At 37.3% G+C, this 141,454-nt stretch overlaps 5 protein-coding genes across 8 annotated transcripts; 3 read left to right on the forward strand and 2 right to left on the reverse strand.

Annotated features, from left to right (window-relative positions):
* Positions 1 to 214: 214 nt before the first annotated feature.
* Positions 215 to 7,427, reverse strand: ptgs2a (prostaglandin-endoperoxide synthase 2a). The gene is made up of 9 exons (XM_007245061.4): positions 7,272 to 7,427; positions 5,911 to 6,027; positions 5,665 to 5,808; positions 4,502 to 4,812; positions 3,550 to 3,633; positions 3,155 to 3,401; positions 2,124 to 2,410; positions 1,673 to 1,820; positions 215 to 896 (listed from the first exon to the last, which is right to left on the reverse strand). The coding sequence occupies exons 1-9, from the start codon at positions 7,336 to 7,338 to the stop codon at positions 484 to 486; spliced, it is 1,818 nt and encodes a 605-aa protein (XP_007245123.3). The 5' UTR covers positions 7,339 to 7,427; the 3' UTR covers positions 215 to 483.
* A 2,238-nt stretch (positions 7,428 to 9,665) lies between these two features.
* Positions 9,666 to 61,675, forward strand: pla2g4aa (phospholipase A2, group IVAa (cytosolic, calcium-dependent)). Its single transcript, XM_022673448.2, has 18 exons — positions 9,666 to 9,732; positions 12,425 to 12,541; positions 14,675 to 14,756; positions 14,859 to 15,007; positions 16,077 to 16,190; positions 18,049 to 18,086; positions 19,146 to 19,290; positions 20,908 to 21,044; positions 24,632 to 24,854; positions 32,860 to 32,974; positions 34,305 to 34,442; positions 39,266 to 39,355; positions 48,466 to 48,537; positions 49,525 to 49,764; positions 54,164 to 54,348; positions 55,653 to 55,842; positions 57,088 to 57,245; positions 58,669 to 61,675. The coding sequence occupies exons 2-18, from the start codon at positions 12,515 to 12,517 to the stop codon at positions 58,831 to 58,833; spliced, it is 2,268 nt and encodes a 755-aa protein (XP_022529169.2). The 5' UTR covers positions 9,666 to 9,732; positions 12,425 to 12,514; the 3' UTR covers positions 58,834 to 61,675.
* A 16,097-nt stretch (positions 61,676 to 77,772) lies between these two features.
* On the forward strand, positions 77,773 to 88,507 carry arpc5a (actin related protein 2/3 complex, subunit 5A). The gene is made up of 4 exons (XM_007245060.4): positions 77,773 to 78,038; positions 79,685 to 79,757; positions 80,971 to 81,147; positions 83,958 to 88,507. Exons 1-4 carry the CDS (start codon positions 77,899 to 77,901, stop codon positions 84,018 to 84,020), a joined length of 453 nt encoding a protein of 150 aa, XP_007245122.1. The 5' UTR covers positions 77,773 to 77,898; the 3' UTR covers positions 84,021 to 88,507.
* Positions 88,508 to 90,384: 1,877 nt separating this feature from the next.
* LOC103032654 (zinc finger and SCAN domain-containing protein 21) lies at positions 90,385 to 109,808 on the reverse strand. 4 transcript variants are annotated; one of them, XM_049466846.1, is made up of 6 exons: positions 109,528 to 109,808; positions 98,177 to 98,233; positions 96,694 to 96,748; positions 96,202 to 96,224; positions 95,053 to 95,109; positions 90,385 to 94,191 (listed from the first exon to the last, which is right to left on the reverse strand). In XM_049466846.1, the coding sequence occupies exons 1-6, from the start codon at positions 109,795 to 109,797 to the stop codon at positions 93,034 to 93,036; spliced, it is 1,620 nt and encodes a 539-aa protein (XP_049322803.1). In that variant the 5' UTR covers positions 109,798 to 109,808; the 3' UTR covers positions 90,385 to 93,033. The 4 variants fall into 4 exon arrangements, with proteins under 4 accessions (XP_049322803.1, XP_049322802.1, XP_022528985.1 ...); XM_049466845.1 differs by lacking the exon at positions 109,528 to 109,808 and adding an exon at positions 101,766 to 102,413; XM_022673264.2 differs by lacking the exon at positions 96,694 to 96,748 and having other exon boundaries at positions 96,202 to 96,228.
* A 12,058-nt stretch (positions 109,809 to 121,866) lies between these two features.
* ivns1abpb (influenza virus NS1A binding protein b) lies at positions 121,867 to 133,098 on the forward strand. The gene is made up of 15 exons (XM_007245063.4): positions 121,867 to 122,023; positions 123,704 to 123,858; positions 123,946 to 124,066; positions 124,677 to 124,849; positions 125,287 to 125,362; positions 125,471 to 125,644; positions 125,959 to 126,084; positions 127,121 to 127,225; positions 127,594 to 127,711; positions 128,249 to 128,470; positions 129,229 to 129,350; positions 129,452 to 129,578; positions 130,331 to 130,462; positions 130,802 to 130,975; positions 131,947 to 133,098. The coding sequence occupies exons 3-15, from the start codon at positions 123,956 to 123,958 to the stop codon at positions 132,201 to 132,203; spliced, it is 1,917 nt and encodes a 638-aa protein (XP_007245125.3). The 5' UTR covers positions 121,867 to 122,023; positions 123,704 to 123,858; positions 123,946 to 123,955; the 3' UTR covers positions 132,204 to 133,098.
* Positions 133,099 to 141,454: the final 8,356 nt, after the last annotated feature.

Below are 141,454 nucleotides of genomic sequence, written 5' to 3' on the forward strand. Positions count from 1 at the left end.
TTTGGTCTTTTAGTTGAGTTTGATTGCCATACGGTACATATATTTTCAATATAGTACAGTGTCTGATCTTTTAATTAATTTAGGTTGTGAACTTTGAATACAATACAGTTTCTCTGACAATTCATGGAAATAAAACTAAAAAAGAGGGTCTACATATTGGAAAAAATGCTTGTTTTATTGAAAACAACACATCAATTAGACGTGAACATCTGTGAAATGGTTCAAAATTAATTTATAAAACACACATTAGAACACCATTAAAGGTATTAAAAAATAGAACTTAAGACTCTTCACACATTGCAAAACAGAACAAATAATTTAGTATTAAATAATGTAAAAAGTTCCGTTTCTCAATAAATAAATAAATACAGAAATAAATAGTCTAATAAATTAACATAATCATAAGTTAAGGAACAAAGATGTCATCAACACGAGACAAAACCAGCGTGTATAAAAAGGTGCAGGATTTGCAGTTTGTGGGTTTTACAGCTCAGAAGTCCGTTCTTTCAGTAAAACCGTGGGACTGATCTCGCTGTGTCCGGATGGGTCCGAGCTGGAGTTTCTGCTGGACACACTGGGAAACTGTACGTCAGGCACTTTGAAGGACACCATAGGGCATGGTCCTTTAACATTGAGGCACACCAGATTCTTCAGCGAGGCGCTGTTCACTATATCGAACCCCACCGTGCCACCGAACGTGCTGGGCATCCAGTACTCAGGGGAGCAGATGGGGTTTCCCAGCAGGCCTTTCAGGGAGAAGGGAGCTCCCATCTCCACCATGGTCTCTCCGAACACAGCCCCGGGCCTGGGCTTCTCCACCAGCAGCCCAGAGTACAGCTCCACCAGCTCCACATCTCCATACAGCTTCTCCAGCTCCGCCGCCAGCTCCTTATCTCCTACAATACAACAACAAACACAGCATTCCGATTTATTCACTAAATCTTGCAGAATTCATTGAGCAATACGTAGATATAGAAAAAGTCCATGGTAGCTAATACAAGACTAATTTTACGTAGTATATAATTCATACTGGATACCACATAGTTCATATTAGTGCACAGTAAAACATTTATTATAGTAGACACTAAATAATTTATTTTTGTATAATGTATAGTTTAAAGCAGATGCTGAATAATTAAAAGGTAGTACCTAATTCATAGTGGATATTGATTATTTTGTAGTAGATACTGAAGAATTCATAATGAATGCTAAATGTTAAATAGTTTATAGCAGATGTTAATACTTATTAATAGTAAAACTAGTACTTTATTCATGCTGGATATTCATTATTCCTTCCTTATTCTGAATAATTAATAAACATGATGGATACTGAATTAATTATTGTTCAAACTGAAAGGTTTATAGTAGATATGCATAATTCTCACTGGATACTGACTTGTTCAAAATAGATAACAAATAATTCATAGTAGATACTGAACAATTTCTAGCAGATTTTGATTCATTCATGATGGATACTGACTTAATTATTCTACAAACTGAATAGGTTATATTAAATACAAAATGATTTAAAGCGGTTCATACTGGATACTGACTAGCTCATAGTTGATACTGAATAATTCACAATACTGAATTCTGACTAAATTATAGTAGATACTTTAGTAGTCTATATGCAATAAAAGGGTTTAGGCATCTACACAGTGACTTGTCTCACCTGTCATGTCTTCGAAGGAAGTGTAGGGCCTTAAACCGAAGCGTTTCCTGTATGCATTAAAAGACTGATAGCGCATCTGTCTGCTGTGCTCCAGAACCTTTGCCGCCATTCCCTGCACTGGAGGAGGCAGATTCCATCCACCAGAAATCTGAAGAAATACAACATACAAGATCAGATAAGTATAATGTTTATAGTCATAATTCATAATGCATTAAATAGTATGTTGCATGATATATAATATATCTATATTTATAGTATAATTCTTAGTATAGTGTATATACTGTGTATCCTATAATTTATATATTAGAACTTGGTACATTTGAACACTCCAATAAATAAAACAATATGTTTATAATGTTATAAAGTGAATGAATGAAGATGAATTGACGATAAATAAATAACTGCTGGACATTAGTAATAAGTAATGAAACAGATGATTGGTGGTACCCACCCTGCCTGCTGTTTGCTTGGTGAAGGCGTCCACCAGGTTGCCGATGCCGTGCTGGGTTACAATGGAGTTGTTGAAGAAGAACTGGGGGTAGGCGTAGACCTGCTGCTGGATGTGGAAGGTGTCGGGCATCAGCGGGTGCCAGTGGTACAGCGTGTTGAACTCGGAGGCGATCCGGTTCTGGTACTGGAACCTCTGGCTGAAGAGCAGCTCCGGGTCAAACTTCAGCTTGAAGTGGTATCCACTCAGGTGCTGGACGTAATCCTCGATCACGATTTTAATGGTCTCGCCTACAGGAGGCAGGAAATATAATGTGATTTTAATTATTATATTGTTACATATTGATACTATGATAATTATTTATATTCTTTGATATAGGAATATCAAAATCTTGATATTCATATAGGATCACTTCACTTCACATATTTTTATTTATGTTGGTACATTTATTTATAAATTTTGTATTTTGTATCAATTGAGTTAATTGCATACAGTACCCATACTTTCACTACATTACAGTCTCTTCTCTTTTAATTGAGTTAGATTCTAATACAGTTGACATACTTTCACTATAATAGTTTTTTGCTCTTTCAATTGAGTTAGATTCACTATAGTACAGTTTCTGCTCCTTTAAATGACCTAAACTGTATTTCTTTCTATTGATTTCTATTGATTAAATACATTAGTTAAACAGCATAGTAGTATCTCAACAACAATACATTTAAATAAGGAAAAAATGTCTAAACTTTTAATGGAAGTTCATGTAAAAATACATTATTTATTTAAGTCATTTTTAATAATTTCTATTGGTCCGTTCTTTGTGAAATTCTGTGAGATTTGCATTATGTCAAAAAGTGTCCTATTACAGTTTATTATTACACTATACACTATCTTACACTATTATTACAGTTACTTTCAGTTCTGACAATATTTTTAAATCCTTTATTAATTGATTACAGTAATCTATTGATAGAAATCAAGATAATTATATACTGAGAAAAATTTATTGACATTAATGGAAGTTCTGGACTCACCAATCAGAATAAGCCGTGTGGTCTGGAAGATGCGCTCATCGTCCCAGTCGGGATGCTCCTCCTTCATGATGTCACAAACACGGTTGTGTTCCCTCAGCCAGATGGTGGCGTACATCATCAGGCCAGGGACCAGACCGAAGGCCTCGTGACCCACAGCGAATCGGTGCACCTCAGGGATGTGAGGAGGGTAATGCATCTCCACCTGAACGTCTTTAACCAGCGGTGGATACACCTCGCCATCCACAACCTGACGGTGCAATGGAAAATCGATTCAGTCAGTACAGTCAGTGAAAAAGACGGTTGTATTTACATTGTGTATGAACATTTCATGGTGAATGGACCAATGAAAATGTTTTTAAAATATTGTAAAAAATAAAATAGAAGCAGTTTTATACCTGAAATTTCAGCTTTCCATCTTTAAAAAGCCTCAGTTTGTGCTGCCTTTCCAGAGATTCTCCATAAATATGACTCAGATCCACCTGAAATTAGACAGAACCACCAGGTGAGTTAAACCAGCACCAAAGAACCTCAGTGTTCACCTTACAATTACCATATTTAACAATAACCGTATGTAGAAGCATGGACGCTGTGGTTCCATCTCATGTCTTTCCATTCTATAGACATGAAATCAAAAATGTTTATCATGGAGTCAAATCTACAACCAAGTTAGTAGTGAGGAGAGTAGTAGAGACCAGAGGTGGAGCAAGACCCATCTACTAATTTCGTAGCCCAGCCTGCCTTCATTGAGTTTACAGTGTAGCCTAAAGGACCTGAAGCAGAGTGCATTTTTCCCCAGTATACCTAATTTCATATATTTCATGTATTTTACTGACAAACCAATTACATTTCCATCAATACTGCCTTTAGCTGACTGGCTAAAAGCTAATTAGCAAGATCAGCCATTAGCTATTTTACACTAGCATTATACTTACAGAAAAAACTGCAAAGAATTTGTACAGAGTGTCTAATAATAACACCACATGATCAATATAATAGTATGGATTATTTAGCTAGTAGCTATTGGTAGCTATCTAACAGCTTGACTACAACTCTCATAGCTACTCCACGTAATACAGACGACTATTCAGGTCCAGCCAGGGCTGCCTGTCAATCACTTAATTTCTGAGTGTAGCTCTGCCTTATTAAGATGATATAACAGAAATGAGTTTTAAAAAATATTTTTGGGAGAAAAAAAACTATTTGTGGGTAAATGAGATAGAAAATGGGTGGATTCAAACATATGAGGATGCGTAGGCATAGTTACGCATCATATTGCAGCTATCAGCTAGTTGTAAATATATATTTATTTTAGATTTAACTGACAGAACTGACAGAAGTGATACTCACTCCATGACCCAGAGATCTGGTGAAGGCGGGTCCTTTCTTTAGGTCGGATTTGAAGAACTGGTGCGTGAAATGCTGGGCGAAGAAAGCGAACATCAGGCTCGTTCCCTGTGGATCCGGAATGAATTTTCTCCTCAGGAGAACCTTCTCCACCACCTGCTTGGCATCCGGAAGGGTCGGAGTTGCTCCGGGGCAGTGCGTGGGCACTGGGGGCAGAGTGCGGGTGTAGTAGGACAGGTTGGAGTAGGCCTCCCAGTTTTTGTAGCCGTAGGCGGCGTTGTACGTTGGTGGGCTGTCGACCAAATTTGCCCTCGCTGCAAATTAATACATTAAAAAAACTGAAGTTAGAAAACAGTGTATTTGAATATGGGTAAGCTGGATCCTTAACTTTTAAATGACTTTTTTAAGCTATAGAACATATTTAAAAAAAAATTAAGTTAAAGTTATTGCATTATTAAAGAAGCCATATGTGAGTTTTATGGATTTGAGGATTTGGAGCCTTCTCTGGTGAGAACGTGTAACTGCACAAAGCATGTGCAAGAAGACTTTTAATGCAGGTTAATGTAAATATATTGCTGTGCTGTTGTTCATATTGTTAATTTAGGAGGAAATACTGACAACAAATGTATAGAGCAACTACATACAACAAACCTACCAGACCACTAAAGAGTGGTTAAAGAAAAATAATAAGCAATAAAAATGTATAAAAAATTCCAGCTCAATATCAGCTTTGCTGGTAACTGGTTTCTTTAGGTGGTCTAAACTGGTCTTAGTCTTACTGATAATACCAATTGTCTAACATGGTATGGCCATCATCTAGTGGAGGCGTACATGTAAGATGATGTGAGGCAAAATAGTCCATAAATAAAGTATTTTTTCCAGATCTTCCTCTTTTTTTACCATTATAAACATTACATATACAGCTCAGAAGGCATGTGCAAGTTCACCTGTTGCTTTAAATAATAAATAAATAACTAAATATGTGTTGATTTCATACAAAATAACCTCAACAATTTATTTATAAAGATTTAAAAAAGTGCAAAGGCAGAATTCACTCTATTTAAACTTAGTAAACTAAATTTAATTCCACTTTTACTGTTTTTTTTCTACTTTCTCTAAAATTTCTAATGTAAAATGTTTATAATTTCTGCAACAATTCAACGTACATGTGAGCACATAGCGCATGATAGCGTCCCTCAGAAAGGAGACGTTGTTGATGATGTTCCACATCCATTTGTAGTGCGTCAGGAAGTGATGCACTGTGTTTGGACTGGGCTTCAGGATGGACCTGATCCTCGTGGAAAGTTCAGCTGGAGACAAAAAAGAGACAAAACCAGCATCAGTGTTAAAAGCTGTATCGTACAGGATAACTGCAGACCAACAGTGGACACAGGACACAGAGGACGACTTACGGGTGGTGCAGTTTTCTCCATAGTACCCTGTTCTGGTGCAGTCACACTCATACGAGTCTGAACCTTTGGACACACACAGTCCGCTGTTCTGGCATGGCTGAGCACAGCAGGGGTCCACTGTAAAAACAGACAAGAAAAGGAGCATGAAGGAAAAAATTACTTTTATACATAAAGGAAGCACAAATTATTTCATATCAAATTAGATCATTTGTACACTACTAATTTACTAATATTATGTATATGAATATATTTCTTCTGCAATATAACAAAGATTGTATTTTGGTAATAAATATTTAGCTTGAGTAGGAAACAATATGTTAGATCTACAATATAATATAATATAATATTTAGTATTCCAATAATGTCTTTTCTACAATATCCTACAAAATTAGATATTTTACTAATAAATGCTTAAAAAGTGGGAATATGTTACTTCTGTAAAATACTATAAAATTATGAAATTTAATAATGAATGCTGATATTTTTTTCTACAATATATGAATTTACGTATTACTATTATTATGATTATTTAAAATCTTAAATATTATAAAGTTTTTTTTTAAGAGAAATGATTTCTACTTATTACATTTCAAATATTAAATATTATAAAAATAAGAATTTTGTAAAAGTGTCTATTTAGGTATTATTAAAGGTTTTTTTTGTAGTAAAACTTATTTAAATTGGTCCAGATAAGATTATTTAGGAAATTAAACGCTATTTTATTTTTATTTTATTTATTATCATTTAGATGGTTTATAAAGTTTTTTTGTAAACTGTTTCCACTAAATATTGTTTTAATATGTAAAAGTATTATATGACGATTTTGTACAATATAAAACAAACTTTAGGTACATTAAATAGATTTTAAGAACATCTAGAAAATGCTAACAAACAAACACACCGCACCGCTGTGCTTTAAAATGTTGTAGAAATAGACGCAATTTAAGGGGGCCAAGCACCCCAGCTATTTGTACAGATTTTTTTCGAGCCTCAGATAAAACTTATTTCTACAATACATTTTTTTAGGTACATTAAATAGATCTTGAGAAAATACAAAAAAAAAACAATACTTAATTAATATAATACCAATATAATAGCAATACAATACTAAGACAATATAATATAATATAATACCAACGTGTTTCTATAATAAATTATAATATTAACATTATTTAGGAAAAGAAACACTATTTTTGCGATTTATAATCATTTTAAATAGTTTAGAAGTCACAAACACATCTAGAAAATGCTAACTAAGAACTACACAGCTGTGTTTTAAAATGCTGTAGAAATAAACGATGCGAGAGTTCAGAAAGTGAGTCTGTTTCTCTAAGTTTTTGAGGCTCAGTTGTTGAACTTACAGCCGGAGCAGGAGAAGATCTGCAGGGTTATCAGCAGGAGCGAGAAGATGCAGACGGTCTGGTTCATTCCTCTCTGATGTCTGGTGTCTGATCTCTGATCTTTGATGTCTGGCTGAAGAGCTGTATCTGCTGGGTGGAGTGTGATCTTTGTGAGGTTCACTGTTTTCTCTCCCTCTCGCTCTCTCTCTTTTATACTCATGAGAAGAGGGAAAGTAAGTGGTGACGTAATAAGCTCGCTCAAATTTCTGGTATGTCGACAGGAGACCACGACGTCACAGGCCAGCCCCCTTGTATCCTCCCCCACACTGTCTGTGTTTACACTAACACACATCCCCCCCTGCTGAACATGTGATGATGCTGAAGATGATGATAGTGATGATGCTGAATGTGATGGTGATGATAAAAAGAAGGAGGAGGAGAAGGAAGAAGAAGTCATAATAATACTAATATTATAATAACACATGGTGGTAGTGGTGACTAAAAGTCAAAGTTTCCACATTTACTTCAATTTAATAGGAATTAAGGGATATATAGGCACTGTGTATATTGGGGGGTTGCGCCACCCTGTGGTGAAAAGTTTGTACAATAGCACAGTTAGAGCTGACACACTATTATTATTATATACAAGACCGCACCTTCATATTTAATAGTATTTTTTCTATATTGCAATTGAATACTGAAGTCATCTAGTCTATAAAAGAACACATAAGGAATCATCTAGTAACTTAAAAGTGTCAAACATACCAAAACACAAAAATATGAAGTATTTAGGTGCTATTATCTGGGGTGCTGTTGCAAAACGTGTGGTTTCTGAGGCTGGTAACACTGATGAACTTATCCTGTATAACAGAGGTAACTCTTGGTCTTCCTTCTCTTGGGTGGTCCTGATGAGAGCCAGTTTTATCATAACATTTTTGATGGTCTTTGCCTCTGCACTTAACGATACTTTTAAAATTCTAGATTTTTTTATTTTTTCTGATTTTTTTTTCTTTTCTCAGTTGAGTAGTTTATGTCATAATATGGATTAGAACATTACTCAAATAGGGCTATTCACTATCTATCTGTATTTCTTTTGTATATATATGTCTCCCCGTTTATAATCGAATTCAGCTACTTTATTTAAGCTGCACTCATTGCTGATAGAGATGTTCAAATGCACACACAGCTTGTCTAGACTCTGTAGAGAAGGACCACCAATAGAACAGGACTTGCTATGATGAAAACCTTTTAAAATGGTTCAAGTGTGTGTATGTGTGGGTGTGTGTGTGTGTAAGGGTGTAAAGTTAATGTTGACTTAAGAAACCTGAGTACCAGCTGTAAATCACAGCTCCTCAGCTGGTTTTTATGCCCCTGGTGGTATAAAATAGCTGTATAAAGTGTTTCCTTCGAAAGGTGTAGTGCAGAATGTTTCCTATCATGATATAAAGACTGAGTGGAGGAAAGGTGTAGGTCAATCGGTTTTCCAATTCTTCATATTATATATATATATATATATATATATATATATATTATATTTCTTTTTAACAAAGCATATTTTGTTTGCATGCCTATAACACTCTTAAATCGTATTTAAGTGTGTCTTTCTGTATTTACTTTATACATTTGCACTAAACAATATAAAAATTCTTAAAAGTACACCGCTGTATGTCTCAATTGTGTACTGATTACTAATAGTAACTAGTGTTTGAGTGTGTAGTGTGTAATATAGATAAAATTGTGAAAGTTGATTATACTTATGTGGTTGCAATTATCCTACAACGCAAGGCCAAACAATCTGGACACATCTGGGAAGTACTAGGAAAAATGACCTGATGATACATACTGTATGCATTAGCAATAGTGGTTTTAGAACATGCATATTGTTGCTGTCCAATGAAAAACAAATATTTTTAGTTTACTACATAATTTGAGCACACAAACTATCCCTTACACTGTGCCAAAATTTCTTGATGAATGGACCAATAGAAATACTTCCAAATTACCTGAAATAAACACGTTTTACATTCACTTCCATTGAAAGTTTAGAAGTTTTTTTTTCTCTCCTGTAAAGTTGCTATTTTGGAGATAATTGTTTTTCATTGGACAGTGACGATTTATGTATGTGCATTAATCACCCATAACATTAATACCATCTTCCTAATTCTTTATATTTTGTTTATACAGATAAATCATCATAGATAGATAGATAAATAGATAATAAACAAAAACATAGATAGATCAATGTCATTTAATGCAATGTAATGTTATTTAATGTAATGTAATGGTTTTAATTTAATGGCTCAAAGGATGGTTGTAAGTTTGGACTATTCCTTTAATGGGAGTGTCAGTGATTTTGGGGCGGGGCTAAGGGGGAGGGGCTTAAGTCAGGAGAGTTCTTTCTCTCATTTTTTCTCCAGTCTTGTGAGAGAGCTCTGAGAGGAATGTTAGCTGCTGCTGCTCATGGTTTCATCCTTTCATGAAGGTAAGCTTTTTAAAGGGGTTTTTAGCTGGTAGAATTGTGTGAAATTTGGTAAAAAGTCTGTGTACAGCCACTAGTATGTGTGTATAACATTTTTAGTAGGATTGAATGTAATATAAATGAGTAAAACTCTAGTATATTGCTGCAGTTCAGTTGTTTCACAGTGAAGTTCCCGTTCCCACCTGAGATGGTGCCGCAGTTACATTCTGCACATACTTCCAAAATTCCAAAAACAACCACTTTTTTTCTTTTTAAAAGCTCTGAACCTTGGAGAAACAGGTTTAACCCTTATTATTAAGAGCCTTTTCACAACTTTGGTCCACAGCTTGCTCTTGTATCTCCACTTTGAGAAGAATAAGGACTGTAATTATGCTGAGTTCCGTACTGAACATGCAGCAATTCGCAAGCAGTGTGTTGTACTGTTTCACTGCTCCCTCTGCCTGCAGTGAAACACAGTGAAAAACAGTGAAAACAACAACAATACTCTACATTAAATTTACTTTAATTAACTTCACTGACAATACTGTACAACAACTTTTAGTAGTTATGTAGACTGTTTAAAATTATGTATCTTAGCAGTGGGCCTATAATACTAGAAATAACATTGTTATAAAACACAGTACCACACAACAATTGGACACACCTTCCATACATTCAGTGTTTTTTCTTTATTTCTTTATTTAATCTATTTCTTATTAATTGTATATTAATATATTCAAGACATGAAAACGATTTAGCACCTCCAGGAACTCCTTCCTTCAGGATGCTGAGAAAACTATTCCAGGTGACTCTCCCTCATGAAGATACTGAGATTAAAATTAAAACCAAGAGTGAGCAGATCTGTCCTTAAAGATAAATGTGCTGCTCAGAAGAATCTAAAGTATAAAACTTAATCTGTTTTAAACACTTTCTGTTAAATAACTAATACCACGTGTTCCTGTATAGCTTTAATATCTTCAATATTACACGTACAATGTAAATTTAAAAAATCATAAAAGAAAGAAAAAACGCATTAAATGTGAATGAGAGGTGTGTCCAAACTTTTGACTGGTACTGTACTTTATAAAAACAAAAATACAGTGCAAAGTAAAACCACCAATTTGTCCATCAAATGTCATGGAGGTTGGACTAGTATAATATCCCATGATTTTTGCCATGTTCAGTGGAAGCTAAAGAACACTGCACTGAGCTGTTGGATGTGTGTGAGTGTGTGTGGTCTCCTGCAGATTTGGGGAGTTGGAGATGAGTTGGGATGGCAGTTATCTAACATCCTGGACTCGCTAATAATCTTGCTAAATGCTAATCATATCCTCAAAGCAATGCTTTAAAATCTAGTAGAAAGGTTTTTTTTTCCTGGACAGTTGAGACAGTTACTCCAACAAAAGCAAAAAAAAAACTGTGTGGATTACTTCAACATTATCATCAACTACAGTTTCTGTAAGATACTACAGTATCTCTCTATAGTACTGTAGTTCTGAAGTACTAAAGTTGAGGAGAGTTGATGGTGAACCTTCCCAGGAGTGACCGGCCGATCGAAGTTACTGCAAAAGGGCATGGACAACGTTTCCAAGAGGTCACAAACAAACACAGAAAAGCATCCAAATAACTGCAGGCCTCACTTGCCTCAGTTAAGGTAGTGTTGAAAAATTGGTATTTATGGGAGACTTTTAAGGCAAAAAACACTGCTGGTCTTAAGGAGCACATATGCCAACAAACATTGTTGATCCCCAGAACTTTTGGAATGGCGGTACAAAAGTTTTAACTTTTTGGAAGATGTGTGTCTCGTTGCATCTGGTGTAGAAATAAAACATAATTTCAGAAAAAGGACATCATACAGAGAGTCAAACATGGTGGTGGTAGTTTGCCAGTCTGGGGCTGTTTTGGTGCTTTAGGATCTGGACAAATTTCTATAATTGATGGAACGAACCATAAATTCTGCTCCCTACCAGAAAGTCCTGAAGGAGCATATCCAGCTATCTGTTTGTGACCTCAAGCTCAGGCATACTTGGGTTCTGCAGCAGGACAATGACCAAAGCACACAGACAAGTCCACCTCTGAATGGCTCAAAAAAAAAGAAAGGTTTTGAAGTGGCCTATTCAAAGTCTAATTGAGATGCTGTGGATGATTTTTAACAAGCGGTTCATGCTGGAAAACTCTCTAATGTGTCTGAATTTAAACATTTTTAAAGAAGAGTGGAACAGGTTCCTCCACAGAGATGTGAAAGACTCATCTGCAGTTATCTTGAATGCCTGATTGCAGTTGATTCCACCAAGGGTGACACAACCAAATGAATAGATTTACTTTTTCAAACATAGCTTGATTGGTTTGTATAGTTTTTTTCTTTTAATAAATAAAATGATCATTTAAGAACTGCTTTTGCATTTACTTAGGTTATCTCTGTCTGAAATTTTTTATACAAAAAGCAAAAACTAATGAAATCTGTAGGGAGCAAATTCTTTTTTAAAGCACTGTATTATACACTATGTTAAAAAATATATTGCAACAGGCCTAAACATACAGTAATAATAACTATACAAGTTATAGTTATATAGGTCATATATATATATATATATATATATATATATATATATAGGTCATGTTATACAAGGACCACGATTTTGATTGCATTATCAGTAAACTTTCTATGAGAATTTGTCAATTTACTGCATAATATTTTCTTTTTTTTCCTCTACAGAGCTGACAGATGCTTTCCAGGACAAACATTGAGGGGCTTTTCTGACCCCTAAATGTGTTTCCCCACTGTGATCTCATCATTACTGACAGAATGTCTTCCATTGAACAGTGCATTATAGTAAGTATATAGTATTCCTGATATTTTTCTTGCCTCATAATCTGATCAGCACCTTCTCTGAGTGTGGATTTTTTTTCACTGTAGATTCTGGATTAGACAGTATCAACACTCTCTTAGAATTACAATACTGTTTTGTAGTCCTGATGTCATAATAACAATATTGATTTATTGTACATTATATAAAATAAATGACACTCAAATCAAGCATAACATGAGTGGATCAGATTCAGCAGTGCTGCTGGAGTTTTTAAACACTGTATTCTTCACTCACTCTCCTCCACTCTATTACACACTCCTACCTACAGCTGCTCCACCTTGTAAAGTCCTGAAAAAATGAACAATGGGTATAAAAACAAAGAGCATGTCATAATGTTATGCTTGATCTGTTTTATCATCCAATAAGAATTAGGTATTGTGACAGGCCTACTAATTTGCATTCTATCTTCTATCTGAACAATTTCCTGTGAAGCTGGATGAGTAAAATAGGCAAAGTGCCACTGCTCTTTCCAGTGAATCATTTGTGTGTGTTGATGTCATTCATAGAATCTCCTTTCTTGGTAGAACGAGTTGCTTCAAAGTAGAAAAAATAATCTTGATATTCTTATATGTGAGCGATTATTCATTTTTTAAATTTGTAAACAAGCAGCAACATTTAAAGTGATTTAAAAACGGTTTCAGTTTCAAAGAAAAAAATATTAATTATCATTATTTTTAGCAAAAACACTTTTAAAGGTCAAAATAATTATGTCTTTATCAAATTACGTTTTTTATGATTCTGAATACCTGTGACCGAAATGTGTCCTTATCGTCATCCACTTGCCACTGGGGATGAATGATATGGATGAATAATCTGATATGTGATATCCTGTTTTTGATGTTAGACATGATAAAATAAGATACATTTGTGAATTAATTTAATCTCCTTAAAGGATTTTTAACTTATTCACATTTCAGCTGCATTAGTTTTTCCTAGAGTAAAAATAGTTTCGACTAGCTCTATCTCAATTAAACTCTACCTTGTTCAACATCACTCTACCTCACTCTTCTTCAACCTCACTCTACCTCACTCTTCTTCATTCTATCTTGCTGTACCTCGCTCTGCCTCACTGTATGTCACTGTACTTTATTCAACCTCATTTTTCCTCACTCTGCCCTTCTGTACCCTGCTCTGCCTCATTCTACCTCACTTTTTCTCACTCTAATCTGCTTGACCTTCTTCTACTTCAATCTATCTCACTCTGCCTACCTTTACCTCACACTAATCTGCTTTGAATGCTCTACCTCACTCTATGTCTGACCTTGAAAAAACAGTTTAATTTGTTGATATGTTGTGTGAGTACAGTCTGCAAACTCATGGGTGACATTTCTTTTTCCTTTTTCCTTTTAAAGTGCATTAAGGCATTTTTGACACTTGAATAAATGAGTTCACACCCAGAAACTGCAGAGCTGCGTGAACTTTAAGAAAAAACAGTTTGATTTGTTAGTTGGCTATATCGTGATTTTTTTATATGAAATGAAAATAGCATTAAAAAAACAGACACCTATGCCACAGACCATTTTCTTGAGCCGGATCCGAGGAAACTGATGGAAAATCACGGCCCGACCCGGCCTGAGTTCGGCTCGGGCAGAGAATCTAAACTCTACTTCACAGATTTTCTGCTGCATTTTAGTTCGGGTTTTGCGAAGAAATGAACATAAATACATAAAATTACGGTCATGAATAAAGTAAATAAACATTTTACTAAAGCAGGGTGACAGTCTGTGTGTAACTGCAGTAAGCATTTAAGGTGGGACGGTAACCCAAATAAGAAGCTGGTGAAAAATCTAAATTAAGTTCGGCTTCTAATCCGTTTTTTTAATTTCCCATTTTTGTTTGGATCATCAAATAAAAAACAGAAAATACAAGTCGTTATTGTTTTTTTTGGTATTATATTAAACAACAAAAACCTAAATAATATATATATTTTTTAATTTTCCGATTTTGATTTTCGATTGAATATCAAATGAACGAATGATACACAGATTAATTTTCTCAGTCCAGTTCTGTCACAACACCAAATTATTACTTATTAATTATTATTAGTGCAGGTACCTGTAGTTTAATTCACTAATATATGTGTTGCATGTTGACAGGTAGAGCACCAGTATTCGCACAAGTTCCGAGTGACCGTGGTCAGAGCAGAAAATGTCACTAAAGGAGCGCTCGGCGACCTGTGTAAGTTCAAGCGTTAATTATATATGTTACAGATGTGTAACAATAATGTTTGTTACGGCATCTGATTTGGTATGTTTGGTGTGTGTGTGTGTGTTTGTGCAGTGGACACGCCGGACCCATACGTGGAGCTTTCGATTCCGACCGCTCCAGAGTCGAGAAAACGAACACGACACATAGACAACGACATCCATCCGAAATGGAACGAAACGTTCGAGTTCCTGCTGGACCCCCAACAGGAGAACATGCTGGTGGTGAGCAGATCACACTTAAAATGATTTAGTGATTATAAAAACCAGGACTGGAAACTGGATTCATGGATTTAATGACCAGGGATCTACAGAATGTCTAAGTGATAATATTGACACAGTTAAAAAACTGTGATTTATTAACCGATATGCTTGGTATTTTATGCAGTTAGTTAGTGTTTTTAATTGTTTTGAATTTAAAATATTTTATTTTTGAAATGTGAAAATTACCCACTGGGCTGGTTTCTCAAACAGGGATTAAGCCTAGTCCTAGACTATATTTTCCTTTTAGATGAATGTCTTCATTTAAAATGCTGTGTAGTCCAAGACTAGGCTTAATCACTTATGTCAGAACTAGAGATTCACATAATTTTAACCAAGCTAAATTGAATATTTGGCCAAAGGCTAAATACCAAACATCATAAATTTACCTCAGCAGTGCTACTTTAATCATGAATTTACTTCGTTAGTGCTACTTTAATCATACATTTACCACAGCGGTGCTATTTGAATCTAAAAATTTACCTCATCAGTGCTACTCTAATCAAAAATTTGACTTAATGAATGAAAATTATTAAATAAGTTATTTGTGGTTTGGTATAATATATATTTCGGCCAAACAGCGAAAGTGCTTTTTTGCAATTTTCCAATAAATATTTTTGATACATAATTCTTTACTTTAAACGTAAATAACATAAGACTAAAAACACTGTATAGCATGATCTCAACATGCTATCCAAAGTGTGCAAATCCATTTGTGCTCTCTCAGGACTCTGGCAGCTGATGGCAAACTATAAGAATGGGATAATTCATAATTCAGTGCATCTTTATTTTAAACTTATTGTAAAAACCTAAAAAAAAAAATAACATAACATGGAAAACACTATAGCACAATCTCAACATTATGCTTGATTTCTCCAAAAATGCACTTTATGCACACAATTAAAAAAAAACCCTGCTGATTTTTATCAGACAGTTAGTTGAGTGATATAATGTTCGTGCAGCATAAAGCTGATTTTATCGCAGTACTCCAGTGTGCTCTTTAACATGTTTCTCTCCCTCTTTCTCCTCTCAGATGACGTTAATGGACGCTAACTACGTGATGGATGAAACTCTGGGCACGACGACGTATTCCATCAACAAACTCAAAATAGGGCAGCCTGAGACAGTGGTGATGTCTATCGGCAAGGTATGAACCTGACGTGGTCCTGTGGTACCATGTGACAATATACACCCTGTGGTGGGCCTTTAGGGTTTAAAGGGTTAAAAACCCTGTATAAAGACACTAAAGTTGACAAAGTTGACAAAAGTTTTTTTTCCCCCTTCCCAGTAAATTGTCTATTTTAAAATAGGTTTAAATTAACCCCAAACTAAACAACTTTCTGGTTTAAAAAGTATGTTTATCCAGCTTTTCTTTAACTGAAATAGCAGTAAAAGCATCAGAGCATGCAGAACATGGTGTTTAATAAGTCTGAGCTGCAGTTTAATGAGTTGTGAGTTGGAGTTGCCCAGTTTGTCTTTATTGTTCCGAGCTGAATGTATTCTGTGCTGGAGAATATTGGGACATGCTGTTCTGTGCCATGGTGTATGGAGCTGCTGATAATACCCAATAATAGGCCTGCAGGGTTCGTACCCTGAATTAACACACTGTTCACACTGATTCTGCTGCTGATTCTGGTTATGAATGTGTTTATTAGCAGCACCAGTAACTCAGTAACTTCAGCACTGTTTCAGCAGAGTGTACAGGGTTAAAGGACGAGTCTGCAGCTTTCTGAGGGCAGATACATTACCTCAACACATGGCAAGTCACCAATAATAGAGGCATGTGGGTGTGTGTGGATATAGGGGTGTGCTCAGAATGTGTTGAGGATAATGTGAAGCAGAGTAGGGAAATATGACAATATAGTCTGGGTGATTTAGTAAAAATATTACATCACAATGTATTAAAGGGGCACTGATTTTTAAACACTCTGATTTTAGCTGAAAGATGATCAAATTTAATGTTCATTTAATGTTAAAATTATTTAAAATGTAATGTTTATTATAAATATATAACACTTTAATATTTTAGTACTAACAAAAACTCTAGGAAGGATTGTTTATTTATTAAACAGCAACTTACTAACTCATAATAATGGTGTAACAAAAAAAATAATTAAAAAAAATCTACCACTAAGCTAAAGTGCAGCATATTTAGTGCCTGCATATAAAAAGCAATCATAAACAATTAAAAGGGAATACAGTAAGTAACAAAACAAATAATACAAGTAGAGCTGGGTAATATAGCATTATTTAATCATATTAATCTGTAATAAGCATATTAAAGGGGATCAATAGTAATAAAGAACACTGACCCAACTGTACATTTCATTACATAAATAAAAATTGTATATAAATCACTGTACTCAGCATGGAAGAGTATTTGAATAGCAGAATCTGCCACTGCTGAAGCATTTTGTCTGTGCATCAGAACACAATAAATACTGTGTGAAAATGTTTTTAAATATCATATTTTATTTTCACCATATCGCTCTGCTCTATCAGTGTGTGATTATGGCTACCAAGGGCTGTGGCTTTTATACTGTTCATATCAATAATGGAATTATGTCATATTGACAAATTATTATTTGTTTCATATTTCATATCATCATATTGCCCAACTCTATGACAGTATTTTATAATATGTAATTGGTCCTGTTTTAAGCACAAATTTCTGTAATAAGTGTGAGGGAGTATTTAAGTAAAGCTGTGTGTTGGTAAGAACCTGGTGAAACGCATCATGATACAGTGGTTACGATTCAATATATCCTGTGATGTATTACGATACTGTAAGGAGATATTGTGATTTTTATCAAAATAATCAAAAATGGATTTTCTCAGTTCCGTAGGACTTTAATTTAACATCAATTTAACATTAAACATTTTAGTCTTTTAAATTAAAAAATTAAATAAAGTTACTTACATTCACATAACCACATATTTTAATGTTGTCTAGCTTGGCATTAACTTTTCAACATGTTACCAATTATTTGTTGTTGTTTCTCCAGAACACCAAGGTGTATCTAGACCTGTTGCTGGAAGTGTGGTGAGTACATCACAGTTGCATCATATACAATACTGTGCAAACGTTTTAATATATTATAAAAAGCTGCTTAATCATTTTTTCTTAATTGTTGTTTCTTTTTTCTGTGTTTATATTCATCTGCATCTGTTCTAATGGGTTCTGCAGTTAATACAGTATAAACTCTCTCACTGCTGACAGAAATGTATTATTTTTATTATAGTACTGGGATTAGGGCTCCTAAAAGCTCTGAACTGTACTGTATCTAATACACCTGTATATCATAGACCTTGATTAAAACAGGCATCAGTGAGGTTTCACTTATTGTTTTATTACTATTATATATATATTAGGGCTGTCAGTGTTAAAGCGTTAATACACGATTTTAATTTGGAATCAGTAACACGTTATTATTTTTTATGCAATTAATTACACCACCAAGTTTGACCCAAACTTCTGCCTTGTGGTGAGAACATGATCTGGTCTCAATCCGACCCAGCTATGAAATATACTCCTTTTTAATTGAGTTAAACTGCTGTTGAAGTTAAAGATTAAAGGTGTTAAAGGTGCAGTTTAATATGCTATATTACCCACTAAATATACTGCTATGAACAAACACTGTCTCTGATGCTCCATGCTGTTTACATTTGCAGTATGTGCAGCGTTCACTGCTCACATCTGTGCTGCATGTCCTGTTATAAAAAACACTGTGTTTGAAAATGCAGTAGCACTGTTCTTACTCGTTACTCAGAAAATAAGAAATGGCTGAAATAAAGTTTTATAAGTCCAGAAATCAATATGTGGTGAAATAACCCTGATTTTTAATCACAGTTTTCATGCATCTTGGCATGCTCTCCTCCACTAGTCTTACATACTGCTTTTGGATAACTTTATGCCACTCCCCATGCAAAAATTCAAGCAATTCAGTTTGGTTTGATGGCTTGTGATCATCCATCTTCCTCTTGATTATATTCCAGATGTTTTTAATTTGGTAAAATCAAAGAAACTCCTCATTTTTAAGTGGACTCTTATTTTTTTCCCTATATATTGCATTGTATTAATAGCAGCTGTTGTCTTCTCTAGTTCATCCACTGATCTGCGCTTCAGTATGGCTCTGTGTGATAAAGAGAACCACTTCAGACAGACCCGAAGAGACAGAGTCATGCAGGGCATCAAAAAACTACTCAGCACGGAGAACCCACACTTCCTACCCAACTCAGAAAAAGAGGTGAGGTGAATATAATATTAAATATAATATATAATAAACTAGTGACACACCTTTTTCTTCTTCTATTGTTTAATGAATGATGACAGCCTACCCTTACTACCTGTAACGGATCTAAAACTGGTCCTACTGCAGATGAATGGAGACATACATGGTACTGTGTAGCTCCATATTCCACCTTGGAAAAACAAAAAGTGGCATCAACTGTGTGTTGATTTCTATTAATATATTTAGAAAGCAATTATTATCCATTAAGAAGCACAGACAAGTTTAGTACAAGACATTATTCTAATACTTTTTTGTGTTATGCAAAATATTGTTTATTATCAGTCAAAATTGCACACCCCTAATGTATTGCTCATTCTGCTGCGGGAGTCAGAATTTACTGTAAAATTGCCCACAGCTTCCATATATATTTTTTCTGCAATATATATTATGCAATATTAAACATTGCAAGACCAATGATTCATACGTGTTTTTTTCTGTGTGTCCATTTTTACTTCCTTTATGTGGTGCCATATTTTGAAGTGTTGGTATGTTTGCTGTAAATACATTTTAAGTTGTTTTGTAATTTCTTTTTTGTTAAGTGAAAAATATTTTAATCTATTAAAAAGATAAATGTGTTATTGTAATAAATGAATACGCATCTCTGGGTATATGGTATATGGTATTTCATCTGTGCTTAAAAAAACACTTACCAACCGCACATTTCTTTACAGAGAGTGTGATTAGTCCTGTTTAACTAGATGAAGTGCAGCATATTTTAATAAAAATCACTTTATTAAAAAAAATGATGCTACCGGTATTTTTTTACTGTAACACCTAACTCTGCAAACAAATTCATGCAATGGTGAAAAAAGTGTAAAAAATTATGAAAATCTGTGATAAAACATGTATGGTGTTACCCTAATTCTTTTTTTAAACATTGAATAAAAAATCTTGTAGAGGTGTAATGTACAGTATAATAGGGAAAATAGAAAAAAACAAAGTACAAGGGACTTACAGTGTAAGGAAGGGGTGTCCAAACTTTTTTTGTTGGGGGCCAGAAGGAGAAATATATTTGAAGTCACGGGCCACAGACTCTGTAATAAAACAAATAATGAAATATACCACTTTAAATAATACTTTTTCCTGATTATTTCATTTACACACCATTTTACTTGACTTACTATCTTTATCTTAGACAGTGTTGTGTAAACTAAGATTTTTCAAATTGATGTTTCATTTCATGATGTCTCTTAATATTAAACTCCTTAATTACGGCAACTTTTAGACTCTTTGGCCCGTTTTTCTGCTCTACAACTGAGCACTCTCACCGCTTTTAGACTCTTTGGCACGTTTTTCTGTGCTAAAACTGCACACTGTCTCCGCAAAAGGAGTTTGGCAACGTTTGAGGTTATTTTGGGCACATTTAGACTTAAGATGTTTCAGTGATGAATTTACAGTGAACAATAAGATTTTAATGAATTCAAAAAGTGTTAAATTAATTCAGCGTCTCTCCACTTACAACAATAAATGTGATATTTAGACACTAATTCTAGTCTTACAAAATGATAAAATCAGGATGTTGTGGTTGCAGTGCTTTGTATCATGTCTTATTCCAGCTCTCTTTGTTCTCAGGTTCCCACTATCGCCATCGTGGGGTCCGGAGGAGGTTTCCGGGCCATGGTGGGCTTCTCTGGGGTGATGAAGGCTTTGTACGAGTCTGGAGTGCTGGACTGTGCGACCTACGTGGCTGGACTGTCTGGATCTACATGGTCAGTACTGTATTTTAGTGTTTATCAGGCCTGAGGGGCCGCTTCCCTCACCCAAAACGTTTCATTTGTTTATATAGTAAATACAAAAGAATACATACAGAGTGTATTTGGAGTAACAGCATGCAGGAGGCAGAGCGTATGGGGGTGGGAGGGGGAGGGGAAAGCATAGGGGCGCTTTTTTTACAATGGACTTTGAGGAATAAAAACATTGACACAGTAATGAAAAGCATTAATAACCTCCTGTCTAAAACAATAACACACCACATACTGCTGACTCAGCATGCAGGTAGTCTCAGGCAGATATGTAAATGATTACAGGTGTGGGTTGATTAGATATTGCTTCCTCTGCTGCCCTATAAAAGGTTCTCAGAAGCAACTTTTAGCTAGTGTACATCCTGTTGAGAGATCCTTGACATCTAGACACGCCTCTGCTGTGTGCTCAAAGACATTTTTACCAGCGGACATACTTTAAGCAATGTTTCAGTCAGATTGCATCACTTCCTTGCCCTGCAGGGTCACACGATTTATCACCAATGAATCATTTATTCGAGCAGATGGGCTGTCAGCTTTAAAAAAAAAATGTACGAGTGTAGAGCTACAGGATCTACAGGCCCAGCTGCAGCAACATCTGTTTATAAATGTGCTGCAGGATGTCATACAGAACCTGTATACTTCCATACTCAACCATACCTTATCTTATATCCAGACTAGAGGCTCCAGCAGGGTACTAGAGCCTCCATTCAATTACAATACAGTTTTCCCTCTAATATTGTAATTACTTACATATATCAGCATTATATTCACACAGATAATAAGTTTTATTACATTTCAAAGGCCCTATCGCAGAGGTCACTAATATAATTAATATAATACATTTTGACAGTGTTCATTTAAAGCGGCGAAACTTTTCTTGTTTTCACGGTTTGTGCAGATGCCCAGATCTGTGCAGATGCGGGAGGGTGGAGCCACACAGGCAAAGCAGGCAGTGAGAAGCTGCAGTCGGAGAATAAAGCCAGAACGACTAATTCAGATTAATCTCTGCTCACCAGAAAGAGATTAAAATACTACATAAAAAAAATATATTAACAGTAATAATATTAAATAAAATAAAACTACTGTTTTTACAAAGCAGATATTCTGGCCAAGTTCAGCAACGTTTCTTTATATATTGTACGATTTGTCATTCATGTAATTATCATGACAGGCAGGCCTAAATCTAATATAAATAAAATCAAATAGAATAAATATAGCATTTTAAAATTAAAAAATGACATACAGATTGACATTAATAGACTCGATAAATTATTTTATAAATTATTGAGGGTGTTTCCATTTATTGTATGATAAGTTGATAATGTAATTACTGTGACAGGCCTGTTTAAAACAATACATGTTGTTGAAATGTGTTTTGTCTTTCAGTTGTTGAAGACATAAACCACTGACAACTACTATAGGCTTCTTCAGTACACAGGATATAACACTGAATCATAACACTAGTTAAAAATGACAACGATCCGGACCTTGGCCTGACGAAATTATCTCTAGATGGACCGCACTGACCGTACTAAAATGACTTAAGTGTAGTTTTCAAAACAGGAATTAAGCTTAGTCTTTACTCAGCATTTTGACAGGAGATGTCCCTTTGAAATTTAAATGTATCCCACAACTAGGCTTAAAAAGGCCACTGATATTTTATTTCCGTAAACTGCCCCAGCAAGTTAGAGTGTGGCTCTGGGCCAGAAATAAAAGCGTGAGAAGACACACTCTGTGGTGGAAGTCGATGAATGTGGTGTTATCAGTGTTATTACTGAACATATCCCAGCCGCTCACTTCCTCTTTCTCAGCAGAGTGTTAAATTGCGGTATAATGATGTGGCGTAATGCTCTGTTAGGGCATTCTAAAGCAATACTGACAGTGCTGTTGTGTATATATATATATATAGAAAAAACTATTTTTATTAATATTTGGCCAATTGGTGAATATTCTACCATGTGACAACCTACTGAAGTGGTACAAGTCCACAAGTCCCAACTCAACTGTTGCTGGTAAAAACTCAATTTTAGATATTTGTAGTACAATCTTTTAAAGTTATACATTTCTGCTAATTTTAGATACCATCTTTAAAGCTTTTACTAGTAATAATATATTTACAAAATTCCTTAATATCCAAAATATCCTTAGCGTACGTTTGGCTAGTCTTATCCCAACCGATAAACTAGCTGTTTAACCAGCTCTTGAGCAGTATTGTCTATGTTGCATTAGATCAGGGTAGGCCAAGCATGTAGACTAGCTTGGCAATGCTTTATGTTACTGGTCATAGTGGTTGTTTAGCTTGGTTGGTCATGTTTATCTTGCTTGTAGAACAGCTAAACCATCTAGCAGAGCTTTTGTTAGTAAGTTTGTATTTGAAATGTGTGGTACATCACAGAAATCTGTGTGGGTTGTGGCCTCCAAACCTTCCCACTGCCATTCCCCCAGTCCTATTTCCACACCCTGGGTTGTCAGGTATAGACAACAGCATGCAAACAGTTAGCTGCAGCCATGGACATGGGCAAGCTGGCTATTTTTCTGCTGAACAGGTAATCACTGAGCTTCAGTAAGGTTGCTTACCGTAGCTAGGTAATTTACCACTACTAGTGGAACAGAGATGGGAATTTTGGACACTGAAACAAATAAATTCTCTGATCAGCTACAGAGTAAGACTCTTAATCACTTTCCACTGTGTTTCAATTTGGTAAAGTGAGCTTTGTGTCTGGGAGAGAAGTGGTTGGGAAAACATAAAACTGTAACCAATGTTTGGAAACTGCACTCATTGTATCTATTTTTACACACTTGCTCACATTTATTACTAGTTGCTCCTTTAAGCTTTCACAGGTACAAATTGAGACATGACTTAACATGTGTGGTATTTGAAGAACAGGGTGAAAGGAGAATTATAATGAAGTATACAGAGAAACAGATACAGGAGTGCAGTTTGTAATTATAGAACTACAAATGAAACACTGTATATAGTTACAGGGGTTGGAGAATGAAACTGACACATCTGTCATTTTAGTGTGGGAGCTTTGTTTCATGGCTAAATTGGAGCAGCCTGGTGGCCAATCTTCATTACTTGCACGTTGCACCAGTAAGAGCAGAGTGTGAAGGTTCAATTAGCAGGGTAGGAGCACAGTTTTGCTCCAAATATTGCAATGCACACAACATTATGGGTGACATACCGGAGTTCAAAAGAGGACAAATTGTTGGTGCACGTCTTGCTGGCGCATCTCTGACCAAGACAGCAAGTCTTTGTGATGTATCAAGAGCCACGGTATCCAGGGTAATGTCAGCATACCATCAAGAAGTACCGACCACATCCAACAGGATTAACTGTGGATGCAAGAGGAAGCTGACTGAAAGGGATGTTTGGGTGTTAACACGGATTGCATCCAAAAAACATACACCAGAACATACACCTGTTTCCATCAGAACATCAGGGACAGTAAATTATTGTGGTCTAAAACCAGATGTTTCAGTTTCATTGTCCAACCCCTGTAGATTTTATTAAATGGTACTGTATTTTTGACCAGTCTTGGCTGTGTTTTCAGGTACATGTCCTCTCTGTACTCACACCCAGAGTTCCCGGCTAAAGGCCCCAAAGAGATAAACGAGGAGCTGATGAAGTGTGTGAGCAGCAGTCCGCTGAGACTCCTGCTCCCCCTGCACATTAAACGCTACATCAAAGCTCTGTGGAAGAAGAAAGCAGGAGGACAGCCCGTCACCTTCACCGACATCTTCGGCATGCTGATCGGAGAGACGCTCATACCGAGGGTGAGACATGTTCACACATATACATACACTATGGGCCCTATCTTACACATCTGCGTAAGGGGTGTCGCATTGCTCATTGCCATTTTACACCCTGCCAACAGTTTATTTTCACGCCATGTGCATGCATTGTTTAAATAGCAAGGGTGCTTACTAATATATATCTACACTGATGGGCGTAGTGGTCTGGAAGTGAGGTGTGTTCAGGTACATTTCTGGCGTATTACTTTCTTGGCAACAGAAAACACAGTTGCACCACTGACTGAATACAACCTTGAAGACCTTGAAGTCATTAGTCAGATGTTAATTGCTATCTTGGCAACAAAACCAACTTTTACATTAACAATAAACTGAGTACTAAATTAAATAACATTGCCTGAACAAGCTGGTCAGTTTCCTCTGCTGAGAAATGCAGAAGCGCCGCACCATAAAAATACCAATCTGCCAAAATTAAGGGAATGACAAGTGACATGCTGATTGGTTTATTTCATGTTACGTCTAAAACACACCCATGATTAATTAACAGAATTTGTACATGCCTTACGCACGTTTCAATCCGTGCAAGGCGTACTTTTCCTGTTGTTATGATAGCAAAGACACACTGACATGCCCTAAATCAAGATGTATGGATGCATGGTGGACGCCTTACTATAAATTGATAAAATAGGGCCCCATGTGTCCAAATATTTGAGGACACCCCTTTTAATGAATTTATTCAGCTACCTAAAGTTGCACTCATTACTGACACAATGTTGTCCTCGGCTTTTCTAGTCTCTGTATAGAAGTATTGCCATCAGATTAGGAATCATAAACTTATTAGCACCATGCCCAATGACAGGCGTAGACTAGAGGGGTATAAATCACCCAGTATTGAGCTGTGCAGCAGTGTAACTCCGTTCTCTGGAATGATGAAGCTCCATCCAATACTTTTTACAGGAGGATATAAAATATGGCTTCAGAATATTGGAAAAAAAAACATTACAATTGACATTGAATTTTTGTTTTAACATTTTTTTACCAGAAGTCAGTGGTCCAACATATAATATTAATAATGCATATTTTTGTATCCAATAGTGGAGTAAAATACTAGTGCATCTTAGAAAATGTAAATATCATTGAAAAAATCCTTTATTTCAGTAATTCAAAATGTAAAACTCATATTACTGTATATAGATGTATTATACACAGAGTGATCTATTTTAAGTGTTTATTTCTTTTATTGTTGATGATTTTGACTTACAGCCTGTGCAACTCGAAGGTTTGAATATTATATAGGATCAATTGGTACTTTTGGCAGTGTGGGCAGTGTGCCAAGTCCTGCTGGAAAATGAAATCTGCATCTCCATAAAAGTTGTCAGTAGCAGAGGGAAGCATGAAGTGCTGTAAGATTTTGTGGGAAAACAAAACTGCACTGACTTTAGACTTGATAATAAAACACAGTGGATCAACACCAGCAGATGACATGTCTCTCCAAACCATCACTGATTGGTGGAAACTTCACACTAGACCTCAAGCAGTTTGGACTGTGTGTCTCTCCACTCTTCCTCCAGACTCTGCTCCCTTGATTTACAAATAAAATGTAAAATTTACTGATGATCAGTGATGGTTTGGAGAGACATGTCATCTGCTGGTGTTGATCCACTGTGTTTTATTATCAAGTCTAAAGTCAGTGCAGTGTTTCAGTGTTTTCCCACAAAATCTTACAGCACTTCATGCTTCCCTCTGCTACTGACAACTTTTTTGGAGATGCGGATTTCATCTAACATTTACACAGTATTCTTAAATCTTTGATTAACTTTGATATATCAGTGTTTTCTTACACCCATAATGCACTCATTGTGATATCAACAAAACAATATACTGTGCAGCTCTAATCCACGAGCTGCAGGTCTGTGGAGTGTGCTCATGTTGCTCTTTACGCCATCAGTCTATAAAAGATGCACAGTATGCAAATAGTTTGGCACTGGTACCTGGATACCATTTGTGTGAATATGAGGATATCATTTAAAACCAGTTGAACTTTGTATTCTGCTGCTTTTACATGCACACTGCTTTCTTTCAGTTTCGATGGACATATTTTTAAAAACAACAGCAGTTTTAAGCACATTATTGACATTAATATTTCTTTTTCATTTAAAAAGTATCATTCTGTGGTGCGTTTCCTGAAAGCCATGAATCTTAGCCAACTCATGCATGACATGAGAAAAAAACAAGCAAGTTCTGCAAGTGTTTCCCAAAGAGCGTTGCAAAGTGAAACTTAATGAATGAGTTTAAAGAAAGTCTTTGTTGAGTTCTTCCCCCCAAAACACCAAAAACATTTTCTCAACACTGCCCAATATTATATACAGTATATATTCAATATTTATTAACTGTTACGCCCCAAAAAAAACATAGAAATGTGCTGGAATGTCAATATACATATTCTGTAATTCAAGTAAGTAGAGTTTTTTTTTTTTTAGAATCAATGCACTCTGATTATCTGCTTTTTACTCTTACTTCTTCTTCATCAACCCCCTAACTTTTCAGCATTTTTCTAATGTGCTGAGAGGGTGTAGACTCACTGGATTCGAGGGAGGAACTTATCATTATATCAGTGACATAAAATAGTCAACCCAAAATGACAATTAATACATTAATCGCAGTTATTACTTGAACAGCATCCTGTCTATTTAAAAACAGCTATAATTAAATCATAAATCGTGTAGCGAACAGACTGTAATTATTAGAGAAGCAGCATTGCACTAATAAATCTAATCATACTGTAAATTATAGCTCAGTCTGGAATCATTCAGAACAGGATTTATAGGCTTCCTGCAGTTTAGGGAAGAGTTATGAGGAGGGTGGAGGGGAGAGTCCGGGATCATTTTTGTCGCTTCTGCTGTCAGCAGTACTGTAAATTATGATCTGCCGTGTCTCTTTCTGCTGTGTGTGTTATTGTGGAGAGGTTGTAGCTGGTTAAGCTGGCCATGAGAGAGGGAACTTCAGGTCACAGGGAGTTGTTTTTCTTTATCTACTCGCTGTGTTTACTTTTCCTGCTCTAATGTGTTCACACTTTTTCAGTAATTTGTACAAAGTTGAAGCCTTCTTATTATTAGGCAGATTCTTATTTAAATGTTATGTTCCACCTTGGCCTGTTACAATAACTGTATTTGTTTAGACGATATACTGCCTCAACTATGACTGTACTAAATTATATTATTTTGTCGTATTAATACAATTTTGTGCCAGTGATATAATGATAAAAAACATAGCATAATATGATTAACAGTCATGGTTTTGTTCGGTTTTGTTTCTTTTTTGGCCCATCTCTGTGTCACTGCTCAGTTCAACATATGGCTCTGTTTTTGTTTCTGCTTTGTCTCTGCCCTAGTCCCACCTATTGATTTATTTCCCCCCCTGTGTCTCATTTATTATCCAGCCCTCTTGTTTTCCTTCCCCAGGTGTTCCTTGTCTGTCTCTATTTGTCAGACAGTCAGTCAGTCAGTCACTCAGTCAGTCTCTCAATCACTCAGTCAGTCACTCATGTAGGTCAGCTACTTAGTCAGTAAGTCTGTCTCTCAGTCAGTCAATTAGTCACTTAATCTGTCAGTTACTCCGTCAGTCTTTCAGTCACTTAGTCAGCCAGTTATTCAGTCAGTCAGTAAGTCACTCAGTCAGTCATTCAGTCAGTCAGTCTGTCAGTCACTTAGTTAGCCAGTCGTTCAGTCAGTCAGTAAGTCAGTCTCTTAGTCAGTCAGTCACTCACACTGTCAATCTGTAAGTCACTTGGTCAGTCAGTCTGTCAGTTACTCAGACAGTCAGTCTTTCAGTCAGTCACTCAGTCAGTCTGTCAGTCTCTTAGTCAGTCAGTATGTCAGGTAATCAGTCAGTCAGTCTTTCAGTCACTCAATCAGTTAGTCTCTCAGTCAATCAGTAAGTCACTCAGTGAGTCAGTTACTCAGTCATTCAGTCAGTTACTCAGTCAGTTACTCACTCTGTCAATCTGTCAGTCTCTTGGTCAGTCAGTCAGTCTGTCAGTTACTCAGACAATCAGTCTCTCAGTCAGTTATTCAATCTGTCAGTCACCTAGTCAGTCAGTCAGTTTGTCAGTTACTCAGTCAGTCAGTCTCTCAGTCACTCACTCAGTCAGTCAATCTGTGAGTTAGTCAGTCAGTTACTCAGTCAGTCAATCAGTTCTTTACAGATGTGCTGATATTCAGTATGTAAAGTGTATGAGTGAATGAGTCAGTTGGTCAGTGAGTGAGTGAGTGAGCGAGTCAGTCAATGAGTCAGTGAGTGAGTGTGTGAGTCAGCAGGTGGGTCAGTCATTCAGTCATTCATTCTGTATGTGAAGTTTTGCATTTTGTGTTTAGCCTCCAAGCAATCAGACAGTGGATCAGTCATTCAGTCTAAAACCAGTCTTCATCGTTTCTGTATTGCAAAGCAAAATATTGTGATACATTGATATATTGATATTGCTTTACACCCCTATGATAAATGATAAATTAATAGAGATTATTCACAGTCCATATAATAGAGCAGGATACAAGTATAGTGTCTGTATTGTGGGACTGTTCTACATTAGGACATCTCTCTGTTGCATGCTTTAGCTTTAGCTTTGGTTGAGAAATGGCTCTGCAGTGCTGCTGAAGCTAAAACACAGTTTTATAGTTAAGTTGTTTGAGCGTGGAAGGCGTAGCGGGAGTTGGTTTCACACATGATTTTGGTCACAGTGTCAAAAAAAACAGCGGACGGTCACATAGCAGCTAAATGCACAAATTTTACACCCCCAGCTCTACAGGAAAGGCGGCTTTCACTAATACAGTCATAACAGTACAGCTGCAGATTAGAATCAGTCTCTGAACACACACCCACTAGTGAGCAAACGAAGTGGACAAAAGTATTGTGACACTCTTATTCATAGTTTCTTCTAAAAATCAAGGGTATTAAAAAGAGCTTATCCTTTATTGCTTTTGTTGGAGTAACTGTCTCTACTGTAAATAGAAGACTTTCTACTATAGTATGGACTATGGACATGGCTGTGAGGATTTTATTGCATTGAGTGACAAGATATGCATTAGTTCTGCTCTGAAAATACAGTATTTTTGGAATATAGTGTGTATATATACAGTGGTTGGACAATGAAACTGAAACACCTGGTTTTAGACCACAATAATTTATTGTGGTGACGGACAGATCTGGTGGAAACAGGAGAGTTGAGGTGCACACTGAATTCTGCCGTGATTTGATCAGCAGTGGTTTTATGTTTTTTGCATACAATCCTAGTTAGTACCCGAAAATCCCTTTTAGACAGCTTCCTCTTACAGCGTCCACAGTTAATCCTGTTGGATGTGGTTGGTCCTTCTTGGTGGTGTGCTGACTTTACCATGGATACCGTGGCTCTTGATACATCACAAAGACTTTCTGTCTTGGTCACAGATGCGCCAGCAAGACGTGCACCAACAATTTGTTCTCTTTTGAACTCTGGTATGTCACCCGTAATGTTGTGTGCATTGCAATATTTACCCTGCTAATTGAACCTTCACACTCTGCTCTTATTGGTTCAAAGGGCAATTAATGAAGATTGGCCACCAGGCTGCTCTAATTTAGCCATGAATCCTCCCACACTAAAATGATAGGTGTTTCAGTTTCATTGTCCAACCCCTGTAGTATGTGGTCTCTGCTATACAGGCATGTTACCTATGATCAGGGTTTGTACGGTCATGAAAAATCTGGTAAATTTCATCATGGAATATGAAAAAAACAATTTCCAGGCCTTGATAAGTTTTGAAAAAAAAAAAACTGGGAGTTCTCGTAGCGCTCAACCCAGTGTACTTCTAAGACTAAAGACCTGCCTTTCAACTAAAAAAGCCAATCTGCTTACTACATACACTTTGAGTGAAGGAGAGTTGGCATGCTAATAGGGAAGCCCCTCCTCGATGTGGAGATCTGAGCAGGTGCGGTAGCCAGAACAAGCCGAAAAACCTGTTTTTTATGCTTTATGGATCCAAACACTACAAACTGTTCATTAAATCTTAGATTTAGAATAACCCTTTAACTTTGACAGCACAATTATTTGTAAAGCAGTACTGCTGATCATTTTTTATTTGTGAAGATGGGGGTGGGGGGGGTTGTACAGTGTATAAGTAAGAACCCCTGGCTGGTTAAATCTCTGCAGAAAAGTTTTTTGTTCGAAGGTAAATTGCTCATTCTGGTATTTTGACAAAAACAGATGTGAACTCATAAAACAACGTGCAGCGAGGGCCGTGTCTTCTGTGTGTTTAATTAGAGTTAGAAAAACATTCTGCATTCCTGTACTTAACCCCCCCACAGGCAGAGGTTAGCAGATATATGTGTTTAAGGCCCTATCTCTCAGCACTGCTGGCCCACACTGTTAATGTTTCCTGCCATTTAACGCCCTGGCACAACATGAAGTGCCCTTATCACTGCTTTCCACCAGAGGAAACCCCGTATCTCCAGGAGAAGGCGCAATGAGCTCTGCTCTGACGTGTTCAGTAGGAAACATCAATGTGTTTTGAGTGTTTGAGTGTTTTTTAAAGCCATAAATTAAACCGAAGTCATGGAGTGGAATGCTGGTTCTCTAAAATGAGGAGTTTTAAAAACTGGAGACGTAGATGAAACTGCTTTGTCTTTGTGTGTGTGTGTGTGTGTGTGTGTGTGTGAGATGCTTTTGAAATCCAAGGTATTACAGTGGTGATTTAGAATGTTCTATATTTCTGTATAAATATGACCTAAAACATTATCAGAAGTTATACAAGTAAATAAAAATAACCCAGATGAACAAATGAGACAAAATTATTATACTTGATCATTTATTTATTGTGGGAATATGATCCATTATTATATATTTGTAAGTGGCAAAAGTATGTGAACCTCTAGGAATAGCAGTTAGCTTGAAGATGTATAGAGTCAGATGTTTTCAATCAGTGGGATGATAATCAGGTATGAGTGGACCCGGCCTGTTTATTTAAAGAAGAGTGATCTATCAGAGTCTGCTCTTTACAACACATGTTTGTGGAAGTGCATCATGGCATAAAAAAAGCGATTTCTAAAGAGCTCAGAGAAAAAGTTGTTGATGCTCATTAGGCTGGAAAAGGTTACAAAACCATCTCTAAAGAGTTTGGAACCCACCAATACAGAGTCAGACAGATTATCGTGTACAAATGGAGGAAATTCGAGACCACTCCCAAGGAGTGGTCAACCAACAAAGATCACTCCAAGAGCAAGACATGTAATAGTTGCAGAGGTCACAAAGGACCCCAGGGTAACTTCTAAGCAACTGAAGGCCTCTCTTATATTGGTTCATGTGAATGTTCATGAGTCCAACGTGAGGGGAATACTGAACAGCAATGGTGCGCATGGCAGGGTCACAAAGAGAAAGCCATTGCCCTTCAAAAATAACATTGCTGCTCATCTGCAGTTTGCTATAAAAAATCATATGGACAAGCCAGAAAACTAATGGAAGATAGTTTTGTGGACAGATGAGGCCAAAATAGCGTTATGTTTAGAGAAAGGAGAATACTGACTTCCAGCATAAAAACCTTATCCTATCCGTGAAGCATGGTGGTGGTATCATGGTTTGGGGCTAATTCTCTGCATCTGGTCTGGACGGCTTGCCTTCATTGATGGAACAATGACTTCTGAACTATATCAAATAATTCTAAAGGAAAATGTCAGGACTTCTTTCCATGAACTGCATCTTAAGAAAAGGTGGGTCATGCACCAAGACAATCACCCTAAACACAAGTCATTCTACCAAAGAATGCTTCAAGAAGAATAAAGTTAATGTACTGTAATTGGGCCAAATCAAAGTCCTGACCCTAATCCAATGGAAATGTTGTAAAAGGGCCTGAGCAGTTAATGTGATGAAACCCACCAACATCTCAGAGCTGAAGCTGTTCTATACGGAGGAATGGGCTAAAATATAAAGTTGGAGTATATACAGTATATTTAATATTTAGTCAATTTTCTGTACATTTAAGTGTTTGCATCTGTGTGTATTTGACAGCGGATGGACACAACGTTGAGCTCCATGCAGACGAAGATCAATGTGGGTCAGTGCCCCCTGCCTCTGTTCACCTGCCTGCACGTTAAACCCAGAGTGTCTGAGCTCATGTTTGCCGGTGAGATTAACAAAAGCACTCTTACACAAACAAATACACTCTTTAATATAAAATGTACTGAAGCAGAATGATTATGTTACTGTACTGTAATGGTGGTGTGGTGCAGTGGATAACCCCACTACCTGCCAGCGAAACACCACATCATGCCCCAGCATGGGTGACTATGATGCTGTGCTACAACAATAAGAGTTATTGGGCAAACTCCTTACACTACATTGGCAGATAAATTTGGTCATGTATATGTGCAGCAAACATTCAATTATGTTATATATCCCCTAGGAATTTCATCTAAATTCAATTATGTTACTATGGCTGCTTATTTAAATGTACAGCTAAAAAAATAATCCTGGACAGCTAAAGATAATCCTGGAGAGCTAAAGCTAAAACTAAAAATGGAGAGCTAAAGCTAAAACTAAAAATGGAGAGCTAAAACTAAACATAGAGAGCTAAGGCTAAACCTGGAGAGCTCAAGATAATCCTGGAGAGCTAAAGCTAAAACTAAACATGGAGAGCTAAAGCTAAACCTGGAGAGCCCAAGATAAAATTAAACATGAAAAGCTAAAACTAAACATAGAGATCTAAAGCTATTTTGAGAAAGCTAAAGCTATACATGGAGAGCTAAAGCTAAAACAAATTCTGGTGAGCTCAAGCTAATCCAAAAGAGCTAAAGCTATATGTTGAGAGCTAAAGCTAATCCTAGAGAGCTAAAGCTATACATGGAGAGCTAAAGCTAAATTTATACCTGAAGAGTTAATGCTAAAACTAACCCTGGACAGCTAAAGCTAAACCTGGAGAGTTAATGCTAACTTGGAGAGCTAATGCTAATTCTGCAGCTCTGTATTGTCAGTACTTGTACTGCATGCAAAAAACTGAAATGTCAGTACTGTAAAGTATAAAACTCATAATAGCAAAGCTGGAGCTGAGCAATGTTTATCCAGATATTGAGCTGTGTATTTGGACATATTGACACACAAGCCAAACCCGTTTGCATAGATTTGTTTAAAGCGGTGGCAAGAATGCAAATGTAGCTCCTGGTTGCTTGAATAATCATTTACTCTGTGTCTCTATTGACATCAGTGTTAAAGCAGCTTTAGGACTATATTTAGTTGGGGCAGTTTGACACACAACACTTTTGCCTAAACAAAGCGGATTGTTACGAAACAGAGAATTCAGATCTAGTGATTCATGAAGCTCTAGTTCGGGTGAAATGTTTGCGTGGGAATGAATGAAGTTTAATGTCAATGAAAGACTCATTCACACTGTCCACCGTGACTTTGATCTGGAAAATGGAAATGCCGGCCTCACGTTTCCCTGTGTTTCTCTGGAACAGACTGGCTGGAGTTCAGCCCGTACGAGATCGGCATGGCCAAGTACGGCACCTTCATGCCCCCCGAGCTGTTCGGCAGTAAGTTCTTCATGGGAAGCGTGGTGAAGAAGTACGACGAGAACCCACTGCACTTCCTCATGGGTAAGAGTCCAGTTACATCACTGCATCACTATCGCTCATGTCTGACCTTATGTTAGCTGGTGGCTAATGATGACCACAGTGCCTGAATCTCAGGACATTGGCTTTGATAAAGGGCCCATGGTCAGTGTAACGTTTATCCGTTCAGTTTTCTTACCATTTCAGGCTAAATTAGAAATAGAAATAGAAAAAACTGGGGCACCGATTGGTCCAGGGTTTAATGTGCTGCCACTATAATCAGGAGATCGCTGGTTTGAATCCTGGTTATGTAGCTTGCCATCAGCTGCTGGGGCCCTGAGACAATTACCCTTTCTCTCTTTCTGGGAGGGTAGATGGCGCTCTCTCCTCTCATCACTCCCAGGGTGATGCCGATTAGCACAAGGCTGCGTCTGTGAGCTGATTGTATTAAAACCAAGTCGTTGCACTTTCTTCCAAGCACGCTGTGATGCTACTAGAAAATGAACCTCGAAAAGAAGCGGTGGTTGATTTTACATGTGTTGGGGGAGGCATGTGCTAGTCTTCACCCTCCTGGTGTTGGGGGGGGCATTACTAGTGATAGGGGGAGTGCAGCTGAGGGGTGGGATTATCAGCATAGATAAAAGTGGAATAAAAATTTCAAAACAAATTTAAAAACAAGAAAAAAAAGGATTTAAAACTTTATTATTTCTTTTTTTTTATTATTTTGTATGGTGAAGAAGAAATAGGGTTTCATAAATTTCCTATTTTTTTTACTATTTCATTTTTCTACATTCTTCTACATTTCTTAAAAACGAAAACATGAATCTACTCGATTTTTAGTTTTTTCCATTTTTATATCTTGTGAAAGAAGCAAACTGGATTATAACAACAGTTTTTGTTACAAGATGCACAAATGTAAAATTAGAATATAGAAGATACATTTTGCATTAAATTCTGTTTGCAAAAGGCAGAAATGAAAATCGCTATTGGATGAAACCCAATTTCTTCCTTACTATACTAAGTGGAAAAAAATAAAATACAAATATATAATAATAATAACAATAATGCCTAATTTTAGGCATTAAAATATCTGGGTGGTTCTATGTACCAAGGAATTTAAAATTTTGGCAATGACTGATTGCTAGTTTTGACTACCCTTATAAATCAATCATTATGTCCATCTTTTGTTAGAAAGAAGGAAGTTTAAGTCCTTATAGGCAAGTCTGTTCATTTTGCGGCCGTCTTTGCAACGCTGGCTTGCAGTTAGATCCAGTCTCTTTGAGAGGGTAGAGGCCAAAATACTGGAAACTGAAGGTCTCATTGATGTTTTAACAACATATTTTACATCACTGTTCAAATCTGATTAAAATTGAATTAATAGTTTGCAGCTTTTGACACAATAAAGCACAAAATCTTGATTTTTCAGTTTGTTATGGCTACTGCACTTGCGCTGATTTTCATAGTGAGGAAGATTTCACCACTTACACGCTGACCCTCCTGCTTCTGTTATAGGACGGGATCTTACCTATGAACGGAGACTGAGATTGAGCATTACAAAAACTTCCATTCATGCTTTGTCAGTGGCTGGTCTGCTCATTAATAACATCTTTGGCAAAGTCAAGTGTCTAGCGTTGGAGCATTGGCTTTTTTTTTGTTGGTGTGAGAGAGAAAAATGTCCCTATCGTTGGAAGAATATCACTGAAGGGCTTCTAGATTGCCAATAAAGTGGAAAAAAGGTGAAAAATAATCAAGTGCACATTATATTCCATTTTAATAGAAGTATATTTGTAGGGTAAGGGTAAATGGGTAGAGTAACCTCTGCTTTTGGAGCTTTTTTTCTGCATCCTGTAAAGACAGTCCTTATCCGTGTTTATAAACAGCCCTTAGCATCAGCTATGGTTACATAAGCCTGGACCAAACACTCTCTTTAAGGCGCCCGTGCCCAGCAAGTGTTTGGCCCAGCTGTACACAACATCACCTGCCTGACCTACATAACTCTAAACCTAGGAAGAAGTTCTTGATTTAGTTAAAAAGGAATGTACTATTACTGGGTGAAGGGTGGAGGGAGTGTTAATACTGTACTGATGCTGTAGCTGTAAACAAGACAGCAGTAAGATCAGGTGAATTATGGGAGTTGGAGTGAGGTCTGATGAATCGGATGTTCCATTTAAATACTAATTAACGTGTGTACTAAGAATGTCCCATAGAAGGCGAATATTACCACCCACAGTGGAAAGTGCAGTGAGTGGTAATGATGTGACCAGTGGTGTCTCACTAGAATTGTTTGTGTGAACAGACAAGCGACTCTGGCAAGAATTAGATCCACATTCAATACAGGAGACCACCCGGGTTTCATATCATTAATAATGCACAAAAAAAGATTATTCTGCTTATTATGGCTACTGCACTTGCGCAGATCTCCACAGCAAAAGCGGCATCACCCGTAGCACGTAAACCGTACTTTGCTCTCAATAATACAAGCAAGCTGATTGGCTGTTTCTGCTAAAAGGCGGGATTTTATCTGTGAACAGATGCTGGGGTTGAGCATATCAGTGGGAACTTCATAATTCATGAAAACACACATTTTGCTTAGCTTATTCTGATTCTACTGTTTCCTATCACAGCACATTATACTACATACAGCTTATTATGAAAATGATCTGTACGGTCTCACATTGAGCTATTTATATATACAGCACATTATCACCCTTTCATAATTCCTATTAACAGAATAATACAGTAATTATACAATACAATAGTCCATTGTAGATAATATCTTACTGTTAAGAAATATGTAGTGCAACTGGGCAAACAGGACAGAATGAGACGTACCAGCAGATTGAATACTATTATATTTCACCCCTATTAAATATAACTGGAGTTCTGGAGTTCAGTATTGTCATTACTTTTGTCACAAACGTTTTTACTATAGAGATAAATACATTATATTATTTTAGCAATGCACTATATATGCAGTACATTACAGCAGTTATGTTTGCTTTCACTAGAAAAAATAGAAAGCTGGCAGTGAGCCAGCATTCAGCATTCAAGCCAGTTTTAGTGTGATACTATGAGATAAAGCAAAACCCACAAAAACAGCATCTTAGTTGGAATGACAAATGCAAACAAATAACATGTTGAAACAAGTAAAACTCTTGTGAAAGAAGCTGAAAGTAATGTAATAATCACTTCATAACAGAAATGCAAGAAATGCTGGAAGCTCTGCCCTCAGTAATCATACACTCCCACTTTCCCAGTGAGCTCTTCAGTACGGATGTGTATTAACAAGAAGCTGGCGATACGATAGACCAGGGGTGTCCAAACTACGGCGAGGTATTTTAGAAATAGAATGAAAGTTGGCCCGCTGTTAAGCAGGTTTTTATAATGTGAGATTCAAAGTTTGAACGCTAGGTGTCAGAAACGGGCCAAAGAGTCTAAAAGCGGAGAGAGTGCGCATTTCTAGCGCAGAAAAACCGGCCAAAGAGTCTAAAAGCGGAGAGAGTGCGCATTTCTAGCACAGAAAAACGGACCAAAGAGTCTAAAAGCGGAGAGGGTGCGCATTTCTAGCGCAGAAAAACCGGCCAAAGACTCTAAAAGTGGAGAGAGTGTGCATTTCTAGCGCAGAAAAACAGCCAAAGAGTCTAAAAGCGGAGAGGGTGCGTGTTTCTAGTGCAGACAAACGGACCAAAGAGTCTAAAAGTGGAGAGGGTTTGCATTTCTAGCGCAGAAAAACAGCCAAAGAGTCTAAAAGCGGAGAGGGTTTGCATTTCTAGCGCAGAAAAACAGCCAAAGAGTCTAAAAGCGGAGAGGGTGCGCATTTCTAGCGCAGCAAAACAGGCCAAAGAGTCTAAAAGCAGAGAGAGTGCGCTGTTTTAGCACAGAAAAAGGGCAAATGAGTCTAAAAGTTGCCATAATTAGGGAGTTTAATATTAAGAGACATCATAAAATGAAACATCAATTTGAAAAATCTTAGTTTACACAACACTGTCAAAGATAGATAAAGATAAAGTAAGTCAAGTAAAATGGTGTGTTAATGAAAGTAATCAGGAAAATGTATTATTTAAAGGGGTATATTTCATTATTTGTTTTATTACAGAGTCTTTGGCGACTTTGTGACTTCAAATATATTTCTCCTTCTGGCCCCCAACAAAAAAAGTTTGGACACCCCTGCGATAGACAATACAAGGCACACAGTCTTTTGTTAAACAGACTACAAAAAATGCTAAAGCTAAGTTGTGTCAGCTAACATTATTATCCTAGCCCTGTACAGCTCATATGTTTCAACTGGAAAACAACCAAGAGATAGAGAGGTAGTAAACTGATACCAAGCGTAATAAGTGATGCTGAACTCTTTTCATAATTTCATTTATATTATATGAGCAGAGCATAAAAAATTTCCCACAAAATTTCTCAACTCTCTTTAATGACTCTCTAATGATTCCCTACTTATGAAGCACCACCAGGGCCTGGGGTGGGTGGGAGAAGTGTGGGGCTGCTGCCACTGCTTAAAAAAACAAACGTTAGAGGAAACACTTTAATATGACTTTATTATTCATTTTTTTCAATGAATTTGCCAAACATTTCTGCTTTTTGCCATTTTGTGCTAAATCATTTTGGTTGCCAAATAAAAACAGTGGGATCTGAAGACTGTAATATCTAAAGTTTGGGATTTAAACAAACTCAAAATGAACTACTGTGTGACACCTGCACTTTCTGTCCAAATGTTTGTGGACAACCCCTAATGAATGCTCTGTTCAGCTACTGGAAGTTGCCCCTGTTGTTGACACAGATGTGCAAATGCTTGCACCCAGCTTGTCTAGTCTGTTTAAACATTCTTTTGTGTGTGTGTGTGTGTGTGTGTGTTGTAGGTGTGTGGGGCAGTGCTTTCTCGATCCTGTTTAACCGGGTTCTGGGGGTGTCGGAGGCTGCAGATAACAGCACTATGGAGGAGGAGCTGGGTAAGATCACGAGTTCTTGTCTGTTTGGATTTGTTTTGCCTTCTGACCTAAACTGGAATCCAACCAGTCTGTAAAACACTTCAGATATCACATGACTCGGTATGAAAAGAACATTTTGTAGAGGCAGGGTCTCTCAGAAGCACAGCCCACAGGATGCTGTCCAAAGGACGCTATTAGTGGACTATTCTCAGTCCAGCAGTGACACTGCGGTGTTTAAAAACTTCAGCAGCACTGCTGCTGGTTCTGATCCACTCGTACCACCAGCACAACACACACTAACACCTCATACACCACCACCATACTAATCTGTACCAATTACTGCAGTGCTGAAAATAAACCAATCACCACCCTGAAGAACAGAGGATAATAAAAGAGGATAATAATAAAATATACAGAGAAACAGATACAGAACTACAGTCTATCATTTTACAACAACAGAGTGGACTACATATACAGTGGTGTAAAAAAGTGTTTGCCCCCTTGATTTCGTACCTTTTTTGCATGTTCTTTAATGTTACAGATCATCAAACAAATTTAAATATTAATCTCTGTATATTGGCATGATATCTAGGTTTTGAGTATCTTCAGGCCTACTTTGCTTTGTCAGACAGGTCCTAAGTGCGATGTATAAGGCGCATTAAGCGACACTATTTTTTCCTTCTAATTCAGCTGTAAAGCTAAGATAAGTTAAGCGAACAAAACTGTAATTCTTAAAAAAAAAATAAAAAAAAACATTTTCTTTTAAAGTCAAAAGAGCGCTGGATGTTAGAAACTGTTTATTTGGGTGAGTAAATCGCTTCCGTTTATTTACAGTAAGCTTAAATTTCCAGACTTTCATTAAGACTGGGTGCAGCAGCATTAGCATAAGCGACTAACACCAGTTATCAGCTGGCGGTTCGTCCCACGTAGCTTGTTTTAACAGAGTGAATGCACAGACTACAGTCCTAAACACTTACCTTTGAACGAAGAAAGAGTTAGCACTTAGCGCTGTTATCGGCTAGTGCTAATGCTGCTCCAGCAGTGCCAGCTGGGGTAAGCGGCAGGCTAAAGGATAATAATACTCACCTCTGAACAGCGAAAGAGATGGCGCTTAGCGTGGTTAGCGGCTAATGCTAATACTGCTGGAGAAATTTCACTGAAACTCCTGTATAACTCTGCACTTCAGTGGAGGGGCTTTACTGCTCCTTAATTCCTGACTGGCAGAATTCATACATAAGGTGTACCGGGTTATAAAGAACAGTGATGATTTTGGGGAGAATTAAAGGATTTAAAGTGCGCCTTATAGTGTGAAAAATACAGTAAATTAGTTTGATGATCCGAAACATTTATGATTAAATAACATGCAAAAACATAAGAAATTTTAAATAGATATATAAGCAAAGAAGAATAGAGGATACACAATTAAATGAACAACTGATACATTGTTCAGCCCTCTTATGGCTTTCACTTCATTTTTAAGATAATCTGATATAATCAGCCTCAGATCCGATCAATCAGATCAGCGTGAGTACTCTGCTTTATTCCTTTCTTGCTTTTGTTTAAATGTTTACTCACACTGCTATTACTGGTTCTGCAGGAATGTGCTATTAGCACACAGTGCTGCGTACTGCTGAACAGTGCTCTAAAATAGCATGGGTGTGATCAGCACTGAGACAACTTCCTTAAAACCACAGCGTTTCAGAAAGACTAGAGACACACGCTCATTTATTCTGTTTGTTGGTTAACATTAATAACATTAATAATAATATGTCTGTGTATTGGCAAAAAAATGCAATTTCAGTTAAATATATAGCAAATGAACACAGTGATATTTGAGAAGTGAAATGATGTTTAGGATTTACAGAAAGTGTGCAATAATTATTTAAACAAAATTAAGCAGGTGCTAAATTTGGGCACACTTGTCATTTTATTAATTTTTAGGGGTGTCACGATTCTCTAAATCCTCAATTCGATTTTATTTCCAATTTTAGGGTCACGATTCGATTCTCGATTTTCTTTTTTTTTTGCCAGTTTTAGATTAGTCTAGGGTCAGTCATCGGTTTGATTCATCAAATTTACAATAGCTTATTACAAAAGGTGGGCTTAATATAAGTGATGCAAAGTGATACAAGTGTTCTGTAATACACCACATTAGGCACTTATGGTCAAATTTAAATAATTTGATTAATATATAAATGTAATGCCATCTAGTGCCTTTTTTTGGTAGCAGCAGTGTGCACTATTAAAACAGCAATGTGCAACATAACAAAATAAATAATAAAAAAATACAAAAACATTCATGTACAAAAATAATAGAACAATTAGAGCCTTAACAAACTGAACTCTATCCTACTATAACAGTTAAACATGAAAAATAAGACTCGGTCTCTGAGAATGACATGTTTTTTTTTTCATTAAAAAATATATATTATTAACTTTATCTGAGACAAAGATGCTCCTTAAGGTACCAAAACTATTAACACATTTGAGGCTAGACAAAACAACTGTTATTTTTATGTTTTCATATATTTATAGATCATATTTTTGACTTCGAGGCTCGAGACCATGACATAATCTCGAGCAATTTCGATAAAATATCTAAATCGTGACACCCCTATTAATTTTAATACCTTTAGCACTAATTATTGGAACACAAAATTTGTTTTTGTTAAGCTCATTGACCCTTGACCTACATACACAGGTGAATCCTGAGAATTACGAGAAAGGGTTAAGGAACCAACGGCAAGTTTTTCTCCTCTTTGCATCTTCTCTAAAGAGTGACAACATGGGATCCTCAAAAAAAACTCTCAAATTACCTGAAAACAAAGATTGTTCAACATCATGGTTTAGAGGAAGGATATAAAAAGCTCAAATCTCAGAGATTTCAGCTGCAGTTTCCACTGTGAGGAACAGAGTGAGGAAATGGAAGAAGCACAGGCACAGTTCTAGTTAAGACCTGAAGTGACAGAACAAGAAAAATCTCAGATAATCAGAGGAGAAGGATGGTGAGAACAGTCATAGTCAACCCACAGACCTCCAGAGCTCCAAACACCTACATCATCATCCTGCTGCAGATGGAGTCACTGTGCCCTGTTTAATTATTCAGCGCACTTTACAGAAGGAGATGCTGTATGGGAGAGTAATGTAAAAGGAGCCCTTTTTAAATATTTACATTGTGACAGTACACACTATGGTTTCTATTTTAGTAATCTATAGTTAAGCTGCCAACCATGAACTATACAGCTTGATTTAAGGCGTGTCAGTGTGTCTTTGCTATTGTAACAACAGGAAAAGTACACCTTCCGCGTCTCAAAGTGCACAAAAGGCATGTACTAATTATCTTAATTAATCATGGGTGTGTTTTGGGTGTAACATGAAATAAGCCAATCAGCGTGTCATTTGCTATTTCCTATAGGAGCCAGGTGCGCTATGACTTGGTGGATTGGTGTTTTAACAGTGCAGCTACCTGGACAAGTCCATCACTTCAATAAGTTGCCTATTCTTTTTTTTTTTTTTTTTTTTTTTTCAATTTTTTTTTTTTCCAGTGTGTACACATTTAAGAGGCGTCATTGACAGTTTACATTTTCTCATTCTAAACATTGATTACACATCTGCTCAATTATACACCAAACAAACATGTACAGGACAAATTACTTGGAGGATGCCTTAAATTATAGTAATACATCAAAGAAAACATAAATGAGAGTTCTGAATAGTAATTTATTCTAATTGTGTTTCGATAAAATCTGGTCTTGTAGTCTTCATGTAAGCTGTCCATTTTGACCATAGTTTTGCAAATTTTGGCATCTGAATCCTGATAGCAAATGTAATTTTCTCCATTATGTAAATTTGGTTGACTATATTTATCCATTCTTCCATTACTGGGGGATCTGGTGTACGCCATCTCTTTGTTATGGCTTTCTTACTGGCAATCAAAAAAATATTCCAGAGGTATCTGTTTGATCCTATTACTTGAGGATTGATCTCTCCTAAGAATAAAATATTAAATCTAAAGTTAATTTCCAAGTTCAGTATTTCTTGTAGTGTACTGTGCAAATCAGACCAAAAAGCCCCTAATTTTGGGCAGCCCCAAAATATATGCCAGTGACCGGCCTCCTCACCCCCACACAATCTCCAGCAATCCTGGTTCTCTCCAGGTCTCTGTTTAGGTGTAATAAAAAAACGAGTTACACATTTCCACCCAAATTCCCTCCAATTATGTGCACTAGTGCATTTCCATTGTTGCTCACATATTCTTGGCCACCTTTCATTTGAAATAGATTGACAACTTTCTTTTTCCCATTTTTGTTTAATATATTCAGTAGAATTTCCTGTCAATTCCATTAGTCCTTCATACATTTTAGATATTATTCCTGTCAGAGGCTGAGATTGATATGCCTCAATAAATAGTTTTAATATGCTGTCATCAAATGAATTAATTTTAATTGTTTTATTAAAGTAGTGCCGAATCTGAAGGTAACGGTAAAAGTCTTGATTTTCAAGGGAATATTTTTCTTTTATAGTTTGAAAGTCTTGCAAATTATATTTTACCATGATATTGCAAAACGCTGTAATCCCTTTTAAAGACCAGATTTTAAATCTTGTATCTAGTTTATTTGGTATAAAATCAGTATCATAAGCACACCACCGGATTACTTTCAGAGATTCTTTTAAATTGTATTTTTTTGTCACTTTAACCCATGTAATTAAGGGAGTTTTAATATATGGGTTTTTTATATTTTCAATTTTGTTCTTGGCCAATTCCTGATCCCCCAGTAGTGCCTGGATTGGTGGGTCTTTTATAGTTGAGGCCTCTATGTCTTTCCATCTTGCTGTATAATTGGGGTCACACATATAGATTAGTGGCCTTGTCTGTGAGGCGAGGTAATATTTTTCCAAATTTGGTAATGCCATTCCTCCCACTTTTTTAGGGAGTTGTAAAGTACGGAGTCGAATTCGTGGTTTTCGACCTTGCCATATGTATCTGAAAATAATCTTGTCCCATTCTTTAAAAGTATTTGCAGGGATTCCAATTGGTAATGCTTGAAAAAGATAAAGAAAACGAGGAAGTATGTTCATTTTAATGGATTCCACCCTAGAAATAAGGCCAAGAAATGGAATCACATCCCACCTTCGGATATCTGATTTAATTCTGGCAAAGAGGGGTCCAAAATTTTTCTCTGACAATTGAGAAAGGTCTTTGGGTAAGTTAATTCCTAGATATTTTATTGAATCATTATCCCATTTGAGATTATAATGTTGTTTAACATATAATGGAGGAATATAGTTAAAAGACAATACTTGGGTCTTTTGAATGTTTAATTTATATCCCGAAAACTTAGTATAAGCATTTATAACTTTCATTAATTCAACAAAGGAGTTAGATGGATCACTCAAAAACAGCAAGACATCATCTGCATAAAGTGCTAGTTTATGTTCTTACCCATCACAGTAATTCCTTTTATGGTGTGCATTTGTCTAATCCACTGGGCTAGAGGTTCTATATATAATGCAAAGAGAGATGTAGACAGGGGACAGCCTTGTCTCGTACCCCGTTCCAGAACAATAGTTTCAGACAGGCTACCATTTATCTTAATACGAGCAGTTGGTTTGTAATATATTGTTTGTATACTTTGAATAATTTCTTCGTCAAACCCCAGTCTACTCAAAACTTTATACAGAAATTTCCAATCTACAGAGTCAAAAGCTTTTTCAGCGTCTAAACTCACCAAAGCAGCCGTGGAGTTATGTTGCTTAATATGGTCCATAATATGCAGGGTACGTCTTATGTTATCATGTGTCTGCCTGTTTTTTATGAATCCTGTTTGATCTTTATCTATAATCAGTGGTAAAATATTTTCACGTCGTTTTGCTATTATACTTGTATATAATTTATAATCAACATTAAGGACCGAAATAGGGCGATATGATCCACAATCAAGCGCATCTTTTCCCTCTTTTGGAATTACAGAAATGATTTCCTCCTTCCATGAAGGAGGCATTTTCCTCTCTATCAATGCTGAATTAAATACTTCAAGCAGGTATGGCACTAATTCAGCACGAAAAACTTTATACCATTCATTTGGAAACCCGTCTGTACCGGGAGATTTGTTTGCCTTCAAACGCGTGATGGCTGCTTCTAACTCTTCCTTTGTTATTCGGGACTTTAAGTCATTATTCTGTTCATCAGTCAAGGTCGGTAAGTCATGTGATTTAAGAAATATCTCAATCTTTTCTTCGTCCTCAAAACACTGTTGCGAATATAGTTTTTCATAATATTTTTTAAAAGCTGTTTGTATTTCCTCACATTTACAGAGCACAGTTTTAGTTTGTGGGTCTCTTATCTTATATATGGTGCTGTCTGCCTGTTGCTTTTTAATTTTTTTTGCTAACAATTTAGCTGACCTTGTACCTGCTTCATAATATTTTTGTTTTGTAAATATTATATTTTTTTCTATTTCCTGAGTATACATTATGTTTATTTCATTCCTTATTTTAATAATTTCTGTCATGCAATTTGGATCTAGTGTTGCTTTATGTTTAATTTCCAATTCCTTTAGTTTAGCATTTAATTCGGCCAATTTTGATTGCCTTATCTTCTTCTTAAAGGAACAATAACTAATCATTTTACCCCTAAACACAGCTTTTAGTGTGTCCCACACAAACTCAGGTCCCACTTCCCCATTATCATTTTCTTCCAAAAACATTTTAATTTCTTGTTTCATTTGGTTTATAAATTGGGGATTATTTAGCACACTAGAATTTAATCTCCATGTTCTATTTCTTTGAGTATTTCTGAGCAATACAGACATCGAGATTGGTGCATGGTCAGAAAGGTCTATGGTTCCTATTTCACACCTTAACATTTTATGTCGTTCCTTTTTATAAGTAAAGAAATAGTCAATTCTTGAATACATTGAATGAGGAGATGAATAGTGAGTATAATCGCGTCCAGTTGGGTAAAAATCCCTCCACAAATCTATTATTCCTAATTCCTCCATTATTAGTCTGACTCTTTTTTGTAATAATGTTATTTTTTTAGGCGACGTATGTGATGCGTCCATTTTCGGATTAAGGTGAATGTTCCAGTCACCTCCACATATTAATACTCCTGTAGCCTCTGCCATTAAATCAAACATTTTCTGATAGAATTTTAGGTTGCTGCCCGGAGGAGCATACACGTTCAACAGTGTTATTTCCATCTCATCCACCCTTCCCGAAATTAAAATAAACCTGCCTTCCTTGTCTTTAGTCGAACTAATTAACTCAAAAGGTACCTGTTGTGATACCAATATAGCTACGCCCCTTCTACTCCCCGTTTTGTATGAAGAGAAAAATACTTTGGAGAAACCCATACGTTTTAACTTTTCGTGTTCCAGATCACTCAAATGAGTTTCTTGTAAAAATACCACTGATGCCTTTTCTTTCTTCATTTTAGACAGAATTTTGCTTCTCTTAATAGGATTTAACAGACCATTTACGTTAAATGAAATTATTTTAAGTTCTTCATAGGTCATTTTGTTTGTCCCATGACGTCACATACATTCCCTCTCCATAGAAAACGCTAACATTTAAACCATTAGGCATCCTCCTGATCAACATAAACAATTGAAAACTATTAACAATTATAAACACGAACAAACTGTTCATCAACAGAACGTTGGCTTCCAAGGTTGAGGTTCGTTTAGTTTGAACCTTCTGAGAGTCTGATGTAAGAAGACCCTCGTAAGGGAGAAAAAAAGTCCTCCGTTTTAGGGAGGGGGCCCTTAGTGAGAACTGTGTCGCGTTACTTGCTGCTTCTCTCACTTAAAACAAAATCAGGAGAGACAACGTAGCCTCGACATTTTAAAGAAAGATGGTATATGTAATACAGAAGGGCATAATACTTAAATTATATAACTGCATGTGTTTAGAAAGCAGCAGTTCACAAGATTCACTCACGATCAGGAGACCTCCGTCTGAAACTGTGCAGTTTTTTCTTGTACTGAGGGACTGAGTGCTCCTCTGGTTGCACAGTCAGTTTATCTTTTTTTCGGCGTCCGTGTTTCTCAGCCACCTGCCACACGAACAACTTTTCAATCTCTTCGAGGAGGGTTGGAGGTGTGTGCAGCACCTTCACTGTGAATCCGCGCTTGGCCATATCTCCCGTAGCTTCTGCTGCAGTTTGGTATAGCCTGACCCCGTCCTCGTAGAAAACCCGCAGCTTCGCCGGAAAGGGTGTTTGAAATCTGATGTTCTTGCTCTTCAGAATTTTTTTAGCCTCTGTGTATTCCATGCGTTTTTTGAGGACTGTGGGTGGGTAATCATGGTCAACGAAGAATCTCTTCTCGTCGAGAAAGATCTCCTTCTTTTGCCAAGCACGCCGGAGCACGTCTTCCTTCGTTCGGGCACTCTGGAACTTAGCCACAATAGAGCGGGGTTTCGAGTCACCTTGAGCGGGTTTTGGCGCAAGAGCTCTGTGCGCCCTCTCGATTCGGAGCTCTGTATCATCGGGGTAATCCAACTGGCTTTTCAAGAGAGCTTCCAAAAAGCTCACCATGCAGCCTCCCTCCGCGCCTTCTGGAATACCATAGACGCGGATGTTTTCCCGGCGTGAGCGTCCTTCTTGGTCGAGCAGCCCGGCTTCAAGCGCAGTTTGCTGTTGTATTACCCGCTTTAGAACCGATTCCAAAGAGGTAATTCTTTGATCAGATTCCTCAATTCTGCCTTCTGCTTCGTCTAATCTTTTATTTGTGTTTCCCAACTCTTGTTTTATGTCCGCCAATTGTTGTCTATTGTCGCGTCTGAACTCCTTGATTTCACTCAAAATGCTCTCAAGGCTAGCCCGGGGCTGGTCGGCGCCATATTCCTCGTGTTCTGAGGAGCTGCTTTCGTTAGTTTCCCTCATCTCTGCTTCCATATTTTCCACTGGAAATGCTGTACTTCTGCTTCTAGTGACAACCCCGTCTTTCATACTTCAGAAAAATCTGTTTTTTCGTGAATACTTCGAGTTTTCAGGGTCGTTTTTTTCCAAATTGTCGAGGAGCACGAAGGTTATGCGGCCGTTCTCGGTGTCATGGCGGACCGGAAGCCAAGTTGCCTATTCTGACTTGCGACTAAGTGACTTTATTCTGTTCTGTGTCTCATTTTAGAGCAAATCAAAGCAGATTTGAACCAGATAGTCGGAAGCGACACAGGAGACAATGAAGAGGAACCTCAGAGGGGTAAGTCTCTCTCACATTTACCTTATACTTATATGATCTGTTTTATAAATATACACTATACTCTAGTTATACACTAATTACATGATTATATACTAAAATATAAAACAATTAAATAAAAATGCAGTTAATAATATTCATATACACCATATTATTGCTACATGCTATATTACAGCTATAGGCTATTTAGTTTATATACTTACACACTTTTATACTATAGCATAGAATTCTACACTGCATTACATACAGTATTTATACACTATATTATTTCTTATATACATCATATTCCTATCATTTAAATTTTCATGCTATTATGTAATGAAACATATAATCTTTCTCTCCTCTCTTTATATATGTGTTTTCCTCACTTTCTCTACCTCTCTTACTTATTCTCTCTCTTTCACTCATCCTCTCATTTGCACTCTCTCTTTTCATATTTTCTCTATCACTTATTCTGTCTCTCTCTTTTTCTCTGTCACTCATTCTCTCTCTTTCTCACCATCTCTCATTGTTTGTCTCTCTCACTCCCTAATTATTTATCTTTTCTCTTACTCATTATCTCGTTCTCTCTTTTGCTCACTCATTCTCTTTCTCTCTACCTCCATTACTTATTATTTCTCTCTCTTTCTCTCCGCCACTCATTCTCTCTCTTTGTCTCTGTGTCTCTCTCTCTGTTGCTCATTCTCTTTCTCTTTCTACTTCTCTTGCTTTCTCTCCCTCACTCATTCTCTCTCTGTTGGTCACTCACTCTCTTTCTCTCTTTACTTCTCTCTCTTTCTCTCCCTTACTCATTTTCTCACTCTCTTTGTTGCTGTCTTTCTCTGTTGCTCACTCAATCTGTTTTTCTTTCTTCCTCTCTCTCTTTTTCTCTCCCTGTTGCTCACTCATTCTCGCTGTCTCTCCCCCACTCATTCTCTCTCTTTGTCTCTCTGTTGCTCATTTTCTTTTTCTTTCTACTTCTCTCTCTTTCTCTCTCTCTCTCTCTCTCAGCTGGTACGGAGAGTGCGGAGGTGGAGGATGAGAGGCAGCGTAACGCTCAGGCTAGTTGGGTTCAGCGTATGTTCAGCTCGATGGTGGGCGACTCGTCTCTGTTTAATACTCGGGAGGGCCGGGCGGGGAAGGTCCATAACTTCATGCTGGGCCTGAACCTCAACTCCACCTTGCCCTTCCCCACCAGCAGCTGCCTGATGCCCCAGGCCTCCATCGAGGAGGAGGTGGACGCCATCACAGGTACGACCCAACACTTAATATTCATCAACTATTACTGAATACTGTTCTATACTATACTATTCTTTTCTATTATTGGATGTACTGAGATCTAGGGGTGGGTGAGATGGCCCTGAAATAGTATCACAACATTTTTGGTTATTTTTGTGATAATGATATTCTTGGCGACCAGGGCTGGGTATTACCACTGGTTTACAGAATTGACTTGATTCCAATTCACCGGGTCCCAATTGTGATTTATTTTGATAAGTGAATAATTCAGGAATATTTCATTTACAATTACAGGTTTTGTTCTGATTTTTAAAGAGCTGATGATGTAATTGTACAAAGGAACAAAAAAATGTTAGTGTTTACATAAATAATTAATCCAAGACATTTACATTAATGTTTTCATTGTTATTTTAATGTGTCCGTAACAGAACAACATTAAACATGTGATGTAAACATACACTTGGTTGTGATTCTCACACAACACACTTCCACACAACGTCAGTGTGAAAAAAGACCCTGAAAATGGTTTTGAATTTATTAATAAAAAAAAAAATTCAAAGCCAGAAGTCACCTTGAAATTCTACCTTATGAGATAAGTAAGCTATTATATACTAAGTACGATATTAATTTACCAAAAAATGAGATGCATCTTGTTTAACTAGTCTAGCAGGCTTTGATTACATAGAGTAAGAGAAAAAATAAAGCATGTTTGACAAGATGGAACATAAATTTAGAGGACAATGCTAAAGCTTTGCAAAATGTTTGCAAAATGTAACTGACAATTTATATATTTACTGAGGCATCTTGTTTAGCTACTCTAGCAGGCTACTAGTAAATTTGAGTGTAAATAAATAATGTTGCTTTACTTTTTTTGGAACTGTGTCTCTGCAGATAAATGGCATTGATATTCTGTTAAAAATAAGTTCATTAAAAATAGGTGTCAGGATTATATTAATCGTTATCGAATCATTTAACATAAAATTCTTTTTTATTAATTTCAATAATATATTACAGCAAGAAAATAAATGTTTAAGTTTTATTTAGTACACTACTTCACATTTAGTTTCTACATTCAGTAGAAACAAAAAAAGTTTTAAAAACTTTTAAACTTTTGTCTATTTTATAAACAACTGTAATTTAACAGGAATCAGATTTTTTTTTCCAGTAATGTGCTGCCCAAATACAAATTAAACTTTTCCTTTATTCAGATTCTATGAAATATCTAAATCAACATATCTAAATATATTTCTTTGCTTACAGTATCACAATATATTGCAATATATTGAATCGTAACCCCTGTATCATAAAGCTGCCCTGCTGAATGGCTTCTTGAGGATGCTGAACTTTATAACATTTCTAAAAATTAAAAAAGGTAAAAGAACATATGATAACACGTCCTTCAACATGGATTTAAATATGTTATTATATAATTAGTTATATCTGATTATAACATTCCAGGCTTAGTTTACAGCATCCCTTTACATTTTACACCCCTAATCAGCAGTAATCATTCAGGTCCAGAGAAATGTGGTATTTATATAAAGTGGGTGAAAACCTGAAAAACGGCTTTCGAGGAACTGAGAGATACAGAAGCTGATTGCTGTGGGTGTCATTACTGGGTGGGTCACTATTTAAAGGTCAGGCTTTGTCTGACTGATTTCTGGCACTGTTAAACCTTTAATACCTGCTGAAAAAACTGGTCTTTCTGCCTCTTTAACCTCTTCTTCTCTTGTAATGTGTCATTTCTGGACTTGACTTGACTTGATTAAGGAAAGGGGATAAACCAAAATCATAAACAGTAATAGGCAGGGGCAGCAACAGAAAGCAAATGTACAAAGAACAGTGAAAGAAAGTTTAAAACAGTGTGTAAAATACCACAAACTATTAAGAAACACATATGAAATTGTTTAGTAAACAAAAAGTGTGTTAAACTTTTAAATACTGTTTATGTAGTTATCAGCTGCCAGAGCCCTGAGAGAGCATAATTGGCCTTGCTCTCTCTGGGTGGGTACAGTAGATGGCGCTGTTTCCCCATCATCACTCCTAGGGTGATGTCGATCAGCACGAGGCATCTGTGAGCTGATGTATCAGAACCGAGTCGCTGCACTTTTCTCCAAGCACACTGTGATGCTTCTTGGCAATGCTGCATGAACAGCAATTCAAAACAGGCGTGTGTGGTGGCATCACTAGTGATAGGGGGAGTCCTAATGAGTGAGTTGGGTAATTGACCTTGTAAATTGGGTAGAAAATGAAATAAAAAATTGTAAATAAATAAAAACATTGTTAAACAAACCAGAGAATATTTTATATTTAAGATTCTTCAAAGTAGAGCCTCCTGCTTAGATGACTTTTGCTTAGCTTTGCACATCTTTGCTGGATTTTCTCAGTCAGCTTTATGAGGGAGAGTCACCTGGAATGGCTGGACTCTTATCAGTTAACAGATAAGAGCACCTGAATGCTTCACAAGGTATTTTATTTTGATTTGTTTAACACTTTTAAAAATACTACATAATTCATTATGTGTTCCTTAATAGTCTGGATGAATTATGTAATAATTTTTAAATAAATAAATAAATTGAAAGAGAAGGTGTATCCAAACTATTGACTGGTTTTGTATGTGGGTATGAGATGATGGGTGGGTATAAATAATCATGTGCATGGGGGCTAATAAACCTGTAGAAATTTTCTGGATGGGATAGATGATACATAAGTCAGAGGGGCAGACTAATTGGTACACAAATGTACTGTAATCATACTGTAAATGATATTTATTATGTAACAATAAAAGTATTAGTATTTTTAGGCTATTACAGTTAAATAATGCAACAAACCGATCAGCTTTCGAAACTTGTGCGTGGGTCCGGTCAGTAGAAAAGGAACCGGAAAGCCGCAATCCCCCGAATATGAGTATAAAATTCTTAAACAATGCGGCCGCACTCGCTCCTCTGCATGCCGCTGCAGGTCTGACCGCACGCTGAACTCTATGCTTTCAGTTTGCAGCTCAATAAGCCGACAGTAAGGAAAGGCGTGTCAGTGTGTCATTACTGTGTGTGGAAAAATACAGCTGATTTTGGAGATGAGGAATACAAAGGTGCACAAAGGTATTCAGTATAAAACAAAATTAGCAGGAGATGTGTCTTCAAAAACCTTTGAATTAATATAGATGAAAGTGATTAGAATATTAGAGTGAAAGGTTACGTTTATTGGGAAAAAACTGTACTGTAATTGAAAGGAGGCTCTAGTACCCTGTTGGAGCATTTAGTCTGGATACAAGATGAGATACGGTTAGGTAAGGAGATGATGGGTGGGTGTAAATGATTGTGTGCATTAGGGGTGGGCAATATTATATCGTATACAATATATCGTGACACAGAAATATCATGATATTAAAAATCCATATCGTGATAATAGGGCTGTCTTAAAAGTAGTCTATTATTTACTGTGAAGCTTTAGGTGTATTTATTGTATAATTGTTTTAGTTTGCAGTTTATATGCATGCACTAAATATTCTGCAATATTATTTGCTGCATTATATTATTTTATGCTATATTATTTATTTTGCCACATTATGATTATTCTGTTATACTATTATACTATATTCCTGAAATTAATGAATTATTTTAGTTTTCCTATATCGCCAAGTATAACGTTATCGCAAAAATACCCTGAAATATCATGATATTATTTTAGAGCCATATCGCCCACCCCTAGTGTGCATGGGGGCCAATAAACCTGTAGAAAATTCTGCATAGAATAGATGCTACATAAGTCAGAAGGGCAGACTTATTGGTACACAAATGTACTGTAATCATACTGTAAATGGTATTTATTATGTGACAATAAAATGATTAGTATGTTTATGCTATTACTGTTCAATAAGTTAAATAATTGGGTAAGGAGGTATACAGGTTCTGTATGGTATCCTGCAGCACATTTACACGTAGATGTTGCAACTGGGCCTGTAGATCTTGCTCTACACTTGCAGGTTGCTGAAGCTGACATACCAGCACCTCCAATGAAAAAAAAAATCTGGCAACTGGGCTGAAAAAGGAAGTGTTGCAATCTGTGGAGAGACATTCCTTGGAAACCTTTGCTCTGTGTGGTTTAGGGCTGCACGATATCGAAAAAATGTTACATCGCAAATGTTCTTTTTTTCTCATATATATATATATATATATATCGCAATATTAAACAATGCATGGCCCATGAAGTCACCATCCCCAATTGTGCTGGACTGAGGTGCACAGCTTTCCTCACATGCGTTTACAAGCACGTGCCCAACCATGTGGATGGAGGCCATGCAGTTTCCTCCTGTTTACTCCTGCAACTAATAATAATGACTAATAATGACTTATAATGATGACCTGAAACATGTAAGAGTAAGAAACATGCACAAAAATATTTCTTGCAGATCCTAATGAATTCAAGGACATCTATGAACCTCTGGATTCCAAAAGTACGAAGATTCATGTGGTGGACAGTGGACTGACCTTTAACCTCCCCTACCCCCTGATCCTGCGTCCACAGCGGGGTGTAGAGCTGATCATTTCCTTCGATTTCTCGGCCAGGCCTGGAGACTCCAGCCCTCCATTTAAGGTGAGGGAAAGACCTAAAGAGCACCTTTCTGCTCTATGAATTGTGTCACATTATGATAGAGAAATTCATATTTTAATTATAGTACAGTTTCTGTTCTTTTAATTGAGATAGATTGTGATACAGTGCCCATACTGTCACTATAGTACAGTTTCTACATTAAAAAAAGTAAGACTGTGATGAGTTATTTCCCTATAGTGCAGTTTCTTCTCTTTTAATTAAGTTAGTGGTGGATTGTAATACAATACCAATATTGTATAGTACAGTTCTGTCCTTTTTTTGAGTTCAATTGTGATATGATACCCATTTTTTCACTATAATACAGTTTTTGCTCTTTTTCTTGAGTAAGATTGTAAAACAATACCAATACTTTTACCATAGTACAGTTTATGATCTTTTAATTGAGTTAGATTGTAATACAGTACCCATACTTTTACTATAGTAGAGTTTATGATCTTTTAATTGAGTTAGATTGTAATACAGTACCAATTCTTTCACTATAGTACAGTTTTTGCTCTTTTATTTGAGTAAGATTGTAATACAGTACCAATACTTTTACTATAGTACGGTTTATGACCTTTAATTGAGTTAGATTGTGATATGATACCAATTCTGTCACTATAGTACAGTTTTTGCTCTTTTAATTGAGTTAGATTGTAATACAGTACCCATACTTTTACTATAGTAGAGTTTCTACTCTTTTAATTGAGTTAGAGTATGATACAGTACTTTATGCTTGCACTATAGTAAAGTTTATTCTTTTTTAATTGATTGTAATTGTGATCCAGTACCCCCATTTCCACAATAGTACAGTTTATCTGTCCCTTTAATTGAGTTAGATTGTAACACAGTACCCATATTTTTACTATGGCACAGTTTATCTGCTCTTTTAAGTAATTTAGATCATGATACAGTACTTATTTTTTGCGTTATAATAGTTTTTGCCCTTTTCATTGAATTAGATTGTGATAAAGTACCCACACTATTACTATAGCATAGTTTCTGTTATTCTAATTGAGTTAAGCTGTGCTACAATTGCTGTAATTTCACTGTAGTCACATTTATCTGCTCTTTTAATTGAGTTAGTACCCATACTTTTCCGTATTACAATCTTAGATTATTGAAAAATGTATTTTTTATTTAAAATTTTTTCTAATTTATTTTTTCTGTTGTTTATTTATTGTTTTGCATCATCCACAAACTAAACATTGCTGTACGTGTCTCCGTATCTTAAAAACTGTCTCTAAATGATTGCAGAGTTTTATCTTTGTCATCTCTCTGATTCTTCACTCTGATCTTTGTATCAGGAGCTGCTGCTGGCAGAGAAATGGGCGCGTATGAACAAGCTGCCGTTTCCTAAAATCGATGTGAAGGTGTTTGATAGGGAAGGGCTGCAGGAATGCTACGTGTTCAAACCCACGAGAGGAGAGAAGCACTGTCCCACCGTCATCCACTTCGTCCTGGCCAACATCCACTTCAGAGACTATAAAGCTCCGGGTGAGAAAACTGCTTCACATTTGGTCCATACGCCTCATCTCTGACTCTACCTATCTACTGGGTGGAGCTCCATCATTCCAGAGAACATGGGACCACTGCTCCCCAGGATTACTATGTAATACAGTACCCATACTTTTACTATAGTAGAGTTTCTACTCTTTTAATTAAATTGGATTATGATACAGTACTTTATGCTTGCACTATAGTAAAGTTGGTACCACTTTAAAATAAGACTACCTTTATAAAGGGTTTATAAATGGTTTACAATTAGTTTATTAATGGTTACTAATTAGGTTGTAAATGCCTTAAACTCATTAATAATCAGTTATAACACATACGTAGAAAGGGCAACAATATAGACGGCTTCACTATTTGGTAAACAACAGGTCATTGTTGTCCTTTCTACGTATGTGTTATAACTGATTATTAATGATTTTTAAGGCATTTACAACCTAATTAGTAACCATTAATAAACTAATTGTAAACCATTTATAAACCCTTTACAAAGGTAGTCTTATTTTAAAGTGGTACCGTAAAGTTTTTATTCTTGTTTAACTGAGTTAGATTGTGATTGTGATACAATACACATATTTTCACTATAGTACAGTTTATCTGCTCTTTTGAGTAATTTAGATCATGATACAGTACCCATTTTTTCATTATAATAGTTTCTGCTCTTTTCATTGAGTTAGATTGTGATAAAGTACCCACACTATTACTATAGGCCTCACCTGTCAAGAGACAGCCTGTGCACAGTTCTGAATGGAAAGCTTAGTTTTTCTCGCAAAAAAATCACTAAATAAAACAAAATTTTAGTATTGCTAACAAGGTTGTAATTCTGTGTATAAAAGAAAAAAAACTTTTTTGAGCATGCACCACGTTTCTGATAATGGGGGACCTGTTCATTTTAAAAGGATTTACCAATTGCAGGTGTATAAATAAACAAGAATGTAATTATAAAAAAGGAAAATATTGTATGCAGTTACAGTAGTTACAAACCTATATAAAAGCACAGGTATATTTTATGATACGCCATGAAACCCTCAGAATCTTAAAAAAAATACTGTGATATACATTTTTGGTCAGACCGCCCAGCACTAGCAGGAGGTTTATGGAAAGTTTCCATAAACCTCTGTTTCTGGAGAGGCAGGCAGCACATCTTTAACACTTTCTTGCAGCAAATTTTTAAAGAATTTTATTTTGAAAATGTGAAAAATCTAACATTAGATTTGTCTGTAATTTTAGGAGTTCGCAGAGAGACGGAGAAGGAGAAGGAGTTCGGGGAATTTGATATATTTGATGATCCTGCGACTCCATATTCCACCTTCAACTTTCAATACTCCAACCAGGCCTTCAAACAGCTGCACGACCTCATGGAGTTCAACACTCTCAACAATATCGAGGTATGATCCATCCCTCTATAACGCTTAATTAACTGATATTAGAGGCATACTACTGTACTTCTGTATTAAAATCACTCTACAGTTATAAGGCAAATGTTTGGACACCCGTGATCAATTAAACAATGCCTGGCCGAAAAAAAGTCTCCACCTGGATTTAAGTGAGTAAATGATGTGGGGTTGGTTGGTTGAGGCTGCAGTATGTCTGCAGGTTTAGGTTCAGCAACAGTATGTGCTGAAAGAATGAGGTCAGCTGACTCTTCCTGAATATACTGAATATAGACCAGATTATTCCTGGATCAATGGATTTTTTCTTCCCTGATGAACACGACCATATTCCAAGATAACAGTGTCAGGATTGGTGGTGCTGGAATTGTGAAAGAGTTCAGGGTTCAGGGAGCATGAGATCATCATTTATCATTTTCACACATGGATTGAGAGAGTTCACCACAGAGTCCAGACCTTAACCTCATTGAGAATCTTTGGGATGTGCTGGATGGAGAAGAGAGGCTTTGTGCAGTGGTCAGACTCTACCATCATCAATGCTGCTGCAAGATCTTGGTGAAAAATTAATAAAGTAATGCAACACTGGTTTGAAATAAATATTGTGACGTTGCAGAAGCTTATTGAAACAATGCCACAGTGAAAGTGTGCTGCAATCAAAGCTAAAGGTGGTCCAACTAAATATTAGTGCATGTGACCTTTTTTTTTGGCCAGGCTGAGCATATTCTCATGTATAGTTTATGTGTGTAAACAGTCACATTCTCAACATACACATTTTTCCAAACTTAATTTCACAATTATTGTTTATTTGCAGTGTTAATGCATTAGATATCAAATGTGCATAAGTTGTGTTTTATCATTTTTCATCCTATGAATATGAAAAATGAATAATACATTTGTGCCCTGTATCAGATTTATTTATAAATATATTGTGGTAGGCCCCTGGGGTTAGGGGCGTGACCACTGTGACCCGGAAGGAGGAAGCACACAGATAACACAGACACGGGGAGTAAATTAACTCAAAACAGACCTTTATTGGCTTTAAATGCCCTCCACCACACCCAAAATAACTCAAATCAACATAACTCGCCCAATGGGGCTCTAGAGTTTGAAGAACTTTTAAAGTGTTAAATACGAGTCCGTGCAGCCTCAGCCCTCAGCTCCCCAGTGAAAGTCCCCTCCTGAGTGAGGGCTGAGGCTCAGTTTATATGCCTGTCCCAGCTGGCGGCTCAATCAGTCCTCATGCGGACCAGCTGGGACAGACATGGCTGTGCGCTCCGGCGTGGGGCAGACCCACAACTCCCCCGCCTCCTCATGCCAAAATATTTTTGCCTATGACAGTACAAGCCTGTGTAATGCAAATGTAAAGTGTTTTTGGATTTTAAAGGGTTAAAGAGCTCAGTTTCTCTTTGTTATTCTGCAGGTTATAAAAGATGCCATCAAAGAAAGCATCCTGCAGAGACGAGAGAACCCGTCCCATGGCGCCGTCTCTCTGCCCCTCAACAAACTCAACAACAAGAGGTTTCTGAAATGCGACACCTCCGGCAGTGCTAAGCGGTTTCGCAGGGACGCACCAAAAAACAGCTAAACCAGGGGCACAGGGGGGGCAGCAGGGGCCTCGCCTTAACTGGACAAGAACTTGAAAATACACAGTAACAAGCATAACTGGAAACACTCATTTTTGGATGAGTCTTGGAGTCTTGTGAACTGGTTCATTTGTAGTTGGGGAGATTCAGCCTTTCCTCTGATTGTACAGTCTTTACCGCCATTCCTTTACATGATCAGACCGACGCACTGCACTGCACATCTGTGTGTGAAGACATACGAGGACTTTTATCTGCATACGAATGTGAGAGGAATCTATGCACACCAGCAAATACACACACAGTCACACCCAACAGTGTGGAGTTTAGATACCCAAGTGTAAATTACGTGGGTGGGGTTTCCTTAAGGCATGATTCTTAAAGAAGGGCTGAGCAGGCATCACACTAATGCTCTCTCTCTTTACTGTTTAGATCGATGGCTGTGTATAAACATGGACAGCCAAAACTAGGAGGCAAAGTGCGAGAAACAAATTTTAAAAGTTGGCTTGCCTCTCCTCCTCTGCTCTCTGCCTGCTGCCTCTCCCCCTCTATCTGCCGCCTCTCCCCTTCTATCTGCTGCCTCTCCCCCTCTGTCTCCTGCCTCACCACCTCTGCTCTCTATCTGCTGCCTCTCCCCCTCTATCTGCTGCCTCTACCCCTGTATCTGCTGCCTCTACCCCTGTATCTGCTGCCTCTACCCCTGTATCTGCTGCCTCTACCCCTGTATCTCCTGCCTCTACCCCTGTATCTGCTGCCTCTACCCCTGTATCTGCTGCCTCTCCCCCTTTATCTGCTGACTTTCCTTCTCTATCTGCTGCCTTTCCCCTTCTGTCTGCTGCCTCTCCCCTTCTGTCTGCTGCCTCTCCCCCTCTGTCTGCTGCCTCTTCCCCCTTTGTCTGCTGCCTCTACCCCTCTGTCTGCTGCTTCTCCTCCTCTGCTCTCTGTCTGCTGCCTCTTCCCCCTCTGTCTGCTGCCTCAACCCCTCTGTCTGCTGCCTCTCCCCCTCTGTCTGCTGAATTGAATAATAATAAGAAGATTAAGAAGAACAGTAAATGGACTTTTCTAAGCCAAATTAAATATCCTCCATGTTGTCATATTTGCAACCACAGTGGCAGAGACAGACTCGCCTACTTATTTGGCAACCTAAAGATTTTTTAATTAGAAGAATTAATGTCAGGAAGCATTATTACAGTAGAGAAATACACATATATGAACAAAAATGTTTGGACACCTGTTCATTCATAGTTTCTTCTACATTCAAACGTATTAGCAGGAGTTTATACTGCTTTTGCTGGAGTAACTGTCTCTGCTGTCTAGTACATTCTGGAGCATTGCTGAGAGGATTTAGGTGCACTCAGTGACAAAAGCTTGCTGGGGTGTTTTTTTTTGAGGAGCAGCACCATTATATCATTCCACAGGTTTACTGCTTCACAGCTCAGCGCTTTGGGGACATGATATTAACCTGCATGCCTTGCAGTAAAAAGAGTGTCAACAGATTCATTTGGGTTTATTTGCTCCAGAAAGGGAAGATAAACCTATTTTAAGGGCGTTTTCACACTTGTAGTTAGTTTTTATTGTCTGGATCAGTTGATGAGTTTGTTTAATTGGAGCGTTTCTCTCTCTGTTTGGTTTGGTTTCACACAGGCATAAACCTAAACGCACCACAATACTCACCAATAAACCATGCAAGCACATCGTCTCCTCTGATTGGTCAGAGCTGTCTGGTGCTGGAGCAAGAAAGTAAATATAGAGAAAAGATTCTGTGTTTTAGTGTGTATATCTGTGCAGTGTTAAGCTGCTTTACACAGAACACTGAAAATTTGCAGATGTACACTTAGTAAACTGAGTCGCGCAGCTGTGAGCAGTGATCGCAGCATATACAGCACGTGTAAACAGCATGGAGCAGCAGAGACAGTGTTTGTTCATAGCTGTGGTAATTAGTGATTATCTGCTTAATATATTAAACAGATTAAACTGCACCGTATCAGCAGTTTAGCTCAAATAAAAGCAGTATATTTGATAGCTGGGTCAGATCGAGACCAGATCACTATTAGTGCTGGTGTGAAAACGCCCTAATGATGGTGCTTTTCTAATAAAATAAATAGAAAGCTGTGTAACTTATAGTAGTTGATTATTAGCATTTATTCGAGAGGGGTGTCCACAAACATTAGGCCACATTGTGTATGTAATAGGAATTCTTCTATAAATGCTGAATCACTGGAGCACTGCTGCTTGTTGTGACCTGGATTCTGAAGGAAGGAAAGGAAAGCTATTTTTCAAAGGATTGAATTACCACCACCCCCACCCTCGACACACCCACCCACCCACCTCCACCGCCCCGAGGGATGACGGGGTGAATAGAAATGCAGTCGGACACTCAGAGCTCCACCCCTTTTTTGGGATGGGTCGAAAGTGATGGCATGATGTGGCATGTTTTACACACTACACTGCCTTCCTACTTTACTCATAGCTACACCACACACACACACTCTCACACTTTTACACTTTGTTACAAGATCCCTGGCTGAGTGCTGAGGCCGTCAGACACTTTATAAAAAAATTATTTAGTGATTTTCTATTTAATTTCTTTATTTTTTTTTTATTCTCTAAATTTAATGACTGCAGACTGTTGATACAGTAGAGCACAATCTTACTGAATACCCTCGTATTTGTATACTTATTAATGAATAGTAAACAATAAATTAGTCATATTTATGAATCAAGCATGTTTAATATTATCTGTTAAATATTTAAAACTGTTTTATTATATGATTATTTGTAGGTTTATTCCATTAACTGTTATATTACTGAAATTAATAAATGATGTATTAAATCATGTTCTCTTAATGCTCATAATTGTCTCTTCATTGATTTTGAAAATGTATGTGCGTCAATCAACAAAGTAAAGTAACTAAAAAAGTATCTTTTTGTTATATAAAATTATCTATGCTTTACTGGAGTAATTATTTTCCAGACGAATTTTTACTTCTACTTTTTACATTTTCACACAATTATCCTAATTTCTACTCCTTACATTTTAAAAAATATCCTCGTTACTCCTATTATTTTATTACAGCTTGTTTTCTTTCCGGCTTCTCATCGTTCAGTAAAACCCCTATCCAGATAAATCTCTCCATCCAGATAGAGTGAATCTGATTGTGATTGGATGTAGAAAAGTATATACCACTCTCAAAACCACGAGGTCGTCACAAGCACACACCTGTTTCTCCATATCTGCTCTCCTGTACTGATCACTCACCTACCTGAACCTGCACGTGCAGCTGTACAGTGGACGGAATCTGTGACCCAAAGCGCTTTAGCACAACCCAGTGGTCAAAACCTGGTACTGCAGGTGTAATCCCGAAAGAGAACATTAACCCTTTGAACTCTAGGCTGTTTTGGTGTGTTTTATCTCTTATAGGTCTTATAACATAACAGTAATTCTATCAGACAGACACATGCCCTGATCTCTTTTACTCCAGAAGCCATGCGGCTGATCAAAAATATAATCATTTAAAATGTAAAAGGAAGCAGAATTGTTATATTTTCCTGGAACTGAGCATGTTTTGGTCAAAATTTTACCATTTATTTTTATTTATTTTTAAATGTATAGACTTTACATATATTCACACCTAAGATATCTTTCAATCAAAAATGGTTAGACTAGAGTGTTTATGAATACACTGTTGCAAAATTTCTTGATGAACGGACCAATAGAAACTCTTCAAAATGACCTGAAACAAACTCTTTTTACATCGACTTCCATTGAAAATTTACAAGGTTTTTCTCTCTCCTGTAAAGTTGGTGTTTTGGAGATAAGTGTTTTTCATTGGACAGCGACAATAAGAATATTGATGAAAGTTCATTACATGGCTTATTAATTATTACTTTGACAAAATACATGGAGATACAGCATCAGGCAGAGTTATTATTCTTAATCACACCTCTAGGATACATGTATATACTAGATACAAAAATGTTAACTTTTTTAGTCTAAATATGTAAAATGTTTAGTGCGAAATAACTACTTAGTAAAAATGTGCAAGTAAAATAAAAACTATATAAAGTAGTGCGCACACCATACCTAGCTTTAGTTTGAGTAAAGCAGGTAGTTTCACACTTTTTTGACACCTTTGAGTCTTTATTTACTGATATTATTTGGTTTGAAACATCATATAAATATGTCTGAAGCACTAAAGGTAAATAATATTGGTTGGGGAAAGAGATCTCACTTTTTAGGTGTTTTTTCAATGGGTTTCTTGTAGATTTAGCTTTACTGCACTGGGATGTCATCACTATTTTTAGAAAGAGTAAGTTCCGCCCATTCTAAACATATATGGATTATGTTTATGTGTGAAGGAATTCCTGAGTAATTAAGCTGAGAACACAAGGTGCGATTTTGGACGGAAAATCCGACCGTAGGGTTATAAGCATAGGCGTAGGAACCGGGGGATATTAGAAATAGGTGGATTTGTCCCCCCCAAAAAATGAAATCAGTTCGCTCACATCAGCCGTAATATTAATGAGGAGACAGACCGGACCAATCGGAGGAGGAGAGTCAGTTTGCTGTTGGGGAAGCCCCGCCCCCTCGCTGTGAGATTTAGCAGCGGGATCGGGCTGCAGCCGCTTCAGCTGAATTTAAAACAGATATGGATATACGGAGATTTTTCTAACAGAAAGGTAACGATAGGCTAACCACGTAAACTGTCATGATATGTTTCTGATAACTGGTTAAAAATACACGTCTCTGAATCAAAACACACAGTTTAAACCCACTGTGATTAATAAACTGCAGCTGTGTTAGTGAGTTAGTTTAACTTAAATTAATTAGATAGGGAGTCAGGGTTAAAGAAAAAAATATATATATGTAATGTTCAACTTGACCTGTACCTGATCAGCTAATCACTATTTCATTTTCAAACTGTTTATTAATTTAGGATTGCAGGACTTAGTGCTATAATGAACGAAAATGAATTTAACTAACTAGCTAACTAGAAGCTACATGTAGTGGATAGCCAGGATTTAGTACAGTACTTTATGTTGGTAGTTTAAAGCAGTTTCTTAACCCTGATCACTGCCCTAAATCTGTGTTTTCCACCTGATCCACCTGATCAGCTAATAAACAGTCATTTACTGAGTTTACCTGTTAAAATCCTTTAGCCCCCTATGGAGCCTAAATTAATCATGTAAATCCAGCAGTGTATTAGACACATCATACCACCACTTTAGTAAATGCATTTAAAGCAGAGGAAGCTCAAGAACATGCAGAACAGTGTTAATATGCAGTAGAATATGTAAGAACAGGGTTGAGAAATACTGCTGTAATGTCACTTCTGTTCATTTGTAGTTCACAGTAAGACCACATATCCTGACGTTTATAAAAGTCTCTATGAAACGTAAAGTTACATTCTTTTACATAAAAGGACCCCATCTTAAGAAGAGCTCTCAGTAGAAAAAAAAAATAAAAGCGCAGGAGAAAATGTAAATATATGACAGAATTGACATGCCAATACATAATAATAATAATAATAATAATAATAACCAAATCTGTTATATTATTTTAAATATTAGGTGATAACTGATAATTTTTGTTATATGTATATAATTCAGACATTGCATGCATATTTTTTTCTAACAACAGTAACTGTAACGTGGAGTAACCTGTTTAGGTTGTAAAATCACCTTATAATTATAATTTACTTTTAATTTAAAGTAATTTCCACAAATGTTGTTCTAGGAAACTATAGGGTGGGCTTGGGTTCATATTGGCAAATGTGTCCCCCCCCAATATCAAGCCCGCTCCTACGCCCTTGGTTTTAAGGGTTAAAAACACTCGTCACGTTTACTGTTGAAGAGCATTTCATATTGACAAGGCGTAGGAGCCGGTTTGATATTGGGGGGGAAACATTTGCTAGTATGAATAAAAGCCCACCCAATAGTGTCTTAGAACAACATCTGTGGAATTAATTTTAATCACAAATAAACCTTTTTCTGTATTCTGTTTATTATTAATTACAGCCAAGTAAATGTCATATTATTATTATGAATTGGAATGTCAATTATGTTGTATGCTTGTATATTTACATTTACCCCCCTGGTTAAAAAAAAAAAAAAACTCAGTATTGTTGGGTCCTGTGTTTCTTTATTTTTTGACTAAAAGTATTTTTATATGATGGTGATTTTTTTATTAAAATAATGTTACCTCACGTTTCATAGAGATTTTTGGAAGAAGTTAAAACAAACGTTAGATAACCCAAACCCTCCTAGTCTGCAGTATCATGAGCTTTTACTAAAGGACCAGAAATATTCCATCAGTGAATCCATTCCTCAATAAAGTATGCAAAACAGTACATTAACAATGGATTTCTTTTAACAATGTATTAATGTTAACAATTCACTTGTTTCTAAATTGTTTTTTTACCTTTTATGACACGCTGAAACAAATTATTGAAAGAAATATTAATAATTGTTAGTCCTAAGGGGCCTACACTATTAATACTCTTTAATAATTACTCATATATCCTGAATGCAACGTCTTGCTTCTTTTAACCTGTTCTTTCTTTTGATCAGTTCAGTCCCGATCAGCTCAGTTCATTTCAGTTCTCTCCACATTTCCTCTCTTTCTAGTTTATCCATCTTTTCTACCCATTCTAAACAATATATTACACCACAATACATGAAAACAAACTGTAACAGACCCTAACTCTACACTGAAAACCTATACATTGTTTAAACTCATGATTTAAGTCTGTTTTACATAAAATTGAATATTTCTAAACAATACTGAACTATTTTGAGTTAGTTGAACATTTGTGGGCATCTATACAATCAAACAGAGATCTTTGAGTTGAACCAACTTATAATAACTGAGTTTAGTCTGTTGTCATTAACAGCTTCTTTTTCATTGGCTTCTGTCACAATCTATTTGCATACTGGGTGTGTCCAACAGATTCTGACTAACACTCACCATCAGTGTATAGTGATTCTCCCTGGGCTTCCTTACAAATAAATCCTCTTTAGTTGTAATAACTTGATATTTTAAATTATGCTAACTCAATTCCCCATTACTTAACTTTTTTAAGACAACCGTGTCCTCATTTAAATAAATAATTCAACTCAAAGATTTGAGCAAACCAGCTGCAAACTCAACTTATCCGGTCTTACAGTATAACAAAAATAAAAAAGTTAAATCAACTTCCCCTTTGGTTGTAATAACTTGATGTTCTGAGTTATGCTAACTTAAGTTTTCATTACCCTTTACTTAACTTTTTTAAGGCAACCGGTTTCCTCAAATTGTTTAAGTAAATTCAACTTATCCGGGCTTACAGTGTAACCCTGAACTATTCAATTAAGTTAATTTGGCAACGTGCACAACTCACCTATTAAAATTAACTACTTTTGCATCATTTTCTTTCTCTTTTTACTTTTCACAAACTTGTTTAAACATTGTCACACTACAAATGAACAGAAGCCAGTTTACAGTGTTTCTCAACCCTGTTCCCGCATATTCTACTGCATACTCCCACTGTTCTGCATATTTTAGAGCTTTCTCTGCTTTAATGGCACTTAGGAAAGTAAGTGATGGTATGATGTGTTTAATACACTGCTGGATAATGATTGATTTATTGTTCATAGGGGGCTAATGGATTTTAACAGGTAAACTCAATAAATGATTGTTTATTAGCTAATCAGTTGGATTCGGTGGAAAACACACAATTTTAGGGCAGTGATCAGGGTTAAGAAACTGCTTTAAACTAACATAAAGTACTGAATCAACATAAAGTACTGTACTAAACCATACCTGTCAAGTCTCCCGTTTTGGCCGGGAAACTACCGTATGTTACTCCTCTTTCCCGCCGTCCTCCCGTATTAGTATTTTCCCGTAAATTATTTCCCGTATTGTATTAAAGTTTAAAAAAACTTTATTATTGAGGAGACAGGGCACTGACCGATCTGTGTCTCTTAACCAATCGTGGTGCCGGTTCAAGGAGAAAGTCCCGCCTTTCAGGAGAAACAGCCAATCAGCTTGCTGGTTTCGCGGAGCGCAGAGGCATATCAGATTCTGATAATCTGATTTTAGTGTGTAAGTGGTTCACATGTGGTTATTTTAGATTTCTTGTAAACCCGTCTTAAAATGTAAGGAATACTAAATCTTCGTTGGGCTGGTGGGACGACTTTAAGCGGACGGAGGAAAATATCCCTTATTTTTAAATCTGAAACTTGACAGGTATGTACTAAACTCTGGCTATTCACTACATTAAGCTTCTAGCTAATTAGTTAAGATAGGTAAAATAATTTTCCTTCATTATGTTAATTTATTTTGCACTTCTCAGCCACTGTATTTTTATAATACCATGCTCCACAGACGTAATTTGGGGGGCTTTTTCAAGTTTTTGCCCCCTGCGGTTTTCACGGTTACGTTTCCCTTTAGACCACCCACAAGCTCATCCACTGGCTGCCATTTGTGCCCCCCCCCCCCCCCCCCCCCCCTTCTAAAATCTAAATTTCGTCCATGCCCTGCTCTCTCTCTCCTTCTATCCATTGGTTGGAGCTGGGCTGGGTATATTTTTGGGGATTGTTTATTTTATTTTATTATTAATTGATTTAGTGGTCAACCTTACCCTGACTACCCTGCTCCTCTCTCATCCTTTATATAACCATTGTGAAGGCGGCCCTGGAGATAGGGGCGTGGCCACCGTGACCCCACAGTGCAGAATAACAGAATAACGAATGGATGAACTTAAACATCTCTTTATTTAATAACTTGTTTTATACCACCCTGCTCTCGAGTTTTTTTTTTTTTGCGTCTGCTGCCCCTCCCTGTCTGTTTGCTGCCTTTTCCTCCTCTGTCTGCTGCCTCTCCTCCTCTGCCTGTTGAGCTTCCCTCCTCTATGTGCTGCCTTCCCCCTCTGTCTGCTACTGTTTTATAATTGCATTAGTCAAACAGTCTGTGGAGATAGCTTCTTGCACATTCATGTCTAATCAGGTGGGTTTCACTGTCTGTTTTCTTGCAAGGGAGCTCCTTTAACATCTCGGCCTTCTGTTTCAGCTCCTCAATCTTCTTCTCCTGCTCCTTAACCCTCTGCTCCAGCTCCATACGAATCTCCTCCAGCTCCGCAGCTTTCTGAACCTGTACCTCAACAATCTGCACCTGCTCTTGAAACTTCTGATACAGCTCTATAAACTTCTGCAGCAGCTCCTTTTTTTTCATCTTCTTCATGGATTCACTCCGCTGTTCCTTTCGGCCTATTTCAGAGGCTTTTCTCAGCTTTTTAAACCACCGAGCCACCTTTATAAACAGCCCTACTCTCTTCAGCTCTTCCTGAGAGGTCATTTTGGTCCTCGTTTCTTTCTCCTTGTTCATGGCTTTCTCATACTCAAAGGCCTTTTTAGCTTCTGATAGCTGGATGTCCTGCTTTGCTATGTATGCAAGAAACGTCTTCTCTCTAGCCCTCCACTCCTCTCGCTCCTCCATCATTCTCAGTTTTAACATGTCAAAGTCCATGTTAACAACGTACTGCTGCTCTGCTGTACTGTCGAACTGCTGCTCTGCTGCACTGACGAACTGCTGCTCTGCTGCACTGACGCACTGACGAACTGCTGCTCTGCTGCTCTGACGAACTGCCGAACTGCAACTGACGCGACGCAGCGAGCTGGTTCCAATTTATATCCTTCAGTCGGTGACGTCAAAGGGCGCCTCAGCCAATCACAATGCAGCTGGGAAACAGAACGCCAGAGAGGGAGTGACGTAAGCAGCGCTGCGTTCCACTCTGGCCGCCGCTCTGCTGGAGGCTGCTACAATTCTTTTTTAGGGCTTTGATGTTTTTCTTCTTGCATTTTTCCCTTTGTTACAGTTATGAGTTATTGGAGTTAAACAGATTCATAGGATTTTTTTTCTTAATTATGGTTATTATTCAGTTTTGAGTTTGTTAAATTGGTTTCAGTACTTAAACCAATACTTAGTATTTAATTGAGCTTATGCTTATTTGTTAATATTATTATTATTATTATTATTATTATTATTATTATTATTATTATAAGGAGTAGTAGTAGTATTGTTGTGACACACACACACACACACAGAATATGTAGCATACCTATATACATGCATATATATTTATACACATATATATCCCGAAAGACAACATTAACCCTTTGAACTCTAGGCTGTTTTGGTGTGTCTTTTCTTTGTTTTTGTCAGTTCATTTTTTAGGTCTTATAGCACAGTAATGATATCAGACAGAGACATGCCCTGATCTCTTTTACTCCAGAAGACATACAGCTGCTCAAAAATATAATAATTTAAAATGTAAAAGGAAGCAGAATTTTTATATTTTCCTGGAACTGATCATGTTTTGGTAAAAAAATTACCAAGTGCCTGTTTTTTTTATTTTTTATTTTTTGAATGTATAGACTTTAAATATATTCACACCTAAGATATCTTTTTCAAAAATGGTTAGACTAGAGTGTTTATGAGTTGAAAGCATAAGAATATTGATGATTTGAGTTCATTACATGGTTTATTAATTATTACTTTGACAAAATACATGGAGAAACAGCATCAGGCGGAGTTATTTCTCTTGATAATCAATAATCACACCTCTAGGATACATGTAGATACTACAAACTTGACACTCAGAGCAGCCTATGACTTTCAGTATTTTAATCAGGACACACAAAGAAAACTATATACAAAAATGTAAAATTTTTAGTCTAAATAAATAAAAATGTTTAGCGCAAAATAACTACTTAGTAAAAATGTGCAAACAATATAAAAACTATATAAAGTAGTGCGCACACCATACCTAGCTGTAGTTTGAGTAAAGCAGGTAGTGTCACACTTTTTCTGTGGACACTTTTGATTCTTTATTTACTGATATTATTTGGTTTGAAACATCATATAAATATGTTTTTGAAGCACTTAAGGTAAATAATATTGGTTGGGGAAGGAGATCTCACTTTTTTAGAATTCTGTTGTATACTTGTATATTTACATTTACCCCCCTTGTTAAAAAACTCAGTATTGTTGGGTCCTGTGTTTTTTTATTTTTTGACTAAAAGTATTTAATATGATGGTGATTTTTTTATTAAAATAATGTAACCTTACGTTTCATAGAGATTTTTGGAAGAAGTTAATACAAACGTTAGATAACCCAAACCCTCCTAGTCTGCAGTATCATGAGCTTTTTCTGAAGGACCAGATATATTCCATCAGTGAATCCATTCCTCAATAAAGTATGCAAAACAGTACATTAACAATGGATTTCATTTAACAATGTATTAATGTTAACAATTCACTTGTTTCTAAATTGTTTTTTTACCTTTTATGACACGCTGAAACAAATTATTGAAAGAAATATTAATAATTGTTAGTCCTAAGGGGCCTACACTATTAATACTCTTTAATAATTACTCATATATCCTGAATGCAACGTCTTGCTTCTTTTAACCTGTTCTTTCTTTTGATCAGTTCAGTCCCGATCAGCTCAGTTCATTTCAGTTCTCTCCACATTTCCTCTCTTTCTAGTTTATCCATCTTTTCTACCCATTCTAAACAATATATTACACCACAATACATGAAAACAAACTGTAACAGACCCTAACTCTAACCCTGAACTATTCAATTAAGTTAATTTGGCAACGTGCACAACTCACCTATTAAAATTAACTACTTTTGCATCATTTTCTTTCTCTTTTTACTTTTCACAAACTTGTTTAAACATTGTCACACTAAGTTGCTGTATAGTTGCTCAAAACCTACAATTATAGTAAAAAAAAATCCAGAAAAAAATTTTTTTGAATTTGCCTGGAACCCCTCTATTTTCTCAGGACATGTGGTCTTACTGTGAACTACAAATGAACAGAAGCCAGTTTACAGCAGTGTTTCTCAACCCTGTTCCCGCATATTCTACTGCATACTCCCACTGTTCTGCATATTTTAGAGCTTTCTCTGCTTTAATGGCACTTAGGAAAGTAAGTGATGGTATGATGCGTTTAATACACTGCTGGATAATGATTGATTTATTGTTCATAGGGGGCTAAGGGATTTTAACAGGTAAACTCAATAAATGATTGTTTATTAGCTAATCAGTTGGATTCGGTGGAAAACACACAATTTTAGGACAGTGATCAGGGTTAAGAAACTGCTTTAAACTAACATAAAGTACTGAACCAACATAAAGTACTGTACTAAACCATACCTGTCTCCCGTTTTGGCCGGGAAACTACCGTATTTAACTTCTCTTTCCCGCCGTCCTCTCGTATTAGTATTTTCCCGTAAATCTCCCGTATTATATTAAAATTTAAAAAACTTTATTATTGAGGAGACAGGGCACTGACCGATCTGTGTCTCTTAACCAATCGTGGTACCGGTTCAAGGAGAAAGTCCCGCCTTTCAGGAGAAACAGCCAATCAGCTTGCTGGTTTCGCGGAGCGCAGAGGCATATCAGATTCTGATAATCTAATTTTAGTGTGTAAGTGGTTCACATGTGGTTATTTTAGATTTCTTGTAAACCTGTCTTAAAATGTAAGGAATGGTGGGACGACTTTAAGCGGACGGAGGAAAACATCCCTTATTTTTAAATCTAAAACTTGACAGGTATGTACTAAACTCTGGCTATTCACTACATTAAGCTTCTAGCTAATTAGTTAAGCTAGCTAAAATAATTTTCCTTCATTATGTTAATTTATTTTGCACTTCTCAGCCACTGTATTTTTATAATACCATGCTCCACAGACGTGATTTGGGGGGCTTTTTCAAAAAACTGTTTTGGCCCCCTGCGGTTTTCACGGTTACGTTTCCCTTTAGACCACCTACAAGCTCATCCACTCACTGGCTGTCCTTTCTTGCTGTGTCATTGGCTGCCATTTGTGCCCCCCCTCCCCCCCCCCTCTAAAATCTAAATTTCGTCCATGCCCTGCTCTCTCTCCTTCTCTCGATTGGTCAAGTACCCCTCGCTGCAGAACCACAAGTCCAGGGGGTGGGGCTGGATCTGATCCAACTCTTCCTACGTCGTGTTTTCATTGGTCTGAAGCAGATCGGACTCTTCCGCATCCGGTTTTACTCGTTTTGATTGTGTATTAATATCTGTAATAATAAATGAACATGGTAGCTGGTAGATAACACACTCATTGGCATCCTTTATTTTAATTATTTATTTTTTATTTTGTCTTTAGGCCCTTTTTATTAAAGATAAAAAATGAAATAGTTAATATTTATATAGGAAATGTACAGCATTTTATTATGTTTGTAATCACAGACATGTTCCTTCTTTTAAATCTGTATTGTGTGATTTAAATGTGCTACGTAGCAAATAACATTTTGATCTATAAACGGTAAAAGTCTTAAGGTTGGGTTCCAGGATTTATTTGATAAGATAAAATAATTCCTGGTCGGGAAACGCGACACGTGTTAAGTTTAAGGACGAATTGAAATGCGATGACTTAAAACCAATGAAAAGAAGATATGGGTGGTCAGGAGGTCAGGCTCCACCCCTTGGATCAGATCCAGCCCCACAAGTACCGATTGGTGGGAGCTGGGCTGGGTATATTTTTGGGGATAGTTTATTTTATTTTATTATTCATTGATTGAGTGGTCAACTTCACCCTGACTACCCTGCTCCTCTCTCCTCTTTTATATAACCATTGTAAAAGCGGCCCTGGAGATAGGGGCGTGGCCACCGTGACCACACAGTACAGAAGAACAGAAGAACACCAGGAATGGATTAACTTAAATCTCTCTTTATTTAATAACTTGTTTTATACCACCCTGCTCTCTCTCCATAAGGTAGGAGCTGGGTATATATATTTAAGTTATTGTTATTCGAGTTTTTTTGCGTCTGCTGCCCCTCCCTGTCTGTTTGCTGCCTTTTCCTCCTCTGTCTGCTGCCTCTTCTCCTCTATCTGCTGCCTCTCCCTGTCTGTTTGCTGCTTTTTCCTCCTCTGTCTGCTGCCTCTTCTCCTCTATCTGCTGCCTCTTCTCCTCTGCCTGTTGAGCTTCCCTCCTCTATGTGCTTGCTGCCTTTCCCCCTCTGTCTGCTACTGTTGCTTTATAATCGCATTAGTCAAACAGTCTGTGGAGATAGCTTCTTTCACAGTCATGTCTAATCAACCCCGCTTGATTCACTGTCTGTTTTCTTGCAAGGGAGCTCCTCTAACAGCTCGGCCCTCTGTATCAGCTCCTCAACCTTCTTCTCCTGCTCCTTAAACCTCTGCTCCAGCTCCATACAAATCTCCGACAGCTCCTTAAACTTCTTCTGATCATCAGCCCTCTTCTTCTCCTGCTCCATAATCTCCTGCTCCAGCTCCATACAAATCTCCGCCAGCTCCGCAGTTTTCTGCACCTGCTCTTGAAACTTCTGATCCAGCTCTATAAACTTCTGCAGCAGCTCCTTTTTTTTCATCTTCTTCATGGATTCACTCCGCTGTTCCTTTCGGCCTATTTCAGAGGCTTTTCTCAGCTTTTTAAACCACCGAGCCACCTTTTTAAACAGCCCTACTCTTTTCAGCTCTTCCTGTGAGGTCTTTTTGGTCCTCATTTTTTTCTCCTTGTTCATGGCTTTCTCATACTCAAAGGCCTTTTTAGCTTCTGATAGCTGGATGTCCTGCTTTGCTATGTGTGTAAGCAACGTCTTCTCTCTAGCCCTCCACTCCTCTCGCTCCTCCATCATTCTCAGTTTTAACATAACAAAGTCCATGTTACCAACATACTGCAGCTCTGCTGTACTGCCGAACCGCAACTGACGCGACGCAGCGAGCTGGTTCCAATTTATACCCCTCAGTCGGTGACGTCAAAGGGCGCCTCAGCCAATCACAATGCAGCTGGGAAACAGAACGCCAGAGAGGGAGTGACGTAAGCAGCGCTGCGTTCCACTCTGGCCGCCGCTCTGCTGGACGCTGCTACAATTCTTTTTTAGGGCTTTGATGTTTTTCTTCTTGCATTTTTCCCTTTGTTACAGTTATGAGTTATTGGAGTTAAACAGATTCATAGGATTTTTTTGTCTTAATTATGGTTATTATTCAGTTTTGAGTTTGTTAAATTGGTTTCAGTACTTAAACCAATACTTAGTATTTAATTGAGGTTATGCTTATTTGTTAATATTATTATTATTATTATTATTATTATTATTATTATTATTATTATTATTATTATTATTAGGAGTAATAGTAGTAGTAGTAGTAGTAGTAGTAGTATTGTTATCATTATTATTATTATTATTATTATTATTATTATTATTATTAGGATTATTCTGACTGTTTTTTGCAGATATTTGGTTATTTAGTGAATGTATTGAAATGTTCTTTATTCTATATGTAGAAAGAAATGAAAGAAACCTGAAAAAAGGTAGTCCAGCAGTATTAAAAAAGGGATTATAGTGGGATAAAATGAGTTGTACGCAGTACTTATATATTATTCTGCTCAACTAGCCAATCTTGATAGCAAAGAATGTATGTTAGCTATATTTTGCAACTGTTCTATTTAATGTTTGTTATTTTTATAAAGAATTATGTTAATGCGTATTAGTAATATACTTTATGAACCCGACTTTAATTTCGTTGTTTTTTACTGTTGATAAACCAAACTAAAAGCTTCCTTGTTTGTGTGTGTGTGTGTGTATATATATATATATATATATACATATATATGTATATATATATATATATATATATATATATGTATATATATATATATATATATATATATATATATATATATATATATATATATATATATATATACATATATATATATATATATATATGTATGCTACATATTCTGCTTAAAAATGTGGAACATCCTTCTTAAGTAGTTTTCCTTTAATTGGGATCACCTGGCAAACTAATTATCACAGGTGTCTGAGATCGATTTCAGGGATCCAAAGAGCCCTGAGACACAATACCATCCATGAGTTTAATTGGTTTAATTGAGAAACAAAAAAAATAATCTTTATGACAAATCCAATTAGCATAATAATGGACATGGATATAAAGTCTGTTTTAATTATTGTGTTGTTTTTTTTAAGGTACCCCTTTTCTGTACACATAAGGCATAAATTCTGTACAGATATACATAAATGTAAGTTTGCCAAATTCTCTTCAGCATGGGCTGCACTAGAAACTAAACTTATTTCTATGAAGAAATGTAAGTAATGACAAAAAACCTATATACATTTATCAGATAAACATTGGGTTGTTTTCTTTTTTGTTTATTTATTGTTTATATGATTTATGAACTTAAAAAGTGCACAAGTAGTTTAATAAAAAAACGTTTATACATACAATACCATGAGATCTCTGGGTGCTATCTGGGACATTCCAGGATTTTGGTACATTTCAGGGGTGGTCACTTCTGAAAATTTGATCTTCAATTTGATTATTTTTAGTCATATATTTATTAAATACAGGTAATAGACTATCAAAAAGTTTTATTTGTCAAGCTCATGTATCAACGCAGTTTTTTAAATTCTATTATGCAATATATTTGGTAACTTACAGTAACAGGGTTGCGAGTAACAGGGTTGCAAATCTAGGCTAAGTTGTGGTTTACCCCAGGAACAGATGCTAACTGTAAAATTTAGCTATGTATACAAGATCAAGGACAAACATGGTTATATAAGTATATAAAGTAAATTTTGACTCTACTCATTATTAGTCTTACAATATGAGTAACAGGGTTGCGTTCACTGAGTGACACACACAACTTGGACAAACATATTTGGGAAAAAAAAACTTGAAAATTGTTAGAGCACTTACTCTTGGTCTTGCCATGTGGGCAGAAAATGTCCTTGTGATGTCACTTCCTTTGTGCCAGTAGACAAATATTTTTAACTCTTTCTCTGCAGGTAAAATTCCTTATGATAACAGGGTTGCGTGCATGTTGTGGGACACAACTTAATAGCACAAAAACTGTAACATGCAAAACAATGTAGACCAAAGAAGTTGTTTTCATAAGTAAAGGAGATGCATATCAACAATATACAAGAGGAAGTCATTTATTTAGAGCTTATTTTAATTATTAAATTTGCCAAAGGAGTTGGTCACCCAATGTGTGGGACAAGAGAAAACGGCCATTTTTTGAGGTGGTCCAAAGGTATTCGGTCTTTTGAATAATATCTAAGGAGCTTATTTTTCCACCATATTTTACATTTTGTCTTATAATAAGTTCATTTTTCACAAAAAATAGTCATTTAGATATTTTGGATATGTACATTTGGAATTTAAGTGATGAGACAGGAAATGTACCAAAATCCTGGAATGTCCCATCTAATGCATCAGTTCCAGCTGTTGATGAAATTATCTCATATGTCATATATCTTAAGCATTTCCACATTTTTGACAGTTCCCCTATCCTACCTATTCGTTCTATTTGTTCGTGCATCAGTTGACTTATGGTGACTTAATTTTTAGATGGTGGCACCCAGGGAGAACTACCTGAAGGTACTGTGTGTATAAACTGTGTTTTTAATTAATTACCTGTACTTTTATCTTAGTGCCTCATTTTAAATGTCAGGCCCTCAGAATTCCAATGAGAGATTAAGCATGTTATTGCTGTAAAAAAAATAGTGATTTCTATGTCCCTATGCAATGGCTATAAAAGTGCTGTATTTAGTTATGCTGGGAGTGAATAGAGGAGGGCTATTTAAATAAGTTTGTACTTGTAATCATGTTTCACTACACCCCAAGTCTGCTTCACAATGGAGTTCTCCTTTAATTGAAAGCCATTCCAGGTGATTCTACTTCATAAAGCTGACTGAGAAAATCCAGCCAAGATGTGTAAAGTTGTCATCTAAGCAAGAGATGCTACATATTCTGGTTTGTTTAAATAATTCCATGTTTGTTTCTTCATAGTTTGGATACTGGTGTTAAAGGGCCACCTAAAAAAAACTTGATTTGAGAATAAACTCGTAATTGTTTGAGAAAAAAGAGATACGGTATGGCAGTTTAAGAATGAAGTAATATTTTGAGGAAAAGGTTGTAATATTAAGAGATTAATGTAGTAATATTACAAGAATTAAATAATAATATTCAAAGAATAAAGTGAATAAACTTGTACAAATTTGAGACAAAGGACATATGGTATGGCATTCCGAAAAAAAAAAACAGTAGTAAGATTGTTTAAATAAAGTTGTAATATTACGAGATTAAAGTAGTAATATTCTGAAAATAAAGTTGTGATATTACGAGATTAAAGACATAGGGTATGGAATTTTGAAAACAAAGTCGTAATATTAGGAGAATAAAGACAAAAAATTACGAGATTAAAGTAGTAATATTTTGAGAATTAAGTTGTAATATTATTTTTAAAAAATAAAGAGAAAAAGTACAACAACATTTACAAAGCAAACAAAAAGATGACAACACAACTACATTAAGACAACTAAAGAAACAATGCATTAAGGAAAAGAAAATACATTTACCACACTGGAAATGCTCCCGGGTGCTTTCATGCTGAAATACTTTGTTTTATGCTCTTTGACAAAGACAGACATAGGGTATGGCATATTAATAACTGTATAAATTAATTCATTTTATTTTTAAATGTACATACATACATACATAATATATTATATACACAAATACATATATATTAAGATAATATTTAGAGAAAAAGTCGTGGTATTGCATTTGAAAAATAAAGTCATAAAAAGACATATGGTATGGCATTTCAAGAATAAAGTTGCTATATTTTGAGAAAAAAGACAAACAGCATTACGTGATTAAACTTGTAATATTTAGAGAATATAGACGTATGGTTTGGCATTTAGAGAATAAAGCCGTAGTATTCTGAAAGAAATGTACGTTATGGCATTTCGAGTTATAATATTACGATAATAAAGTTGTAATATTATGTGATTAAACTTGTAACATTTACAGAAAATAGACGTACCTTGTGGTCAGTGCGCGGTACTGCAGCTGTAACACCCACACTCGGCCGGTATAGGCGCACTATAGGAAGCGGATTGCGGAAGCGGCCAGAGGAAGAGGAGTGAGGAGTCCTGCAGGCCTTCAGCGCTCAGATTTCAGTGCTTTAAATCAGTTTATAATCGGAGTATTTATCTTCTAGTGTAATCATGTCTAAGAACACGGTGTCGGACCGCTTCAGGAAGGTGGATGTGGATGAGTATGATGAGAATAAGTTTGTGGATGAGGAAGACGGCGGGGAGAACCAGCTGGGTCCGGATGAGGCGGAGGTGGACTCGCTAATCAGGCAATATCCTTTAAAACACAGCGTTTCTCCAGCGGTTCTGACCCAGTCTCGGAGCGGGCTCGGCTAATCTGCGGTTTAATGTGGTTATTCGGTGTTTATAAACGTTTAAATCGAGCGCAGAGCCGCGTTTCTGTAGATGCAGTGTGTTGGGTGTGGTGAAGCCGGGTGTTCTATCGAGTTGTGCTACCCATCGATATGTGCTACTTAGCGGTTCTGCGCATGCGCAAAACTCTCCATCCCTGGGTTTCTTACCAACTGCCTGGGCGGATCTGCTACAGCTCAGGTCCTTTAGGGACCTGGGTTAAGTTACCCACCTTAATTTTTTTCCTGATAATTTAGGGTTTTTTTCCGGGTGCATTGTACAATCTGAAATTACAATCATCGTTTGCTTGAGTGTTAAAACCGTGTAAAAAAAAAAGTAATAAAAAATATACTCATATAAATGTTTTTAATTACCCAGATATATTGCCTACTTTATCCCGATAACAGCAATTTAGTCTGTTCAAATTTGATCATACCGACACTTCTGCTGCATGCAGTATGTTCTAATAATTTGTATTTTTACAGTTAAACATTGAACACTAGGGTAGCACGTTTTGACAGGGTAGCAGAACCTGACAGAACACCACACCCTCATTCATTTGCTGCAGCTTCCTATAGTAACCTAACATTATAAACCTCCACGCGGCTTCGCTTTTACACACTCTTATACTGTAAAACTGGATTAAAATGTAGGTTAGTGCCTTAATTTGTTCCATATATAGCAGTTATGCTGTTTATTTCGGTGCAGTTCTGCACAATTCTGCAGTGATTAGCCACTAAGCTAGCTTAGCTCTATCAGTTCCGCATCTTGATTAGACGTGACCAGGTTATAAACAGGGCTGGGCGGTACTGTAGTTAGCTAGAATGTTGATACGATACTACAGTATCTAATTTCATGTCTTAAGAACGATACTGATTACATGTATGGTAATACATTAAAATTAGCTGTTTAACTACCATGGTAAATAATTTATACAAAATATTTAAAAAAAATCCAATCAACAGATTTTTAAAAGCCTTTTTTGACTGCTTCATCTGCACATTTCACAAACTTTGATTTAAGACAAAGATAACCTAAATAAATACATAAAGCAGTTTTTAAATGATGATTTGATTTTTTACAGTAAAAAAGCAATCCAAACTAAACTGGCCCCATGTGAAAAAAAAATACCCCAATAAATTACAGGGATTTCCTTTTTTTGTAAGCTGAGTTCAATTTCTCTGCCTATAGAATCAAAAATCACTTAAATAGAACCTGTCTGACAACATGCAGCAGATAAAATATCTTCACAACGTGATCAAGCAGGTCAGTTTCCTTTGCTGGGAATTGCTGGACATGTCCAGATAGCTGCACTGTTAAAATAGCAATCCGCCAAAATCAGAGCACACCTGGCTCTTAAAGGAAATGCCAAGTGACACACTGGTTGGATCTTGACGAATTAAAAGCTAAAAAACACAAATGCATAACAGTATGTTAATTTGGTTGACTGACTTTGCTAACTGGGTAAAATGTAATTTTTTTAAAACTTTGTCACAGTTTAGGTTGTAAAGATTGTAAAGCTGCAAGTGCTGTTTAGACTGAAGTGTTTTTCCTAAGCGATGCTCACATCAAACCTGATGGGGGCGCTGCAGGCTGTACTGAAAAACCCACCAATCAACACAAAGAACCAGAATGTGAAGGTGAGTCAGAGTTTAGAGTTGCACTCTGAGCTGGTTTCTCAGATCTAAGGCAGATTTGGCAAAATTGTTTATTTTACAGTAACGTGTAACAAATATACCGTATTTTGTACACTGTAAGCACACTAAAAATCCTTTAATCCTTTAATAAATCGACAGTAAACCTTATAATTTTACCAGTCATGTATTAAGGAGCAGTAAAGCCACTCCTCTGAAGTACAGCTTTATACAGGAGTTTTAGTTTTTTTTTTTTTTTTATCACAGAGGCTGGAGCAGAATTAGCATTAGCCACTAAGCATCAGCTCTTTTGCTGTTCAGAGGTTAATATTATGGGACTGTAGGCTGCTGCTAACCCTGGCTAGCACTGTTGGAGCAGCATTAGCATGACCCGCTATCCATGCTAAGCGCTAGCTCTTTAGTTCTTCAGAGGTGATTATATAGGCCTGTAGCCTGCATGTTTATCGTGTTTAAACATGCTACATAGAACAAACGGCTAGCTAATATAGCCTGTCAGACAGCATAAACCTCTAACTGTGGCTAGCGTTATCAGCTAATGCTAGTGGAAATCTGGAAATCTAAGCATACTGTAGTGCTTTACTCACCCAAATAAATAGTTTTCCGGAGAGAAATCTGTGTAGATTAACGTCCAGTACTAGTTTGACTTTAAAATAACTTTTTTTTTTTTACATAACTTAGCTTAGCATTGCAGGTCTTAACGCCCTGCAGCGAGACCTGCTGAATTAGAAGGAAAACATGGCAACACCCCTGTTCCTTACTAGTGTCTCATAATGTGCCTTATAATCCGGTGTGCCTTATGTACGAAAATAGAGCATTAAGTAGACATTCATTGATAGTGTGCCTTGTAATCCGGTGCACCTTATAGTTTTAAGAATATGTTAAATAAGAAAATTCAGTTTAGATTATATTGGCTTTTCAGTTAAAACTTGAGTCTCTTATTCATATTATTATTATTATTATTATTATTATTATTATTATTATTATTATGAATATTCCACAAATAAATCAATGGTTTTCTGTAGTTCAGTTTTTAAAAAGTAAAAATGAAAATACTAGGATTTTGCAGAAACAGGTGTTGATATCTAACATCAACTGCACACAAAAAACATGTTGGAATTTTTTTTTTGATTGAATAAACATTTTAATTAATGAAGCGTTTTTTAAAGATATTTTATTTACGTGCGTGTGTGTGTATCAGGATCGGGCCGAGGGTCTGGTATTGAAAGTGCTGACGGCCTTTAAGAGCAGTGATATTGAGAAGGCGGTTCAGTCTCTGGATAAGAACAAAGTGGACCTCCTGATGAAGTACATCTACAAAGGCTTTGAACGGCCCTCAGAGAACAGCAGCGCAGTCCTGCTGCAGTGGCACGAAAAGGTAAGAACTGCATCACATTTAAAATACACTAAAGGTTTCTGTAGACTCCTTTCTATGAATACTTTTATTTAATTACTTTACGTGACTGACACAGATGTGCAAATGCACACATGCAGCTTGACTAGTCCCTGTAGAGAAGTCATGTCCAATGCTGGTGTGGTCTAAAGCGGTATACAGCCCCAGGAATGGTGGAGCTCTGTTCAATAATTTTGGATGGGATGAGTTTTGAAGTTGATGAGGGAGTCTTTTCTGGACAGCAGAGGCAGTTACTCTAAATAAAGCGATTTTCTTTTAAATACGCTTGATTTCAGAAGAAACAATAAAAGTCCCATGACTTTTGCCAATTTTATAGTGTCGTGTACCTAAAAAAAAAACCAAGAAGTACAGAAGAACACCTTTCATTTATTTATTTTTTAACTTTTACACTTTTGTAACTGCACTGACTGCAGTTAGGTATTTTTTTTTCATACAGCATATTTTGCCTTTACAAAACGAAGAAGATAATTAAAATAAGAACAAAAGTAAGAATTTAAATAAATGATGAGACAGAGAATGAACATTTATTATCTGATAATTGTAGTTATAATTAGTCAAAAGCCTTGTATCTACAATGTAACCAGATAATGAAAAAAACATGAAAAATAATTCAATTGATAAAGATTTTATTTCAGATCATTTTGGAGCATTTCTATTAGTCCAGATTTAATAAGTAAGAATTAATAAATTAGCAATTTTCTTTTTTTTTTTGTAATTTGAAATGATTTCTTTTGACCCCTGTTTACTTTTCAAATTGAGTAGTAGTAAAAGTAATACTAGTAATAATAATAAAAAATATAGCCGCAAGCGGCAATCATCGGGTTCAAGCACCAACTTGCACAATGGTGCCTACTGGAGCATTGAATGGTGATGTGTAAGAAGGTCTAATATGATTGGAGATGCCCTGTCACGTTTAGAAATTATCAAGTTTTTCACCTGTTATTAATGTTGAGCAGAGGCCTTTCAACCTGATCAGTGCTTAAATTCACATGTAAATCTAGTGAACTTTGTAGGATATTCATTAAGTGAGTTAGAACTAGTCAAAAGGTGTCTACATGTTATTGGTATTGATCAGGTGGCTTCAACCAGAATGTTCACAAAGTGGTATTCAGATTGACCTTTGAACCTTTGCAGAACAAGCTGAAATGTTTGACCAAACAAGTTTAAATTAACACAAAGGAGTGAATGTTCTGATATGACATGTAATTACGAAGTTATTATAAATCTAGTTCTGAATTAAATGGCGCTTCATCAAGCACCAACTAGCACAATGGTGCCTACTAGAGCATAGGATGGTGATGTGTAAGAAGGTCTAACACAATTGGAGACATTCTGTCACATTTAGAAATGATCAAAAGTCTTTCACCTGTTATTAATGTTGAGAAGAGGCACAAAGGAGTGAATGTTCTGATATGACATGTAATGTCAAGTTATTCTTAATCTAGTTCTGTATTAAATGGCGCTTCATCAGAGTGATATTGTACAGAGGTCTTTAACATTGTGAGATTACAGCAAATACTGCAGAGTTACAGCAATTTAGGTTAGAAATTCCAAGGACGCACAGATTGCTTGATGCCTGGAGAGTATTGTATGTGAAATTTTCACAAATGTTTTTAATGAACATTTACCTAGAGACTCTACAGTGTGCAGCAAGACTGAAATGGAGGTGATAGGCCAAATATCCAGAGAGTAGTTTCAATATAGCTATTTTTAAACAATTAGCAATTATGAATGAACAAAGCACTTTTTAAACATAGTTGTATTGAGAAATTTGTCAGAGCCACTGTACTAAATATGGCAAAAACAATTAGATGTCAAAATAGTACAGCATGATTGACATATACTCGTTTTTTTGGAACAGCGCCCCCCAGTGGGCAGATTGTTTCAGCACTTTGCAGGTCACTACAGTGTCTCCACCTGAACATAACTGCCAAATATCATCCAGATTGGGCAACATTCAGCCTGCCAAAATGTCTGCTGAATGCTGATTGGCTGATGGTGTTCAGCCATGTTGATTGATTAAGTTGCCCTTTGAACATCCTTTAGAGGCTGTATGATAGATTCTGCATGCAAAGTTTCAACTTGCTAGGTTGCACGGTTGCTGAGAAACAGTGCTCCAAATTTACCTCTTGAAGTGAATGGGGCATATATCCGGAAGGACTAATTTGCATATGGCGGCCATATTGTTTACATATTTCAACTTTTTCTTAATGAATATTGAAGCGCTTGCTCTCACGAGTGTTTTGATACCAAACATGCCAGGATTGGTCAAAATTCCTAGGACTAGTTTGCAAAAGTAGGTTTTGCATATTATGCAAATTAGCACAAAATCTATATAGACGGAAGTGCATGGTCCAAATTGGAAAGTTGTTGGTATTGACCCAAGGAATCCATCAAAAAAAGAATTTTGAATGTAGGTCTTATGGTTTTTGAGTTATTGAGAAAATTGTGAAAAATGAATTTCCTTGTTTATAGCGCCACCACTTGACCAATCGGTGCCATTTTTGTTGTCCACCGAGATGCACTGATCCTACATCTACCTACCAAGTTTCATTTCATTTCATTTTTCTATGACTTACGGTTTAGGCTGCACAACTGTTTTTACAGGAGAAAAAGAATAATAATAATAATAATAATAATAATAATAATAATAATAAGAAGAAAAATCTTAGCAAAAACAATAGGGTTCTACGCACCTTCGGTGCTTGAACCCTAATAAGTAATAATAAAATAATATATATAATCATTTAGAATTTTCTGCTCTTTGTCTGTAGGCTCTCTCAGCAGGCGGCGTGGGCTCCATCGTCCGTGTGCTAACGGCCCGGAAAACCGTTTAAAACCCACTTCACCCAAAACACCTTGGCAGCGCTGACACAGGGATTGGCTGGCACAACCCCAGGCAGCGCCTGGCACCTACCTACACTGTGGAGGACGTCCGGTCTCACATCTCTCGCTTTCTTTCTTCTCTTCTATTGCATTGCTTTCGTTCTGGGTTTTTCTCGCAGAGACGACAGACAGCTGCAGTTCAGATCTCTGTATCAGCTCGAGGGTCCGAACGCAGTGGTCTTCATCAGTGGACAGATGTCCCTCTTTAAAACCGACACAACCTGCTCCACCTCTTTCACTCTGCTTACCACTCAGTGGACTGTTGAGGTGGATTTAGACGCTTCTGTTGATATGATGATGACGATCATGATTTTTATTATAATATAGTATTGTAGGCATGAGTATGGACCCTTTTTTTTTTGTTTTTAAACAGTGTCACAGTGTACAGGGACACATCGTGCACTTTTTACATCCCTAAAATTACTTATTTGATGCAGTTTATTGGCGGGTATTGGGTCACTTTATAGTGTTTATTAAACCTGCAAGGCCACAGCACTTTACTGTTAGCTCAGTAGAGGTACCATTAAATGATACAGTGATGCAGCATAATATATATAGAATATATCAGTGTTTTCCAAGTTTTTCACACTTTCGTACCTCCCGCTTGATTTTAAAGATGTACTCACAGTAGGCAATACGTGCCCTGGCCTGCTTGAAGAGGTGGACCAGAGCATGGTTCACTTGTACTCGAGCTTGTACTCGAGCTTGAGCGCCAACAAGATGATGTCAGTGATGCGACTTTCCTGTAAACAATCATGGAGGTGATGTGCCGAATTCAGCATCCCCACCAGAAAAAGCACCCCCTCTTGGGAGCGACGCTATTTCGCTATGTACGTAACCATGACTTTTGGCACATACTTCTAAGTAAGTTAAAACAGATCATCTTTGCTTTTGCGCTCCTGAGAGAGGGTGCTTTTCATGGTGGGGGTGCTGAATATGGCACAATACCAGCAAGCCCACTGAGCAGCGAGTGACGATGTAAGTGTGCTCGGGCACGGATTGTTTAAACGCAGTGTAGGTGCATGCCAGCGGGGGAGTGGGGAGGGGGCAGAACTGTGTCTACTGTGAGTACACCCTAAAACTTTGCCTAGTATGCCTTATATGCTGCCATAAAAAAAAAACAGCTTACTCTGCAAGCTCTCAAAAGGTGGTTCCTGTGGTATCTGGCACCAGCATGGTAAAACATCTCCTTAATTTGAGGTAAAATGAGGTAAACACCCTGTCTCCAGTTCAGGGTGTCTCTTCTTGGACCAGTATGAGTAGGTACTTTCTGGTTTGGCAGATTTCTGAAGGTGGTATCTGTGGTACCTCTGACCAAGACATTACAGGAGATAATGCAAGTCCTTGAGTTCTAATTTGAGAGGTGGCCATTTGTGCCTCACATATAACATTCCTGAAGGTGGTCTCTGGGACCAAGATATTACAGGAGGTCCATTAAGGACCTTAAAGACCACTATCAATAGGTACTTTACTGGTTTGGCCCTTATCAATTGACAGTTGCCTCACCATCTGGAACCAAGATACCACAGCAGATCCATTACTTTTATTTGAGAGGTTGAAACACTCACCAGTTCCGGTGTTCCTCATTGGACCACTATCTGGTAGATATCTATCCACATAAAGCTTCTTAAATATATATTTTAGGGCAGATTATGTTGACAGTTGACAGACCTTACATACGGCATGTTGGCACAAGGGAGGAGCTCAGTTCTGCAGTGTTGTGGCCCTGCAGGTTCCAATACCAGCTTTTATATCTAAAAAAAAAAAAAAAAAACAATGAATAGAAGCACATCTCTCATCTTGTTGATGTTCATACTGCATTCCAGATCTTAAATCACAGGCACTGCACTCGCTGTGTGTGTAGTGTTTTTTTTCTGCCTTAGCACCACCTTCTGTTGGACAGTGTCCATCTTCTGAACACAGAGGAAGGATACCTCGTATTCTGCCACACTTTCTGTACTTGCTGTCTTGGCTGGGCTTTGCTGATTTCTTCTTATTCTTCCTCCTCCTCATTTTCTTCAGGCCAAGGTTTTGCTCAACTGCTGCCAGAAAAAAGCAGCTACCTGACTTTCTACTTACACTCAAGTGGCCACTTTATTAGAAACACCTACCCTGTAGTTCCACACACTGGCCAGTTTGAGTTTGACCAGTGATGCACCGAATATTTGGCAACTATAAATAATAATTTATAAATAATTTCTAACAAACAATGGCTTTCTTCTTTGTATTTTAAGTCATATTGCATTATTATCTGTAAGATTTCCTTCAGCAGGAGGCACTTTACTGGATTCTGAGACACAACGCTACACTTAAAGCTAGGCTCCCTATAGTCACAGGGCTGTGTGAAACTAAGCTCACACAACAACTACAGTTTGTCATCAACACAGCGAGTAATCCAGCTCAGAAAAAAAAAAAAAACAGTTAGCGTCACTCTCTAGCTCAGGAGAGTTTAGTTGTTGTGTCTGTTTGCAACAATTAGCAACAGTTCCAGCAGTGGGCCCCCACAGTGAAATATATGAATATAGTAGAAATGCTGTATTATGTTTTGCCGAGTCGACAAGCTGTCCACCGCACTATGTAACTTTGGTAAAGCAAGCGGCAGGACAAAGCTTGTGAATGTGGATTATTATTGCACCACATTCTTTTAATTCAGATGTCAGTTCTGTATCTCTCAGCTTGTCCAGAAATGCACGTGTAAAGCATGTCCTTCTGTTTGCTAAAATGTTCAAATTGATTATTTTTAAATTGTAGAACTACGTTTCAGTTTTGGCTCTGTGGTCAAAAACTGTGTTACAGACAGACTTAAAGAAAAAGATCATTAAATGTTAATGAGTCTCTATCTGAGGAGACTCTATGCAATGTGGAGCTACAAGAGAGGATTTCCAATAAAGTGGCCAGTGAGTGTCTGGTACATGCTTTTATAGGACTAATCGCAAGTTCTTCAAGACAGAAAAAAGGGAAAGCATTCCTTGTGTTTGTTTGCTGCCAAAAAGTTTGATTCTAATCTAAAGGAACTCAATTTTGTACTTTTTTTTTGTTGTTGTTGTAATGATCTAGCATCTTTACAGTCACACAAAAACCTGCTATCTCCATCTTGCTGTCTTTCCTTGTTTGTTGACTTAAAGGAGAACTCCGATTGACTAGGGAAGTAAAGCATGATAAATAGTATTAAACTTTGTTGAATAGCACACCTCCATTCTCCCACAGCTTTCCCGAGATCCAGTAATTTTGTTCTGTTTGTCCAAACATGCTTTAGAATGAATGACATGGGGCATATTTTGCGCCTGCAGATAAATCACTTTTTCCACCATTATCCAGGCTCAGAGTAGCTCCACACCTCATTGCTAGAATCCGTAGAGCCCTGACATTTAAAAACTTTAAAAGTGCACAAGAAGCTTATTAAAATCCACTGTTTACATACCGTAGCGTGACCTAATGCCCGGGGCTGTAGCCAATGCGACGGGTTGTAAACAGTGATTTTTTAATAAGCTTCTTGTGCATTTATTAAGTTATTAATGCCTCATTTTAAATGTCAGGGCTCTTCAGATACTGGATCTTGGAAAGCTGCCGGCTATTCAACAACTCTTTATCATGTTTTACTACACCAAAAGTCAATTTTACACCGGAGTTCTCCTTTAATGCCCAACATAAAACCAATTGTCACATAATGTTGCTTTAATGATTAACATTTTTTGGAGATGGAAGGCTTTGTTGTGACTGTGATGATAAAACACTTCATCAGAATGAACCCAGGAATCAGGATGTTTGATCATCAGTTAAGGGCACTGAATATTTGTACTAAACGTTGATCACAAGCTCCTGTATACTGGATATCTTCATTAGGGATGTTCCGATCCGAGTCACTGAATGTAGAATATCATAGACACTGATCTGTGTTTGTATAAATAATACAGACCCAGAGAATAAATATTTTGATAAAACATGCTGGCTGTTTTACTGAAATAAAATCCGTTCTAAGCTTACTAAAATTGCCCTTGATCGGATCGGGACATCCCTCATCTTCATCACTGATGAGGTCATTGTTCTGTAACAGGATTGGTATGTCCACTTGTTCACTTGTTTTGGATCCAGGTGATCATTACTGGGCCCTTTTTTTTGCATAGTAGATTTTAGACACCTACTGAAAGAGGTTTCTCACAGTCAGAGTGGGCCGAACATTCCTGACATGAGTATGTACTTCAGTCAGAGCTCAGCTCAGCCTCCCGCTGGTCCACTCTACAAGCCATACATGAAAAAACTAACTGCTTTGGGCAAAGCTGAGCGATCGTCAGTGTTTGAGAGGGTGTGGTAAATGGGTGCATATCACTCACTTGATCAAGTGCAAATATAACAAACAAGTTTACCAACTGCCTTATAAAATATTCCTTTTATAACGTGTGGTCCATTTGGAAGCAATAAAAATGTATTATGATTGAAACCTGTTTATTTTTGGTTTATTCCATAATTATCCTATATTCTACTATTCTGTGTCTGTGCCTTACCATACAACCTGCGCAAGACATGTCGCAATGCTCATTGCTATCATACACCCCACCAGCAGTTTACTTTCACACACTCTGCCTATATTGTTTAAATAGCAACAGTACCTATGATTATGTATACACTGATGGACGAAGTTGTCCAGAGATGAGATGCGTTCACGTAAATATCTGGCGTATTGCTATCTTGGCAACGTAAAACACAGGTGCACCACTGATAAGAACCATGACAACAGTCAACTGTCATAAGTCCATTCCTGTCTTGGCACTGCAGACACAACATGCCGTGCGTACACCCTTGTTTGTTACGCACACATTAACACACAAAGACGCGCAGACCCAACTTTTACTTTTACATCAACATAAAACATGATGCCCCTGCAGCAGATAAATCGCTTTTTACACCGTTACCGTTACCCAAAGTAGCTCCACACCTCATTGGTAGAATCTGGAAAGCCCTGACATTTAAAACTAGTGCACAAAAAGGTTATTAAAAACCACTGTTTACAACCCATAGCGAAACCTGCATCCTTAGGCCCTGCCATCACTCTACTCTTCATGACTTTACCTTAAGATGGTGGCGCCCTGAGATTAAGTTATGCAGTTTTTAAATAAGATTCTTGTGCACTTTTTAAGTTATTATAATGCCTTATTTTAAATGTCAGGGCTCTCTGGATTCTAGCAATGAGGTGTGGAGCTACTTTGAGCCTGAATAACGGTGTAAAAGCGGCACAGGATGTTAACGTTGTTTTTTTAATAAGCTTCTTGTGCACTTTTTAAGTTATTAATGCTTCATTTTAAATGTCAGGGCTCTCTGGATTCTAGCAAGGAGGCGTCAAGCGACTTTGTGCCTGGATAATGGTGTAAAAAATGATTTATTGGGGCAAAAATATGCCCTGAAGCAGCATAAAAGTACAAAATTACTGGATCTCAGAAAGCTGTAGGAGAGGGGTGGTGGGCTATTCAACAAAGGTAAGTACTTTTTATCATGTTTTACTACAACAAAAGTCCATTTTACACCAGATTTCTCCTTCAAGCTCTTCAGGTCCAGAGAATAACCTAAAATGGTACAAAATCCAGTACACTTAAATTGTACAAAAGTTAGAAGTCAATTGTCAGGGAGAAAAAAAGTAGGGGTGTTCTAAAACTTTTGACCGGTAGTGTACATGGTAAAGCAATAGCATAAAAATGCAATTACACCCTTTTAAAAGAGCAATTGTTTTTGGAAATGATTAAGGTCACTTACACAAAAGCTTTGGATCATAAGATTTGGATCTATTTGTGCAAAAATGACTTTTTGCATGCTTTTTCATTTCAACGTGGGTCTCGACTGACCCTATAAATACCCAAAACAAGCCCAAAAAAATTCAGCCATCTGTTTTCTGTGAATCACCTATAAGAGTTTGGTGTCACGAATCATTTGCTTCTATGAGCGCTTTGGATGGTTCCCTTATTCTGAAGTCACAATAAAGAAATCAGCATAGACCCACCAAGGCACTATCTCTCACCCGTTAACCCCCACCAGAGCTCTATTCACTAGATTAGTAAAAGAAATGCCATTTCAGTCTGCTGGTTAATAACCTTTAACAGTACACAGCAAGATTAGCCAGGAGACCTCATCTGAAGGAGGGATCTGTACCTACTGTCTGTGACTCTTTAATACAAAAAATAAATAAAAATAAGCCAAAGTTCTGTTTTAAACAAAATTGACATACTGGGCTCCCCATGGTAGGCAATATTGGGGTCAACAAAGAGTTTTAAGGTCATGTCTATATGTTCTATTTACAGCTTAAATGAACAAAAGTATTGGGACATATTGCTTAGTCGTTGATTTAATATGTTTTTTTCAGTCCTGTTTTGCAAAAGATGTATAAAATAAATCCCCTGGCCATGCCTGTACAAACACTAATGAAATAATAAGTGGAGCTAAACAGCGCACTGAATGCACTAAGCATCATAGAGGGAATTACCACCCACAGTGGACAGCACAGTGCTGTGAGTGGTAATAACAATTGTGGCTAGATATGTGCATCTGAATAGACAAGCAAATTCTAATCACATCCACATTCAATGCAGGAGACTCCACCCACATATCCAACATATTTAGCTTTATTGGACCATGGAAAAGTCACGGAAGACCATACCAGACGTTTGCCATGTCGATGTACTGCTTTTAAAGTGCTTTACTATGGTTCAATAGTTAAAAAAAATTACATATTGTGTTTGAAATACAGTTTATTTTTTGCAACAACCAACAGTAATGTGGCAAGAACTGTAAAAGAAGTGCACTTTTAAAGGCAAACTGTAACAAATGAAAACTAAAAGAACTGTTTAGAGCACCCCCGCCCCCCCCACACACACATTTAAAGCATTAAACATAAACATAATAGAATAGAAATGTCTGTAGCAGATTTATAGCCACAGATTCTGAGATGCAGATTCACAATACTGAGCTCACAATTCGACTGTCTCACAATATCTTAAACAGATGTAAATTAAGAAAATGTTTTATTTTTTCTGAAATGTAAGCAATAGGTGTGTAACGATCCACTCATTTTTTTCATATATATATATATTTATATTACTGTATAAATAATTCCAAATGCACCTTATGTATATGCTCCATGTATAAATATTGTATAAGTGCTATTTATTATTAAGTATTATAAGGACAGCATTAAGATTATACAAATTGCTATGCTGTTTAGTTTTCTTAATTAATCACTTATTTTATAAGTGATCTAGAGTGAAAGTATCGTTTAAGAGGTTTAAGCTGAACAGGGGTAAACAGAAATTAAGTAAACATAAATATCGCTGTGAAGTATTTTGGTGACTTTAGTTTACTTTAATTTAGCTGCATTTCAAATGGAATTATCTTATTTTGAACTGCACTACATTATCCATAATCTTTTGCTCCTTTTGCTTGTGAACATAATCGTTACACCTCTATTGGTCACTAAAAACTGAGCTTTTAGAAAACACTCTCAAAAGGTTGCACATTTTCTTGTAAACAGGCAAAACAGAGCCTTATAAAAATGCCTTATGACTTTTATGTCATTCTGAATCTCAATTTCTTCCTTACTCCCTATATAGTGCACTATATATAGGTCATAAATAAAAGTCATAAATCGACACGCAGATAGCACTGGATTTCAGATTTCTACATCTGAATAAATGTAAATACAGCTCTGTTTTTAATATTTAATTATCTGATTCTGAGACAGAATCTGTTTTGTGTGACTTGCATAGTTTACAACTTAGGGATAGATTCTAATTGGGGATTAAACCTGTTTTGTGTTTCCTATACAGAAATAACATGCTAATGCAGGCAATTTCATTCCTGCGTGGGCAGAAATATACAGTGCCAGTCAAAAATTTGGACACATCTTCTCATTCAATATTTGTTTTTCCTACATTCTAAATGAATTTTGTAGTGATCCAGACTATGAAGGAACACATAAGGAATCATGTAGTACATTTTAAAGTGTTAAACAAACCAAAACACTCTGAAGTATTTAGGTGCTGGTAACTTGTAGTTTCTGAGGCTGGTTAGAAGAGGAACTCTTGCTCTTCCTTTCCTGTGTCGGTCCTGATGAGAGCCAGTTTCATCATAATGTTTCTGATGGTCTTTTTGCAACTGCACTTGACGATGCTTTCAAAGTTCTTAAAATGTTTTGGATTGACTGACCTTCGTTTCAGAAAGTACTTCTTACCATAATATTGATAACAACAGCTGTTAACTGCAATCCATTTCAGGTGACTCTACCTCATAAAGCTGACTGAGAAAATCCAGCTAAGATGTGCAAAACTGTCATCTAAGCAAGAGGTGCTACTTTGGTAAATGTAAATGTTAACTTAATAATTCCATATGGTATTCTTTTCATAGTTTGGATGACAAGTATTAATCTACAATGCAGAAGATTTTAAAATAATGAAAAAAAAACACTGAATTTAAGGTGTCCAAACTTTTTTAACTGGTAAGGGGGAAAAGTCTGTTTTTTTAAATATCCAGATACATACATTTGGACAGGGCCTTTATGAGGTACTATCGTCCCTTACGGGGATACAATGCTTATGCACGTTTGATTAGTTCTTACCTTTTTTGTCATGAATACACTTGTATACATTTGTCTGGGGCATTTATGAAGTACTATCATAATTTACAAGGCTAACATGCCAATGCAAGCGATTTTGTCTCTGTGTGACAAAAAAAATATTAAACAAAATAATAAAAAAAAAAAAACTGGTTCGTAAGAAAAGTCCTAACAGAAAGTCTACATCAGATTCCTGATTCTTTTTTTTTTTTTAAAGTGTAGAATTGATTGATCCCATCAATTAACTAGAATACACTTTCCTTACAAACTAAACGAAGCCAAAACAGTAACACACTGATGAACGTCAAGATCTTTAAAACGTATTACCAATGCATAAATAGGTTTTAAGAAGCTATTATACACTTTCGCAGCTAGGACAACTCCTGTTCTTCGTTCCCTAAAACTTGTTTGGGGCGCCCCCTAGGCCTTACTGGGTGTATCTTCTTTTTCTTAGTTTTTGGAACAGATTTTTTAACAGCACCTTCCGTATGAGGAGCTTCGGAGCTGTGGTAGCGTAGCACGTGGCTCTTGAGGCTGACGTTGTGGTTGAAGCTCTTCTCGCAGAACTTACACTTGTACGGTTTTTCTCCCGTATGCAGACGCATGTGGGATTTAAGATGGCCATCCTGGCTGAAGGAACGGTCGCACACCTCACACCTGAACGGCTTTTCTCCGGAGTGGATCAGCTCATGCCTCTCTAACCGGTCCGGGTAAGGAAAGCCCTTACCGCAGGTCTTGCAGATGTACTTCCAGGGGCCTTGATGGGATCGCAGGTGGCGGTTGCGCTTTAGGATGTTGCTGAACTTCTCGGGACAGTCGGTGCACATGTACGGCTTTTCCGCTTTGGGATGCGTGTCCTCGTGCTCCAGTTTGGCGGGTCTGTTGTGGAAAGGCTTTAGGCAGTATTTGCACGGGTGCAACATGTTGCCGTGCAGTTTCTGCGCATGTGCTTTTAGGCCCTGCTCCGTGCGAAACCGATTGTCGCATTCCAAACAGACGAATTGTTTCGTCTTGTATTCGCAGACATGCTCCTTCTTACCGTTGGCTTCTGTAGGCGTCACATAGAAAATGCCGCACTCCTGACACAGCACCCGTTTGGCCGTGACTCTGTGCTCTTGCTTGACGTGAATCTGAAAGTTTTTGAAGTCGTCAAAGCGGACAAACAGCTTCTCGAACAGGCAATCGTCTGAACCATCGCCACTAACACACTGCGGGCATGCGAAAACTTTTTTGTGCTTCAGTATCGAACACTGCAGCGTAGCTTCTGAGTCGCATTCTTTGCAGCCTACCACCGGCATACTGCCCTCATCCGCCACATCACCAGGACCATCAGATTCCTCATCCTCCTCTTCCTCTAAAGAGACTTCCGAACTATCCGAATCCATGGTGGTTTCTTGTGCCGGTGGCTCCCACTCATCTGAGCTGCTGTTATTTTGGTTCTTCTTGGTTTTCTTCTTTTTCTCTTCCTCTTCAGGACTTTCAAAATCACTTAAAAATTCATCTGATAAATAAACGAGTTCCATGTTTCCCTAGGAAACAAAAGAATAGACATTCTTAATATTTTATTTTGATACACAATAGTCATAGTCAATAATAGTTCCAATCAAATGTTTCCACGTTTTATCATTATTATAATGTTTTTCCTACATTGTCAATGTATATTGTAGTAATCCAGACTATGAAGGAACACATAATGAATCTTATAGCACTTTAAAAGTGTTAAACAAACCTAAATACTCTGTGAAGTATTCAGGTGCTCTTATCTGGGGAGCTGTTAACTTGCAGTTTCTGAGGCTGGAAACTCTGATAAACTTATTCTGTGCAACAGAGATAACTCTTGCTCTTCCTTTCCTGGGGCGGTCCTGATGAGAGCCAGTTTCATCATAACGTTTTTGATGGTCTTTGTGACTGCACTTGAGGATACTTTCAAAGTTCTTTACATTTTTCAGATAGGTAACTTTGTAGTTCTATAATTACAGACTGTAGTCCTGTAGGATCTATTTCTCTGCATATTTTATAATTATCATTCTTTGACCTTGTTATTAAATGATCAGAACCCCACAGGAGAAAAAGAGACCATCACAGAGCAGCTATTATTATTATTATTATTATTTGGGTGGTGGGTTGTTTATTCTCAGCACTGCAGTGATTAGCACTGATTAGCATGGTGGTGGTGTATGAGGTGTTAGTGTGTGTTGTGCTGCTGGTACAGTGAGTGGATCAGATACAGCAGTGCTGCTGGAGTTTTTAAACACTGTGTTCTTCACTCACTCCACTCTATTACACAATACTACCTACAGCTGAAACACCTTGTAGATAAAGTAAAATCATAGAAAAAAGCTCTGAATCTCCTTGAAGGAATGTTAGATGGTATAGATGACTATGCTTACATATGCTGGGTCTGCAGGAGGCTCTTCCTTAGAAGAAAAATCAATGGGTTCCAAAAGCTGAAAAATAAACAAGGGATTATTTGGCCAATAATAAAATAATAACAGTAGACTGGATTTACAACAATGTATCTGAAATGCAGACAGCTAGATGTCTGTTCTCACAACTTTCATGGCAATTTAACACGGCAGAATGCTCAGATCACGATTAGAATTCTAGAAATGGAGTCTTTTAGCTAAACTAAGAGAGCCCTCTTTTGATTAAATCGTGTCTGCCAATTTCTGATTGGATGAAAAGTAACCTTTTCTTTATATCCAATTTTATAAATGTGATAATGGTTTTTATACTATGATAGTTCACCTAAAATTTGATTATTACAACAACAAACGATAAATGACAATATGACAGATGACTTACTCTCCAAACCATCACTGATCATCAGTACATTTTACATTTCATTTATAGATCAAGGGAGCAGAGTCTGGAGGAAGAGTGGAGAGACACAGTCCAAACTGCTGGAGGTCTAGTGTGAAGTTTCCACCAATCACTGATGGTTTGGAGAGACATGTCTGATATCTGCTGGTGTTGATCCACTGTGTTTTATTATCAAGTCTAAAGTCAGTGCAGTTTTCCCACAAAATCTTACAGCACTTCATGCTTCCCTCTGCTGCTGACAACTTTTATGGAGATGCGCATTTTATTTTCCAGCAGGACTTGGCACACTGCCCACACTGCCAAAAGTACCAATTGGTCTTTTGTAATATTCTAATTTTCTAAAATACTGATTTTTGGGTTTTCATTACCTGTAAGCCATAATCATCAACAATAAAAGAAATAAAGATTTAAAATAGATCACTCTGTGTTTATTACATCTATATAAAATATGTTTAACTCTTTGAACTGAATTACTGAAATTAAGTACCTTTTCAATGATATTCAATTTTTTTAGATGCACTAATCTTATCTAATCTAATTATTTAATTGATAATACAGATAATACATAAAGACATTCTGTAGTTCTGTATCTGTTTTTCTGCATATTTATTATTTAATATTTTAAAACACTTTAATATCACTGCTGGACTGAAAAGTCTATCAACATTAGAATAAATATATAATACAATTTAGATGGTATAGATGAATATACTTACATATACTGGGTCTGCTGGAGGCTCTTCCTTAGTGTAGAAATAAACAGTAGATTATTTGGTCAAATATGTGAATAACAAAACTAGTATGGAATTACAACAGTGTAGCTGAAATGCAGAGAGTTGGATGTCTGATCTCTTAACATTCATGGCAACTTAACACAGTCAGAGTGCTTGGATCACGATCAGGATTCTAGAAATTGTGCATTTCGGCAAAGCTGAGAAAGCAGCAACATTACTCTTTAGTAACATTACTTTCTGCAGATGTTAGGTGTTCAGCAGGGACTACTCCTGGACACCCATCCCCGAACAATCCTCCCTGGATCGCCCCACAATCTCTACAGACCTTGAATTGAGTAAAAAATCAAGTGCTTTATCAAAAAACTTTTGAGTTGAGTAAAAGTTGCAGAAGTGTTCTTTATGCTCCACACTTTAAGGAGCACTCTAGTGTAAAACTGATTTTTGGAGTAGTAAAACATAATAAAGGGTACTAACCTTTGTTGAATAGCCCACCTCCACTCCCCCTCAGCTTTCCGAGATCCGGAGAGCCCTGACATTTAAAACGAGGCATTAATAACTTTAAAAGTGCACAAGAAGCTTATGAAAAAAGACTGTTTACAACCCATAGCGTAACCAAATCTCCAGGCGCCACCATCACTCTGCACTTTTAAAGTTATTAATGGCTTGTTTTAAATGTCAGGGCTCTCCGGAATCTACTAATGAGGTGTGGAGCTACTTTGAGCCTGGATAATGGTGGAAAAAGCGATTTATCTGCAAGGGGAAAATATGCCCCATATCACCCATTCTAAAGCATGTTTGGACGAGCTGAATAAAATTACTGGACCACAGAAAGCTGTAGAAAAATGGAGGTGGGCTATATAACAAAGGTTAGTTCTCTTTATCATGTTTTACTACAGCTAGGCCTGTCACAATAATTACATTATCGACTTATCGTACAATAAATAGACATGACCTCAATAATATCTGAAAATCGTGATATGGTCTATTGTATTTTTTGAATGTTTGTTCACATATGTAACAGTGAAGAGTAGTTTAGCCAGTCATGCAATAATCAATACTTCAGTAACTGTAACTCCACACAAACAGAGTGGACTGCAGAAGGTGAAGAAAAAAATATATATTTTCCAAACTATAATTATTTAAAATGCTTTTGTAGTTAAAAGAGTATAATTGCTTTTTTATGCTGTACTATTATCATTTAGTCATTGAAATTTAAATGTTTATAAAATCTAAATAATATCGTTTATCGCAATAATTTCTGGGAAGATATATCGTCCACAAAAATAATGTTATCGTGACAGGCCTAACTACAGCAGAAGTCCATTTTAAAAGTATTCACCATTTTTCAACTTTGCAATCTGTTAAAGTTGACAACCTCCAGAGCTGCTTTTTTAATCTTTTTTTTATTAATCAATTATTAATTGCATAAAAAGGAAATATATGTATTAATATTTTATTTCATATTTATTTAATATTTTTGACCAGATGTTGTTCAGATATCAATGATTGTAGAGAAGTAATGTTGTAATTGTATAATGAACACACAACCTACCAAAATTAAAAATATAAGTGTTTACATTAAGAATTAACCTGAGAGTTACATTCGTTTTACATTTATCATTATTATGTAATAACACACCAACAGTGCATATTAGCTGTGATACTCAAACACTTCCACACAACATCAGATTCAGAAAAGATTAAAAAAAAGCCTTTAAATTAGTATTAAAAAATGTTTCGATTGATTTTCGTTTACTTTGAATTTTACTGCCACTGCATTTAAGGTGGAAAAAAAGAGAGATGTCTTGTTTAAAAACTCTAGCAGGCAAAAGGTAAAAGGGCTAACTCTCTTATACTTTACAAGGACGTAAATTATATCAGTGTATAAAACTGACACTCTGAGTGCTATTGAAGGAAATTTATATGGTAAAGATTACTAAACTTCACTTATACTTACATATTCTGGGTCTGCTGGTGGCTCTTCCTTAATGGAGAAATCAAAGGGTTCCAAAATCTGGAAATAAACAGGAGATTCTTTGGTCAAAAAATAGATTAATAACAGTAAAATGGAACAGCAGAGGTCTGATCACTTTAATGGCACATTAATGGCAATTTAACATGATCAGAAGAATGCTTAGATCATAATCAGAATTCCAAAAATTATGCCTTTTAACAAAGCTGTGAGAATCCCTCTTTTGATTAAATCATACCTGCCAACTTCTGATTGGATAAAAAGTAGCCTTCTCTTTTTATCGGATTGTATAAATACGAAAATGTTTTTTACAGTGTGATATTAAATTTTGATTTAAACAATTGCAAAAACTTTGTTTCGTATTGGCAAGTTCTTGAATATACAAAACAACAATAAATATACACAAAGTGAGTATATGGGCGATTGTTATGATTTAGTTTCTGTAGCGTTACTATGTTTGCCAGGTGGTTGCTGCGGTTCTGCTTATTGGTTGATCGTCATGGTATAGTAAGTCATTTGCAACACATTTACACTTGATGGAGAATTCTATCAAAACAAATTCATTCTAAATGGCTTTACTATAAAATGGCTTACAGTGCTGATGATAGAAACCAGGTGGCACGACTACTTAAATGCAACGCATACCACAGACATTTTACTTACTAGTGTTTGTCAAAACTCTGGAAGGAGAAGAAAAATTGCTCTGTATTTTATAGTAAAACACTGTTTAAGAGATATATGGGAGAAAATAATAGCTTTCTGTGAACATCTGGTTTTAGTCACGGGCACTGTGAAAAATTCTGCTTAACATTTTTTTACAGATCAAACCATTTCTAACTACTTTGTTTACATTTTAAGCGTCTAGAAATGGAAGAAACCTCCACATTAATTTACTCATGTTTGGACAACCGTTTTGAAGACTTTGATAAAGCAAGGTATTCTGGGAAATGGGAGTGCTGTCTTAGAATTTTCCACAGTTTTAATAATCTGCTTTATGGAATATGTTTTTAATGTTAATTTGTAGTCTACACAATAATATCTGTATGACATTTATGTTGTAATCATATGTAAAATATGCTGTAAAGCTTAATTGTTCAAAACACCTTAATTGTGAATTCTTGGAATTCCAATTCTATTTACAGCAATTCGAATTTGAATGGCAACTTGCTCTAATAGCCATCAACACCAAGGGCGTAGTAGCCGGTTTGATATTGGGGGGGGGACACATTTGCTAATATGAACCAAAGCCCACCCTATAATTTCATTTGCGGAATTACTTTTAATCCTAAATAATCCTTTTTTCTGTATTCTGTATTTATTATTAGTTACATCCATATAAAGGTAATTTTACAACCTAAACATGTTACTCCACATTACATTTACTGTTGCTAGAAAAAATTAGGTCTGAATTATATACATATGACAAAACATGATCAGTTATCAGCTAATATTTAAAATAATATAACAGATTTGATTATTATTATTATTATTAAGTATGTATTGTATGTTGTATATTTACATTTTCCTCAAACTGACTAGCATTGTGTCCCACACTTTTAATTGTTTCTACTGACAACACAATTTTGATCCTCAAAGCATCGCCCATGCAAAGATATTTCTATTTCATTGGTAGCATTATGAGAGCTTGACATTTAAAGCAAGGCAGTGAGAGCACAGCTGCACAGGTAGCTTATTAAAAAAGACTATTTATACACACAGTACCTTGAGGCAGTTCTCTGGGTGCCAGCTGTTTCAGCTATTGCTGAAAATATCTGGAGACTATCTAGCTATTGGCCTCTTAATGATCTTTGTGACCTTTAGCTCAGGTGTACTTGGGTTCTGCAGCAGGACAAAAAATAAGGTTTTGGGGTGCCCCAGTCAAAGTCCGACTGGGATTCTGTGGTATGACCTTAAAGAACTCTGGTGTAAAATTTACTTCTGGTGTAGTAAAACATGATAAAGAGGACTAACCTTTCCACATTTTGTGCTTTTTACACAGCGCTCTTTACAACGGGTGCATCAGGGCATCCATTTAATAAGCTTCTTGTGCACTTTTAAATTATCAAAGCCTCATTTTAAATGTCAGGGCTCACCAGATTCTAGCAAGGAGGTGTGGAGCTATTTATGCCTGGATAATGGTGTAAAAGCAATTTATTTGCAGGGGCAAACAGATGCCCCAAAGCACCCTTTGTTAAGAATGCTGGGCAAAAAACACCCTCTAATGTGGCTGAATTAACACAATTCACAATTCCACAATATCACCAACTGCCAAGGGTGGCACACAAAACAAAGATAGTTAACCAATTTTTGGGGGCAAATGCTTTTTAACATAGGGCCACGCTGGTTTGGATAGAGTTTTTAGTGAATAAATTAAATTATCATTTAAAAAATGTTTTTTTTATTTATTTCCTCAGGATATACAGCTCTAGAAAAAATAAGAGACCACTAAGATAATCAGTGTTCCTGATTTTACTATTTAAACATTGTGTTTTTTTTTCCTATAAACTTTTGTTGACATTTCTCCCAAATTCCAAATAAAAATATTGTAATTTACAGCATTTATTTACAAACAAATATGAAACTGACAAATTACCGAAAACCTCAAAACAATGCAAAGAAAACAAGTTCATATTTATTTCGAAACAACAAGACTAAAGTTGTATCAAAGGAAAAGTTCAGAATCAATAATTGGCAAAATAACAAATTTTTAATCAAAGTTGGTGGTCCTTCATTCACACCTTAATTGATCTAGCTGTGTGGAATTGAGCATTGTCCTGGAAAAAAACAGTCCCCAGAGTTGGGAAACATTGCCAGAGCAGAAGGAAACAAGTTTTATTCCAGGATAACCTTGTATGCGATCTGATTCATGTGTCACTCACAAAAACCAAACTGACCTGCTTGAATTTTTGTGCCAGGAGTGGAATAAGGTCACCCAAAAGCAGTGTGAAAGACTTGTGGAGGGCATGCAAGGATGCATGAAAGCTGTGATTAAAATCAGGGTAATTCCTTTAAATATTGATTTTTGAACTCTTAGCATTGTTGATTCTAAATAAATATGTACCTGTTTTCTTTGCATTGTTTAAGGTTTAATCATGCTATACATGGTAATATTTGCATTTGTAACTTGGGAGAAATGTTGTCAGTGGTTTATAGAATAAAACCACAATGTTCATTTTACTCAAATATATACCTATAAAAAGAAAACCAGACAAACTGATCATTTTGAGGTGGTCTCTTCTTTTTCCAGAGCTGTATTTGTCTGATTATAAAATGTGAATGAAAAAAGACAAAACAAAAGAAATCTGTAGGGGGCAAATACTTTTTCACAGCATTGAACAAGAACAAGAACAAGAAGACTATAGGTATACACTCTGTGTTACTGCAGGAACACTGACCCCACGCTGCCCTGAGCTTTTATAGCTAACGTTAGCTCTGTATTAATGTGAGGTTATAGCAGCTGTGCGGACTGGCTGTACAGGGTCCGTGCTGTAAATAAACCAGCCCTCCGGTAGCTCGAGCTCACTCCTGAGTCTGTGTGCTGGGTGCTAATGCTAACAGCTAGCTGGCTACCTACCTGCGGAGCGAGGCACGCGGCTCTGGGCACGGCGCCCTTCTTCAGGCGCATTCTCCGGGGGGGATTAGGGGCTCCGGTGCGGGTGGTATAATCCTCCGTGTGGAAGTGCGCGCTGCACACGCGGTAGTCCTTCTGTATCAGAGTGTGGAGAGGTGTGCTCACGTCCAGCTGCAGCGCGAGCAGCCAGGGTTTGAGCGCAGAGCGCCTCATCGGCAGCCTGTGGAAACTCTCCGGGTTATAGCGCTTCATCTTCTTCCCGCAGCCGGGAAACGCGCAGACCCGCACCATCCTGTTCCCCCGCACCGCTCCGATCTCTTCACTGCTCCTCTCCTCCCTGCGCTCCGCGCGCTGCACACAGCCCGGCCACGCCTTCCTCACGTGTACAGCGCGCGCTTCCGTCAACAGCCTCACGCGAGATTCAAAACACTAAAGCTTTTAAATTGAGTTTATTACATTTAGATACCTGCACTTTTATTTAATAGAATTTTGGCTCTAAAGTGAAATTGTGTCATTAAAAAAAATAATAATAATAACAATGCGGGGGCCCTTGAGGTCAGGGGTCCCTGGCCAAAAAACATTTTGTGAGGCCTATTAACCTATTTTCCTAGAAGCCTATTAAGCCTATTTTCCTAGAATCTGGAGAGCCACGAGGCATTAATAATTAAAAAGTGCACAAGAAGCTTATTAAAAATCACTGTTTACATCATATAATGCTAGCTTCAGGTACATAAATAAATGAATAAATAAATAAATGTTGAAATAAATAAATATATAAATATATAAATAAATGCATATATAAATGAATAAATAAATAAATATATAAATAAATTAAAACATGCATAAATAACTGTATAGGTTAATAAATACATTAATAAATACATTTCTGGTCTATATATTTAATTATTTAGTCATTTATACATGCATTTATTTATTTCAACATTTATTTATTTATTAATTTATTCATTTATATGTGCATTTATTAATATATTTATTTATTTCAACATTTATATATTTATTCATTTATTTATATATTTATTTATTTCTACATTTATTGCATTTATTTATTTATACTTATGTTATTTTTGGTCCTCCATAGTAGACACGCGTGCTTTCGTTTTTCTCACAATGTCTCCTTCCTTCTTAGATACAAATCATGCAGAGTACGTGTTGGATAGCGTTTGACTTGCTCCAACCTCAAAATACACTATAGTGATGCTTTCTCTACTATAGGAACAAATATTTCCAACTTTTCCACTGAGAAAGTAATTATATGCGTCCAAACTTCGGTGCGCTTTCACTGCCTGTCTGGTGTGAACACGCTCTGTTTCAAGGAGGTAGTGATACACATCTGGGGAAGTCACCTCTGGCAAGCGTTTTAAATCTGAGGAAAAAACTTCCCTCTTAAATCCTTATCAAAAAGATCAGGAAAAGAGGTTTGATAACTTTTTACTAATTTCTGACCATATGTTTGCTTTGTGTTCGGGAGACTTGCGAAATATGCGCTCTCATTTTGACAGCTGTATATTTGAAAACAGCGCCACCGGAAGCGTCGAAGGGAACAGACATGCGCAGTAGCTTTGTTATTGTTTTCCTCATTGAAACGATCTATACCGCAGTCCAAATAACTCAATTTTAGTTTCATCAGACTACAGTACCTTATTTCAAAATGAAGTATTATGAAATTATGTTTCGTGCTTGTATTGTAATATTACAGCTTGCACTGTGCTCTTAAAAAAAAAGAAAAAAAATATGGACCATCCCATCGTTATAACTCTTCCAAAATAAACGTATTTTTTATATTTTTTCAACTCTGAATCTAATAACATATATTAAACTATTCAAAACACGTACTTGTCAAAGTCAGGCAGCTTTACTAAATGTTTTACAAGGTTTAAAAGCTGAAGATGCTTACATATATTTTTTTTCTTCCTGCTGTTTATTTTATTCTTATTTTTATATTTACTTTACAATTTTTATTTAATTTTTAGCACAACAAATTAATCTATTTCGAAAAGTAAATGGAAATTTTGAAAAAGTGGATTTATACTATTATTAATTTGTTTGTTTTAGCCGTTTAGCTCTATTCACCCCCACTCATTTTGGACTGATCCGCGGTCTCCCTCTAGCGGTTATCAATGATTTTCTGACATAACGTGGAAGACAGGAAGTGTTTTTTTCATGCTTTTTATTTTATTCTTTTATTCTTAGATTTCTTTTTTAACCTTAATTTTATTTTTAGCACAACAAATTAATCTACTTTCGAAAATTAAATGGATTTTTTTAGCCGTCTAGCTCTATCTATACCGGCTCTGGTTCTACTGAACTTTCACAGAAAAAAATATATTTATATAATATATTTTTATATTTGTATTGTGTATTTGTATTGTATATTGTACTGTGTATTTTTATATATTATGTGTGTGTGTGTGTGTGTGTATATGTTTGTATTGTTTTCACATTCTCAAAAAATGGAGCTCCAGGGGTGGATTTTCAGGACAGCAGGAAATAAAATATTTTAAAATAATAATATTTTTTATTATAGTAATATTATATTATATTTTTATATAAAAAAACATTTTCCTTACCCAATTTCTATCTCCCCTTTATATCAGAAAAAACACTGATAACCGCTAGAGGGAGCCCGCGAGTCAGTCCAAAATGAATGGGGTGAATAGAGCTAGAGGCAAAAAAAAAAAAAAAACTTAAAGGGATAGTTCGGTATTTTTGACATGAGTCTGTATGGCATCATCATAACCAGTGTCGTGCATCCACACTGACTTACCCCCCACAGCGTCCTGTGAGCCGAGTTCTTGTCCAGTTTAGGTCAAAGCGAAAGTAGTCCGCCATGTTTGCTGGGGTCAGGAAAATAACTCCTTTTTCTTCCCAAAGCAGTACGTGTTCAAAAGAGTGATTTATTTACATCACAAAAAACTAACCCTGCAAAAGTCACGCCTTGTAAATCACTTGGGTCCTACTTTCTCTCGTTCCATATCTGCAACCTGACAGCTAGCCTACGTGTTTGGGTCGCTTTGTTTACTTCTCGCCTCGAGAAAGTCAAACTGGGCTACCTCTCATCGAATACACCAGGGATGACCGGAGCATTCGGCATACTTTTAGAAGTTTTGTATTCGAGGATGACGCAGGTATATAAAATAAATATATACAAATGCCGATTGCTCCAGAAATCCCCGGGTCTAACAGCTGAGAAGTAGCCCTGTTGGTCTTGTTATGCTAGCCTACATTGTGACTGGAGTCATGGACTGGGCTACTCGTACACATCTGTGGTGTAACTGAGATATTTAGAGAGAGAGAGAGAGAGAGAGAGAGAGAGAGTTACAGGTCACGGGGTGATGACGTGTATGAGAGGGGACGAGTAGGAGAATAGCGGGAGAAGGACATGCCATGCTAATAAAGACGGACACGCTAAAGATACAGTTGGACTCACGCGTGTGTGTTATTTAAAAGACACGACATGGTGTCAGAAGTCCTGTAGTTAGCGTGGAGAGCCGCAGCCCACAGTGAAGTTTGTCACACCCGCGGAGGAGAGGAGGACAAGATGAGCCACGGAGGAGAAGCGAGCGGTGGGGACCAGCAGCCGGCTGCGGCGCCGGTACAGAGAGTCGCTGCGGGGGCAGGGCCATGCGCTACGTTTAATATCCAGCCGCCGGAGTCCTTCGACTTTTCAAAGCCTCAAGAGTGGGACAAATGGATCCGAAGATTTGAAAGATTTCGCCTGGCAAGTAACCTGAATGCAAGCTCAGAAGAGAATCAAGTAAACACACTGATATACTGTATGGGGGACGAGGCGGATGATATTTTACGTGGGTTAACTCTGACTGATGAAGAAAGGAGCACTTACAAAGAGGTACGTGAAGGCTTCCAGCGTTTTTTCGTGGTCAAGAAAAACGTAATTTACGAGCGTGCTAAATTCAACATGCGCAAACAAAGAGAAGGAGAGTCTGTAGACTCGTTTGTCACTGCTTTATATGCGTTAGCTGAACACTGCAACTATGGAGTGCTGCATGATGAACTAATCAGAGACAGACTCGTAGTTGGATTGCTGGACAAAGGGCTGTCCGAATGCATGCAGCTGGATGCAGAACTTACTTTAGAAAAAGCTGTAAGGATGGCACGTCAGAGTGAGGAGGTGAAAAAGCAGCAAGCTTCTTTACGGGGTGACGTCAGAGCACAGGCAATTGATGTTAAATCTGTGGACAGAGTCAGAACACTCAAAAATAGCAGGCATGCTATAAACAAATCTCAGCATGCTAACAAGACACACAGTGCCCAAGGCAGTAAACGGAAATCTTTGCAAGCACAGGGTCATAAATGTGGCAGTTCTCCATCACACTCAACGCGTGAATGTCCTGCAAATGAAGCAAAGTGTCATGCATGTGGTAAAAAAGGACACTATAGTCGTGTGTGCAGGGCATCAAAAGCGGTGCATGAAGTGAAAGGACAGGAGGAGGATGCTGTCTTTCTTGGCTGCGTCACCACGGAGGGTGATCCATGGATGGTCAACATTAAAGTCCATAACAACAATGTGACATTTAAGATTGACACTGGTGCTGATGTCACAGTTTTGCCACAAGCTGTATTTCAGAAACTACACAGGGAAAATCCACCTATACTCCACAAAGCAACAAAGCCACTGCTGGGACCGGGGCGAAGTCCGCTGGATGTTGTGGGCGTCGCCAGGCTGCTGCTGCGGAGAGGAGAGAGAGAAGCGATGGAGGATACATATGTCGTCCGTCATCTGCACACTGCCTTGCTGGGAAGATCTGTGAGCTGTAGGCTGGGTCTTGTTGCACGACTAGACAGTGTCACAGTAGAGACATTAAAGCAAGCCTACCCAAAACTATGCAGAGGACTGGGGGAACTACGTCAGCCATATGCCATAAAGTTGAAACCAGGAGCTCAACCATTCTCACTGAAAACACCAAGGAGGATCCCATTGCCTCTGATGGACAAAGTCAAGCAAGAATTGTCCCGAATGGAGAGCCTCGGGGTGATATGCAGAGTTGAAGAGCCGACAGACTGGTGCGCTGGCATCGTGGTAGTGCCCAAGAAGACTGGTGCTGTGCGCATATGCGTTGACCTCACTAAACTGAACGAGTCAGTGTGCCGTGAGAAATTCATCCTGCCATCAGTGGAGGAAACACTGGGGATGCTGGCTGGAGCCAGAATTTTTAGTAAGCTGGACGCTAATATGGGGTTTTGGCAAATTCCCCTGACAAAAGATTCAGCGAAATTGACAACTTTTATTACTCCTTTCGGACGCTATTTTTTCAAAAGGTTACCGTTCGGGATAGCATCAGCACCCGAACACTTCCAGAACAGAATGGTAACCGAGGTCACAGAGGGACTAGAGGGAGTAGTTTGTCATATGGACGATGTCCTGGTATGGGGTCATACTCAGGAAGAGCATGATGCTCGCCTGCATGCCACTCTAGAGAAAATTCAGAAGGCGGGCATCACCTTAAACATTGAGAAATGCGACTTGTCAAAGTCAGAGGTGAGCTTTTTAGGTCACGTGGTCTCTGCCAAGGGCATCAGCCCAGACCCAAGCAAGACAGAGGCTGTCAAAAGGATGCAGGAGCCAACGACAGTGAGTGAGTTAAGATCCTTCCTCGGAATGGTAAACCAACTGGGCAAGTTTATCCCGCAGCTAGCGGAGAGAGACAAACCCCTGCGTGATCTCCTGTCGAAAAACAACTGCTGGGTGTGGGGCGTCGACCAAGCAAGAGCCTTTCAGGATCTGAAGGATGCGCTGACATCTCCACCTGTGCTAGCCATGTATGATGCAAACAGGGAATGCAAAGTCTCTGCAGATGCATCATCATATGGGTTGGGAGGAGTGTTGCTCCAAAAGTGGGACGAGGAGTGGAGACCAATAGCCTACATGTTGCGATCTCTCACACCAACAGAGCAGAGATACGCGCAGATAGAGAAAGAGGCATTGGGACTGACCTGGGCGTGCGAAAGGTTTCGCAATTTTTTGATTGGGAAACATTTCCAGCTGGAGACGGATCACAAGCCTCTCCTGAGTCTCCTGGGGTCGCAACCTCTAGATGCTCTACCTCCTCGGATCCAACGCTTCAGAATGCGTCTGATGCGCTATTCCTACTCCATATCGCATGTGTCAGGAAAGTGTCTGTGGACAGCTGATACGCTGTCAAGAGCACCGGTTACGAGAGGTGAAACACCAGCTGACAAGGAGCTGTTTGAGGACACCAACATCTACGTGGACATGATAATGGAGAGCCTACCTGCGAGCACTGCTTATCTGGAGGAGTTGAGAGATCAGCTGCAGAGGGACAGTGTGTGCGCACGTGTTATGCAGTTGTGTGCAGAAGGCTGGCCAGCACATGGTATCAACGAACCTGCACTCAAACTATACTGGACTGAAAGAACCCTTCTCACAGTGCAGGATGGTCTCCTGCTGAAAGGCCAAAGACTGGTCATACCCGCAACAATGAGAAATGATGTTCTCAATAAGTTGCATGAAGGACATCAAGGCGTGGTCAAGTGCCGAGAGCGGGCACGACAGTCGGTATGGTGGCCAGGGCTAAGTCAGCAGCTGAATGAGTTGGTCCTTAACTGCAGAGCATGCTGTCAAGAGAGACAAAACCATAGAGAGCCACTGATACCAACACCATATCCAGGCCAACCATGGCAGAAGTGTGGAGCGGATTTGTTCACGCTAAAGAATAACACATATCTGCTAGTGGTGGATTATGCATCAAGATACGTGGAGATTGCTTTGCTGACCCCCACAAGGTCTAATAATGTGATTCTTCATCTGAATTTTTGCACGTCACGGGATCTGTGAAACTCTAGTCACTGATAATGGGCCACAGTTCTCGGGAGCTGCTTTTGCTGAGTTTGCGGAGTCATATGGGTTCCGTCATGTGACTAGCAGCCCAAGATATCCCCAGGGAAATGCTGAAGCCAAACGTGCGGTACAGACAGTAAAAGGACTCTTGAAGAAAGCAGATGATCCTTATCTTGCTCTACTCGCGTATAGGGCTACCCCACTACAGAATGGGTACAGTTGAAACCTATGGGGATGGGTGGAGTTACACAGCTTTCTGCAGCCGAACAGCAGGGGGCGCCCGACCTGTGGTGGCTTCACTTTTGAAAGACGATGCTCTGTCCAGCTATATACGGTCTATGGTTTGGATGTAAATGCCTAAGTTTCAGGGTTTAGAGATAGGTAGACAGTTTTGTGTGTTAACTAAAAATGCATTGCTACAGTTTAAGCATTACTGCTATGTGTCTGGTGTAGATAGGAGCAGACCTTCCAGCCACAAGGGCAGAATAACCCCTTAAGGTTCTGCAGAATCAATGGTAGTCTACCCATTGATTCAGAATAAAAAAAAAAGGGAGATGTGGTGTAACTGAGATATTTAGAGAGAGAGAGAGAGAGAGAGAGAGAGTTACAGGTCACGGGGTGATGACGTGTATGAGAGGGGACGAGTAGGAGAATAGCGGGAGAAGGACATGCCATGCTAATAAAGACGGACACGCTAAAGATACAGTTGGACTCACGCGTGTGTGTTATTTAAAAGACACGACAACATCCACCTGTCCACGGAGTTGCTGACGATTGTAATAACAGTCAAGTTTTGACGTTTTGACAGCGAGTGATAAATGATTACTTTTATGATTATTTTCCATATTGCTTTGGAATAACCCTGGTGCACCTTTACGCTATGAGCGAATGCTGTAGAGAACATTGGTAGGCTACAGTTTTATTTACCTGGGGTGCAGGGACAGCAGATTTCTTCAGAATCCGTTTCTTCATCTGTCGTTGTCCAGGACATGTGGATAAAAAGTCATCATCGCTGAAGTGCGCACTGCAAACACGAAGCTTTTTTATTTTTTCCACTTTTGTGTCCACATGGATGCCCAGCGCTAGTACCCAAAGTTTCCTCAGAGCAACATCAGTCACAGGAAAACGATGAAAACTCTGCGGAGAATCAGCCACATCTTTGTTGCTACAGCCTGGATAGTCACAAGTCCGCACCATTTTAACACACACACACCTAGCTATATATATATATATATATATATATATATATATATATATATATATATATATATATATATATATATATATATATATATATATATGTGTGTGTGTGTTTACAAAGCTTATAAAAGCCAATAGACTTCTCCCTAAAGTTAGCTCGTTTGCGTTGCTAGTCTGAACACAGCTGCTAAGCACTGCCAAAACACAGAACAAGTTGACGCGTGCGCAGCTCGCTGTCAGAATGACGCGCACTGATACGAAATGAGAGAAAGTAGGACCCAAGTGATTTACGAGGCGTGACTTTTGCAGGGTTAGTTTTTTGTGATGTAAATAAATCACTCTTTTGAACACGTACTGCTGTGGGAAGAAAAAGGAGTTATTTTCCTGACCCCAGCAAACATGCCGGACTACTTTCCCTTTAATGGTGTAAAACAGCCATTTCCGTGCCTGGTCAATGCTGTGCACCTTTTAGTTGATTTACACCAGTTTACACCAGAGAGTAAACAAATGCTTGTGAATTTACTACATTCCTAATAATAAAGAGGGCAGAAAACATTATTTAGAGCTAAAGGGATGCCTTTAATTTTAGAAAGTAGATTGATGTCTTTCATTAAAAAAGAAAAGTGATCTTAACTGTCAATTTTTATTTTCTACAGTAAACAGAGTTTACACAGTACACAAAATCAGGAAGCATGCAAAAGGCTCAAAGAAGCAAATGATTCCTTACACTAAACTTTTTTTGTTCTTTCAGCAAAACATAATGATGGATGTTTCTTGTGCATTTTTATAGGGGCAGTCGAAGTGGAAATACACAATGATACCAGAGGTGTTTTGCATAATATGTCCGCTTTAATTAATTTAAACAGGACGATTTAATGTATTTAATTTCATAAAATAAATAAAAATGTAAGTAATAAAACTAAAACATACATTCCCCAAATTTACCCAATTGTTTAATTTATTTAATAAATAAATGAATTAAACTTTATTAAGCTGTTTCCTCAATTTAATAAATAATTCCTCATGTTTAATACATTATTTAAGTCTTTTTTTTTTTTTTTTTTTTACAAAGATTTGTCAGCGTAAAGATGAACAGTGTGTCTTTAAACTCTCTAACTGAGAAGGTGTTCTTGCAGCAGATAAACAACAGATGGGGATCTTGTGCCAGTTTTCTTATGCCTGCCAGTGGCATGTGACAGGTTGACAGGTTTTAATCTAAGCTAAAATGGCTTGCAAAATTATTCATAACCCTTAAACTTTTTCACATTTTGTCATCTAAAAATTAAACTTAAATTTAAGTCTATTTTATGGAGATTTTAATTGATAGACCAACACAAAGTTACACATAAGTGTGAGATAAAACCAAAATTATTTATGGTTTTCAAAATTTTAATCAAATAAAAAATCCAATTGTGACATGCAAAAGTATTTGAACTCCTAAATAAAATCCACAAAAAGTCACTTAATAAGTTAATAAAGTTCACCTGTGTGTAATGAAGTCTCAGTCTCAGTAAATACACCTGTTCTGTAAAGGCCTTAGTTGTTTGTTAGAGATCACTAGTGAACAAACAGCATCATAAAGACCAAGGAACTCAGCAGACAGGTCAGAGGTAAAGTTGTGGAGAAGTTTAAAGCAGGGTTACGTTATAAAAACATATCCCAAGCTTTGAGAGTTTTGAGGAGCACTGTTCAATCCATCATCATTTAAAAATGCAAGAAGCTAAGCAGCTAAGATCAATGTATTAGTCAATTAGATTAATTTAGATTATATCTGTGTGTACACTGTAGTTCCAAAGCTTTGTGGACATCTCTCTACTGAACAGATGAGACTTTCTACAATATTTTTTAGATTGCACAGCATTGCTGTGAGTATTCAATTGCATTTTGCCATAAGAGCTCAGGTTAGGAAGGTCAGTGTGTTGGATGATCATCACCCTACCTCATTCATATCTCCTCAACACATCCCAGCCATAAATATTGGATGAAGCTCCATTATTCCAAAGAACACAGTTCTATTGCTGCACAGTTCAATACTGAGGGGCTTTATACCTCTCTAGCCCACGTCTGGCATTAGGCATGGTTGCCAATAGTTTTCTATTTTTCTGATCCAGAGAAACTACTTGGTTGGCAATATTTCTTTTGTACATGAATCAGACAAGTTGTTGTGTGTGCATTTGCACATCTGTGTCAGCAATGGATTCAACGTCAAATAGTGAAATCCTGCAATCATTAGAAAGAGTGTCCATGTATCTTTTTTTTTTTCAAATCATTGCCAGTTTCCAGTTCTAATACTGAAGGTCATTCATCCCCATATAACCAGTTTGTTTAAAACATTTAAAGTTCTATATTAACTTTATATTTTAACCCTACAAGGCTATCCAAGATTAAACAATGCACAGAATCATTAAGGCTGCTTGCCAAGGAGACTTCTCAGAAATGTTATCTGAAAATAGTCATTATGTCTGCTTTGTAAACACACACAGACTTGTGACCTTCAACACTGAAACAAAGACACATTTAACCCTCCTGTAGAGTTCAGTTATAAGGAAGAGCAATCAACTGACCTAAAACTGACCTGCTGCATTTTTAACCAACCAAAAGTAGTCAGCCTCCTACGACCTGGACTTTTGCTTAGTGTGAATTTTTTATTTCACTTAGCTATTTGTGATTAGTAGGATCTAACAAGTATGAAAACTATTTTTTTCTTTGTACAGGAAGTTGTTTATGCAAATAAAAACTTCACATGGGGACAGTAGTTTATGTAAGCATTATAAATTATCATTATCATTTGGGACCCAATTAGAATTTTTACCTGACCCATGTTTCTGTCTGGACTGGCTGCAGAAACTTTTGACTGGGATTCCCGCCATCTTAATTTCAATCAATTGACTGTAATGTTGTCATGTGACCACTAAATGGTATGGGAAGTGTCTCCACCAAAATTTCTTGATTAACGGACCAATAGTAATTCTTTAAAATTACCTGAAAAAAACTTTTTTTACATTGACTTCCATTGAAAGTTTACAAGGTTTTTTCTCTTTCCTGTAAAGTTGCTGTTTTGTGTGTTTTTTATTGGTCAGCGACGATATGAGGATGCAGGGTCTCAAAAGGCTAAAATAATTAGTTCAATAAATCAAAACAATAATTGACAAAAACAATGATGGACGCAGTGCAGTTATGTCTCAGTAAGATGATGACGGGTATGATCTCATTAGTGCTTTCCCCCACTGTCCAATGAAAAGTCTCTCAGAGGCTACTTTTAGGTAGTGTGCCTCTTAGTGAGAGATCATTATCTGCTAGACATGCCACCACACGTCACCAGATTTATCACCAGCCGAGCAACCAGCTTTAGGAACCTACAAGTGTAGAGCAGGATCTACAGTCCCAACTGCAACAACATCTGTGGGTAAATTTGCTGCAGGATACCAATTAGAACCTGTATACTTCCATTCCTAACCGTACTGTACCTCATCTTTTATCCAGGCTAGAGGTGCAACAGGTTACTAGAGCCTCCTTAAATCCTGTAACAATCCTAAGATCAGATGTCCTGATGTTAAAATCCTGAAGCAGATCTCAGCACTATTGTCCTGTCTGTTACATTAGATGGCTTGGTCTAGGGCGTCATTATAAGGCTCGTGTTCAAAGCAGTTTTCACCTGTCAATTCCAGCAGTGAGCTTGGTACAGGCTGTTGTGTTCTTTAAGTGGATGCTCATTGTTTCCAAAGCACTAAGCACATTGTTTCCTAAGCCTCGATTGTGCCACCATGGAGACACTAGGAGAGCACAAGATCTTCTACCCCCTTCATTTTCAGTGGCCTTCACAGATCTGATAACAAAACCAGTTCATCCACTTCACAATGTACAGGCATACTAGAGCCAAGTCAAACATAATGTATGTGTGACTGTGAGGAAACTGTTGTATTAGAGAGAGGCCAGGAACAGCTTTCTACACAGGAAACTCAGCAAACTCAAAATAACTCAATCAGAGTTCATTTTAACACTTTAAAAGTGTCTAGATGGACGCACTCCCCAGAGTGTTATTTTATCCTTTTAGAAAGTGTTAGCATAGCAACAAGTTAATTCTGACTCTATATGGGGAGTTCAAATTTAAACACTGCTCAACACAAACCAGTGTTAAACTTTACATAGTGTCAGTTTTTAAATGTTCAGGAGTTATGTGACAGTTATGATGTTTTGGCATGTTTGTTTTAATGCCAAAGTACCAAATATCAAATATATGCAGGTGGCTATTTGAATGATACCAGTCAGCTAACCAGATAGCTCGCTAGCTAATGTAACAGTACTTTCAGCTTTAATGTTAATACTACTTCAAACAAGGAACCACAGTGACTTTACATCTGAGCTGCAGTGTTAGATTCATTCACATTACAAGATAGTCCAGTCCAGTGTTAGCTAACCTAGCTAGTCTAAGTTAAACCATAGCACATTTTAGCAGATTTTAAGCGCCCACATTGAAAACACAGCTAAATTAGCCTGTAGCTAAGAAGGCTAAACACAGCCATACGACCACAAACTTTATATCAAGTGTAACATACAAAATTATATGAATTCCTGTCAGACATACAGATTAATGGTTCAGAATTCATATATATATATAACTGATTCTTAACCTTTCCTCTGTCACAGAGAAAGAACTGAGGTGAGAAGAGGATATCATAACTGATCACTGTTCAGAGTCAGGTTTGAATCCCGGGTCATGCTGCTTGCCATCAGCAGCCAGAGTCCGAGAGAGCACAATTGGCCTTGCTCTCTCTGGGTGGGTAGATGGTGCTCTCTCCCGACATCACTCCCAAGGTGACGAGCATGTTGGCTACCCAGTAATGCTACATCTGCAGCAGTTCGAAGTGGCGGCCTAAAGCAGTCCCTAAAAGGCACTGTTTGCACATGCATTTCTGGACAAGCTGTAAAGTAATATTACAGGATTTTAAAGAAATACATTACTTAGGTTATAGCGTTGCATAGTATCATAGTGCAGTATCCACATGGATAACATATTTCCTCCTGGTTTTGATTCATTCACTCTTTTATTGTTCCAAGTGAACATATGTGAAAATATGGGACAATTATTGTCCTAATTGTTTTATTATGCAGAATTGATTTATGAGGGAACAACATATCTCTGAGGATATTGACTATTATAGTGTTTATTGATGTGTTGGAGAGATTAAAGCTGATATATGATTTGTCTCTGTGACGTGATTTATATGTGCAACTGCACTGATTTATTGATGCCTGTTGTTCCAAGATTATGTTCAACACATTTATTGATAAGGATAAAAACAACTGATTAAACTCTATCTTCTTTAGAAATCTACAGTCACTAAGTGGAATTGCTATAGTTACCCTACAATAAACAGTTCTGTATCCTTTTAACAGCTTTACATGCTTTTATTGCTCAATTAGGTCTATCTTGATTAGCTGGCCTCTTTAAAAAAAAAAAAAAAACTCTGCTTTTGTCAAACTATAACCAATACAACTGATTTCCTCAGCACTACTATACACATATACAGATGTGCAATCTAATGTATGGTATGTCATATAATAACAGCATGATTTGTAAATGTTTGAAATGATTACAATTTACATATTGCACATGTTTATTAATATATTTCAATATATGCACAATTTCCTGTAACATTGTAACATGCCCTAATCTTATGTTTATCAGTGATTGCTAAAATTGAATGAAGTGCTATCCTGTAGCTAATATAGTTTATTATCTATCACATAGTGATCAATATATTTATGTTGGGTAATCTACATACAATGACATATTACATGTTAGATTAATTAAGCTAAGATGGTTTTTATTGCTTTACGTTATAGTAAATTCAGCATAAATAAATAAAGAATGTGCAGGGATCCCATATTTATGTTTGTTTTGTGTGGGAGATGCGATGGGATGGGATGTGAAGTTTTTGAGTTTATTTACACTTGAAACAAACATGTGTCTTTTAAGCAAGGGCACCCAAACTGTACACATACATATGCGTGTGTACAGTTTAAAATACAGTATGTACATAATTCACATATACATATACGCATGCATACATAAAGTGTATTGTAGTTGAATGGTGTGGCTTGATGACCCCATTAATTACAAAGACCACTTGATTTACAAATATAATCAATATTGACAGTGTAGCTATAGAGCGATGACCTTTAAAAACAGGGTCAAATGTGCTTTTACAGGATTTTTTACACATGCAAACACATACACGGACACACAAACAGTGCAGTGGGAAAGGCAGGGCCTGGTGAGTTTACATACAGTATATTGTGTAATGCTGTTCTCTGTGTATGTGTGTGTGTTGTCAGTTTGTTGACTCAGTAAAGCTCTGTGGATGTGTTCAGTCTGACCGTTGGCTTTGTGCTCCAGAAGGCCTCTGCCACAGTAGGCTCTGAATGACAACAATGAATGTGCTGGCGATGACAGCTAATATCGGGAAAACGTCACGTGGAGCTGCTGGTCAAACAGCACTGGAATCTGGGAAACATCGAGATTTCAGATAATGCAGACAGGTTACTCTCACCAGCAAAACTAAGCGCTGATAAACCTGCTAATGCAGCCAACACAATTTACAATAACCCTAAATTCTATTTAATAACCCTGTTGTTTAGTAGTCCAGTAGCAGTGCTGTATTACTTTAATACTGCACTTCTCCTGCACTCTAAAAAACAGAGGTACGATATGAGTACTTTTTTGTACTTAAAGGTACACTCTTCATAATTGTACCTGCAAAGGTACAATATTGGTCTTTACAGGGTCAGATTTGTTCCCTATGAAGTACAAAGTAATTTCTAACAGCAATTAGTACACATTTGTACCATTTAACCAGCCAAAAGGTACATTCTGTATTCTGTAGTTGCTATGATAAAAGCGTGAATGTGCTGTGAGTAAGTGTGTAAATGCTGCAGTAGAAAGTGCAGTAACTGATTTAATGAGACTCTAATACCGTGTTTTTCAGACTTTAAGGCACACTGGCGCACAGCGCACTACCAAAAAACATCTATTTTCTGATGTATTTTCATACATAAGGCACACCGGATTATAAATCAAACAAGATCTGAATATTAATCTACGCTCATTTCTCTCCTTAAAAAAAGGTTTATTTGGGTGAGTAAAGCGCTTCCATTTACTTATAGTAAGCTTAGATGTCTAATATTCTGTCTAAGGATGAGTTTCAGCAAAGTTTGTTGAGCACTATGGCAGGATGCAGCAGCAGCATTAGCATTAGCCGCTAACCACAGTGGAAGAAGAGTATATTCAAATCAGTGTGTGCTCTGGAGTGTGTTATATAACCTTCACTCATAAAGAAAGAGAGAGAGAGAGCTGTATCAATGTGTGCCATTTCATGAGGCTGGAAACCATGGGGATAATCACATGATGGGGTCCTTGCTGTTTTCATGCTAATTACACTGTTATGTAACATGGCTGGTGAGGGGTCCCCATCAGGCTGTATAGTCACAATACATATTAGGAGAGACATGTCCCCTCCAAAATTCATATATGCTCAAACCATCCCTTACCAAAATACTGATTTGAAAAATATATATAAATACATAGAAACTATACAAGTAAAACATATTATTTCTTAACATTAATACAATTGCATTAAAATGAGACATATTATATATATATTATTTACCCAAGTTAAAATAGGTCTATGGGCTATACAAAACATGTCCATGAAGCACAAAATCACCCGCACATAAAGAGATGTATTCTTGCCAGTTGCAGTCCCTTTTAGAAGGAGCCGTTTAAGGGCTCTGTCACTTTTAATAAAGTAATATAAAATGCTTTGTGGCTGTGATCACAGGCAAAAAAGAATGAGGTCATGAGAGTTTATTGACATACCAAATTGCCTTCAGAATTAAGCAAGAGCTCATTTTTGTCGGGAGGTCTCTGGGTATTTAGAGGTTGAGCAATTTGGTAAAAAAAATAGAAGAAATGCCTGCTGCCTGTTTCTACATAGCTGCAAACTGAAAGGCACGATAACAATGAATAAATAAACAGTCAAATCTGTGAGGAATCTGTTGATCAGATTTTCTTAGCTGTGCCATGATTTCAGCTGAGCGTAAAGTTGACATGGATGCTGTGGTTCCATTTCCATCTATTGTATACAAATGAAGCCAGAAATGTCCACCATGTTGTCAGATTTACAACTAGAGTCTTTGTAGTAGAAACTAGAGATACAGTAGAGCTTGACTCAGCCCAAGTGTGTCCCAGAGCACCTTTATTGAGTTTAAAGCGCAGAAACAGAACAGAGTTTTTTCTTTGTATAATACCACATACCAATGTCAGTGATGGACCATAGGGGGTTGAAAATGTGACTCATCTCAATGTGAGGACCAGTGTCAGTAAAACCAATTAAGAGCTTATTCCTAGCTGACCCCCATCTGGAACCGACATAGCCCATGTACTACCCATGTCAGACCCACATGAGTGAGTTGGCTGGAGTTTTAACATAGGAATTACAGTTCCTTTAAGTGCCACTACAACTCAGCTTCTCCATGTGGTGCAGACGATCAACCATTTCAAGCCAAGACTGTCTGCCCATCATTTAATTCACAGGTGTAGCCCTGCATTATTACGATAATATATCAGAATAAGGTTTAAAATAAGGTTATAAATGGGGTAATATTAGCAGGGAAAATTTACTGTAAGAATTGTTGGCACTCTCGCGATGGAAAGACATTTTTTTATTTTTTTGCCATTGAAACATATTAGAATGGGCAGAGCTACAAATCGTACTGCAATCATACTGCAACCAGCCAGCAGGGGTGATAGACCTGTGGTGGCTTCCCTTTTGAGAGACAATGCTCTGTCCATGTTTATTCAATTATAGTTATTATGTGAAACCGGTTTGTTGGAATGCAAAAATGAGTTCAGAGAATGAAAGAGCAAATACCCTCTACTGCAGTTCATATCATCATCTTAGCATGGCCTGATTTACTGATCACAACAATTCTGGGAATATTCTAATAATGTAATCTTTCTAAAGGACTGTATTTTTGGAATTGGACTGTGGGTCGGGATCACTTCTGTGCTGTTATGTGTCCCTCATATTGCACTGATTCCTGGAATTCTGTCAATCATTTCAGAATTACAGCCTCACTGACATACTTTCCATTTAAACAATAATAAAGCTGCAAATAAACAATGAGGCACATGTTTAACTTCAGACCTGTTCAAAGTCTTCTGCAGGTCATGACACTGTTCTCACCAGGTGGTTGCTCTGAGGTTGTTAGGTAGTTGCTGGCTGGTTACTATGGTGTTGTGGTGGATAATAGTTGGTTCTTCTGGTGTTGTAAGGTAGTTGATAGGTTGTTACCAGAAACGTTGGTAGACATTTCTTTTTAGTGGTGGTGAATAGACTCAGGAAAAGCACGTGGTCATTAGGGTGAAACAGTTCTTGCAAAGTGGTTGCTATGGTATATCAGGTAGTTGCTAGAAAGGTTGCAAGACTAGGCTGTTGGTGTGTGGTCCAAGGGCTAAAACATGAGTTTTGCTATGTGGTTGATATGAGTCATAACCAGGGATTTCTATGGGATAGCTAAGCCGTTGCTGTGTGAAAACAAACTAGGTGGCTTTTCCTAGGTGGCTACTATGGTGTTGCTAGGTTGTTTAAGTCATGTTGCTAGAAAGGGTGCTATGCGTTCAAAAGAAAATATTTGATTTTTTCTTTTTTACAGTGGGGGTGAATGGACCCAGGAGAGGGTAGTTATAGGCTGTGGTGTGTGTGGTCAAAAGTTATGAAAAAAAAAATGTTTTTGCTATGTGGTTGCTATACGACATAACAGGTGATTTCCCTGGGATAGCTAGCAAGTTGCTGGGTAATTACAAAAGGTTAGCTAAGTGGTTGATAATCATGTTGCCAGAAAGGTTGCTTGGCTATTGAACAAAAGTCTCAGATTTTTGGTGCTGGTAAATAGAACCAGTAAAAGGCAGTTGATTTTCTGTGTCTTCATAGTGTCTACTAGAGTGAAACCAGAGCACTTTTGTTCTAGGTGGTTTCTATGGTATACCAGATGATTTCTATAAAGTTGTTGGTAGTTGCTGGGTGGTTACAATGGGTGTTCTAGGTGATCATGCCTTTTTCTAGACTGTTGGGTTTTTTTTTTTTAGAAGTTGCTCAGTGGTTGCTGCGGTGGTACTTAGAGAATGTTATGAAAGTGCTAGAAAAGACTCTTTCTATTGGTTCTGTTTCTTTACACTAGTGTTTTTTGAGTGTGATGGTAATATAGAGAAGTTTCTAAAAAAAAGAAAAAAAAAAAAAGAAATGAACCCCTTGTTTTGTGAAAAATTAGGTCTCCTTAGGACACTGTTAACAGTGTTTACTGGTAACAGACAAAGCCACCATACTCAAATCTTTTACTGATTGACAACTGTCCTTCATTGTTTTTCTGTTATTAGTTCACTCAACACTGGTTAAAAGTATAAACTTCAGCAGGGAAACACCCTTCCTTCCTAAACCACTTCCTTTAGTCTTATTTATGCAGTGCCAGCGTTGCCATGCTGTTGTTTTGAAATCTCATGTTTTGACTTGAATGACCGGACAGCAAGCATGAGACAGACCATAAAAGTATGAAAGTATTCCGACAGCACATTCCAAACACTTGTATGAGTCGAGGCCTGACTGATTATGAACACGTAGTAATTCACAGCTGAAATATTTGTGTACACACTGCCAGGACTCATCGCTCTTGCATGAACAGACCATTAGAGACAGCATGGCCTGTGCACTGTTCATATGGCTTACAGGCTTAGTATATGATAATATGCTTATATGAGTATGCATATTACATAATCATTCCATTATGCCAGGCTTTAAAGGCATTTGTGGCTTTAATAAGTTACACGATACTCTCGCCTGTGTAGACTATTTCAGCTGTGTTGTGTAAAAATAATAGGAAAGAAATATTATTGATCTTTGCAGAAAAACTTTGATAAATGTAGTTTGAAATGAAATTGCAGATCCTTACTGACTGTGCAACCTGTGACAGAGTTTTCAAAAATATGTCACTCTTCAAACTCTAGATTGTTGGGCCTGATTGTGTGATTTAAGCTTTTTTGCAGAGTGCAAAGAATCTCAAGTATAAAAACATAATCTGGCTTGTTTAACACTTTTTTATTCAGTACATAATTATATATAAAGTACTACACTAGTACTACACTATACTAGTTTGGACACACCTTTGATGTTTTTCTTTGTAAATGAATGCTAAATTAAGTCATCGCGACTATGAAGCAACACATAAAGAATCATGTGGCAAACATACATGTGTTAAACAAGCCAAAATAATCTGTGATGCAAGAAATTCAACTATTTAACTCTTTACAAGGCACAGCTGTTAACTGAAAGCCATTCCAGGTGACTCTACCTCATAAAGCTGACTGAGAAAATTCAGCCAAGGTGTGCAAAGCTGTCATCTAATTAAAAGGTACTACATATTCTGGTTTGTTTAACACTTTTTTGTGTACAAAATAATTCCATGAATTTATAGTTTCAAAGACTTTTTAAGACCACTTAACTTAAGGTGTGTCTGGCGTTTGACTGGTACTGTAAGTTCAATCATAGTTTTAATGGCTTCAGTATTAATTTACAATGCAAAATAGTAAATTGATTGTAGCTTAATATTATGTGACTGGTTTACAGGTCAAAAAGCAAACCAGGACACAGTGGCACATTTTCATAACACTGTTCACTATTGTGAAAACAATACCATTTTAAGTCTTTTGGAACTCATCATTAAACATTTTATTTTATATAATGACTTATAAAAACGAAATATTCTGTTTTACTAACCATTATTAATGATAACAACTATTGATAACTGTAAATAATATTTTTTTACATTAAGATAACTTCCCAAATCTCAATTAACCTAACTATTTAGATATTTTCCTTTGCTGCTGTTTCTTCACTTTTCGGCTTCGTCCAAAGCCTACTTTGCTTACAGTGCTGCTAGTGTGCAGCAGGGTAGTGTAGTGCGCTTATTTGGGACACAGCCCTAAGCTCCGCCCTCCTTCCCGGCTGTGCTGAGCGCGGGCTGCTGCTGTAGTGCTCGCGCGCGGGGAGCTGCTGAGGAGTGAGGACGCTGGTTTGCTATTTCTGTGATGATTTTTTTTTTTACTTTTTCTGTCGCTTTTTAGGATTATTTGACAATGTCTGCCGCTCCTGAGAGTCTGAGAAGTCTGGTAAGTCTTAAAAAGAAGAAAAATGTTTATTTAAACGAGTGTTTAAATGTTAAACATGCTGAATAAGGAAACATATATATGTAGCTAGCATAGTTAACTGGCGTTAACAAACCTAACGCTAACCTAGTTAACTAACGTTAATCTAACGTTAGCTAACCTAGCTAATGAACCGGGGTTAGGTGAGTTAGCTAACGTTAAGTTACTAATGTTTGACGGTTGTTAACCCTAGGTAACGTTAACGCTACGGTTTGTGGGGATACTGCTTTGGTATTGAGGGTATTTTTCAAGAAACCTAAAGGTAACGTTAAAAGTTACTTTTTAATCTTTATAAAATGTGCTTTTGCTGAATAATAGCATGTATTTTTAGTGTAGACTCTGGTGGCTAAGCTGCTGCTATAGCTAGTGTATCAACGTTAAGTAGTTAGTTAAGTTACCGAATGACATGCTACAACGCTGCTTTCAATTCATACTTTCTCTTTCTTTCTCTCTCTCTCTCTCTCTCTCTCTCTCTCTCTCTGTGTGTGTATATATATATATCACACTAATTCATATATTGTATATACATGTATGTATGTACGTATATGTATATATATATATATATATATATATATATATATGTGTGTGTGTGTGTGTGTGTGTGTGTATAAATTATATATATATATATATATATTTATATTATAAAAATTGCGGTGATATAAATAAAAAAAAAATATAGTAAAATGTTGAGTGATTTGGCATGTTATAAAGGGTGTAAATTAATTTAAAACTTAAGTCATCAGCATTAACGTATTAGACTGAGAAGAAACGTGTTGTGCATGTACCCGAAACACATAACAGGAGGTTGATATTAATATATACTATTATATTCCATAGCTTTATTGGGACATGGCAAATGTGGTGGGACACGCAGCCTAGTTCCTGTCCCATGGTTTTTGGCATGTTTGCATATTTCATATTTGTGTACTTGTTTCCTTCACAACTTCTCTCTGAAAGTTCTCAACAGTATAAACTTTACATTAACATGTATTGCTGTATTTACTGTAACCACAGCATAGTATGTGCAGTATAAAAATTGTTAAATTGCCAGTTAGAGCTGTAGAATAATGTATGCTGTTCCAGGTAGCCCCTCAGTTAATGCTCTCCTCTGGGTTAAATCCATAAACCAATTGACCTGGATCCTCACGCCTCCAGTCGCGTGCTGATAGTGGACTGTGACGCCAGTGTTCAGCTTCATTACCTGTAATTAGTGAATGAACTGAGCACTGTCTGGGACGCTTCAGTGAGCAAATGCGTTTGTCCTAAATGAGAACATACTCCCCTGAAAGAATTAGGAGACCTTGGTCTTTCTGACCATATATAAACATAGACAAATTTGATCTTCATGTGTCAACATTAGTGCTGCAACTAATGATTATTTTGGTATTCTGCTAATCTAACTATTATTTTGTTGTTTGAAAGCAGTTCTTCCACTGTCCAATAAATCTTTGCGGAGAACACAAGGGGGCGTAAAAGGCATCCCCCCCCCCCGCTGACCTTTAAAAAGGCTCCAAGGGGCTCGTTTTGGGTAGTGTACTTCTTGGTGAAAGAACGTTGACAGCTAGATAGGCCTCTAGTAAACACATTTTTCATATCTGTTTCTTGAAGACTGGCCCTTAAACAAGTTTCTTGTCTTCGTTCCAGGTCACCATGCATAATCAACATTCAAAATGCTGTGTTCTTTAACCTACGGATTTAATGTGCCTGAAGTGCTGGTGCTGACGCTGCCTTTGGACAACTAACCTCACCTTTTCATCTCATTGTGCCTTCATATTCAACACCACTTGAATTACTACTTGGTAGGTATTCACAGACCCAAAAGTGGCTTTGTTTGTTTGTTGTTTGGCTTTCTCTTTATCTAACAGCTTACACCCTCTCTATTACAGAGCCTTCAGAATGATTCCCAACGGCTGCTTGGTTTTTGAAGATGAGAGCTTTCTGGACTCCACTGTTGCGAAGATGAACGCTCTTCGAAAAAGTGGACAATTCTGTGATGTCAGGCTGCAGGTAAGCCTTGCTGTGCAAGTCAGAAGATGTGTTACTATTTGGTTAAACATTTTTGGAGAACCATTATAACAGAAATAACAGATGCCTCTTAAGGATGTCTTCAGTAAATGGGTGTATATGGAGCTAAAGCTAGGGTGTAACTACCTGTCTAGGATATTCCTTTAATTTTAGAAAGTAGAATAAAGTATTGATAATGATAAAGTATGCAGAGAAACAGATACAGGACTACAGTCTGTAATTATACAAATACAAAGTGTCCTACCTGATCAGTGGAGCACAAAAGATAAGCAGCAAATTTTGAAACAAGCAGGTGGTCATAATGTTATGCTTGATTGGTCTTCCCTAAAGAGCTGATTTATGTGCATTGTGCATTTTATGGTGTATTATCTATGCCTTTTTAATATTTTCTGACTTTTAAAGCTCTTTGGTCCAACTTTGTTAAATGTGCTATATAAATAAACGGTGCTTATTTATTTTAACTATAAAAAGTAAAATAAAATTAAAATTGTGTTTATTGACAAAATGACCAATAAATCCAACTGTAGGCATATCCATGGAATTTTGAGTAGATTGTCTACCTGTTTCAATTATCTTATGCTTTATTTCTCAGGTTTGTGGTCATGAGCTGATGGCTCATCGTGCAGTCCTGGCTTGCTGTAGCCCTTACCTGTTTGAGGTGTTTAACAGTGAGGCGGAGCCCCAAGGGGGTGTTTCTCTGGTGAAGTTTGATGACCTGAACCCAGAAGCTGTAGAAATCCTGCTTAACTTTGCCTACACTGCACAGTAAGTAGGTTTGATTACAGTAATGATTATGATTATATAAATGATTTGTCATCACTAAAGTAAAATATACTAGGATTAAATAATAAATAATAAACTGCTAAACAGTGTTTTTATTTTGTGTATTATCCTAATGTTTAACATTTTTCTGTTTTAGATATCCTTATGGTGCCGGAATAATCTTAGTAGTTTAATAATAACCTTAATAAATTAATTAATTAGCTTAATTAATCTTCGAAGAAGTGTACTTAAATTGTTATTGTACCATATCATTATATTATTACATTTTCTTACACTTATTTATAGGTATACATTATTTGTTATAGTTGGGTTTAGTGTTCAAAAGTTTAATAAGTGTCTCAGATATTTTAAAGTATAAAATATTTTTTAAAAACTTAAGAAGGCATTAAATGTCATTTCCTTTCTTTCTTCATTTACAGACTCAAAGCTGAAAGAGATCTTGTGCGGGATGTCTACTCAGCAGCAAAAAAGCTAAAAATGGAAAGAGTCAAACAGGTGAGGGTGACACAATTAACCCTGAATTAGCTGTATTGTGATTTCACTGTGAGGAGGAGTCTTCCTATACCTGACCCTGCTTTGTATATATTTTCCCCTACTGAACAGATCTGTGGAGATTACTTATTGTCAAAGATGGACTGCCAAAGTGCCATTGCGTACCGTCATTTTGCCAGCAGCATGGGGGATGGACGGCTGCTGGGGAAGATTGATGGTTACATTCAGGAACATCTGTTGGAGCTCTCAGAGAAAGATGACTTCCTCAAGCTTCCTCGACTTAAGGTGAGCATGAAAGACATCTAATGAATGGTTGGATTAATGTTCTAACGTTTCTGATTAGACATGCTCCAATGTGGGTATTCTGGGTCGATGCTAATATCCATATGTCTGCCCATGCTGATGTCGATATACATATTTATAACTTGAAGAGAGGTTAGACACCTGGTAGTAATAAACTTAGCCATTATTTGCCCTACATTTTACCTTTTGAACAACTGCAAACAAAAAAAAGGATATATTATATTAACATCAATTGTAGTTGCTGTTCATCTGATGAGTTCAGGAGTAATTGAAGTGTGCTGGTTTTTGTTGTCCAGTTGGAGGTGATGCTGGAAGAGAACTTGAACCTGCCGAGTAACGGGAAGCTGTACTCTAAAGTGATCAGCTGGGTCCAGCGCAGCCTGTGGGAGAGTGGAGAACCGCTGGATAAACTGATGGAAGAGGTCTGTATAAACATCGTCACCTAATATTATTTTCTGCATTATGAGCAACACTCCAGCTTCCTGTTGACTAACTGTTCTGCATAGTTAAAGATGAACGTAAAGTTATTTATTTATATTTAATGTCTGTGGTTATATTTTATATGCATGGTTTATATATTTTTAGCTTTACCAGCATTGTTAAAGCGATTAGCCACATCTTCACTGAAGCACTTGTGTGCCAATTAGGGATGCACAAAATATTTGTCTGCCACAATAATTCAGTCGAAATTTATAAGTAGGTGAAAAGACTAAACATTTGAAACACTAAATTATTTTAGGTCTTACTCTGCTTTGTTGGGATGTCTGCTGTGACTTTAAAGTAAATGCAGGACAAAAAAATTGTTCAGTGTTCATAAAATGTCAGTTTTTGGCTAAAACTAATGTTGGTGCTTCCCTATTAACATCACAAAGCTTAAATTGGTGTTTGATAAGAAAAATAAAAATACAGTTAGGCTTTGTAATTTCATTCAGATATCAAAATGATTGAAAACCTACGACAAATGTTCAGTATTTGGTATTCTGGTATTTGATAGTCAAAATGTTTTGTTTGCAACAATAAGTCCATATGCATATAGTGGCTTGTTGGCTGCCTTTCACCTCATGCTATTTAGTATTCCTGCAGGTTATTAGGTTGTATGTTCTCAGTACAACTGTACCCGGCTCAGAAATTTGTCAGTTGAAATGTATTTGCCAATTTGATATGAATACTCAGCTAATTATCCTTGTGTTTCCCCATATATAATTATGTATTTTTATTTATGTATATATATATATTTTTTTTTTCTAGTGCTGATATACACCACATTTAAGAAAGAGAGCAGAGTCATGGGAATGTATTTCTAAGCATGTAAATATCAGTAAAATATATATGGAATAAAGAGACAGACAGCACAAATGTATTTAGATTTAAAGTAAGCTTTTATAGTCTGTTTTATATGTAATATTTCTTTCAACGAATATGGACATATGGAGTTTTGTTACTTTGTTGTTTTTTTAGGTACAAACACTTTACTACTCAGCAGATCACAAACTGCATGATGGTGGAGCGCTGGAGGAGGCTGAAGTCTCAGGCTCTGAGGAGGACCATATCCAGTTTGTACAGGTACAGAAACGTGATCAGAGCTCAGTCTGACAGTCCTTATGTAGCAGTCTGCTCCCTAACCTCATCTGTGTTTTTCTACTTGTTTATTCTGTTTTGCAAAATGTTCCTAGTTATTATAGCATTATACAATATGGTTGTTTTAAAATCATTAAATGCCACTGACATGATAATCTTAGCATTTTAGAATAGTATAACAAATAAATAAATAAAAAAAGTTACAGTAGTTTTTTAAGCAACTTTGGGTTTTTTTTATCAGCCTTTAAATATAGCTGTCATTATCGTATTGGTGGTATTGGAAGTCCCCAGTTGGAAACTTTGTATTTGGAGGAGAAGGGAGAAGTCTGTAACTGACTGTTTTGGATTTACAGAAAAAAGCCCCTCGTGAAAATGTGCAGAAACAGACGAATACAGCCTCCCCCTCTTCAAGCCCCAACAGCCAGCCCAACAAACATGAGTGGAAATACATCGCTTCAGAGAAAACCAGCAGTGAGTCTGACTGGGTGTCTTTAGTATTTATTTACAATCTTATACATCAGACACTGAAGAAACACATAAGGATTTATGTAATAACTTAAAAGGGTTTTAAAAAATGATTTACGAGGGTGCTGTTAAATTGTGGTTTCTGAGCCTGGTAATTCTGATTAACTTAGGACAAGAAATTCAAGTAACAGCTGTTAACTGCAAGTTCTTTCCGATGGCTGCCTCATAAACTGACAGAGAAAATGCCAAGATATGCAAAGTTATCCAAATTATCTAAGCAAGAAAATATAAAAATAATGAAAAAATACTGAAATGTAAAACATACTCTATTTTGTGTTATACTTTCTTTTTGTTAACTAAAAAAAATCATATGTTTCTTCATAGTTTGGATGACTATTTTATTAATCTGAAATGCGGAACATTTTTAAATCATTAAAAAACCCTTAACTTAAGTTGTGTTGAAACCTTTGTCTGGTATTGTACACTATTATAATCAATTATTATATTATTAATCCGCAATTATCTGCCTTTTATTTGTTTCAGATTCATATCTGTGCCTGGCAGTGCTGCGGGGTGTGTTGTGTGTGATTTCCTTGCATGGCCGCAGCAGCCCCCACAGCTCTCCCTCCACCACGCCCTGTCTGCAGATGAGCCGCAGTCTGGAAGCCTCGCCGAGTGAGCTTACGGACAGGCTGCTGAGACCCATGCGCTATGCCCGCTCCGGACTTGGCACTGCAGAAATAGATGGAAAACTAATTGCTGCAGGTAGACATGCTGTGTGTGTGTTGCTGCTGTGGTTTGTTGTAGTGTCTGCAACTGTGTGACTGGGGAATGTTCTAATACACTAAACCTTCCAACAGTCTATATCAACATTAACCAGAATACAAAATAAAATAACATTGTTATTCTTGTACATGAGCTGCTCATGCACCTTCACAGCATGAACACACAGGTTAGTTCCCTCTGCTAGGAAGCAGAGAGGAGCTGTGCTATTAAAATACCAGCCTGCCAGATTCAGAAGGCAGCTGGCTCTTGACTCTTGGCTCTTGGCAAGTGACATTGATTTATTTTACGTTATGCCCAAAAACACATACATGATTTATTTAAAAAAATTAGTACATGACTTTTGCGTATTTCGAGCAACGCAAAGCATACTTTTCCCGTCGTTACAATATCAAAGGCACACTGACACGGCCTAAATCAAGCGTAGTTAACAATTTGCCTATAGTTTGCTAAATAGAGCATGTTATATAATGATTTGATAGCATTAAGCAACAAGTCAGGTGGTGATCTCACCATCTTATCCCATTCAAAAGCTTTATAACTTAGAAGACATGGTGGCATTAGATTTATTTTTATATGCTTTATAGAATCCAAGTTTAATGGTTGTAGTTCTCTTCAAAGACTGCATGTGAGCTATGTAAACAAAAATTAAGTGCAATGCATATCCCCCTCTAGAATGTTTGTCTGAAAACATACAGCTTTGGACCTACAGTCCAACTAAAATATTCCTTTTTAAACAGGTGGTTACAACAGGGAGGAGTGTTTGAGGACGGTTGAGTGTTACGACCCTAAGAAGGACTGCTGGACGTTCATTGCTCCGATGAGAACCCCCCGTGCCCGCTTCCAGATGGCAGTCCTGATGGTGAGGCCTGGTTTCTCCCTGCTGATTTTGATGATAATGGAGACTCTGTGTATGCATGTTTTCTGAGTGAAAAAATATACCGTAATTTTCTAATTTCTCAGGGCCAGCTGTATGTAATGGGTGGTTCTAACGGTCACTCAGATGAGCTGAGCTGTGGGGAGATGTATGACCCGCGGGCTGACGAGTGGTCCAGAGTTCCTGAGCTCAGAACCAACCGCTGCAATGCAGGTAGTTTAACACACAGTCTGAGAATTTGTTATGCCTTAAGTAGGTTTATTATTGAAGAATCACAGACCCAATCCCATTTCTCTTGTCTACTGCTACCCGTTGTTTTGTGTGTAAAAGGAAGTGGTTAAATCCTTCTGTTTAGAATTGGGACAACCCTTCAAGCACCCAATACATATTTTTCTGTTCCACCTTAAATGCTTCAGCCTCTGGTGTCTATTGCACCAATTTAAGGTGGAACAGACACTTGTAAGACACAGTAAGCTATGGTGATATAGTGGTTATCTCGTAATGTATAACAAGGAAAATACTCAGATTTGTGGGTTTCTTTCCCACATGTTCCGTGCCATTTTTGACAGTGGTAAAGATATCCCTCTGTTTTGAGTGTGGCTCTAAAAAAAAATCTCCTTTTGAAGGGTCATGTAGGCCTAACACTTTCCCTACCCGTTAATCATAGAATTGGGACACCCTTCCCCTAGGCATGCACGCGCACAAGAGAAAAAAAAATGCAAAAATTATTATAAATAATATATTCAATCAATACTAATGTCAAAAACAATAATAATAGTCAAGTCATAATATACTTAATATCCAGAAAAATTCAACAGAGATAATACAGTCTAGGTAGAAAACTTAAAATGATGGACAATTAAAAGACGTATGATTTGGTAGGATGTTGTCAAATGCTTTGTAACATTAATTCAGCTTCAGTTAACTGATTTTGAGGTGTGTGTGTGTACCTGTGTGTGTTGCAGGTGTGTGCTCTTTGCACAACAAACTGTTTGTGGTTGGAGGGTCCGATCCATGTGGTCAGAAGGGCCTGAAGAACTGCGACTCCTTTGACCCAGTTACAAAAACCTGGACCAGCTGTGCCTCTCTTAATATCAGTACGTCTTTTATCAGAATTTTAGTCAGGGGTTAGGAGAAGGTTCAGCATCACTTGTACTGCCTAGTATCAGTTTACCCAATTAACTAACTCTTCACAAACTGTGTGTTTTCCAGCTGAAAGACTCAAGCTGTACAGGGCTAGCATAGTTAGCAAAAAAGCTAAGGTTAGAAAAAACTAATTCGCCATAGCCTGTGCTTTTTTACCAGAAGACTGGCTGCCTTTTTATATGTAAATTTTACTCTCATAAGATATCCCATATGTGTCCATGGTGTTTTATTATGGTTTTAATATAAAGTTGTGCTATTATAAATGTTTTATCTCCCTCTCCTGTTCTCAGGGCGACACCAGGCAGCAGTGTGTGAGCTGGATGGCTTTGTGTATGTGATCGGAGGTGCTGAATCGTGGAACTGTCTGAACTCAGTGGAACGCTATAATCCTGAGAACAACACCTGGACCCTCGTGGCCCCCATGAACGTGGCCCGCAGGGGAGCCGGCGTCGCAGTGCACGAGGGTAAGCAAACAGCAGGAACCACTTTTGGCTTCAAATAATTGATGGAGTTTTTTGTTTAAAGTGTTAATTACGCTGATGCAGTGGGTGTTTGTGTAACAGGCTGTCTGTAACGGCTTTTGGAAGACCCTGGATCACAAAATCTTGAGATGAAATAGCCACAATATTTCTTGTCGGGTGTTAAATGTGTCTTGCGAGATACGTTTTTGTCATACCGCCCAGTCTTAATAACAAGAAATGTAAATTAATACCTAGTGCTGAGTGCATGAATAAGTACACAATTTGTCAGTGCAACAAATTAGGTTAGTAAACCGGTTAAAAGCTTAATTCTTGCGTTTTAGATTATCTATTATCATGGTTATCTGAAGTTTTAATGTACAGTGAATTCAAATGAATTAGAATTTATCCAATATTCACACGCACCTTGTGTCGAAAAAGCATCACCAGTAGAATGAGATGCTCTGGAGCGACCTTACATGAACTTAAGTAGGAGACATTCTCTGGAGTAATGGCGCTCCATCCAATACCTTTCAGACGAGCTAGAGTATTGTTTTTTGTCATGGTCATAATCATTCAATATAGGTACCTAACTCTATTATGTGGCAGTGATTTGCATAGTTTACTCTGTTTCCACAGTGTTTACTATAAAAGCTGCTGAAAGGTTGAAAGGGGCTGCTTAATATTTGTAAAAAAAAAAAAATGTAATTAAATGTAAAGGAGGTTTTTTTAAAAACAATATCGCCCCAGCCCTAAATTAACCTTTTCAGATTAATTAACAGTAAATTAACAAGGGGTTAATAGCATTAATAGAAATATATGCTTATTCTTCATAAGAAAGATTATGAAAATAAGACAGAATTTATAATTATAATTGTGTACACATTTTATTATTTTCCCACAAAAAAAAATTAACAAATGTTCTAAAAATGTACTCAAATCCTGTTTTAAATCCTGTGTGTTGTGTTCAATCACAGGAAAGCTGTTTGTTGCCGGAGGATTTGATGGCTCCCGTGCTCTGAGCTGCGTGGAGGTCTACGACCCGGCCAGGAACGAGTGGAGGATGCTGGGAAGCATGACGACGGCACGCAGCAATGCGGGTGTGGCGGTGGTGAACGGGGTGGTGTGTGCTGTGGGAGGCTTTGATGGAAATGACTTTCTGAACACCATGGAGGTTTACGACCCCGAGACGAACGAGTGGAGTCCCTGTGCTGAGGCTCTGACTGAGGAATAAGGAACTGAGAACTCCGGCTAACGGCTTCACGGCAAAGTCACTGTCTTCCTTTTACTTTTGTTTTTTTTTTTTCTTCTTTTTTCTTTCATTTCAAGTGCTTTTCTCTTTTTCCGGAGCTATTGAGGAGCAGAGAGGGGGAACACAGGAGGACGGAATCACGCAAAGTTGCCCAAAGCAACATTTAAACCTTTGCATATTGCATAAATTATTGAGCTGTAGATATTATTATTATTATTATTAATATTATTTTTTCCTTTTTTTTTTTTCATTATTTCTTTCAAAGAATGTGTTATTTAGAGTGATCTTCAGAGATTTTATTTTTATTTTATCAGGCAGAATTATGTGACTGCAAAGCCAGATTTAACCAAAATGATTTGTAATAGGCTCACTGTAGTTTGCTGCTATTGGCCTACTGGGAAACTTTAGTTTTAGGACCTTTTTAATGGGACTTCCTTAAAGGGTTATTAGGTTGGAGGCAAGACATGTAGTCTGAATTTTGTAGATTACAGAACAGTAAAAATGTAAAAGCTTGACTCATTCTTTAGAAGGCTGTTTTGTAGTTTCGCTTTATCAGGAGGAATCTTCTTATGATTGCCTTTTTGTACAATTGATTTTTTTTTACACCAGTATGAGGTAACTGATTATGAAAATGTTAACGTGAACCAGTGCCACAGGCTTTGTTCAACCTTCCAACTTTATACTGTATGTGTATGTTTTTTGCTGAGGAACCCATTAGTGCTGCAGTGTACCAAAACATTTTGACCTCAAGCCTCAGATGTTCTCAGATATTAACAGCATCTGGCTTTATCTTTAGGATTTCCAGCTTGAGCTGAACTTGAGATGAGATTTGACATGAGATGATCTTTCAGAAGTAATAAATTTATCAGTGAAAACAGTTCTGCTATTTTTAGTTTTGAATTCAGCCAAATCATTCAGTTAATTGGTCACGTACACAGAACAGCCAACAGCAAAATGCTTTAATGACACTCTTATCTTATAAAACATAATGAAAGATAATGAAATGCACAGTAAGGACATTACGGTTAAAATCATGGGTGTTTTAGGACAAGTGCATGCCTCCTCTGATATACAGTACCATTTCTTTGTGCTCTAAAGTCTTCTTAATTATGAAGAAAAACATGGAATTAATAATTAACAAAAAGGTGTTAATAAACCACATTATATATAATATTTTTCAGTGTAGCACTTCTTGCTTAGATAACAGATTTGCATACCTTGGCTGGATTTTCTCAGTCAGTTTTATGAGGTAGAGTCACCTGGAATTCAGGCTTTCAGTTAACAGCTGTGCAGAACTCGTCAAGAGTTAATTACTTGAATTTCTTGCCTCTTAATGTGTTTGAGATCATCAGTTGTAAAGTTGAAATAGAAGGTCTCTCAATCTGGAAACATTTCCAGAACTTTTTTAAAGTATCAAAGTTTCATCAAAGACCATCAAAACGGTTAGGATGAAACTGGCTCTCATCAGGGCCGCTCCAGCAAGAGTTACCTCTGTCGCACAGGACAAGTTTAGGATAAGTTACCAGCCTCAGAAAGCTCGAGTTAACAGCACCTTGATAAGAGAGCACCTAAAAGCTTCTCAGAGTATTCAAGGCACAGGGAAACTCGTTGCAGCATTAGGAATGTGGTGTTGGGTTAAGAACCCTGCTCAGCGCCAGCCACAGTTGGCACAGTCATTCATAAAAGAGATGCTAATCCTAATCCTGGATCCTTCCGCTCACGTTACGCAGCCAGGCTGCTGCGGAGGTGTGTAGAGTGGGGTCAGTCAGGGATCAGGCAGCGGGAACACTCTGCCACTGATTAGAGTGTGCTGAGGAGTGACGCCTCACTAGTACAGTAGACGTTAAGCAGCTAAATTAATCAGTGGTGACCTGAGCAGAATCAGGAGCAGGTAACTGGGGTCAGAGAGCCGCTGAGGTTCTTGTTTTAAGTACTTTTAGATAACTAGAACCTTTTAGGTAACGCAAAGAATAGGTCTTGTGACTTTTGCATTGATTAAAAAGCAATGTGCCCTAGATTGCTGCTAAACTCTGCATGCAGTTATACCTCAGATATGCAGATTTGTAAATTATTAAAGAAATGGTCTGATGTCGACACTGCATCTTACCACAAGACCCTGCAAAAGCGCTTCCCACACTGCCATCTACACACCATCTACAACTAAAGCAGCAACTGTACCTCTGACCGAGAGAACCGAAAAGAACAAGCATATACAGTGATAATAGCTTATAGTCTTGCAGATCCTAACCTCCATCTGAACCTCTACAGTTCATTTTCAGAACTTTAGATTCAGCTGATTAAAGAAGCCCATAATAATCAGATGTGTCAAGTCACTAAGAACAAATAGCTCATTATCTTCCTTAAGAAGAAATGTTGGTTATCTATACATTACTGGAGTAATTATTTTACACACAACCTTTTACTTCCACACCTTACAATTTCAGACACACATATGCTAAACATACACTACACGACTTTGAAACGACTCTGAAAAGACTTGTAATAGACTGACCACCTCTCATATCTAAAGACAAGTCACAGACTTTAGTCACAGACTAAGATTGCAACTAAACTGCAACTAGATTCTTTCTGAGATTATTGTATTTATTGTATTGCTTTGGCAAATTCTGCCCACCTTCTCTTCTTTTCCACTCTGTCGTGGTATAAGTTCTGCAAATGCAAATTGGGGCTTCCCGTAGCTCTACTATTGGTTGTTGACATTGTTCGCGTCACTATTTGCCATAGCCAAGTTTTAAGATAATATTAAATGCAGTTGATTTTATCTGAACGCCAGGACGAGAAAAAGACTGACAAACTCTTAATCCTAACCACTTTACACTAAACGATTGAGATGATGCGACCACAACTCAACTTTAGCAAGACTCTCGTGATTTAATCCGACTCTGGAAATTTGTCTGCGGCAGTAAAATTGCTTGAAATTCGCGGTTTAAAAATCAAGGTCAGGATTATCTGAGCTTTCTTCTCCTTACATTTAAAAAAAAGCCTTGTTACCCAAAAAACAAAAAAAAAACCCATCCAGATAAATCTCTCTATCGAGATTGTGTGAATCTGATTGTAGTTGGATGAGAAGTATAAACATATACCATTCCAACACCTAATTGGTACAGCAGTGAGAACCTAGTTCTAGGCTTCACATGGACGAACAAAAAACGAAGGAGTTGATGGTTGTGCTGTATTTGGGTTTTGTGGTGGGTTAAGGGGGCTGTGAGTTGCAAAAGGTTGGGAACCCCTGACCTAGGCCATTTGTCAGCCTTTGTTTGCAGTTGTGTCGTAAATGAGTAACCTGGAACTGTATCATCATTCTGAATGGCATCCAGGTTCTATTTGCGATCTGATGCTGGTTGATGACTACAGCTAAATATTGACAATATAAGCAAATGCTTAAAAATTAAATAGTTTAAAATAGCTACAATAAAATATACAGACATTATTTGTAAAAAATGTCTTTTATATTAACCTTTTTTTAGATTTTACTGAAATTTACTGAGATCTAAAAAAACACAAAACAAAAAGAATTGATGCACTGTGAAAAAAAATAATAAATAATTAGTTTAAAAAGGATTAGATATGTTTATTATCTGTAGCTGAAATACGTTATTTTTAATATTAGAAGTGCAGAGAGTTTGATTCTACATTACTGTTCTTATTAAAAATCTCTATTTTATTAATTTTCACAACACCACAATTCCTTTATTGTCCAGTCCCTGAGTCACATCCCGTGCTCACATCCATCTAAACGTGTGCAGCATGGGATGACTGCAGCTCGTAAATCTTCCAGATCCCAAATCAAATGGAAAAATGACGCAGGTCCGCTTCCATATTTAAAGCTGCTTCCTTGTGCTTTCGTAACTTCAGTGTGGCTCACATCACAAATCCTCCTAATCTCGCCTTGACGCTGCAGCTTATGCAGCAGGTTACTCAGCAACCCGCCCACAGCGCCACGCTAATGCCTCCATCAGGATCCACAGATGGCATCAGTGAGAGTTTTGGGCACCCAAGGTATGTTTTGTCACCGGCTCATCGGTGTCAGTGACCCAGTCACTGTCTAGATCATCACAATTTAGTGTCTCAGATTCTTATACTTCATTTCTGTCTTTTTTTTTGTGTAGGACCAGGTTGGTTTGAATAGCTTTTTATATATATATATATATATATATATTATGTAATAATTTTATTTCTAATTTTTCCCATTTTCTCCCCAATTAAGCACAGCCAATTACCCAACCCACTCATTAGGAGTCCCCCTATCACTAGTGATGCCCCAACACACCAGGAGGATGAACACTAACACATACCTCCTCCGATACTTGTGAAGTCAGACACCGCTTCTTTTCGAGCTGCTGCTGATGCAGCATTGCCGAGTAGCATCACAGCGCGCTTGGGGGAAAGCGCAGCGTCTCTGTTCTGATGCATCAGCTCACAGACGCACTGTGCTGCAGACATTACCCTAGGGGTGATGTGGGGAGAGAGCGCCATCTACCCACCCAGAGAGAGCAGGGCCAATTGTGCTCCCTCTGAGCGCCGGCAGCTTGATGGCAGCCCATTTGAATAGCTTTTTTGAAAAGGAAATAAAATCATAATTTAAAACCTGCCTTTTATATTTACTGGAGTTATTGTTTGATAATCTAAACAATTTAAGTATGATGTAAAATGTAAATACTTTTCCATGGCACTTTATATATATATATATATATATATATATATATATATATATATACACACTGTCTGGGCAAAAAAGGGGCCTTTTTTATTTTTTTGTCTGTGCCCTTTATACAGCCACTGGGGTCCACCACTGGGGTCCACCACTGGGGTCCAGCCAGTGATGGAGCTTCTGACTCCACATTGAATAAAGGATGCCAGTCTAGCATGGTTGCCTGGATACAGAACAAACCTCACTGCTTCACTCCATCCAGACTGGAGCTCTGCCATTTACATTCTGCTGAAGCGGTTGTAAACGGCGGTCAGTGAATCACACTCAGATACTCGTGACCCACAAGCACAGCGTTTTCTCCACGTCACTTTCTGTACGTCACTGCAGAACAAGACTGGATCAGATACATCAGTCATCATAACCAGAGAAACTCTGGCCTAAAAATAGCTTCTACAATATATACAATTAATACAGTATAATATAGTAAGAAGTGCTTACGTCAATCCTAGATACCGGCAAACACAAAAGTCCAAATGAAGACCTAAATATAAAAATTCGACGGATGCATAAAAATGACATACCTAAAGTCATGGGCCAAAACTACATTTTATGCCATGTCCCAAGAAAGCTAAAGCCTGCTTGCTGCACTGACCTACAGAACAATGTCAGAAGAACAGGAAGCAAGATAGTCACAGAATCAGACTATCCTGACTATCAGACTGTCTTTATTCTCATAACTGTTTATTCTCGTTCTCAGAGCACAGAAACCAGTATGAATCATCAGCTGTTCTCCACTTCCTCCCTGTGTGAGTGAGAACTTCACCAGGATCAACTTGCGCTCAAACAACCCTTAAACAAACATGATGACCAGCCAACATCCTATTATACTGCTGATCAAATACTGCAGTAAAAGGCATTAGTCACACAGTGTGTGTAGGTATATACACTGACTGTACTCTTTTCTTACTCTACATTTTTATTCTTACAATATTTAACGTTTTGCATTTACATAATACAGTGGTATGAAAAAGTTTGGGCACCCCTGACCATTTTCATAATTTTCCAAAATAAATCATTAGTTGTTTGGATCAGCAATTTCAGTTAAATATATCATATAGCAGATGAACACAGTGAGGAACATAGTGAGGAAATGCAAGAACCACAGGCACAGTTCTAGTTAAGGCCGAAGTGGCAGAACAAGAAAAATCTCAGATGATCAGAGGAGAAGGATGGTGAGAACAGTCATAATCAACCCACAGAGCTCCAAACACCCACAACATTATCTTGCTGCAGATGGAGTCGCGGTGCATTGTTCACTATTCACTATTCAGCGCACTTTACACAAGAAGAGTCTGTATGGGAGAGAAATGCAGAAGAAGCCTTTTCTGTTCACACGCCACAAACAGAGTCGCTTGAGGTATGCTAAAGCTAAAGCACATTTGGACGAGTCAGCTTCATTTTGGAATAAGGTTCTGTGGACTGATGAAACTAAAATTAAGTTATTTGGAGAGCGGTTATTTATGCATAGAGGAAAAAGAACACAGCATTCCAACACAAACACTTTACTGCTCCCCACAGTAAAATCTGGTGGTGGTTCATCATGCTGTGGGGCTGTGGGATCACTGCAGGTACTGGGAATCTTGTTAAAGTTGAGGGTCTCATGGATTCCAGTCAATATCAGCAGATTCTTGAGAACAATGTTTAAGAATCAGTGAGAAAGTTGAAGTTAAAGTGCCGGGGCTGAATACTTCAACAAGACAACGACCCTAAACACTAAACACTAAACACTGCTCACAATCTACTAAAGCACTAAAGCATTCATGCAGAGGAACAAGTACAACGTTCTGGAATGATCATCTCAGATCATCTCAGTCCCCAGACCTGAATATTATTATAAATCTGTGGTGTGATTTAAAGCAGCTGTTCATGATCAGAAACCATCAAACCTGACTGAACTGGAGATGATTTGAATGTTTAGTAAAGAAGAATGATCCAAAATATCTTCAACCAGAAGTCAGACTCTCATTGGAAGCTATAGGAAGAGTTTAGAGGCTGTTATTTCTGCAAAATGAGGAGCTACTAAATATCTTCCATGAGACATGCCAAAAGTCATGGGACACAAGAAGTATGCAGTATGCAATGTAAATATGTGATATAAGCAGGTCACCACGGCTCATCATTCGGGTTAGACACCAGGCTGAAGCCGGTTCTGATTCAGCCTCTGTCTGCAAAGTGATCACTAATGGAGGCCTCAGGCTAAGACCACTCACACTGACCCGGACCGGCCCGACAGAGCAGCCGGATTAAAGCGCTCCATTACATCAGATATACTTACATCACTCAGCTAACTACAAGAATAGAGCAGGTCTTAAAACACACATCAGCCATAACATTAAAACTACTTAAGATTTTATGAATAACACTGTTTATTTGATTCTAGTGGCTCCTGTAATACAGGGTGGCATATGTACTAGTGCATCTCAAAACAATTATTATATAGATGTATTACACACAGAGTGATCTATTTTAAGCATTTTTTATTTAATTGTTGGTTATTATGACTAAACAGCCAATGAAAACCCACAAATTGGCGTCTCAGGAAATTAGAATATTATATAATACCAATTGGCATTATATAACACAAAGGTACTGTAGTAGGTGTTTCTAATAAAGTGGCCAGTGAGCGGAAGCACAAGGTACTGTAGTAGGTGTTTCTAATAAAGTGGCCAGTGAGCGGAAGCACAAGGTACTGTAGTAGGTGTTTCTAATAAAGTGGCCAGTGAGTGGAAGCACAAGGTACTGTAGTAGGTGTTTCTAATAAAGTGGCCAGTGAGTGGAAGCACAATGTACTGTAGTAGGTGTTTCTAATAAAATGGCCAGTGAGTGGAAGCACAAGGTACTGTAGTAGGTGTTTCTAATAAAGTGGCCAGTGAGTGGAAGCACAAGGTACTGTAGTAGGTGTTTCTAATAAAATGGCCAGTGAGTGGAAGCACAAGGTACTGTAGTAGGTGTTTCTAATAAAGTGGCCAGTGAGTGGAAGCACAATGTACTATAGCAGGTGTTTCTAATAAAGTGGCCAGTAAGTGGAAGCACAAGGTACTTCAGTGGGTGTTTCTAATAAAGTGGCCAGTGTTCATCATGTACTGTACAGAATTCATCTGACAGGTGATGTGAGCGCTTTATCTAAACGTTCGGAAAAACAAATAAAGCATGAAGAGATAAGTCATTGGATCCTTCACCACGTGCTCTTGTGTCATTAGATAAAGTGTGTGTGTGTGTGTGTGTGTGTGTGTGTGCTTTGGTGTGTCTGTGTTCACTCTATCAGAATGGAAAAGTCATTTCATGATTGTTAAATAATGACTAAACTGCTCCTCTGTGACAAATGAGCTTCAGTAACATGCTATTTAAACTAAAGTAATTCATTCATTATTTCTTCTGAAATCAAGGGTATTAAAACAAGTTTATCCCTCTTCTGTTGGAGTAACTGTCTCTACTGTCCAGAGAAGACTTTCTACTATAACATTGCTTTGAGGAATTGATTGCATTCACCAGGGAAGATATAGCTTACACCTGATGCAGATATAGCGTTATAGCAGTGGTGCGCTAAAGTTCAGCAACCTAACTGCTGCTGCTTATCTAGTTACCTTTAGGGCAATTCATTATTATTGTTTATTCCTTAATTCCTCTGTGATGGGTAGATGAAATTAGCTTTTATTAACCTTTATTTTCTATTATTTTTACGTTTCACCTTAAATGCTGCAGCCTCTGCCATCTGTTGCATCATTTAAGGTGGAACGGGAAAGTTGGCCAAGTAGCTAGCTGCTGAAACTGACTACTTTTATTATATATAAATATTCTTCATAAATACTTGTTATGAAGAAAATAGCCATAAAACATTGAAACTACACATTAAACTATGGCAATGTAGTGGTTATCATTATTTTGAACATGGAAAATGGTCAAATATGTTGGTTTATTTAGTCGAGTGTGGCCCATCCTGTCAGTGATTCTTAAAGCCCTCTGTTGTGAGTGGTCCTGTGAAAAATCTTAATTCAAGGGGTCAATGTAGCTCTAATACTTCTCGCAACCTACCCCTCCAATCTAACAGGAATCAAAACACCTACTCCTAAACACGAACATGCAAAACAGAGGCGTAGGGGTAAGTGGTAGGGCCAATGGGTGAAATGGGTTTGGGCCATGGTGTCAATAACTTAGAGTTCAGAGAGTGCACTTCTATTGGCAGCACTTCATTCTCTACAGGAACTAAACAAGCTGTGTGTGTGTGTGTGTGTGTGTGTGTGTGTGTGTGTGTGTGTGTGTGTGTGTGCAACCTAGAGTAGGCAGAATCCAGCATTCATTAGAAGGACAGTCCATTAATATTTGGACATATGTTCTTTTATTTATTGTTGCTTGAACCTGTAGCTGAGGACACCATCCATCCATCCGTCCATCCATCCATCCGGTTCGTCCATCCATCCTTCAATTCATCCATCCATTTATCCATCCATCCATCTGCTTTCCGTTCGTCTATCCATCCATCTATCCATCCATCCATCCTGTT

This window comes from Astyanax mexicanus, chromosome 18 (assembly GCF_023375975.1).
Source record: "Astyanax mexicanus isolate ESR-SI-001 chromosome 18, AstMex3_surface, whole genome shotgun sequence".
Classification (NCBI taxonomy): domain Eukaryota; kingdom Metazoa; phylum Chordata; class Actinopteri; order Characiformes; family Acestrorhamphidae; genus Astyanax; species Astyanax mexicanus.

Excerpts from the sequence above, each read along its gene's own strand:
- ptgs2a (XM_007245061.4), bottom strand. The coding sequence starts at position 7,338 with ATGAACCAGACCGTCTGCATCTTCTCGCTCCTGCTGATAACCCTGCAG. Across the intron at positions 6,028-7,271 it reads GATCTTCTCCTGCTCCGGCT|TGGACCCCTGCTGTGCTCAG; the intron begins GTAAGTTCAACA and ends CTGTTTTTACAG. Across the intron at positions 897-1,672 it reads TTCCTTCGAAGACATGACAG|GAGATAAGGAGCTGGCGGCG; the intron begins GTGAGACAAGTC and ends GTTGTATTGTAG.
- pla2g4aa (XM_022673448.2), top strand. The coding sequence starts at position 12,515 with ATGTCTTCCATTGAACAGTGCATTATA. Across the intron at positions 24,855-32,859 it reads GAGAGACGCTCATACCGAGG|CGGATGGACACAACGTTGAG; the intron begins GTGAGACATGTT and ends TGTATTTGACAG. Across the intron at positions 57,246-58,668 it reads ACACTCTCAACAATATCGAG|GTTATAAAAGATGCCATCAA; the intron begins GTATGATCCATC and ends GTTATTCTGCAG.
- arpc5a (XM_007245060.4), top strand. The coding sequence starts at position 77,899 with ATGTCTAAGAACACGGTGTCGGACCGCTTCAGGAAGGTGGATGTGGAT. Across the intron at positions 78,039-79,684 it reads GTGGACTCGCTAATCAGGCA|ATCAAACCTGATGGGGGCGC; the intron begins ATATCCTTTAAA and ends AGCGATGCTCAC. Across the intron at positions 81,148-83,957 it reads TGCTGCAGTGGCACGAAAAG|GCTCTCTCAGCAGGCGGCGT; the intron begins GTAAGAACTGCA and ends CTTTGTCTGTAG.
- LOC103032654 (XM_049466845.1), bottom strand. The coding sequence starts at position 102,053 with ATGGTGCGGGTCTGCGCGTTTCCCGGCTGCGGGAAGAAGATGAAGCGC. Across the intron at positions 98,234-101,765 it reads CCGCGTGCCTCGCTCCGCAG|ATTTTGGAACCCTTTGATTT; the intron begins GTAGGTAGCCAG and ends GTTTATTTCCAG. Across the intron at positions 96,749-98,176 it reads CACCAGCAGACCCAGAATAT|GGCTCTCCGGATCTCGGAAA; the intron begins GTAAGTATAAGT and ends TTTAAATGTCAG.
- ivns1abpb (XM_007245063.4), top strand. The coding sequence starts at position 123,956 with ATGATTCCCAACGGCTGCTTGGTTTTTGAAGATGAGAGCTTTCTGGAC. Across the intron at positions 125,363-125,470 it reads AAATGGAAAGAGTCAAACAG|ATCTGTGGAGATTACTTATT; the intron begins GTGAGGGTGACA and ends CCTACTGAACAG. Across the intron at positions 126,085-127,120 it reads TGGATAAACTGATGGAAGAG|GTACAAACACTTTACTACTC; the intron begins GTCTGTATAAAC and ends TTGTTTTTTTAG.